This window comes from Lotus japonicus, chromosome 3 (genome assembly GCF_012489685.1).
Source record: "Lotus japonicus ecotype B-129 chromosome 3, LjGifu_v1.2".
Classification (NCBI taxonomy): Eukaryota; Viridiplantae; Streptophyta; class Magnoliopsida; order Fabales; family Fabaceae; genus Lotus; species Lotus japonicus.
Window position 1 is genome coordinate 83,416,281 of NC_080043.1, and position 137,360 is coordinate 83,553,640.

The 137,360-nt window shown below is 35.6% G+C and overlaps 14 protein-coding genes and 1 non-coding gene across 17 annotated transcripts; 10 read left to right on the top strand and 5 right to left on the bottom strand.

Moving 5' to 3' along the window:
• The first annotated feature begins 5,255 nt into the window (after nt 1–5,255).
• On the top strand, nt 5,256–8,700 carry LOC130746566 (mediator of RNA polymerase II transcription subunit 9). Its single transcript, XM_057599243.1, has 5 exons — nt 5,256–5,738; nt 5,833–5,913; nt 6,339–6,397; nt 6,480–6,559; nt 8,254–8,700. The coding sequence occupies exons 1-4, from the start codon at nt 5,361–5,363 to the stop codon at nt 6,535–6,537; spliced, it is 576 nt and encodes a 191-aa protein (XP_057455226.1). The 5' UTR covers nt 5,256–5,360; the 3' UTR covers nt 6,538–6,559; nt 8,254–8,700.
• A 1,391-nt stretch (nt 8,701–10,091) lies between these two features.
• On the top strand, nt 10,092–12,920 carry LOC130746568 (LOB domain-containing protein 22). 2 transcript variants are annotated; one of them, XM_057599246.1, is made up of 3 exons: nt 10,092–11,134; nt 11,960–12,048; nt 12,356–12,920. In XM_057599246.1, exons 1-3 carry the CDS (start codon nt 10,311–10,313, stop codon nt 12,358–12,360), a joined length of 918 nt encoding a protein of 305 aa, XP_057455229.1. In that variant the 5' UTR covers nt 10,092–10,310; the 3' UTR covers nt 12,361–12,920. The 2 variants fall into 2 exon arrangements, with proteins under 2 accessions (XP_057455229.1, XP_057455228.1); XM_057599245.1 differs by lacking the exon at nt 12,356–12,920 and having other exon boundaries at nt 10,102–11,134; nt 11,960–12,349.
• Nucleotides 12,921–13,126: 206 nt separating this feature from the next.
• Nucleotides 13,127–20,102, bottom strand: LOC130746567 (chaperonin CPN60-like 2, mitochondrial). Its single transcript, XM_057599244.1, has 17 exons — nt 19,945–20,102; nt 19,606–19,737; nt 19,057–19,216; nt 18,370–18,545; nt 17,987–18,082; nt 17,806–17,910; nt 17,219–17,305; nt 17,039–17,128; nt 15,818–15,898; nt 15,581–15,649; nt 15,435–15,512; nt 14,394–14,489; nt 14,206–14,305; nt 13,974–14,077; nt 13,769–13,874; nt 13,573–13,651; nt 13,127–13,492 (listed from the first exon to the last, which is right to left on the bottom strand). Exons 1-17 carry the CDS (start codon nt 19,996–19,998, stop codon nt 13,387–13,389), a joined length of 1,719 nt encoding a protein of 572 aa, XP_057455227.1. The 5' UTR covers nt 19,999–20,102; the 3' UTR covers nt 13,127–13,386.
• A 1,916-nt stretch (nt 20,103–22,018) lies between these two features.
• LOC130746570 (disease resistance protein RUN1-like) lies at nt 22,019–26,544 on the top strand. Its single transcript, XM_057599247.1, has 5 exons — nt 22,019–22,636; nt 23,257–24,352; nt 24,458–24,763; nt 24,857–26,250; nt 26,340–26,544. Exons 1-5 carry the CDS (start codon nt 22,140–22,142, stop codon nt 26,389–26,391), a joined length of 3,345 nt encoding a protein of 1,114 aa, XP_057455230.1. The 5' UTR covers nt 22,019–22,139; the 3' UTR covers nt 26,392–26,544.
• A 1,217-nt stretch (nt 26,545–27,761) lies between these two features.
• Nucleotides 27,762–28,905, top strand: LOC130746572 (3'-5' exonuclease-like). The gene has a single exon (XM_057599250.1). It carries the CDS (start codon nt 27,885–27,887, stop codon nt 28,578–28,580), a length of 696 nt encoding a protein of 231 aa, XP_057455233.1. The 5' UTR covers nt 27,762–27,884; the 3' UTR covers nt 28,581–28,905.
• A 1,496-nt stretch (nt 28,906–30,401) lies between these two features.
• LOC130744868 (disease resistance protein RPV1-like) lies at nt 30,402–36,172 on the top strand (the record flags this gene model as incomplete). The annotated part of the gene is made up of 6 exons (XM_057597029.1): nt 30,402–31,021; nt 31,764–32,859; nt 32,954–33,259; nt 33,413–35,091; nt 35,170–35,276; nt 35,807–36,172. Coding segments are annotated over 5 exons (3,756 nt in total), but the record flags the coding sequence as incomplete, so codon positions are not given.
• Nucleotides 36,173–36,570: 398 nt separating this feature from the next.
• LOC130746571 (NDR1/HIN1-like protein 13) lies at nt 36,571–37,649 on the bottom strand. The gene has a single exon (XM_057599248.1). It carries the CDS (start codon nt 37,572–37,574, stop codon nt 36,813–36,815), a length of 762 nt encoding a protein of 253 aa, XP_057455231.1. The 5' UTR covers nt 37,575–37,649; the 3' UTR covers nt 36,571–36,812.
• A 3,058-nt stretch (nt 37,650–40,707) lies between these two features.
• LOC130746573 (receptor-like serine/threonine-protein kinase ALE2) lies at nt 40,708–45,659 on the top strand. 2 transcript variants are annotated; one of them, XM_057599251.1, is made up of 9 exons: nt 40,708–41,243; nt 41,590–41,865; nt 41,975–42,079; nt 42,184–42,294; nt 42,409–42,780; nt 42,888–43,181; nt 43,360–43,752; nt 43,859–44,102; nt 44,834–45,659. In XM_057599251.1, the coding sequence occupies exons 1-9, from the start codon at nt 41,168–41,170 to the stop codon at nt 45,435–45,437; spliced, it is 2,475 nt and encodes an 824-aa protein (XP_057455234.1). In that variant the 5' UTR covers nt 40,708–41,167; the 3' UTR covers nt 45,438–45,659. The 2 variants fall into 2 exon arrangements, with proteins under 2 accessions (XP_057455234.1, XP_057455235.1); XM_057599252.1 differs by having other exon boundaries at nt 42,187–42,294.
• Nucleotides 45,660–45,782: 123 nt separating this feature from the next.
• On the bottom strand, nt 45,783–53,449 carry LOC130746575 (protein HOTHEAD). The gene is made up of 6 exons (XM_057599254.1): nt 53,202–53,449; nt 52,117–52,489; nt 48,094–48,404; nt 47,589–47,974; nt 46,390–46,958; nt 45,783–46,272 (listed from the first exon to the last, which is right to left on the bottom strand). The coding sequence occupies exons 1-6, from the start codon at nt 53,275–53,277 to the stop codon at nt 46,218–46,220; spliced, it is 1,770 nt and encodes a 589-aa protein (XP_057455237.1). The 5' UTR covers nt 53,278–53,449; the 3' UTR covers nt 45,783–46,217.
• Nucleotides 53,450–57,613: 4,164 nt separating this feature from the next.
• LOC130746574 (protein ROOT HAIR DEFECTIVE 3-like) lies at nt 57,614–67,012 on the bottom strand. The gene is made up of 23 exons (XM_057599253.1): nt 66,852–67,012; nt 66,010–66,159; nt 65,483–65,549; nt 65,302–65,404; nt 64,643–64,713; nt 64,422–64,485; nt 64,277–64,342; nt 64,111–64,158; nt 63,958–64,020; nt 63,789–63,845; nt 63,385–63,543; nt 63,234–63,302; nt 63,052–63,143; nt 62,513–62,591; nt 61,910–62,075; nt 61,488–61,612; nt 60,309–60,571; nt 60,128–60,224; nt 59,881–60,045; nt 59,530–59,626; nt 59,078–59,180; nt 58,747–58,843; nt 57,614–58,372 (listed from the first exon to the last, which is right to left on the bottom strand). The coding sequence occupies exons 1-23, from the start codon at nt 66,853–66,855 to the stop codon at nt 58,142–58,144; spliced, it is 2,436 nt and encodes an 811-aa protein (XP_057455236.1). The 5' UTR covers nt 66,856–67,012; the 3' UTR covers nt 57,614–58,141.
• Nucleotides 67,013–92,771: 25,759 nt separating this feature from the next.
• On the top strand, nt 92,772–96,847 carry LOC130746576 (transmembrane 9 superfamily member 7). The gene is made up of 7 exons (XM_057599255.1): nt 92,772–93,023; nt 93,818–93,982; nt 94,097–94,206; nt 94,364–94,472; nt 94,558–94,670; nt 95,137–95,287; nt 95,376–96,847. Exons 1-7 carry the CDS (start codon nt 92,901–92,903, stop codon nt 96,531–96,533), a joined length of 1,929 nt encoding a protein of 642 aa, XP_057455238.1. The 5' UTR covers nt 92,772–92,900; the 3' UTR covers nt 96,534–96,847.
• Nucleotides 96,848–98,089: 1,242 nt separating this feature from the next.
• Nucleotides 98,090–98,161, top strand: TRNAD-GUC (transfer RNA aspartic acid (anticodon GUC)). Its single transcript has one exon. It is a non-coding gene; the product is annotated as a tRNA-Asp (tRNA).
• Nucleotides 98,162–99,045: 884 nt separating this feature from the next.
• Nucleotides 99,046–105,436, bottom strand: LOC130746577 (beta-galactosidase 1). The gene is made up of 19 exons (XM_057599256.1): nt 104,984–105,436; nt 104,749–104,844; nt 104,515–104,627; nt 104,363–104,429; nt 104,139–104,231; nt 103,904–104,047; nt 103,381–103,469; nt 103,147–103,252; nt 102,979–103,066; nt 102,747–102,865; nt 102,502–102,666; nt 102,022–102,200; nt 101,385–101,494; nt 100,923–101,032; nt 100,704–100,814; nt 100,502–100,612; nt 100,181–100,386; nt 99,756–100,092; nt 99,046–99,638 (listed from the first exon to the last, which is right to left on the bottom strand). Exons 1-19 carry the CDS (start codon nt 105,152–105,154, stop codon nt 99,528–99,530), a joined length of 2,526 nt encoding a protein of 841 aa, XP_057455239.1. The 5' UTR covers nt 105,155–105,436; the 3' UTR covers nt 99,046–99,527.
• A 15,611-nt stretch (nt 105,437–121,047) lies between these two features.
• Nucleotides 121,048–126,007, top strand: LOC130746578 (uncharacterized). The gene is made up of 3 exons (XM_057599257.1): nt 121,048–121,207; nt 121,296–121,457; nt 125,451–126,007. Exons 1-3 carry the CDS (start codon nt 121,150–121,152, stop codon nt 125,750–125,752), a joined length of 522 nt encoding a protein of 173 aa, XP_057455240.1. The 5' UTR covers nt 121,048–121,149; the 3' UTR covers nt 125,753–126,007.
• Nucleotides 126,008–128,216: 2,209 nt separating this feature from the next.
• On the top strand, nt 128,217–132,785 carry LOC130746580 (3-epi-6-deoxocathasterone 23-monooxygenase CYP90D1). Its single transcript, XM_057599258.1, has 8 exons — nt 128,217–128,616; nt 128,819–129,143; nt 129,566–129,715; nt 129,808–130,053; nt 130,653–130,742; nt 130,828–131,013; nt 131,101–131,222; nt 132,333–132,785. The coding sequence occupies exons 1-8, from the start codon at nt 128,405–128,407 to the stop codon at nt 132,421–132,423; spliced, it is 1,422 nt and encodes a 473-aa protein (XP_057455241.1). The 5' UTR covers nt 128,217–128,404; the 3' UTR covers nt 132,424–132,785.
• Nucleotides 132,786–137,360: the final 4,575 nt, after the last annotated feature.

The window sequence follows — 137,360 nt, forward strand, 5'->3', positions numbered from 1 at the left end:
ATTGTTTTAAAAGACATAAAAGAAACATAAACTTGATTACACCCTCTAATTGGATGACCGTTTAAGTTTTCAGCCTGTAATTAATTGGTAGAAAAAATATTGATTTAATGCTTGACTTTCTTTTAACAAATTGATTGTTAAAATTTAGAAAATAAAATAAATTTTATTTAATTGGTGATACTCCCCTGTTACTAAAAATAAATACTTAATTTCAGGGAAATTATAAATTAATTAGGTTTTAATGCATTAAAAATATTAACAACCATCATTTATTATAAATATTTTAAATTTATTGCATTAATAACGAATTATTGTAGACTAAATTCAAAATAACAAAATAGGTAAACTGCATTAATTACGTTCAATTATTTTTAGAATAAATCTGTTAAAGTTTTTCATTAATTCGGTTGAGTTATCTTTAAAAATTCATGACAAAATTTATTTATTTTACTTAATTACAATGATTTAATTATGTAATTTAAGTCACAGTTACAAAAAATAGTATTAATCACGCTTTTAATGATTTTTTTCTGAATTAAATTTTACTTAATAAATAATCAAACGAATTTATGATTATTAGAATTTAAAAAATTTAAATTTAAATAAAGGTATTTTTCAACCTTTGTAGCGTAAAAAAAACCATATTTATTAAAAAAATACCAAATTTACTGCATTAATAACGCATTAATTACATTCAAAACATTTTTAGTCTAATTGCATTAATTACATTCAAAACATTTTTATAAATGATTGAATACCTGGAATGTTGAGTGCTTTCCTTCTGTCATATAAAATGTCATCACATAAAAGAGACCAGGACTTTCTCCAAACTTCTTGTGGCCGGGAAGACAGGACTTTCTCCAGACCCTCTCTGCAAAAGAGAGATGTTTCATCATCAATCTTTATTCTTGTTGTAATTGGATAACAAATATGCGAACCATGAACGTGCAACTTCCACATGCTAGCTTAACTAACATGAACAATCCTGGCTTGTGGATTTGTAAACTTGAAGGTAATCTCCTGAAACGGCTGGTCATTATTAAGATCGCAGAAGCTTCTCCAATCACTGCCTATCTTCACATACTTCTTACTTCGAGGAATGATGACATTACACTTTACCTTTGAACCAGAACTCCCAATGAAAATCCAACTTTGAACACCTGCTTGAATAAGGTATTGCTTAACCCTTTTAGGAGCATGCTACATGTAACGGAAAAAGAATGGAAGTTAATACATTAACAAAAAACAATTCGTGCAAACTGTCCAAGTAAGATAAATATATTTGAATGTAACTTTAAACACACCAGCATGTACCGCTTAGCTTGGCATGTGCTAAGGGTGTGAGTCCATAATTCATATTGACCATTGAATTTTGGACTGATGACGGACTCAGGATTTGGCCCTTCATTCTGATGAAGGGGTAACACCTCGTCTGCAATAGGCCCCTCTTGAGAAACGTCGACAACCCGAACATCATTCATGCCAGGATTGTCAACATGCAAAGGGCTTTTCGGTTGTTCAGTGTTGGGATAGAGAACTTCTTTATCCAGATAATCTTTAACCTGAAAATGGAAGACAGAGTCACCAACAAATCGGAGATCGAAAAGACATTCTTCTTCAATCTGGTAGAAGTCACGCAACGTCCATTGGTCGCTGAAGGATTCATGTTGTATACAACAACATGAGTATTCCCAACAGGGTCGATCAACGTCCATTGGTCGCTGAGCTCATCCTTGAAATCACGCACAAAAGATTTCGAAATAACTCTGTGACGCTGCATAAGTAAAATAAAAGAGATGGTTAAATATTTAGATACGATAAGGGAAGAGAAATTCATAGGAGTTGTGATTATAAACAAACCCGCCACTTGTAACTTAGGATAGGAACCCAATGCTTGTAGCGCAGCCATGGATAGTCTTCAATATTTTTCATGGTGGATGAATTTTTTAGCAGACCAGAGAAGGTTAGAAATATGTTAGGGGAAAAACAACCAAGACCGTATATAAGGGAAAAAGTTTGCACTTAAATTAGGTAATGATGGAAAGAAAACAATTTTTTATCTTCCATATTATTTTCTTAATTACATCATATTACCATAATTGATTATATTTTATTTGACAACTAGTTCTCTCATCTATAGATAAAAAAAACGTGGAACATAAAAAATAATTTTTTTTATAGATTTAAGTGTTAATTTTTAATCTGGTTGTCAAATTTATTTTTTTCAATTATTAAGTGTCAACTAATCTGGTTGTCAATTATTAACACATAGTAAAAAAACTAATTCTCTCTAATTTAAGTGTCAATTTTTAATCAGGTCAATTTATTTTATTTGACAACTAATTCATTATAATTTTTTTCCTGAAGTAATAATCACCCGTTAAGACTCTAGACAAAACTTAATTAAAACTTAAGATTTTATTCAGTTTTACTTGAAAAAAAATTTGATACTATTAATTATTTGACTTTGATTAAAATATGTTTTGTAAAATATTACCATCATTCCTTTTTTGAAAACTTGATGGAAATAACGATTTGCAATTTGGTTTAAATCATTCCTTATTTAAAATCTCCGTCAATTTAGCGGTTCATATTCGGATTTTGGGAAAATATGGAGGAATGAATTCAATTTGCTCTATTTCCTTCAATTCTTCCATTTTTTTTTTTGAAATAAATCAAACAGAGATTAGTTTTTTTAAAAAACAAACCTTAATCCAGTTTTTTTATAAAATATAACTAATTCGAAATTGGTGTTTAATTAAGGAAATACTGGTTAATTAGAGAAAATCTCACATTTATTTACCAAATTATTTTATTATGGGTTGGAATCAATCAAACATTAATGCCCAAAGTATTTCCCCTGAATTAAAGCTGATTTAGCCAAGGAATAGCAAAGTTCATTGTTGTGGACTTTTGGTTGATCCATAGCTCCTTTATATTGGGTTGTGCATTAATTCTACTTTGGAGATGCCATTTAATAGGGGACAAATAATCAAAAATTATGGGGGTAATCAGTTTGTGTAATAATTAATTTGTTCACGTCTCTCTGGCTGTGACACTTATCAGCCAGAGAGAGGGGTGGGAGGAAAATCATTTTGGGGGTGCCATGTGTTAATTTTTTCTGGATAAGGATTTTATTTTAATAAGTATATAGATTAACAAAAGAAAAGAACTAGCTAATGTCATCTAAATACATCGATGCATAAACATATGAGGGAGGTCTTCGCCAAACTTGAACAGGTGACCCAAGTTTGCAAGCTTCTCGAGCTAGAGCGTCCGCTGTGTTATTCCTGTTGCGCTCAATATACACCAGGTGAATATCCTCGAAGTTTGCCATGAGCACTCTCACACGATTGATTTCATCCCAGTTCCAGAAAGTAGCCACATCACTCGCAGCCTGCAGAGCGCTAAACACCCTAGAGCAACCTGTACAACATTTAATTGCAGTATAACCATTATCCAAAGCATGCATCAGGAAAAGCTCAACTGCCAAGAGTTCAGCCAGGAAAGCACTTCCCTGACTAGCACTCCTGGAAATCTCTGTGACCAAGCTGCCATTACGGTCCGATATCACCGTTGCACTCCCCATTCGACCAAGTTGTGGCTTTCAGCTCCCATCCACAGTGATAGTGACAGCCATGGCCCTGCTACTCTCGACCCCGTGCTCAATAGCATTAGGCTCATGCGTGTGTTTCTTCATAACTTTTCGCCAAACAGCTTCATCACGGAGGATGCACCTCAGAATGTGATTCAAGGTAGGTACTTGTGGCTCGAAAATCCTGCAATTACGCGAGCGCCATATCCACCACATTACTACAACACCAAGAACGTTGTTACGGTGTGACAACAGATCAAGGAACCATGTTTGAAAGTCCAATGAAGGTGATGGGGCCGGTAGGATCGATCGGAAGCTGTTCCAAACAAGACGCGCGTTCTGGCACCCGCGAAAGAGATGATCTAAGTCCTCATGCTCCGCATCACAATTAGGGAACGTTGCATTAATCGTTAGATGAGAAAGATAACGCTTAACATTGGTAAGGAGTGAACCATGGACAACCAGCCAGAGAAAGAAGCGTAATTTCTCAGGGACTTTGCTCTTCCAAACTTTCCTCCAAATTCCAAAGTCATCTACTACAGGATCTGTCAAGAATTTGTACGCGGAGCTAGGTGTGTAACCCTCATCCGGGTTGTGTTACCATCGAATGGAATCTAGACGAGGACAGTTTTGAAGAATTGGGACTTCGGAAATCTCTCATACATACAATAGTAGTTTTTTTCTTTTTCCTTTTATATATAGAGTGAAATATGTAGTGTTTTTTAAACCAACAATCAAATATATTGTCCTCGAATGATAGCTTAAGTGGTAAAGAGTTAGGGGACATGAGAGTTGGGTAGGGGAGGTCCAGGGATCAATCCCTGGAGAGTGCAATTTATCTTTCCAATATACCAAATATATATATATATATATATAAATATATATAAATAAATATATATATATATATATACACACACATTAAGCATAATGAGGCTTAGAAACCAATACATTACTATCAATTAAGTGGACAACTGCTCATAGAACCTCCTTTACCCACACGTGGTCGGAGTAGGTTGAAGCATTCCTAGTTAAAAAATCAACCACTGAATTACTCAAACGCATAACAAAACAAAAATCAAAAGATACAAAAGCAGGATAAAAATTAGAACAATCTCTCATAAATTGCATCTAAATAAGTAAACCCCTTCAATCCCCGCTTCCACCACAGTTACAGGGAAAATCAGTCGGTCTCAAAGCACACTCGCCTGAAACCAAACTCCACCGCTAGCCGTAACGACCACTTGAAGGTCGTAGCCTCACCCAACAAGCTCGAAAGGCACACCACCGGATAGGAGGTTGATGCCGCCATCACCTTGCCACGCTCGTTCCTTGCCACCATTCCCTGGCCACATGCATTTCACATTGCCCAAGAAGCATCAAAGTTCAGCTTTATAATATCACTCCCAAAACGTTTTATATATAGTTACACTTTGAATAATTGTTGTTTACATAAAATGCTAGCAACATTTTCCTTTCAATGCTTTTTTTAACACTCTCTTATTAGTTGGTTAGAGTTCATGTACGTCTCATATTTCAAGGAACTTCACTTAAGTTTTAATCTACCAATGAGAAAGTGTTGTAAAGAAAGTATTACAAATATTTTTCGTACTCAAAGAGTTAGATGTGTATTTAGATATATTTTCAATCTATATTTGGGCATTCATTCAATTCAATGTAAAAAAAATACAGTTTTGATAAGAAATAAAAGAGTGTGATTGAACCCTAAAATCATTTTGCAAACTCAGAGTAGCAATCGCAGAGAGCGATGGATCATTACACTTCTCCTGGAGGAAGCTGGACCATGATCCCAACCCACAATTCCAATACCCAATCCCAATCTCAACCCAATCAGGACCCAAATCTCTATCTCCATCAACAGCAACAACAGTTTCTCCATCAACAACAACAACAAACTTTTCAGCAACCACAAACACCTCAATCTCAATCCCAATTTCAACAACAACAGCAACAGCAGCAGCAGCAGCTTTATCAGCAACAGCAGCGCCTTCTCCAACAGCAACAACAGCAGCAGCAGCAGAGCATTCATCAATCGCTTGCCTCTCACTACCAACTCTTACATTTGGTGGAGAATTTGGCTGAGGTTGTCGATCATGGAACCCCAGATCAGCAATCAGAAGCATTGGTATAAATTTATCATCTTTTCACTATTTTGTTTAATCCCATTTTCTTTATATTCAATTGTGTTAATTTTTTGTTTGGTTTTGTTGGTTAAAAAGATCACTGAATTGACCAACCGCTTTGAGAAGTGCCAGCAGCTGTTGAACTCAATCTCTGGCTCCATTAGCACCAAGGCCATGGTATTTATTTGCAGTTCTCTAAAATTTCCCTTTCCTTTATATATGTGTTCTTTTCATTGTGCTTTGATTGTTATTTATGTTTTCTGTTCTAATTTGGTTTAACCTCTATATGCATATTATATACTGCTTAGTTTTAGCAGTATAGATAGATAGATAGATAGATAGATAGATAGATAGATAGATAGATAGATAGATAGATAGATAGATAGACAGATTTCAATTTCTAATTTTTGTTTATCATGTAACCCATGCTATTAAAAAAACTCTACAATTACCGATGCCGGCAGAAAGAATGATGATTAGATATCAGATATCTCAATAGGATTGTGCTTCAAACATTAAAAAATTGAAGTCATTTACTAGTACTTTGAAGATGGGGTTATTCTTGACCTAATACTTAAGTGGTTTGTGGATGCTGAATGCAGACGGTTGAGGGACAGAAGAAGAAGCTAGAGGAAAGCGAGCAATTGCTAAATCAGCGCAGGTCTGTATAAATTGTGTCTAATATCTCTGTTTGATTATGTTTCTATATGCTAAATACATGTGTTTGTTTGCCCTTGTGACAGAGACTTGATTGCCGATTACAAGAAATCTGTGGAGGAGCTTGTTAGGTCTGAGCCATAACAGCCTGTTATTTTTCAGATAGGTAAGGGACCTTAAACGAGGTTTTGTTTTACAATAGATCTCAGCTTTCTTGTTTTACTTGGAGTCGATCACCAGTTTTTACCTTGAAATTAAGATTAACTATTGATTATATAAAAAATGATTGATACTTGATAAATACTTAAAGGTTTGTCTTTAAATATGTTGTCTTCAAATATTAAAGGATGAATGATTGTACGTTTGGAAGAATTTTAGGGCTGATTGGTTTTCATTTAAATTTTCACAATTAAAACTAGAAACTGGAAATGAAAACAGAATATAAAAGACGAAACTAAAGAAGCTCTTAATATTCTTTATTGCTTTTGAATATGTTCTTAGGTATGTACCAAAAAAAAAGAATATTTTCTTAGGTTAGATGAATCACAGGAATTTAGGTCATGGTGTTTAACTATATCTGCACCTGTTCTTAGGTTTTGATGAGTCACAGGAAATTTTAGAAACTTAGAAGCTACAAATGACATTTAATCAATTGATAAACTTTTTGTTCTCCCTTTGAGAGATGCAGAGTCGTCGAGTCTCAATTGTATATATGCATTATGGTTTGAGAAGAGATCACGATTTCTATGTTTTCGTATCTTTCAATTGATTAAAGAATTTCTTTCCTGGATTTTAAATCCTCCCCCTCCAAACTGATATCATGTGTTCTTTAAAGATCTAATGGAAAGATGGGGAAAAAGTTTTTAGACCTGACATATGGTTCTTATTAAATTTAAGCCCAATAAGATGCAGAGCACACTGGCATTCTCATAAAAATTGCTTGGCCCCAACTCAAGATATCCTATTAATTGGTTTCTAATCCAGTTCACCGATTTGCATATTTTATCATTGCTGGGCTCCTGGCTCAATCTCATTTCCAGCTTTGTTTTAAGGAAATATGGTTCTATGTAAACTTAGTTTGCTAAGAACTAAGGGAATAGACGACATAAAAAAATTTGTTGTTTGATTTTTATAAATTATTGAAGTAGTAGGCAAAAAGTGGCTTAAGGAATAGCATATAGAACTCTAAATTTTTGTCGCCCTTTAGACCAGAGAACAAATTTTTGTCCATGGCATAAAGAGATAACTATGACCCCGTCTTTTTATTTTCTTAGCTCATTTTTGTGCAAAACAAATGATATACAACACAAAAGATTTGACTTCTCTATAGTGTAAAGTCAGTCATCACAACCATTAATTGTGATGAATTACTTTGAAAAGTCAACAAAACAACTCAATCAATGGTCGTGATGACTTACTTTGCAGTTAAAGTGGCTCACTCACTTTAGAGGAGGCATACCCCAACACAAAGGGTATTGCATTGAATTTTTCTGTGCAGCCATTGGCAAATTGGTCAGGTTTTTTAGTCCCGAGCATTGTTTATGAAGCAACTAACTAGACAAAAAACTGCTGTTCTATTTATGTTGTCCCTCAATATAGATCTAAGGCACTGTTAGGATCCCTGACAAATAGTTCCTAAAAATGTAGTTGTATCCCTTTTAAAACTTTAAATAATAGGAAAATGTAATTGTGATTGTGAGCTCAAAACATACTTTATGCAAGAATGAGGGTGAGGACTCCAAAGGTCATTTTTCCTTCCATATCTAGTATCAAGATGCTCATCGGTGATTTTGATTCAATATTAATTGCCAGTTAAATGTGAACCTGTTTTTGATCATATGTTTTGATCATATATTCCAGATCTTGGTGTAGATATGGAATCCAAACTATTCAGTTCCCAGAGAACCTCTTAGCACTGAACTACCTTGGAGATTAAAGCTTATGCTACGGATTTAAAATTCGACAGATATTCTGCAAGTTACTTATCTTGTTTTGGCTCCTGGGTGTTGTTGAGCTTGATATATCCATGAAACAAGGTCAAGGAGTACAAAGCAAAATTTCCTGACTGAGTGTCTTTCTATTCACTTCTGTTGGCTGTATTGGAGAGGCAGGGCATTATAGAATGATTAGTTTGGTAATTTGTAGGAATACAATGTAACTGGTATAATGGTTAGCTCATGCTCTGTACTTTTCTAATGTTGGATAAGGACTTGCCAGTAGTGGATTTCAGAATTTTCTTTTATAGAATATAAACTAAATAAGAAAATCATAATTTAATGGATGCGAGGCACATGTAAATTTGCTGTTTTTGGTAGAAGAGTATTATGAATCTATGATAAAATAGTTAGTGTTATATTCTTTTACTTCTATTAATTTGTGAGAGATTCTTGAAGGCGTGAGATCCAAAATAATATTGTATGAATGAGATGTAGTAGTGATGCACTTCAACATATTTTTTAATACATTTTCTCTTCATCATTTGAAAATTTCTGGATATCACTTACTTTTGAGTGAGATTTTGTCAAATTAAACTAGTTATATGATTTAGTTGAGTCCTTATTTTCTCTTTATGTAAAAAAGAAAGGAGGATTGAAGTTACAAAAAGGAGCGCTACTATTTGGTATGAAATTCCTTGTACCAAAGAAGTTTTATATCCGAGTTTCTGCAAAAGATTTCATGCTATGAATCATTTTGCAATAAAAATGTTATGCATGAGAAAAAATACGAAATGAGATTTTATACATTCACTGTTCATACTCTATTTTTTTCATCTCATTTTCACATATTTTATCTTTTTATCACTCTTCTTTTATCATCTCCTTTCTTGCCATCTCTATGTAGGTGTGAGTAAATTTGAAGTTTGTGCTTAGATGTATCTTTCACGGAGACAATCATGTTCGAGCCGTGAACATCTACATCATGGTGGAGCTCCGTGAGATTTTTTTCATTTACAAAATTTAAATTCAAAACATTGCTTAAGAAAAATCAAGTATGTACCATTTGAATCAAGAGTTTGAGTATGCTAGAAAACATCATTAAAGTAAAAAAATTTGAGTTAATTCAAGTGGTTTTAATTTTTAAACCTATTCAACGATTGAGAATTAGTTATTGAATCACCACTTTCCTCGTGTTGACCGGATTCGTTTTTCACCTCACCAACAAATTGGTTGAATCGGCTTTCACAATTAATAAATTCTAATTATGTCTTTTATACTAGAACAAATTGCTATATGCAGCTTGAAATTTATAGATATATAATAATTAATAATCGATAATCATCTTGAGGTATTACCTTGGTGCATTACTTGTTAGACTTTGTTTTTTTTTTTTGAACTTTAGACTTTGTTGATTGCACTAGCTAAGATATAAGACCATGAATTTGTAAATTACACTAGCTAAGATAAGACATCCCACTATCTATTATCATGTCATTTTATTTCTTCTTCTCCCTCAAAAAGCAAAAAGTAAAAAAGAGCAATGGTAAGTACTATTGTTAGGCTCCATGATTATCCAATAACACTTCAAATAAAGCAAACACATGAAACTCTTGCAACATTGTTTGAATAAAGGGTAAAAAAATAGAAACACATGCCAAACAAATATATAATTTCTTATAACAAGAAGTCAAGAAGCTCCATAACAACATTCCACAGTCCAAAAATATCAGTTCAATCTGTTACAACACCTGTCTAATTGAATCTATATATCTATCTGTCTCTCCTCCCATAATTTCTCTCCATCCCTTGTTTCCATTCCATTCCTTGAACAAAGCAGAGAAAATAAGGGGAGAGAAATTAAAGCCCCAGCAGAAAAAGTCCCTTCCTATCAAAAACTGCATTACCTTCCCCGCCGGAGACGCAGCTGATATCTCACCCTCACCTCCTTTTTTCACCTCCTTCTTATTTTCCCATTTCACTATGAACAACAACCACAACCACAGCCACAACAACAGCACCATCACCACCACCACCACCATCACCAACTCATCAAGAAATGGTAGCAGACTCAGCAGCGGCAGCACCACTCAGGCATGCGCCGCATGCAAGTACCAACGCCGGAAATGCGCGCCGGACTGCATCCTCGCGCCGTATTTCCCCCACGACCGCCAGCACCAATTCCTCAACGCTCACAAGCTATTTGGCGTCAGCAACATCACCAAAATCATCAAGTACCTTGACCCTCCGCTGAAGGATCAAGCCATGCGCACCATTATCTTCCAGGCTGACATGCGCGCCACCGATCCGGTCGGCGGCTGCTATAAGTACATCCAGGACCTGCAGGCTCAGATCGAGTACCACACCGCGGAACTCGACCTCATCCTTCAACAGCTAGCCATTTTCAGAGCTCAAGCCCAAGCCCAACAACAACACCAACATCAACAACATGTCTATGGTGTTGATCATGTGATGAATAATGTGACAGATCCGTTGAGTTTGTATACCAACCAACCTGCATCTTATAATCATTATCCTCATCAACAAGTGCAGCCACAACAGGATCAGTATGTGATGGTGCATGAAGCTACTGGGGTTAATAATGAAAATGGCTGCTCTACCCCTTTGCAAGAACATATTAACACGTGGGCTATGCACAATTCTATGTCCCTTTCATCGCTCTCGTTGCAGGGGCAGAGTAGTAATGCAAGCGATGAGTATGATCACAAGCCAATGCTTGACATGCCTTCTGATCATGAAAGAAGTAATGAGTTAGGAGGATTCGATTCTGAAGATTTAGTTCATAGGTAATGTGTTCATTTGTTTATTGCTAGCTTTATTAATTAAATGCATGTCTATATGTGATGCAATTAACTTAATTTCGTAATGATTGCACGCATCTAGTCTTCGTTTTAAATTGTAGCATCGCAAATGCAGATTGATACGGCTGTAATTATGGTCTCAATGTCGCTAGGGTAACTCCAAAATACGTGACATTGTGGGGGCAATTGTAGTTGTGGACCACAAGTCATCTAGTATTAATGTTTCATATTGACTGATTAGAGATATGTTGATCGATCTTTCCCCTAAAAGTTAGAGTATACCTAATCCAATTTTTTGGTTTCCGAGGGTATCTTTCACCTGATAGGTGAGAGATTAATCTCTCGGATGACCATTGGGTACCAAAGTGGGAACCCTTCTTAACCATATTTTTTCATATACATTAATCTAAATATCGATTTTAGGACCATATGCTCAAGAGATCTGAGTACCTTCCACTCGGAAACACATTGTTGTTGTTGGTGATATAATAGGAATATTCTAGGTTTAATTTGCTATAATTATGATGTAATTAGGTTTTGTGTTTATTACCTTTATTCCTATTCTATCATTTGGTAATGGAAACGAACCAAATTTTAAGATATGGGATCTAGGGTTCCATATTTAATTATTTAACTTGAGATTTATGGGATATGTTGTGATCTAGGAACAAAATTGGGTTCATTAGTTCCAAGAGAATAAATAAATATGATGAATTGAATTTATTATATGTGGTTTATCACTGATATGGTGCATATATATGATGTTCTAACAAGATTAAGTTTCTGGCTTGAATAATTTTCATTTTGCAGTGATGAAGCAGTTTTGTTTAAGATAGACGACACGGTGATAAAAGCGGAGGCTGATTGCATGCAGCAAGCCCAAGACCATGATCTGAAAGGTGCAGCAACTTTGTTCACTCTCACAAATTGTACTAGCTGATCAAGGTGTTACTTAGCATAGATTGTAGAAGATTCTTTCTTCACATTCATTTTGTTGTCCTTAGGATTATTGCCCAAACCATTTCGAGCGAGGTTTAAATTTTGCAACGGCTATAGCTTTACTGTTTCTTTCATAGGATGTTGAATTCTTTATTATTATTAATTTTTCTTCTGAGAAGAAAATAATACCATCCTCTCTATTAGAGGTCTGATTCAATGGAAGGAATGAACAGATTTGGTCTGATTCAATGCAATATCTTTTGACAGAGTAAACATTTTTGACGTAAGAAGCAGAAAGTTCCCCAAGCTTTGGCTTAAGAGAAATAAGCTGAAGAATACAAGGAATTTTTTCTTTTTGCAGTGCCATTACGGATTGGTATCAAGTTGGGGTCCTAAATAGAATTGTTTTTGGCACATCTAAAACAATAAGGAAAATTCAGAACACACAAAACAATGTATGATTTTGATATTGGCATGTAACAGATGAATTGCACTTAAAGTTTTTGCCAGATTGTTAACACACATGGAGGTTGAAAGAGATGTCAATCAAATCATTTTCATGCCAAAGTTGGAGACTGCAAGGCATGATGCTTGCATTCATGTTTGGCTGCGAACATGCATAACGATGACGCTCCTACTCCTAGCCTCTAATTTCTAAATGGAAAATGTTGGGGTAGATATCCAATAGGTTCCAACAGAAAAGAAAGAAAAAATGGATGTAATACGATAAAATGAGGAAGATAGAGAGGTGTAGAGCGTTAGTATTGTTTAGGTGACCAACCTATCTGTCTTCTTGTAAAACCTCATGGCTTCTAAGACTTTTGAAAGGGACTCTTGCTTTACTTTTGAAGTGCCAGTCTAAACTTATTTACTAGCCTTTTTTTTATAAGCATTTACTAGTCTTTTAAACCATAACAATAACAAGCAACATGGCTATTGAAGCAAGTATAACTAATTTGAAAAACAAAAGCAAGTAGTAACTAATTGAATGATAAAAACAAGAACGAAACTGGAAATGTAATTTGGACATTTGGTGACTAAATCGTAGCAGAAAAAAACCGGGGTTAGAAACATTTTTTTTTAATTTTGTACCTTGTTACATGAATTTTGATACAAGCTACATGGGATGATGAATGATACCTAAAGAATGGGGCAAGTTATCATCTTTATCCAATTGAAGATGATAACTAGAATGAGACATAGTAGGTTTCATAATTTCAACCATGGCCACTTAAAAGAAATGATAAAAGACTCTAATATTGATACACAAAATTGCTTTCATCATTTGGTAAAGCAGGTTAATAGTCCAAATCATCCATATCCGCTACCGGGCTTGGCGATTTATTTTTGTTATTCGGGTTCTCCACCACAGCTGCCTCCATGGTCGTAAGTAGCAATGACACACTGAACGAGGACAAAAAATAGTTCAACATATAATACAAAATCCATGCAGAGAAATTGGAATGCCATAATACGATTTTTACCTGGCAGCATCTACCAGAGCTGTTCTAACAACTTTCAGAGGATCTATAATTCCAGCCTTCACCATATCAACATAGGTTCCTGCTTTAACAAAACAAGCACCATCATTCTTTTTGCTTTAAGCATAAAAAAGATAACTTAAAAACATTTTATGATGATAGTCCAGTGTAATTTTAAGTATGTAAAATGGTTACAAACCTTTAGCAGCATCAAAACCCAAATTATGATCATCCTGTTCCAACAATTTGTTTTGAACTAAAGAACCATCAAAACCAGCATTTGCAGCTATTGTGACTGTAGGAGCCTATGAAAAATTGGCAAGCAAGTAAACAAGTCAAAATAGAGAAGGAAGAGAGGCCTTTATGTGACAAAAAGTAAAGTAGTTTGCAGCAAGTGGTACAACCTTAAGTGCGTTCTGAATAATCTGTACTCCTCTTTTCTCATCCTCGTTTTTAGTTTCAAGGTTCTCCAAGACTTTGGTAGCATATAAGAGAGCGACTCCACCACCTGAGTAATGAGTAAAACAATTATGTAGCGACTTTAATTGGTGATATTCTAATAATGTGGACAAGAATACAAAGGTATGCCCCCCACCGCATACCTTTTATCCCATCAGAAAGGACAAAATGAGTTACCTGGAACAATACCCTCCTCTACCGCTGCTCTTGTGGCATTTAACGCATCTGTCACTCTATCTTTCCTTTCCCCGACTTCTGACTCACTAGCCCCCCCAACCTGTAGATGTTTGGTTCCATCTTCCATGTGAGGTCATGAATACAAATTAAATATCACAAACTGGTGTCACTTAGGATGAAGGACTAACTTTGAAAACAGCAACACCACCAGAGAGTTTTGAAAGTCGTTCTTGTGCTTTTTCTTTATCAAACGTCGCAGAACTCTTGTCCATAGCTGTCCTAAGCTGCAAATTGATATATGCTTATTCAACATCAGAAAAGTGCCCAAAAAAAGTTTGTACTGATTGAACTACTTATGTCCATACAAGCCACATGGAGGCAATCTAAACTGAGTCAGGTTAAACTGTTTATGGTCTGTCAACTTTTAAAATGAAGTTACAATGTTATGTACAATAATGATCCTAAGGTGCTCAATCGACATCACTTGATGCACATGATTGCAAAACAGAAACTTGTACGACAAACACTTCAGGGAATGAACCCACCAATCATATAATATATTGTTTGTGAGATCCAAAAGAAAATAAATCACAACAAGACACTTTTGTCATGTAGTACTGCATGTAGATGGAATAGGATTACGAAGACAAAAAAAAAAGGCTCCAAATGCATATGTAGAAAGGCTCGTAGAACTGGATCAGAAATAGAATAAAAATGGGAGAATTGCGGAATATGGTGTATTGGTGTATCATTCCTTAGACTTCCCTCTGATTTCAATGATTCAGAGGTAGAAGATGATGCTTACGCAAACTGACTCTGCATTTGAGAGACCCTTAACCCTACTTCCTCGTGAACCCAGACCTTCCCTAATCTGGTTCCTTGCCCTCTTCTCTATAACAAAAATCTTAACTTACTCTAAATATTACAATCAGTTGAGTGGGGGATTATCCCTTCTTGACTATGTACCAGTTTGGATGCAAACCAAAGAGCACTTATTGCCAAATAAGTATGTATCCAAATAGGCTCTATCTATTTTTTCAACTACGAAGAGTAAGCCCTTTTTATTAATCACCAGCTATCAAAGGCCTAAGTAAGAACCCAGCAATTCTTTCCATTACAAAAATTATGCAAGTAACAGGAACCTATAAATATCATTCAGTTAAATGAATAAAACCTAAAAAAAAATTGCACGTAAATTACAATATTTTAAAAAAAGTAGAGAAAGATACCTCCTCGCATCTCTCTTCAATGAGCTTCTTATCCCCACCACCATGTAGAATGATAGTGTCATCGATGGAGACAGTAACCTGTTGATTATTAAGTTAGATGCATATGTAACAGTTTGAAGAACTATAGGCTACTTAAAGCCACATACCTTTTTTGCAGTGCCAAGCAATTCTGGTTGGACTTTGTCAAGAGTAAAACCGCGATCTTCCGTGATGACCTGTTTTCAAATTCATCAATCATCTTTTTGATCATAACAAGCTGTAGTACCAATCGCTAAACCAAGTGTGAATAAGTCTTTGCTTAAATTTTTTTAAATAATAAAAGCACAACCACAACAAGAACATAAATGCAATAGTTGATAAGTAAAATGTGGGTAGAGAATCACCTCTCCTCCAGTAAGAATTGCAAGGTCATCTAAATTTGCTTTTCTGCTATCCCCAAAGCCAGGAGCTTTTATGGCACAAACCTGGAAAATACAAGAAACTTAAAATACAGAAAGTAGAAAACAAGGATATACAAAATCAAGTTTCAAGTAGCACAACAAGATAAAGGACAAGCACATAATACTTCTTAGTTCTTACAGAACATAAATACAATTCACCTAAAACAAAACATAAACTAGAAAAGAACAAATCTGTACCACTAAAAAGGTACTACCACAAAGTCCACCTATACTATCCTAAATTCTTCTAAAGTTGCTAAATTATACATAAAATATTTCAGTATTATGAACAGCTTAAGTAATATTATCCACTTGCTTGTGTGTATAATATTATATAAAACATATTTAACTTGAAATTCCTAAAAGTTTTTCAACAATATATCTCAAACCTAACTAAATGAAATCTTGAATGTAATTGAGATTTTGATAGGAACCGACAAACCAGAATTGAAGAATGCAATGGAAAATAAAATGAACAAGAAAAAATCTATTGCTGAATGAAAAGTGAAAAAGGAGAGAAATCTCTCCTTCAAGGGTTTACTTTCCCTTTCTACATCGGAGCCACTGCTCTAAAAATCTGAATCCCGCTTTCTCTACCACCTTAACTCCTATTCAAGTTAAACCACCCCCATCCTCCAGACCTCTCTAATTAACTAACTAATTGTTCTAACTAGCTATTGATATACTTAACAGCCTTGTTTGTAACTAACTATCAATATTTGGGGCTCTCTAACAAACTTGGAATACTTGTCAAGTATGCTCAGATATAAAGTAAGATGATGACAGTAAACAGACACACAGTTCAAACTACTTCCCTTATATTACCTGTAGTTGGCATTGGCTTTAAATTGTTTAAATTGGAAATTACAGTTACTCTCTCATCAGTGTTTATTATTATGTGGTTCATCTTACTTCTGCCTACTTATGCTCATGTAAAACCCAGCACAAAATGAAAGCAAGGAAAACAGAAAGGCAGGAAAGCAACTCAAGAAAGCAAAATCCAAGTTGTAGGCAGTAGCATAAAAGATCACCAACTAGAAGTCAATGATTATTAGTTACTGCGATGAAACAAATCTTAAATCAGAAAGGCGTGAATCCAGCATTCAAGGTTACTGAACCATAAGGTAGCAGGAATTAAAACCAAGATAAATGTCACATAATCACCTTAAGCCCAGCATGATGCTTGTTGAGTATGAGCATAGCCAATGCATCACTTTCAACATCTTCCGCAACAACTAGGAGTGGTCTTTTTTTCTGGTCAACGTTAAAATAGAAAAGTAAATGATGAGAATATTTAAATTACAATTGAAAATGAGCACAATGAATCAAGATTGGCTTATCCACCGTGACTGCCAGCTCCAATATTTTCAACAGTGAATTTATGTCTGAAATTTTCTTGTCATGGATGAGGATAAAGGGGTTCTCCAATTCCTAGCAAAAAAGGGAATTTCAGTCATTAATATCACAAATACAAATGAACCAAGTAAATTAACTAAATTGAATGAATTTTATGTTTTTATGATGTGCATCGTACACAACTGAATGAACCGAAGCTAATAAATTTAACTAATCGATTCTATGGCTTAGAATGAAGCTATGAAGAACAAATATCAACAAAAAATCATTACTAAGATATTGAAAAAATATTATAGGCTTCAGGTTAATGAGCCAAAATTCTATGTCTCTAAAACATGACCACATGATGATAGTAAGATGGTTTAACCATCTAACAATACGGCTTTCTAGAAGCATTAACTTCACAGCAGAGGAAGGAGACTATGCAATGCATATTAAAAATAAACAAAAGAAAACTGCCCGTAAATCTACCATCTTAAATAGTTAATCTAAATTTATCACAAGACAACATGCTATTGCAATTTTTTAAGAAGGTTTGACATATGTTAGTGACAAAAGAATAAGTCTGTGCTTACACATTTCTGGGTCTTCTGATCAGTAATAAAATAAGGAGATATGTAGCCTCTAGCTAGCTTCATTCCTTCTACCACTTCCAACTCGTTCTCAAACGTATTTCCGTCCTGAAAGCTTTAAAATTTTAGACAACCTGGGCAGAGGTTTAGTCATAAGTTCACAAACAAAGACAAAGTTGCTTACAGCAACAGTGATTATTCCTTCCTTCCCGACTTTCTCCATTGCTCTTGCTATCAATTCTCCAATTTCACGCTCCCCATTAGCAGATATGGTTCCAACCTACCAGTCATATAAGGGAAATGAATAACAAACAATCAGAATACAACCCAGTATAATGTGTGGCACTAAACATATATCAGGAAGACAAGTAGCCATACAACCTGATTTTTATTTACACACACACACACACTGATTGCGCAAATCAATTGCAATTTGTAAATGCCAAAATTATTCAAGAGCTGCAGAACTAAAATTAATTATAGGAGGGGAGTAAAGAAGCATTCTAGTGTAATCAAATTCTTAAAAGTCATTCAGCTGAGGGAATGTTTTTTTGAGAATTCTTTCACCTGGGTTATCTCTTCAGGTGTGCTTATCATTACTGCTCTGCTTTTTAAATCAGTAATTACAGCAGCAACTGCCTTATTTATTCCATTACGCAAATCCATGACATTTACTCCAGCAGCAACAGATTTGCAACCTTCTGTGAGTATTGCCTGAGTCAAAACAGTTGCACAAGTTGTACCTAAAATCAGAGAAGAAACATAGACTTGTAAGATCTGAAGGGAATAAAAGAGCCAACAAGAAGGGGAATCGACAATGGCTAGATGAGGTCAGCATCGGATAGGTGGAAGTTTTTAAAAGAGATTATTTTCAAATGTTTCTAAATATCAGATAATTTGTGTAAAATCAAGTATGATAGCCACCATTGGACATAATCTACTTCTTTGTATATATGTGTGTGTGTGTGTGTGTTCCTTCTGCAACATTAGTTATTTCAGATTACTTAAGCAAATTAGATACCAAATGTGTTGTATGAAACATCATCCTGAAGGACTGCGTCAACGACTACTAACTACTTCAGAAACAACTATCTATCAATTGCCCCAACATTTGAAAATTTTCCTGGTTTTTGGTGTCCAAAAAGCTGCTTGTAGGACTTATGCTGAAGCATTATTATCTAAGAAAATTCCCAATAAACTCTCATCCAACACTTTTGAGGTAAAAAATAAAAAAATTCAAAGAAAAGTAATCACCGTCTCCAGCAGCAGTGTTGGTAGCCTTCGCCACCTGCTTGACGAGACCAGCACCAATATTTTTAGCTTTATCTTCAAAGCTGATACTTTTGGCTACAGTCACGCCATCCTTCGTGACCCTCGGATTCCTGTGGCTTTTCTCAATTATCACATTGCGACCCTGACTCAACCAATTCAAATACATGGGGGAAAAAGTTACTTTCCATGTCAATTTTTCCAGTAAACAACACCTCTCATCCAAAATGCATTACAACCCTTAGGAACAAAAATGAACAATTTAGAACAATAAATGATACTAAGTTCCATAGGTCCATCAACACACAATTTAATTCTACATTTTCAATGAAACTAAAATGTACACTTCATTAATAATATTATTTTTACATTATGTCTTGTTCTATTCTAGTTCTTTTTTTAATATGAAATTATGAACTTAAATATAGAACAAAACCCATATGTTGTGTTCTATCCAAGTCCTACCCTACCCTGACTATCAAACACTACCATAAGGTACCACTTGCTGCAACAAGCATGTATAAGAAATCACACCTTGGGTCCCATGGTAACTTTGACAGCCTCAGCAACTTCAGAGACACCCTGCAATATAGCAGCACGAGCCCCGACCCCGAAGCTGATATCTTTGGCCACATAATTTCTTCTTGACAACACCCCCCTATACACCTGCCCCACATTTCAAGAAATAAAAAATCAAATCAAAATAAAATGATGAAACCACAGACCAAACTAAGAAACCATATTACAAACAAAACAATGTCAATTGAATGTGTTTCAAAAAGTAGTAACAGTGAAACAGGAACATGGTGAGTTATCCAGGTGCAGGAACATAAGAAGAAAGTGAGATTGAAACATGAGTGGTGTTGGTCTTACGGGGTTGTTGTTCTTTAAGGTGGAAGAAGCTAGTTTAGCTGCCAATCGATACATTGAATTGAAGTGAATTGGCAACTCAGGGAGAGTGGTGAAGTCAGAGATCAGAAAGAAACACAAGGTTTTACAGAGAATTCGGGAGGGTTTAACGGTTTAAGATTTCGGGTTTTGTTTTCTGGGTCCGGTAGGGTTCTGGAAAATTCCATCTCGGCTTTGCCCGGCCCATAATCTGTAAACAGACATTATGGCCTAGCCCAAATTGAATACTTACAACTTTTTTTTTTGAACGTGCAAAATACTTACAACTTACAAGGAGGAGTAATTACTAATTAGCCTGTTTCTGGTCAGATCTACATATCCCTCTTTTCCTAAATGTCGGTGTTGTTGACTTGGCTACCCTTTGGGCCGTTGAAGTCATGTATGGCTTATTTGAATAAGGCTCTTTAGAAGGCAACTCCGGCAGAGTCGTGAGCTGCACAATTTGAGTGGTCAAGTATAAAAGGAAGACACACACCATTCTAAATGTAATTTTTACTCACTGATGTTACTGAGGATTGTAGTGTTTCTGTAGGTCTTTAGTTTGTTGATTATTGGTTCTAGCATGAGTGGTATGCCTGGGTTTAAAGTTTTATCTGGTTTGCTTTGTTGTATCACTCTTTGCTGTTGCAGGTGGAACTACTTTGAGTTCCCCCTTGTAGAGTCGTACAGGCATCATGCTGAGCTCTTTTGAGCGCCTCTTGTTTATGTTCATCTTGTAACATGGTTGGGCATTCTGCTCATTATCAATGAAACTTTTCTCATTTGACAAAAAAAAAAGATGAGTAATTAGCCAAATTGGTATTTAAAAGTGTCAGGCACGGTTAAGTTTGACAAAAAAAAAAGGCACATTTAAGTCGGTCCTAAACTTTAAAAATCCAGCCTGTGGTCCTAAAACATGCAAACGTCAGTCAAGTTAGTCCCCATTAGTAGGGCCGGCCTTGGGCCTGTGCAGGCAGACCCACACAGCCCAAGGCCTCCAAAAAGAAGGGGCAAAAAAAAATCTCATTAAACTTTCCAAAAAAAAATTTAGTAGTTGCATTAAAGACCATTTTTGTACTTTTGTATTGAAGGTGTTCACAATTAATAAGAGAGGCGTGCAGATACAAGTAACTTGATATTTATTGGTCATATTTAAGAGCTTAATTAGCATTGGAATGTGGAAGGTTTCCTTGAGTTCTTCTACCTAATTCACTAGATAAGTGGATATTAATTGGTGAATCAATTAACTCTGAAACGGCGGTGCAAGGAAAAAAGGGTCGATAGAAAAAAAAATATTGCCCAGAGCCTCCAAAATGTCGGGACTGGCCCTGCCCATTAGTTTTGGTCAACTAACGAATATGACATAACTGTTAAATGCTGATGTAAGGTGTGAAGATATGAACCTAGAACATGAGAGTGATAAAACATATCATTTGTCAACTGAGCTAAACAATCTAATAGTTATAGTGTCAACTAAGTTTTATTTATTTGAGATGATATTTAGATTGTTTGGTTGTAGAGAAAGTGAAAAGATAAGAGAAAAGTATATGTTTGTAGAATGACATAAGTATCTTAAGAAGAAATAAAATATAAAAATTATCTTTTTATTAAAAAAATAACTTTTATAAATAATTAAAAATATCTATTACTATTATTATATATTGTTTTTCATATTTTTAAATTTTTTCAATATTATAAAATAAAAATAATAAGGACATTTTGGTCAATTAACCTAAAATAACCCCCCCTCATGTTTTCTCACCAAAAACAGCCCAGAAAATATGTGCCGTAGGAGTAATGATATATACACACCTCCTTATTTATACACTTCATTTCCACCTATTTTTATTTCTATCTCTCTCCTCTTATTATCTATCACATCTTAGACTTTCTCTCTCTTACTTTTTCTTTTCTTTCTATCTCTCTGCTCCTCCACCTCTTTCCACCTCTAAATGAGGTGTGGACAAATAATTATTGAAAGGAAAGAGGACCCACAAACAAAAATGGGATTCCCCTTGTTCAAAAAATCTACCAGTATTTTTCCATCAACAAACGTCACAGCTCGAAGCGTGTGTACGTCGCGCGCTTTCAAACCATTTTCGTCGGAAAAGTCAACAAAGAAAAGCATCAATTCTTCAGACAAGTAACCACAGAACAGAGCATTTTTCCACAACACCTTGATGGCTATGGCTTCTTCTTCTTCTTCTTCTTCTTCTTCTTCCTCACCACCTCTCAAAAAACACGACGCTTTCATCAGCTTCAGAGGCGAAGACACTCGCCCCAACTTCACAAGCCACCTTCATTCTTCTCTATGCAGAAACTCCATTGAAACCTACATAGACTACAAGATCGACAAAGGAGATGAAGTCTGGCCACAACTCGAGAAAGCCATCAAAGATTCCACCCTCTTCTTGGTTATCTTCTCTGAAAACTATGCGTCTTCCACATGGTGCTTGAACGAGCTGGTTCAGATAATGGACTGCAACAGAAACGATGAAGATGTTGTTGTGATTCCTGTGTTCTACCAGGTTGACCCTTCGCACGTGCGGAAGCAGAGTGGGAGTTACCGCACGGCGTTGGCGAAACACAAGAAGCAGGGGAAGGACAAGATTCAGAAGTGGAAGGATGCTCTCTCTGAAGCTGCAGATTTACCTGGTTTCGATTCTAGTGGATACGGGTACATATACACTTGACCTCTAACCTTAATGCTTTAAGGTTCATTTGACCCATTTTGTTTCTGTTTGATTTCTTGTCAAAATTGGGTTTGAATGATGTCTATCTGCTATTTCTGTCAGTGGAATTTAGTGGTGTAATTAAGGGCTTATGGTCAAATTGAAATAAATTGAAAATAAGCTATATATAAGCATAAACTCTTTTCCATAAGCTATCCTGAGTAGCTTATGAAAATAAGCTCAACACAGCTTACCATAAGCTGTTTACATAAGCTCTCCCAAAAACTTGCACAAACAAACACTTGCACAAACGCTTATGCTATTAGATGAGCTCAAATAAGCTCTCCCAAACGCTTATGCTATTATGACATAAACGCTTATTCATAAGCTATTTTAAAAAATTGATTGAAATAAATTGAAAATAAGCTATATATAAGCATAAGCTCTTTTTCATAAGCTATCCTGAGTAGCTTATGAAAATAAGCTCAAAATAGCTTATGGTAGGCCATATTGCACAAGCACTTATGCAATCAAATAAGCTCTCCCAAACGGGGCCTAAATTGGTAAATGTTTCAAAATTGTAGATTCTATTTTCATTTACAAACTGTTTATCTGTATGTGCTAGGAATGAGCTTGATTTGATTGAAGACATCATCCAAATGGTTTTACAGAAACTAGATCTCAAGTACACAAGTGAACTTAGATGCCCTTTCATAGCTGATGAAAATTATTCCCAAGTTGAGTCTTTAGTAAAAGTTGATTCAGTTAAGGTTCAAATAATTGGAGTTTGGGGCATGGGAGGCATTGGCAAGACAAGCCTTGCTGCTGCTGTTTTTCATGATGTGTCTTCCCAATATCAGGGTAGTTGCTTCTTAGAGAATGTGACGGAAGAATCGAAAAGGCATGGGGTCAATTACATATGCAACAGACTTCTTTCCAAGTTACTAAAAGAAGATGCTGGTATTGACACTCTCAGGGTTATACCTTCTATTGTTCTGAGAAGGCTTAGACGTATGAAAGCTTTGATTGTACTAGATGATGTGAATACTTCAGAAATTCTGCAGAATTTGGTTGGAGTAGGGCGTGACTGGCTAGGAGCTGGTAGCAAAGTCATTGTGACAACTAGAAATAAGCATGTGCTTATAAGTGGAGAAGTTGATGAAATTTATGAAGTCAAGAAAATGAGCTATCAAAACTCTCTTCAGCTTTTCAGCTTGAATGCTTTTAACAGTACCTTCCCTAAACAGGGATATGAGGAGCTATCAAAAAAAGCAGTTGCTCATGCCAAAGGCATCCCTTTAGCTTTGAAAGTTTTGGGAGCATTCCTTCGTTCCAAAAGTAAAAAAGAATGGGATAGTGCACTATCTAAACTGAAGGAGATTCCCAATCCAGAAATTCAGAAGGTGTTGAGACTGAGTTATGAGCAGTTAGATGATACAGATAAAAATATATTTCTTGACATGGCATGCTTTTTTAAAGGATGTGGAAGAAACAAAGTAACAAAAGTATTAAATGCTTGTGGTTTCTTTGCAGATATCGGGATAAGAAACCTCTTAGACAAGGCTCTTATAACTATTGATTTAAATAATTGCACACAAATGCATGACTTGATACAAGCAATGGGTAGGGAAATTGTTCGTAAAGAATCTCCTAAAGATCCTGGACAACGCAGCAGATTGTGGGATCCTGAGGAAGTTTGTGATGTATTGACAAATAACAGAGTAAGAGAATGATACCTTGACTTGCCCTCCTCTGAGAAGTGTATCTATATAGAAAATGCAACTTATTACAAAGTACTAATATTAGTTCTAATTTTTATTTATCAGGGAACTGGTGCAGTCGAAGTCATATGGTTAGACATGGCTCAAATTAAACATATAAATTTAAGCCCCAAAGTATTTGAAAAGATGCAAAAGCTAAGGTTACTTGCTTTTGAAGGCCTCAAACGAGACTTTAAAAGAATCAATTGTGTGTACCTTCCAAAGGGTCTTCAATTCTTGCCTAGAAACTTAAGATATTTTGAGTGGGATGGATTTCCAACAAAATATTTGGCACCAAAATCTTGTTCAGAGAAGCTTGTTGAGCTTCCCCTGCCATACAACAATGCGGAAAAACTTTGCCACAGAGTACAGGTATGCATGATTCATGTTTCTTTGATTAAAGTTGAAGTTTATTTACAATGAATATTAGTTACTAACTTGTTCAGTCTTCATACATTGTTACAGAATCTTCCAAATTTAGAGGAAATTGACCTAGGTTGCTCCACATGCCTGAAAGAGTGTTCAAATTTGTCCCGAGCCCCAAATCTTAAATTAGTAGAACTCAGCCACAGTCAAGGCTTGCCTCTTCTTCCTGGAAAGTTTGCCAGTGAAATTAGGCTTTCTGACTCAAGCAAACAAGAATGTGACACTTTGATCAACTTAAGAAAAGTACTAACTAGCCCTGGCTTCTGCAGTGTAAGACGTCTATTTTTTTACTGTTGTCATAACTTGTCTCAACTCCCGGACAATATCTCTTCCTTATCATCATTAGAGTATTTAAGACTACATGATTGCAACATCATAAGCTTGCCCCAAACCCTTAAGGATCTTCCGCGACTTCAACATCTTGAAGTTGATAAATGTAAAAAGCTTCAATCTATACCTGTGCTTCCGCAGTCCATTCAATGCTTCCATGTATGGAACTGCGAATCTCTTGAGGAAATATTAAGTTCAAAGAGTGAACCATCCATAAAACATCAGTATACTTTTCTGATTCCTAACTGCATAAGATTGAATGGAGATTCATACCATGCTATTTTGAAAGATGCCACTGTTGGGGTTGAACTTGGAGCAAAACCACTGTCAGGTGTAGTACTAGATGATGGGGATAATGATGATGATGAAGATGGTGATGAGGAGGAGGAGGAAACATATGCATTTGAAACCGTAAGAAGTGGCAAGGTTTGCTACTTTTTACCAGCTAGAAGCGACCAACTTCAAGACTGGTCTGATTACCACTCTACACGAGCTCTCTTCACTATTGAACTCCCCTCTAATGTGTGGGGTTTTGTTTTCTACTTGGTTCTTTCACAAGTCCAATCATGCCACATTGGATACGGTGGGAGTTTCGGATGTAAATGCTGCTTAGAAACTAGTTGGGGTGAAGAAATCAATATTACAAGTTTCTTTGTAGCTGAAAGCATCTGGTTTAATTCTCATGCATCACTGGAAATGGTCTCAGATCATGTGTTTTTATGGTATGATGCACAATGTTGCCAGAAGATAATGGAAGCAATTCAACAAAGTAGAAAAGCCATTAATGGCAGGACAACCAGTTACAAATCAAAGATTACATTTGAATTCTTCGCTCAAAATATAGAGAATGAGGAAGCAGTAATAAAAGAGTGTGGGTTACAGTGGCTATACCCCTCAGAAGATCAAATTTTGGTGGAAGGGGGAGGGTGTAAATCCAAGAGAAGTCTGGAAATTGATGAATTAGAAGCCGGTGCAGTCCAAAATAGAGTCGAGGAGTCAGAATCTGATGAGCAAGAAGAAATGGTTCCTCCAAGTAAGAAACTAAAGCAACATGTCTCTGGAACTTCCTCCAATCTGGAATCAGAAGAAATGGAAGACTTGAGGTAACCTTCCTAGCACTCATAGCACTGATGAGTAATTTATACACTTGCATTTTCTCTTATAGATAAATAATAGTACTGTTTATGAACAGGCATTCACTTGAAGAACTCTTGCATATTGGATTTTGTGGAAAGCTCATATAATAAAGAGATGAAATATTGGTGCTCCTGTCTTGCCGCTGTTTTAAAGACGTGCAGAGAATAGGAGGCAGATGGATAAATCTTTTAGATGTATTATATTGATAGAACTTTGTACATATTCAAATTAATGAAAGATAGATTCAAGTTCTTTCTCTACATGGTATCACTATCGGCCTAATGTTTGTTTCACAGCTTTGATCCACCAATTACTTCCCTTGCCTCAGATAAGTCTTCACTTGTTGATGCTAACAATTATCCAACCTGGTGCTCCCAAATTTTACATCTTCTCAAAGACAGTCCATGCCCACCAGAAAAACTCAAGCAAGATGATGCTCATATCTCTAGTCCAGCCTATCTCCACTTGTGTCGCCAAGATCACCATGTTTAATTTGCACCTTTAGGACCATGTGGTCTTGTTGCTCAAATTGTTGTCTTGTGCTGATGCTTGGCAAAAATTGAGAAGAACTTATGCCAAGATCATGAGTCAAAGTAATGTCTCTGAAAGAATGCCCCACCTCCATCACAAAGGGCACCTCCGATGCACTTCATTATCGATGTTCAATCCGCTCAGTTGGTGATGAACTTGCACTAATTGTTAACCTTGTAGACGACCTTGAATTGGTGAATGTTGCGCTTTATTTTTTTATTTTTTTTATAAGAGAAAGCGCGCTTAATGGTCTTGGCCCAACTTTTTGAGAATTTAGTGCTTCAATACACATGGGTTCCTCCTCCTCTAGGGAGGTAAATCTTATGCTTGGTAGTTTTTTCCTCCGAATTAGGTGACTTCTTACCACATTAGGTGGTTTTGATACCTATATAAGTGATTTTTCTCCCTTTTTTCCACCTCCTTTGCCTCAGCATGCATCGATACGTCCTTTCTCCGCCTTAGCCGAGACTTTGGCACACCGTCGTGCTCCCTCAGCTAGCATTGTGATCCCTCACTCTGCCCTCCGGGCATCCCCTAGTAGCAAACACCAGCCACACTACCTACAACCCTGCCCCGATTACCACTCCTCACCTCCTCTACCGCCATTTTTCGGTGCCACTCTGTCTCGGCCGCCTCTTTTTCCCACTCAACTCTACTTAGGTATATTTGGAATCTTCACACTTTTCCCCGTTCCTCTCCATGCTTTTTGAGTTGTCCGTTTGTCCTCCGCCGGTGCCATTGAACTCATGATTTGTGCCTCTGGATAGCTGCACAATTTGCAACTGCAAAGCCAAATGAGTTTCTAATATGAGAGGACTATGTAAAAAAGATAAATTTCTATTCACTCTGAGATCAACTTGACTCTCTATTAACTTAGGTTTTAGGGGCTTTTTATATGGTGTTTAAAAAATCTTGACAAATCAAACCCCCCAAATTGTATTGTTATTGTACTACTACTTGTACCTACAAAAGAGGACAAAATTTGGGAAAGAAACAAATCCGCCAACCGTAGACTGGTGGTGTGACCTATCTCACTCCCTCTCCCACTCCAACCACCCTGCATTTCACCATGAATCCCTCCAACGCCACCGCCACCGCCACTGCCACCGCAACTCCCACCACCACCCCGATCCCACCCGCCGTAATCTCGGTGGTGGACCACGAACTCCCCGACGACACACACAACCTCTACGACATCACCTTCGACTCACACACCATCCGAACCCTCGTCACTTCCTTCCCATCCTTCGTCGACTCCTGGCTCACCGAAACCCTCAACCCCAATCCCTCCGCCTCCTTCCTCGTCGGCCTCGACATCGAGTGGCGCCCCAATCTCCAGCGCAACGCCGACCACCGCGTCGCCACACTCCAGCTCTGCATCGGCCTCCGCTGCCTCGTCTTCCAAATCTTCCACGCCCCCTCCATCCCTGCCTCACTCTTCAACTTCCTCGCCAACCCCAACCACACCTTCGTCGGCGTCGGCATTGCGGAAGACGCGGAGAAGCTCCTCCTCGACTACGATCTGGGCGTGGCCAACACCGTCGACCTCCGCACCGTCGCCGCCGATGTCATGAGCGACCCTGCTTTGAAGAACGCCGGGATCCGGACGCTGGCACAGCGCGTGATGGGGAGGGACGTTGCGAAGCCGCGGAGGATTACCATGAGCAAGTGGGATAACCTGTGGCTTGTTGCTGATCAGGTTCAGTATGCTGCTGTTGATGCCTTCGTCTCTTCTCAAATTGGACTCACCCTCTTTCAAAAATAGCTTCGAATTTGATTTCTCTCGTATATGAATATGATTTAGTTTCGATTTTGTGTCCTCTTTGTGATACATTGATGCTGGTTGTCATACCAATGATTCTGAATTTGGGGACCTGATTTATTTTTTGGTGTGTTTAATTGCTCGCATAATTCCGACTGACCCGGTGCGGTGAAGGCCAAAGGTCTCAGTGCGGCTCCTAGAAATTGAACTCTACTATGGTATGATTCAAAGAGGGCACTCGCCTCTAATATGTTGTTTATGTGTGGGTATGATGAAATGATGATGGAGTGATTTTAGGTTAACTTAATAAGATTGGTAGTTTGTTTAATGATAGGAATTGCATAATAGAAATTTGCAAAATGTGATTCTGGTGTGTGTTTCAAATCAATTTAGCTTTCAAATTTGTTAATCAATTTAGATTTCAAAATGAACAAGTTACAAAGTATAGCATCCTTTTGAGTGAAAGCAAGCATACCCACTCAACTAAGTGCAGCTTGTGTAACTCTTGGGGAGAAGTACATTGTGCTCACCCCTCAACCAAAGAAGCATTTGTATGATTGAGTATTTTGGATTTGTATAATACAGTGAGATGAGTGTGATTTTAATGAACCTCTTGTTTGATAAGGAAAGCAAAGAGTGATTAGAGGAAGGAAAGTAAAACTCCATTTGGTTTGTTTGAGGGGGAGGGGATATGATTCAGAATTTGACCCTAATCTTAATCACATGTTTGCTCTAGCTCTTTCATGCATTCAGTGATATTTTGACTAATGTTGACTTTCTTCTGGACATAGCTTGTAATGCCTAATTTGGCAATTTGTTCTGCTCTTCCTGTACTGTGTTTCTTCCTCTGCCTTATTTGCAGACCTTGTAATCCAATGTGATTCTGATAATCATTGTCATTGTATCCGTACTTATCATAGAAGTATGTATTTAAAAAAGCTGATATCTATGGTGATGCCTTATATCAGCAATGATTTTTTTTATTGATGAGGAATCTGTTTTTATGAGTGAAGTTATTTGTATTTATCGGTTATTTTGCTATTTTTTTCCCATACTTTCTAGAGCATTTTGGTATTTTTTAAATTCCGGATAATCATAGTTTTTAGGAATCGCCTTTATGTAATTGGTTTGTTTTCTATTTTTAGCAGTCATCTTAATGAAACTATTTTTTTTTCCGTCTTTGAAATACCTATTATTGATGAAAGCATCGGTCGCCAATGGTTTTATTAAAATTATTAGCAACATAATCTTTTAATTTTTAAACACACTCGTGAACACATTTTATGTAATTAGCTTATTTTCTAAAAACTCAACACAAGTTTTAATATTTGAGAGAAATATACCAACTTTTAAAAAATAAACCAAGCATGAAAAATGGAAAATATGTGTTGAAAAGAATGTGTTATTAGCCTTAGTGCTATTAATCATGGTGGAGGATAGCTGGAATATAGCATTTGTGGTGGGTCACTGAACAATAGATGGAGGATAAAGTTTAACGAAGAAAGGCATTGATGTATCGGAATAAAAAACAAGATAAAGGCATTGACGCGTGACCAAAAAAAAAGCATTTATGCCATTTCAATATTAATCACTACTACTTTTTTACATTTTCTTGCCATGATAGTGAGGAAAACTGAATATGTGCACAGTGTCTTCACTGTCCTGTACAGTCTTGTCACTTTCTACCTCAAGCAAACAAAGTGTTTTATCATAAATTAATTTTGATAATTTTTTCTTCTTCATGCAAGTCAAATGAAGAAGACCAAGTTGGTTTACGTAGTGATTCAGTACTTAATCCTTTAAATAATTTATAATTTATTACACACTTCTGAAGCTACCAACATACCCTCTAATCACTATTATAAGCAAAAGAATGAATCTAAAAACTTGTGTTTTGCTTATAATAATAGTAACAGGAGAATCTACTATTTTTCTAACTCACACTGCTTTTTGTCTGTTGCAGTGAATCTACACATAGATATGGCTTCTTCGTCCTCTCTCAAGAAACACGAGGTCTTCATCAGCTTCAGAGGCGAGGACACTCGCCCCAGCTTCATCAGCTTCCTCCATGCTGCTCTCTGCAGAACCTACATTGAGACCTACATAGACTACAGGATCGACAAAGAAGATGAGGTCTGTCCTCAACATGAGAAAGCCATCAGAGATTCCACTCTCTTCTTGCTCATCTTCTCTGAAAACTACGCGTCATCCACATGCTGCTTGAACGAGCTGGCTGAGATTATCAAGTGCAAGAGAGATGATGAAGACATTGTCGTCATCCCTGTGTTCTACAAGATAGAGCCGTCACAGGTGAGGAAGCAGAGCGGGAGTTACCACACGGCGTTCGCGAAGCACAAGAAGCAGGGGAAGGACAAGATTCAGAAGTGGAAGGATGCTCTCTTTGAAGCTTCCAATTTCTCTGGATTTGATTCTACTGGATACAGGTACATACACTGCTTTTCAGATTTGGATGATAAATTGAGGATTTTTTTTTAGTACAGTTAGTTTTGCATCGAAAGAGACACGACTAGAAAATTCCAAAATAATTATTTTAGATTTAATTTTGCTAAAAAAAGAAAATTATTGTCTCTATGATTTGTCCAGATGTGGTATTTTGAAATAAGACTATCAAAGGGGATATTGTGAAATTGAAGACAGGATATTACATGAGGGGCCCGTTACATAATATTTTTAAGAAAGTGTTCTTCTAGAAATGATTGGCTTCCGGTGGTGGTGCACGGTCTTGATTGGCCTTGCTTGCATAACGGAGCTGCATTGACACGACATTAAACCTACACTCTGATGCTCAAGTTAGTGAGAGATTCAAGAGAGAATCTCAGAGTCTAAGAAGATATTAGAGTTTAGCATAACGAGTAATGCATGCATAAATGAACGACTACACCTGATATTTGAGGTCCATCATAATTGTCTCTGCATGTCTTTAGAAAGCCCTATGGAAGGTCTGCCGAGATCGATGTTCCTTAACTATTTCATCTTATCTGCCATTATGGTCCTCGTTTAGTTCTGAGACCTTTGGGCCGGATGGGATGCTATTAGTCTTTTGGCTTTTTGGGCTGGTCGAAAGTGAAATGAATGAACATGAACTCTATCTTTTCCCTCTCGATACTAATTTATGTTTATATTTGCATTATATGTATTCATTCTTTTTAACTTTTCATGTGCTAGGACTGAATCTGACTTGATTGAAGACATCATCAAAACGGTTTTACGAAAGCTAAATCAAAAGTACACGAATGAATTGAGATGCCTGTTCATACCTGATGAAAACTATTCACGCATTGAGTCTTCATTAGAAACTGATTCAAGTGATGTTCGAATAATTGGACTTTGGGGAATGGGAGGCATAGGCAAGACAAGCCTTGCTGCTGCTATCTTTCAGAAAGTGTCCTCCCAGTATGAGGGTAGTTGCTTCTTAGAAAATGTGACAGAAGAATCTAACAGGCGTGGACTCAATTACACATGCAACAGACTCCTTTCTAAGTTGCTAAAGGAAGATCTTGGCATTGACACTCCCAAAGTGATACCTGCTATTGTTATGAGAAGACTTAGACGCACAAAATCTTTCATTGTACTAGATGATGTGAGTACTTCACAGCTTCTAGAAAGTTTGATTGGAGCCGGGCGTGACTGGTTAGGAGCTGGTAGCAGAGTCATTGTGACTACCAGAGACAAGCACGTGCTTTTAAGTGGAGGAGTTGATGAAATTCATGAAGTCAAGGAAATGAACCTTCAAAACTCCCTTCGGCTTTTCAGCTTGAATGCTTTTAATCAAATCCTCCCCAAACAGGAATATGAGGAGGTATCAAACAAAGCAGTTGCTTATGCCAAAGGCAACCCTTTGGCTTTGAAAGTTTTGGGATCATTTCTTCGTTCCAAAACTAGAAAAGAGTGGGACAGTGCATTAGCTAAACTGAAGGAGATTCCCAATGCAGATATTCAAAAGGTGTTGAGATTGAGCTATGATGATTTAGATGATACAGAGCAAAATATATTTCTAGACATTGCATGTTTTTTCAAAGGAAGTGGAAGAAAGAAAGTAACAAAAATATTAAATGCTTGTGGTTTCTTTGCAGATATTGGGATAAGAAACCTTTTAGACAAGGCTCTTATTACTATTTCTTCATATAATGTCATTCAAATGCATGACCTGCTACAAGAAATGGGTAGGGAAATTGTTCATGAGGAATCTGTCAAAAACCCTGGGCAGCGCAGTAGACTGTGGGACCCTCAGGAAGTCTGTGATGTATTGACAAATGATAGAGTAAGGGAATGATATCTTGACTTGCATTCATATTCACATAAGAAATGCTACTTAGTTTAGAATACCAACATTATTTGTAATTTTTATTTATCAGGGAACTGGTGCAGTTGAAGGCATAGTGTTAGATATGAGTCAAATTACACCCATAAATTTAAGCTCCGAGGCATTCAAAAGCATGTGGAACCTAAGGGTACTTGCCTTCGAAGCCTACAATCGGGATGTTAAGAGAATTAACTCTGTGAACCTTCCAACGGGTCTTGACTCATTGCCTAAAGAGTTAAGATGTTTTGCATGGAGGGGATATCCATTGAATTCTTTACCATCAGCTTTTCGTCCTGAGAAGCTTGTTGAGCTTCACCTGCCATACAGCAATGTGGAAAAACTTTGGAACGGAGCACAGGTATGCATGATACATGTATCTAGCATGTTTCAGACTTTCAGTTTCTCTTTTTATGAAAACCAAGTCTATTTCAATAAAAAAGGAAATGAAAATAAAATTCATAATTTTTAGTAATTTACACCGACTTATTCTGTTCATGGTATGTTTTTGCAGAATCTGCCAAGTTTAGAGAGAATTGACCTTAGTGAGTGCACAAGCTTGACAGAGTGTCCAAATTTGTCCCGTGCCCCAAATGTTAAACATGTTGTGCTAGGCAAATGTGAAAGTTTGACTCATGTTGATCCATCCATTTTCACACTCCAGAAACTTGTTGAATTAGATGTGAGTGGATGCAAGTCACTTAAGAGCCTAAGTTGCAGCTCTTCTTCACCATCCCTCAGAAGATTCTATGCCTGGGGTTGCTTCAATCTCCAAGAGTTCACAATCACATCAATGCCCTCCAGTACCAGTGGTCCTTCCACAACTGGTTTGTCTTCGCAGCTAGAAGGGTCATGTTTGAAGAATGAGGTGCCCTCATCATCTTCCCACATCAGAAACCTTGAACTCTTTTCTTTTCCCATCTGTGAGAGTCTCAAAGATCTCCCTGAAAACTTAGCCTATCAAATCACACTTTCAGACTCAGGAAAAAATGAATGTGACACTTTGATAACCTTACATAAAGTACTACCTAGCCCTTGCTTTCGACATGTAAGACGTGTATTTTTTTTCCTTTGTCACACTTTATCTGAACTCCCAGACAACATCTCCTTGTTATCATCATTAGAGTATTTAGGACTGTTTTTTTCTGCCATCAGAAGCTTGCCTGAAAGCATTAAGTATCTTCCACGACTCAAATTTCTTGAACTCGGTGAATGTAAAATGATTCAATCTATACCTGCGCTTCCGCAGTCCATTGAGTGCTTCTTTGTCTGGAACAGCGAATCTCTTCAGAATGCGTTGACTTCGGTGAGTGAACCATCCAAAAAACCTGACAAGTGCACTTTTCTGCTTCCTAACTGCATAAAATTGGATCAGCCTTCATTCAATGCCATTCTGAAAGATGCCATTTTTAGGATTGAACTTGGTGCAGAACCAATGTCAGCAGAAGTATTAGAGAAAAGAGAAGATGCATCCTCGGATGATGAGGATGATAATTATAATGATTTATTTAATGACTTGTACATTTCTGAAGCTGTAAGAAGTGGAAAGATTTGCTACTTGTTACCTGCTGGAAACTGCGAAGTTGGAGACTGGTTCCATTACCACTCTACCCAAGCTTTAGCCACTATTGAGCTACCTCCTAATCATTCGGGATTCATTTTCTTCTTGGTCCTTTCTCAAGTTCAAACATATCACATTGGATACCGTGGAAGTTTTGGATGTGAATTTTGCTTGGAAACTAGTTGGGGTGAAATGATCATTGTAAAAAGTTTCTTTGTAGATGAAAGCATTGTGCTTAATCCGCATACATTATTTGATATAATGTCAGATCATGTGTTTTTATGGTATGATGCAAAATGTTGCCAGCAGATAAGGGAAGCAATCAAAGAAATAAAAGCCAAAGACGGATGCGCCGCTGCCAATCCAAAGCTTGCATTTAAATTCTTCGCTCGAACTCAGGATAATATGGAAGCAGTGATAAAGGAGTGTGGGTTTCGCTGGATATATTCCTCAGAAGATCAAATAGTTGAGGAAGGTGAAGAATGTGAATCTGAGACATGTGGGGAAACCCACAGAGGTGAAGGCTCTGACTGTGATGAGCAAAAAGAAACTGTTACTCCAATAAAGACATTCAAGCAAAGTGTTCTTGTAACTTCATCCAACCTGGAAGCCGAAGGAACAGAACACTTGAGGTAATCTTCCTAGCACTTATCACACTTTATAATTACTTGCACTTGTTTCACAATAAAAATAATACCATTTTTGAACAGGCAAACACTTGAAGAACTTTTGCATATTGGATTTGGTGGAGACCTTATGCAGTAAGGAGATGAAATTGCGGTACTCCTGATGTAGCAGAGGCAAGGGCATTAATCAGGTAAGATTAATCTGTCATCTATCACCTGGCATATCCGTCTTACTGCCCTTGATCTTTTTTAGGTTCAACTTTTTAACAGTAAGCTACCAATTTCATCATTGAAAGATTGAATTTTTCCTCAATTGTTTGAGAATAAACTATCTTCTCTCGGCATGAGCCTTTCATTAAACATGGGCAAGTGAGTTTTGCATTAGAAAAAAATTGATATATGTATAGACATTGCATTGAACCGATGAATGATGAGTAAACTTGAATTGAAAATTACTTTTGTACTACCAATCATAGATGCCAGATTTTGATATTATAGATTTTGAGTTTACACTGTCATTTTGTTTGGTATAGTTTGGGATTAATGAGTAAACATAATTTGCATTTTGATAACATAAAGGAAGAGGGCCAGCATGAACTTGTATATGTTAGGTAGTACCAGAAGTGTATTGCAGATTTGTTTGCTAATGGTTTTGCTTAAGTAAAAGATATATTTTTACTTTGAATTTTGCTCTTTCTTGTTTTCTACGTTTCGCTTTCAGGCCAGATCTTGGACAAATTACTGTTACAAAATGAAGAACTGGAAATTGATCCAACTTAACTTAAGGATCTTCAAGAGTGAGCGAGTTCAGTGCAGGCTAAGCACAACTTTCAATCTGATTTTTGCAAAAAAGTTTGTCATAAACGTACGGAAAGAACCAGCAATTCTTCTAAGCACCAACATTAGCCCTTATTGATATCTATTTCCCCCTTCAATATTTGCAATTTTGAGAAAATATATGCTCCTTGTATTGAATATTACAATTATATACATAATGTAACTAGGTGTTCGTATGACTAAAATAGTACTAATTACATCTTTAGTAAAACTACTTCAGTACTAAGTAGGTAATATCTGTTAAATCTAATTCCTATGTCCTATTTTTTAGTTCCTGTATGTTTCAGTTTCTTGAATTCATTCTGTGTAAAACTTTTGAAAAAGAAATGAGAGGGGAATGGAGGAGGAAGAGGGTAAGTCTTTCCCTTGTTCGCAATTAAGTACTAAATTCATCTAAACTTCAGTTCAGGAAACTTCACAAAACAATTAAAGGAAGGTTTTTGAGGGTGTTTGGAGGATTTTTAAAAATTCTCCAAACTATTCCCATCTTTAAAATCTTTCAAATAAAAGGAGGATTTTTCATAAGCTTTCTCATTCCCTTCTCCCACCTCCAAAACTCAACTCATTTCAACTCACAAACACACGCTATGATGAAAACTAAATGAGCAATGATACTTAAACATACAAATAGTACAAAATTCCATCTACTTATTTTCCGAATAAAATGAACTTGATTGTATTAAAACTCTTACTATACTTTAATACTAATCATTGTGTGTTTACAAACATTAATTATCTATAAACAAAATTCAGAAAGTAAACCAACTGAAAAATCAAAATTACAAGACATAAAAAGTAATTGAAAATCAAAACCAAACTCCAAGATCAAAATTAAAGCAATACCAACGTTACATGGCAAATGTGTATGCAATTTTCCCGTCGTGCTCCGATCATCCAAGAGTCCATTTCCAGAACTTGAACCTCACGTCCACCGCACATGCAGAGTTCACAGCCGACGCCGTCGCCGGTTTCTCGCCGGCGGGAAGAGTAACCTGGATACCATCACACAACACTCTGATTCCAACGCGTGGTGTCCTGAACATCCCCATCTTGGCCTCCACCTTCGTCTCCATCTTCACCTTCAACGCCAGTGCACTCTTGCTCTTCAAGCTCCCCTTCACGGCGTCATCCGCCGCCACCTCTCCGCTCCTCGCCACCGGGATTTTCAGCACCGTGGTGTTCTCCTTCCCGTGCTCGAACGACGGAATGACACCATCTCCGACGTCCATGTCGCCGGTGAGGATGTTTACCGAGGTGGGCTGGTAGAAGAATGTGATCTTTTTGTTGGGGTTGGTGGCGGAGAGTGTGAGTTGGAACTTGGAGGTGAGGGTGGAGGAGGAGGAGGAGAGTTTGAAGGTGGAAAGTTTGAGTGACGTGACGGTGAAGGAAGGGCGTTGAGGGTGGTAGAGGAAGTAGAGGACGGCGCCGGCGGCGCCGAGGAGGATGATGAGGATGAAGAGGATGAGGATGAGCCAGCAGAAGAGTGTGCAGCAGCAACTGTTGCTGCTGCGGCGGCGAGGGGGTGCAGCACGGGGACGGTAGGTGGGGCGGTTGGGGCCGTGGAGTTGGGATTTTGTCGGCGGTAATGAGATGTTGGCGGCGGCGGTGCCATTGCCGGTGGGCTTGGCTGAAGGGTGGACCTTGTCTGTCATGGCTTATAATGAATGAAGGTTGTGGAGGGACTTTGATTTGGTTCTATAAAAGAGAGAAGAGGGAGATGATTATAAAGAAAGGAAACTAATATTTAAGGTGTGTGTTTGTGTTTGATTATTATCTGTGTATTAGAAGTAAAGCAGTTACCAACAATGGCGTAGAGTTTGTAGAAGAGGACGTGGGTGATGGTGAGGGGAAGAAGAGAGTCAGTCACATACAGATTGCAACATTCCAACCAGAGACTTTAGCTTTGTCTTGCTCTCTACTCTAGGCACTATTGTTTCATTTTCGATTAAGGTAATGGCGAACTAGGCGCTCAACCATTGATTAAGAAATGTGTTTCATTCTTATAGATAAAGATAGAACTTTCAACCTCATAATTAAGAAACAATGTGTTAAGTACGAGTTTTTTTTTTGTGTGTGTGTTTTAAATTGCTCTTAAAATTCTAATTTAGGTATGGTGAATGTCGAATGTCACACCGAGAACTCATACTTAAGAATTGAACTTTCAACCTGAGGGTTTAAATAACAATTTTTTACCATTGTAATAAGGAACTGTTAGGTTGTTTAGTAGGGTTGTTTAAGCTCAACTAATTACTTTTCATTAACTAACCTAATTAATCTTGGCAAAAGGGGCAACTTCACATATCATCATGATCATATGAATGACTTACGTGCTATTTAGGAAACTAAAATATCATTATATGAAGCAGTTGCTAGTGACATCTCAATTCTAATTAGAAATTAACTCCTCAGCTATAAGACAAGGTCAGTAGTCCTTTTGAAAACCAAGTTGCAAGTTGATGAATTGCAACTTTCAACCACCATTTCTTTATAATTTATATTAATTAAAGTAATCATTAACATGGTGAAAGCCAAGTAAAATGTAATAAGGCAGCTAATTGGAAATCGATGGATTACCCTCTTGTTATTTTGGTCACTACTGAAATTGATTTCGTACCTTCCATTTCTTATTTGAGTTTTCTACCTATTCAATAATGTTCATAATTTAACTAGCATGTAGTTTGCTCAAAATATTTATAATATATTGTCAACAAGCGTTTAAATTGACCTCTTACCTATGTGTGTATCCATCCATATATATATGGATGAGCCCATTTCATAATTTAGGCTTTTTCTCCCTTTAGATACATGCAAAATTGTTCTGCTACATCTTTTCCGTGAAGAACATGTGTTTTTGAGTTTCTTCTTTTCACAGCTCAAACTATAAACGGACATGCCTTGTAAGTTTTCAACTTAGCCGGTAAAAAACAACTTGCAAAATTATTATAGAATTTTAGAATTAATAATCCGGATTTTGGGTGAAACTAATTTTAGCATATCATGGATGACAAACACTACTGTGCCTCTCAAAATAAGAGGGCACCGATACATCGTGCGTTTAAGTCATTTTCCACCATAATATAATATTAAAATATTTGATTGTTTAGATTGAATCATTGAAATGGTTCTTGAATATTAGGTTAATTGGTAAGAGTTATGAGACATGTGAGTTGATAAGGGAGGTTCAAGGACTAATTTCTAGAGGATGCAATTTATCTTTCTAGATGTAAAAAAAAAATTCATTGAAATGAGTGAGAAAAATGAAACTTAACATATTGTAAAGAAGCCAAACAATCAAATGCTTATCATTTCTTTGTCTGATAATGTTTTGGTGGACAGTGAAAACCGCTCAAATTTGTTAAAACAATTCAAGCATGACATGGAAGGTGAATTTGAAAAGTAAAAAAAAAGTAAGCTTAGAGCACTGAGCTCTAAGAATCAAATTGTTGAAATGGTGACTAAAACTCGAAGAACAAACTTAAAGTCTTGAGTGTTCAAGAAAACTCGTAAGTATGAGTGATAGATTTTGGAATTTTCTTTCTCTTAGCTTTAATTACCTATTTAGTCATAATAGCTTTACTATAATGACTTAATAACTCTATATATATTGTAAAGTGCTAAGTTGTTGTTATTGTCTTTTGGTTTGCAAAACTCTTATTAGTCATTTGGCATGCTGTTATCTTCTCCTTTTCTGTTTTTAACAGACTGTCATCCAGAAGAGAATCACTTCACCTTAGCAGACTTGGTACATGAGCTGGCATGGAGCTAAGGTTCCTTAGCTTGGAGTCAAAATGTAGGGAGAGAAAGAGGCATGGAGAATCCTCCTCCATACTTGCAGTCGGCAAAGGAGCAAAAATTAAAACTCACCAACGAGGCATGGTAAATGGAGGATATATGGTAGTGTCATCTCATGCACTATCTAGAGCTCAATTTCAAAAACAGAATTAAAAAATAATGCAAGAATGAATACTAAATTGCAATTACAAAAAAGGGCTAATTTAATTTCTATAATCAAATCCTTAGAAGAAAATGGGTTATCTCAGGGTATTGAGGTTTATTTTCAGTGTGTACTAAGTACTAACACTACTGCATTATTTATTTAGTGTGTAGAAAAATCAAACAAATCTTGAGCAAAATCACCGACAGTTTTTGTGTCGCTTACCTAGTGGCCATTCTTTGAGTCTTAGTCAACAACGTTGTTTTCATGGTTGGTTATGGAGGAAGGATAATAAAGCAAAAGGGAGGCACAGTCCAACACCGCTTTCTAAAACAACTAACCCAAATCTTGCAGTCATGTCTCTGGTGGGGACACATCATCACCATGTATCTCAAAGGATTTTGCCTTGCCTAAATATTAATTTTCTTAATTAATTGCTTCTGTTAATATATATATTTTTATCCAAGTTATCCCACAATCTTGATACTAATTAGGAACCTCACTCTCAGCACAAAGTTGATCATTAAGTTCTTTTTCAATTTATAAGAGTTGTGAATTGAACCATCCACCAAATTTAATTATAGTCATGTAGCGGACAGTTATGATTAAAGTATTCCCCAAAATCTTAAAATAATTAATGAATATAAAGAAACATTTGCTAGGAGAAGCTTGACAAGTTAACGTAATCTCCGAGTCTCAATAAATTAGTTTTATAGGTGTGAATGCTTTAAAACTTTTTAAGATTGTAAGGGTGATGAAAATGAAAATGAAAATGGAGTCAATCATTAAGGTATTATTTAATCCAATCAGTCTATTATTTCATTGATAATAACACTATCTATGACACATACACACACACAGTCTCACTCAATCAAGCACACAGACACATGTCAAACCCCACCAACTCCCACGGAAGAAAATACTGTGATTTTGCTGTAGTGGGGGTTGTGCTTTTTGGTTTCATGATCAGCTTAGATTTTCCTCAAGAACAACGAAAATATTTGTTTCACAATTCTCATGTCTGCAAATCTAAGAGCTTTAGTTCTGAAAAAAAGGTGGAAACTTCAGTGTCTTCCACCAAAATCATTCTTGCGCCATTACTTTAGTTAACATCATTGTGGGTCTGCTTTAATTGCAGACTTTGTAATACACTGTCCTTGACTGTGACATGCATCCAAGTTTTGCTTCACCATGTGCTGCTGCTTGTTGCTTCCATCAAATTCTCTTCAATTTTATTGACTTTGTCCTTGGATTGTAAGTAAAAGCTGAGCTGAGATCTTCAGAATTGATCTGGTTTCCCTTCAGAAGAAAATGGTACTTCAGCTGATTCTCCTGCTAATTAAGCTACATTTAGTAGTCAGTAGTCAACAGCTTCAAGAATATGCAGGTATGACCATAATTCAAGTTCAGAGTCTTTAAATTTCTGATGAAAATGAAAAATGTTGTACATAATTCATAATTGGGATATTAATTTATCTAAACCCTACTACTAATGTGAGTGTTATATAACTATCTGGTTATCTGAAATTTCAAATTATGTAAAAAGCAGCAGCATATTTGAAATGAACATTTCATCAGGGACCAAGATCAACTGCTAATTGGTTTTATCTATATCATATACTGCATAACAAGGATTGTATGGAACTAACATAGTGATAAACTGATAATAGTCTTAAATTTCAGGAGCTCATGATCATAATTATACTAAATAAAAATTATCTTTCCATCTGTAGCCACCAATCTGCTACATTCCAGAACCAGAAGCCTTTTAAGTAATGCAGTCTTACCATCAGTGTTATCTTCTGAAGTTCCTTCAAGTATTGCAGACCCACCTGCAGAGTCATCTTCTGGTATTGCTGGAAGTATTGCACTTCCACCTTCCAAGTCTATGACCAAAACTCCTGCAAAGAAATGGATGCATCATAAGCATCACTATTCCAGAAGAGAGAACCAATATCCAACTCCAGGGCCAACCTACCCAATCCAGGCTCCTACTTACAGCCATCAAGGTTTGAATCTCTAATTGGAAGAGCGTAAACAAAGTTGTTACACATTTTCTCTACATTAAAATGTCAAACTTCATTTCATTTGTTCTATTAAATTCCCTTGAAAATGTAGGTCCTTCAGCCTTCGAATCACTACCTCCTTTCTCTTCAAAGAGCAAGGATATCCGCGCACCTTCACCTGCACCATCACCGGCATTACTGTCAGGCCACCTGGATGGTATTAAACCTTAACTCTCTTTTTCATTGATTTTAATTGTACTCATATTTTGTCTACCTTGATTTTTTATTTGCAGCTGACTTTTAATCATATATTTCGTTCAGCAGCGCCCTCTCATTCACCTAGAATTTCACCTCTAGGTTCATCACTAAAGAAGATAAAGTCTCCACCACCAGCATATACATTGGTTCTGCCTCCTCCACCTCCTAATAAGGGTAATATACTTAATCCTGCATCTCTATTAGCTTTAAGAACTATTTAAATAACAATTGTTCCTTCCTTTTCAATAATCTCAAGAAACATTTAAATGACGTTGATTCTACCTGTAGATTGCTTGTCCATGACTTGCTCAGAGCCCTTGACATATACACCTCCGGGATCACCTTGTGGCTGTGTTTGGCCGCTTCAAGTTAAGCTTCGTATCGGCGTCGCAATATACAAGTGTTTTCCTCTGGTTTCAAAGCTAGCTGAGGAAATTGCAGCAAGCGTTTTTCTGAACCATAGCCAAGTTCGCATCGTGGGAGCTGATGCGGCTAATCAACAACTAGAGAAAACCAATGTTCTCGTAAACTTGGTGCCCAAAGGAGTAAAATTTGATGATACCACAGCATTTTCAATGTACAAGAAATTCTGGCACAGGGAGATTCTACTAGATGCTTCGCTCTTTGGTGCTTATGAAGTACTCTATGTTCATTATCCAGGTTGTAGATTAATATTGTTTTTTGTAATGAAGGGAATTTTTATAGTATGTTTGGGTTCATTAATAGATATCTGCCTCTAGGCTCATACTTTTGGATAACACATACAGGTCTTCCACCATCTCCACCTTCAACTCCTTCAGGTGTTTCTAGTATAGATGATGGACCAAATCCAGGTCATGATAACAATGGAATGATGATGAAACCTTTAGGAGTAGATGTCTCAAAGAAGGAAAAAGAAGGAAGTAATGGACGAATGATTTTTATCATTGTTCTGTCATCAATTACTGCTTTTGTTCTATTCATAGGACTTGCTTGGCTTTGTATGTTGAAATGCGGTACCTATGTTCATAAAAAAGAACAAGTTCCAGATGGTTTAATTTTGTCCTCTTCAAAACAATCAAGTGAGTCCCACTTTAAATCATGAGTATCATGAAATGTTCGTTTGTTTGACAATTTTATAGTATACTATGTCACTAGACTAGAAATAATTTTCCCTCTTTGGAATGTTCAAAATAAAAGAATTGACTAACTCATTTATGAATGCATTATTTTTAATTAAACTTGGTTTGAATGTAACAGGGGATACTAGGTCATCAACTCATGGGGTCACGCGAGGTTCTGGATCAGGGTCCTTTAATTCTGGAACAATAACATACACCGGGTCTGCTAAGATGTTTACTTTGATTGACATAGAGAAAGCAACAAATAAATTCGACTCTTCAAGAATATTAGGAGAAGGTGGTTTTGGACTTGTTTACAAAGGTATTCTAAATGATGGGAGGGATGTAGCGGTGAAGATTCTTAAAAGAGATGATCAGCGTGGAGGCCGAGAATTCTTGGCAGAAGTTGAGATGCTTAGCCGCCTACACCATAGGAATTTAGTTAAATTGATAGGTATATGCATAGAGAAACAGACTCGTTGCCTAATCTATGAGCTTGTCCCTAATGGAAGTGTGGAATCACACTTACATGGTAAGCAAAAGCAAGTTCAAGAATTTCTAGAACTTATGCAAGTCAAAAGCCACATTTCTTGTCAGACACCAACTTCTGAATGCTCTCTTTCTCTTTATTTTGTTAGGTGCTGACAAGGAAACTGGTCCACTAGACTGGAATGCCCGGATGAAGATTGCACTTGGTGCAGCTCGAGGATTGGCTTATCTGCATGAAGATTCAAATCCATGTGTCATACATAGGGACTTCAAGTCCAGCAACATCTTGTTGGAATGTGACTTTACACCCAAAGTTTCAGATTTTGGACTGGCTAGAACAGCACTGGACGAGGGAAACAAGCATATCTCCACACATGTCATGGGCACATTTGGGTAATAATCCTTGCTAGCCTTTTACACATGCTTGCGATGTATGCATTTCATTCCAGTATTGATGGTGTTTAGCTGACTGCTGTGTATTTTCACTGCATTGGTTCTTTACCCTTGCCTTCCTATTATTTATTAACTATCTCAAAAACTTATGCTGTTAAGAAGAATATGAATGATTTTATTATAGTTCTTTAACACGCCCGTCAAGAGCCGATTACGCTTGAAATTTGAACAATCCGCAAGTCCACCCATCTTCTGCTGAAAGAAAGGACAGCAAAGAATCATTGCCAGCGATCAAAATAGGACTAAAGTCTATAAAGTCATGAAGACTCTAATACTTTGTCTTGCCCACCCTCACATCAAGTTGTCACATGAAGGCGTATAAGGCCCGTTTGGAAGAACTTATTTGAGCTTATCTTATAGGTTAAACACTTATGCAAGTATTCGTAAGAGCTTATGTAAATTGCTTATGACTTGTGTATAAGCTGTTTTGAGCTTAGCTGCTCATAATAACTTATGAATAAGCACTTATGCCTACCTATAACAAATTTTGAGCTTATATCAATAAGCTTCTCAAATTAGCTTTTGAATAATCTCTTATTCAATAAATACTTTTTGTCACAAGTACTTAATTAAACTCTTTACCCTAACGCACCCTAAATAGTTTTATCACAGCTCTTAACAATTCCTTAAGGTGTTAACTGAAATCATCTCATTGACATCTTGTTTTGTAGCTACTTAGCTCCGGAATATGCAATGACCGGCCATCTTCTCGTCAAAAGTGATGTTTACAGTTACGGAGTTGTACTCCTTGAGCTCCTAACCGGTAGAAAGCCTGTGGACCTGTCACAACCGCCAGGTCAAGAAAACCTCGTCACTTGGGCTCGTCCAATTCTCACAAGTAAGGAGGGTTTGCAGATGATCATAGACCCAGTTATAAAGCCCCACATATCTGTCGACACTGCAGTAAAAGTTGCAGCAATAGCTTCCATGTGTGTGCAACCAGAAGTGTCTCAACGTCCTTTCATGGGTGAAGTTGTTCAGGCCTTGAAGCTGGTATGCAATGAGTTTGAGGAAACAAACTATGCAAGATCAAGGAGATTTCAAGAAGAGGGTCTTCTGAGTCATGTGGAAGGGAAGTTTTGTGGCTATCAATCTGGTGAAGAAAAGGCAGCATTATCACCATCAGAGCTTCTCAGCACTTCAGGCCAGGAATTTGAGTCTTTCAGGAGGCATTCTACTTCAGGGCCTCTGATTACAGGGAAGAAAATACACTTTTGGCAAAAATTGAGAAGAGGTAGCACCAGCGAACATGGATTTCAACTAAACTATGGCTAGGAGGATCCCATTAAGTTTTCACCACTGTCTGAAACTATGGCTAGGAGGCTATCATGAGCTTGGACTTGTGTTTATTACTAGCATATATAGAATAGCAGATTGTAAGCTAATAGTTTGATTTGGTAGCTCTTGCTTACTGTTGCCAACAAAATACTGGCATTTTCTTAATGCTCAACTGGCCTCATAATTTTCATTTTTATAAGAATGGCCTTGCATTGTGAACTGCATTGATTATTTTTTACTAACAAAAACACTATTAATTTATAAGTAAGGGCTACACAAGAGGTATTAGTCAAAAAAATAACTAGAGGTAAATGTTCACACCATACAAGATTTCACTGGAAGTAGCTAACAGGACATATATATTTATATATATTATGTTTGGATTTACTTTTAATCCTCACATAATCACTTTTCTTGCCACAAAAGTTCCTTCTAATAGCTTATCCCAAACTCACTTCTTCAAACGTAGAAATCTGACGGTTTTCCAAACACTGGTATACCGTTATGACACATTCAATCCACACATTTCTTTTTACATTTTAAAAACCTCAAATGACTTTTCCTCTTTCTCCCTGGAGACCAAAAAATAAATAAATAAATTGTTAAACCAAGTTGTCTCAGTAACTTTTTCTTCCTCAAAACGCCAACATTTTTACTAACAATCACTCCTTACTAGAAATACAACCATATAAACTTACATCATTAAAAATCCTACAACTAACACCTTTTTTTCTCAACTTTTATAAGTTGAAATTATCTTCATACAGCAATTCCTCCTTATATACCAGCCAATTTCCCCAACCTGTGTCTCAAAATCTTCACTCCCATGTACCTGTCACAAACACAAATAGATTATTCACAAGCAAATGCTATTCTCACAACTCATGGAATTAGATTTTATCCTAACATGTGTTTACTCAGTGACACAATTCCTGTATAGTACACATACCTTCCCATCATCATCACAGTGGCTTGAGGATTTGTTCCTGGCGATTCAGAAAATGTCGATCCATCTACAACGCGGAGTCTTTCAACACCAAGAACCATATGTTCAGGGCTAACCACCTTGCCCACATGGCACCCACCATGGTAGTGCCAAATGGTGATCACAGTGTCTTTGCAGAACTGCTCTAGTGACTTTGTGTCATTGGCATGCTTGGGGATGAGGTTGACATTAGCCTTCAAAGAAAGGTCAAGAAGATCCTCTGTGGTTTTTCTCTTACACTTAGTGTAGTTAGTGAAGTGTTCTGACTGGACTACCTTAATCACCAAGCGGATCCCCTCCACGCATCGCTGAAGATCATAGGGGTGGCTGAAGTAGTTGAAGGTGACTGCAGGGTTGTCTTCCACATTGGTGTTGACCAACTTGAGATCTCCTACTGACCAAGCATTGGCAACTTTTGACAAGATGAAACCACCCCTGAATGCTTCAATTGGTACGTCTCGCTTGTTCTTGATAAAAGCTTTAACAGCTTCTATTGATCTTTGCTTGGGAGGAATTGTGGAGAGTTGTCCAATCTGGTTTATCATGTAAACAAAATTACTTTTGATGGAACTTCTTGCTAGTTGCACTAGGAAAATTAAGAAAATGCCACTATTTTGTTGATGCCACAAAATTCTTCTAGAACTGATTCTAACGCCAAAATTAACTATGGGGTAGCTTCTTGGTGTTAGAAACCAATTTTGAGAAAAAAAAATTGCTCCAAATTAAATGTTCTTAGTATTTTTTGTAATGACTAATATCTAAATGTTACTGTATATGGATATTTGGACGCTAATATATAACTCTAAGTCTCTAACATATAAGTAAGTTTCAAAAAACATATAAGTAACATCTAGTTAAGTTTTAAAATGTGTTTCATATTATTATGAAATAACTATTCTAAAAGCTTGAACTGTTGGATTCAGACACGTCTCTTTCCTCACGTGAGAGGCCATTAACCTTAATTTGATGGGTAGTCATGGTGCAAGACCACCTATCTTGAATTGGATTTCAACTTTTAAATAGAACAATGGAGGCAACACGGATTAAGTTTCACACCGCTTGATCACAATGATACTGATATTATATCACGAATCAATTATCCTAAAAGCTTAGGTTGTTAAGTGAGTACAAATGAATGGTAAATTAAGAGAAATATTGCGTACCTCAGCTGACAAGATACCATGGTGGCAGTGAATGCTACTGTTGGACTGACTAAACCCACTGCTAGCCTCTATGAACACACCCTTTTTGGTGATACCCACAGTTTGTATGAGTGACTGCTTAACAGGCCTATTAGAAGGAACATAAATTGTATTCATGGGATTATCCACCATTCCCTTCCCAACAAATGGATTGTCAAGAACCACTGAGATGTTCAACTTCTGGAGTTCAGCTTTTGGCCCAATTCCACTAAGCATCAGCATTTGAGGAGTCCCAAGTGCCCCAGTAGACACTATCACCTCACTATGCTTATCATTCCCCAGAACTGCCTCATGCTGCTTCCCATTTTCATCCTGGAAAATCACCCCCACAGCTCTTGGTTTTTCTCCTGCAACAATAGCATTAACCATTAATGACATGTTTGAAAATTCGATTCTAAAGTCAAAATGAATTCCGGAGAGAAGCTTCTGTGAGTGCGCTTTCGGGTGGAAGAATTGTATAAGTTACCTTTTGTGTCAAAAACAATCTTTTGGACAGTGGCATAGATTAGAACAGTGAGTTTGTCAGGGTTGGCAGTAGCAAGAAGTTCAGCAGCAGTGTGGCGGCGGCCGAATCTGTCGAAAATGGTTCCACCAACCTTGGTTCCATAGATATGATCATAGGTGAAGCCATTAAAAGGAGACACACCAGAGTCTAGAAGACTCTCCCTCACTGCTCTCTGATAACCTGAGAATTTTGGACGGTGTACAATTTGCTTCTCAACCCATGGATATGACTCATTTACTAGCTTTGCATCCCACCCCACCTTCTCTATAAACCTGCATTCCATGTAAATCATAAGAGAATATTAAGAATCCAAGTGAAATGAAGTCTTACATTGGAAGTAAAAAAGAATATTAAACATTTTATAGTTAAGAAAGATGACTTAACACGAATGTCTTTAAGGTTGTGAGTGAAAAAAGTAGTGTATTTACTCAATGCGGAGACCTCTTGAAGTTCTATGAATCTCGCGGCAGCAAGACATATTTGATTGTTAATGTTCTAAAGGGGGTTTGATTATTGCCTTTAAGTAACCAAGTCAACTTTTTACTGAGTCACTCCTTCAGGTACTGATGCTTAAATTGTTTTGTTTTAGTTCAATTCATTGTTTGGTTTCTTTTACATAAACAAAATAATCGCCTAATTCATTGATGTCTCCTTTTATGGTTTGAAGCCTCAACTGCATTTTGTAAAACTTCACTAGTATTAAAAAGGACTCCTTCATAAATGTCATAATAAGATAATTAAGGAAGTTAAGAAAAATGTTGATAGACCATTCTATTTTTGGAGAAAGTAAGGTGATCTGCATCGTGTTCATGTGAGTAGTTTCAATTGATGAAGAAGTGCCGAATTGCCAAAGTTAGATTGATAATTAATGAATCAATCATTTTAAATTAAAGTTGATTTTATTGTTGGGAAACTGATACAGCAAATTATAGCTAGCATAGTCATGTAATGTACAATGATATTGTATTCATCCAAGCCATTTATATCAGGTCAATGTTCAAACACGGTCAAAAATATAAAAATGGATAAAAAAATGTTTCCTATATTATCTCAAATCTCAATATTTTTCTTTTGGTCTAGCGTATTATTATCTCAATCCACCCAAAACTTTGACACTATGCCCAAAATGCCCTCTATCTAACGGCAAACGTCATGTGTCATTTATAGCCCCTACCAGAAAGTAACTACTTGTGAAAAATGGTACTACTTGATAATTATAAACGCACCACATACGTGTATAACTTACATTTATGTTGTATAACTTTATTTAAATGCTATAAAGTCAAGTTAGTTTTTTGACATTACACGCAATCTAAGAATTATGCAAATTCCATAGTCTGTTGTCACATTTTTATATTTATTTTTGGGTATTTAATTGCTTTCCCAATTTTTTTATATATAGTTTAATGTTGTTGTATATTTGTATAAAAAAAACCTAAATATAGAGAAATTAATATTTACATATTATTACACAATTCTTATAAAATGTTTTGAAGTGAAAAAGATTGCCCAACTATTTGCAAGATAAACCTAAATCTATATAAAGATATTAAATTGTGTGTACATTTGTATAAGATATAAGTCACATTAGTATATTTGAAAATTAAATGAATATATTTAGAACTAATTTGCGTGCTTTTTTACACTGACATTCAATTATTATTCATTACATTAGAAAATGATTTTTAATTTAATTTAAATAAAAAATATTGTAACTATTTTTTAATACATGACTTTAGTTGAATCCCTGTGTAAAAACGTTTTAAACACACCTAAATATGCAATATCTATATATATAGAAGTAGTGCAAAGGGAGTCGGTGATAGTTGTTCTTATTCCTAAAATTGAGCAGACATGTAAAAAAGCACCTTAATGACTTACATAAAAATAGAAGACTTCCTTTATAACATTAATGAATGAATGCAAATAGTAGTTTGCTTTCCTTCTGAACTGACATCACACTACCACCTAATCACTTACAAAGGACCACAACAAGCATTTAATTGATGTGAGGATAACTTCCTATAAAACAATTAAAGATTGTGGCCCTTAATGTCGCGAATCAATATATGAGGGGGTTACTATTATCTACTCTATGTTTCAATCCTAGTTTCCCTTAACCTATCAATTCATATATAATGGAATCAGCTTACCAAAATATATATATATATATATACATATAATGGAATGATTTAACAAAACCAAAAAATTCTTATGGAAATTTTCTATAAACATTTTCTTGTGTCTTTTTTTTCTTGCTTGTGGTCCTTCTGACGTTGCCACATACTAGACATTTTCTTTAGTGTGCTATAATTAAATTGGTATAATATCAACATCTAAATCTTTCATCAAAAGGAGACTAGAATTATTGTAGGCTCAAACATAGGCAGATAAGATTCAACAGCAAAAGGCCAAAACTAATAATAATGAGAAAGATGCAATTATCCGCTCCCTGAAAAAAATGTAACCAAAAAATATTAATTTTTGTATTTATTTCTTTAATGTCATGATGCCATATCGAAATTTTACTAAGCCATGTGTGCACTCTCATGTTACTGCATAATATGTCTAAAGTTTTCATAATTATTTGTCAATCAAACAATGTTTAATTTTAATTTTTTATTTTTTAATCAATACTTAAATTTATTTAATTAAAATATAAATATAAATATACTTATGAAAAAATATTTCCTATTAAATATACATTTATTTGTATTTATATTATTTTTAAATGACTAAATTACGTTTAGAAAATTAAATTAAATTTCCAATATATTTTCAATTTTATAATTTGCAAAAATACGCGTGTATTACATTTGGTATTTACTAGTTTTACTTTTTTTATAAATTTTTGTCTTATTAATTAATTAACTTAAAATAACTTTTGAACTCAGCTTAAAATAAATTTATAACTAATAAAATAGTAGTTAACAATATTGCTTAAAAAGATTAAAAAAAAGTGACCAAATGAATGTGGTACGCGTACATTTCAGAGTTTCAATTTGGAGTGCTAGAGAGAAAGAAACGTGTAGCAAGAGGGGAAAATGTTACAAGTGTTTGATACTTTGACTTTAAGATCTGCCATATGGATGCACTCTACACTGCCAAATAGTCAACCTCAGACTAAAGATTGCGACTTACTTTAATACAATGTTTAACTTCTACCCAACTATAATTAGATTCTTTCCTATAATGAGAACAAAGTATTCAACTATTAGATTTTAATAGAGAAATTGGAAAGTAAATCTATCATATTTCTTTAAGTCAAACTAGTTTAATGTTGGTTAATCAAGACAGTAAAAGAGCTTGATGTACCAAACCTGTCATTTAATTAATTAAAGTGTAAAATGTAGGCAGGACAAAGTTTTTTATTATTCCCTTGAAAATAACTTTTTTTTTAACCGACATCAAAAGAACAAGAAGTGGTTGAACCTTATTAACATCCTTCACGTGAAAATTCCTTTGTTACCCATAAAAGTCAAATAGTCATAACAATAGCAGTAAGCAAACAGTAAGAAATAATATTTTGAATTTTCAAATGCAGCTACATACTAAGGATTTCATTACACAGTCATCTATTTAAATCTCTCTAACTTCTTGTGTAAACCTTACTTATTTATACTAATAGTGTATAGTTATTGTACTAATCTTAAACTCTGCCCATAACTTCATTCAAAAACCATTTTAATTTGAATAAACAATAAAAATGCCACCTTTGTGAGTTGTATGTGTTGTTAAACTTTGGCAAAAAGACAATAATTAATACATCATCATTTATTACATACATCAACTATATGCATTATGCAATGTATTCTTCCAGAAAAAAGGAATACTGAAATTTGAAGTAAAATATTCTAGAAGAAAGGGAAATTTTAAATATTGCATCATTAAGAGTGAAAAAAAAAACTGAAAATGAAAATGAAGAAAAGGAATGAACAAAGTAATTATGAAGAATGGGAAAGCCAGGTTGTATATGATTGTTACCTTGTGCTTGCTCTGGTATAGAAGCCAGCATTGATAGAACTGCCACCACCCAGAACCCTTGCCCTTGCATTTAAAACTCCATCTGTTGAGATGAAGTATTGGGAAGCTGAACTTGGTGAAGTGTCTGCCAAGGTAATGTGGAAATTTGATAGAAATGTAACATTGGGGTTGCTGAAAGGGACCCCCCCTCTCTCAAGCAACAGGACACTGAAGTTTTGAGAGAGTGTTGCAGCCAAGGGACACCCTGCTGTGCCACCCCCCAGTATTATGTAGTCATAAGCATTATTGAGGGAGGTAGTTGAAATTGATGGTGATGAAAATGAGCTTGCCTTTTTAATAAAAGGGTACCCATATTCATGCCAGTTCAGCTTACCTGCAAGCTCCAATTTCAGTCTCATCTTTATTAGTTCAAGCAAAATGATTCGTAGACATTCATAAAGTGCTGACATCTAGACATCCAAAAGTAACGAAGTGTTTGTTGGGTGTCTGTACTATTTATATGTCTAAGTATCATTAATGTCAGTTTAATTAAGTAATGCTATAGCTCAAGTCCCAAATAATTGCACATTTTGTGTTTGTGTCATTGTGTGTGTGAATAACATGATCATGGTCAACAAAAGAGATTAAACTGCAATGTTCAATGATCTAGCCCTCTCTATATACTCTTAAAGTGAAACTCTATGAATTGAAAGGAGAAAACAGAACCACTGGCTATATGTGTATATTTCTTCAAGATTCTTTGAGAATTGAGACAGATTGTTGGCACAAACTACATGTACAAATTCCTAACAAAATTCTGTTTCCTAGTGGTTTGCTAGTTTGGAAAATGTCTCCCACTAACAGGTCCTCGGTTTGAAACCAGAAGAAGAAGTACTATTGAAAATAAAAATTCCTAACAAAATGGCAAACTTGCCTGAAAGACAGGTAGAACCCAGATGGGAGATGTCATTAGCTACAATAATTAAAAAAATAAGCTTCACACAGAATGTAAAATTGAAATGAAAAACTGAAGAGGAATTGAAAAATGGAAGAAAGCTCTGCAGATAGATGAAGGTGTTAGTGGTAAATTGGTGAGAAAAACCAACCTTGACAAGGAGGTAGAAAGTTCCAGAGGCACAGAACAACTAAGCAGAACTTGACTGCACCAAATGTTGTAGCCATGAAGCCTCACAGGGCCAGAAATACCACTCTCTCACACTGAAGAAGCTGCTTCTTCCTTAAGTGGCTTCCTCTGGTTGGTCTTGTTTTGCGTGTACATCATATAAATACATGAAATACTTCCTAACCGTATCAACATTAATCCATGAGTTTAACACAAGAAATGAAGAACAAAATCTACATTAGGAGACACCTAATGCTGCTGTTAGAAACAAGAGATGCCATAACTGAATAGAGCATTTATTGAAGAAATGAATGCCGCGGTTAGAGTCAAGTTCCTCCAGCCGTTGGATCTGCCATTGTGTTCTCTGATCAAATTCATCAGTTGTGTACCAAGACAGCTCAGCTCACCGAGTGAGTGGTTTGGCGTACTGATTCAACACTTTGTCTCTTAAGCAAGTGATTGCAAGTTTAATTATCAACACTTGTGAATGGAAAAAACTCTTTAGCCAACTTTCTACCACTTCGTGCCTTGACCATGGAGTGAGAGATTAGTATCACGACCATGAACCGTGGGAATAACTTGCTTGAGAAAAAGAAAAAAAAAAAAGGACAGTTCACTCACCAGCCTACACAATGAGTAGTAATGCTCCATATTTAATATGCCACCAAAATTGTGTAACCTCTTTTCAAATTTTATATCCTTTTTTTTCTGGTTGATTAGATTAGAGAGTATAAAGCACTGTGAGGATATTGTCCCTTGAACTAACCCTTGTACTTGATTTAGCAGTTAGCAGCCATTAATAACAACATTCATGCTCATCACCTAGACAATATCTTGAACATAACAAATTAGAAAAGCAAAAAGCATTTCAGCAATTCATGGTAGAACAGTTCAGATTATTTTCCTGATTTTGCATTACTTTTTCCTGTTTTTGTTGGGATAATATTGTGCATCCATCACAGTTGGCATTGTTCGGTGATTCAATTTATCATATGGATTGGTTAATCATAGCAATAGGTGTTAATGGGAGAGTTGAGTGACACACTATATTGGCTTATCTAATAGGACTGTGCTTATGAAATTGTTGAATTATAATTTTATTGTCAATGGACCAACCCCAACTTTAATACATTGATCTGCAACAACTGATTCTGCAATGTGGGGTAAGAACAATTTTTCAGAAAGGAAAGAGTTCCGTAGCATGTTGTGAAAGAGCAACATTTTCTAGGATGAAATGACACACACAAACAGAGAAGGGAAGACCAAGACCTAGCTAGATGCAACTCATATTAATAAATGTAAGGTTATAAATAAAAAATCCCTACATTATTTCATTGCTACATAACTGTACACTACATAGTCATAAGAGTCCAAAACCGCTAAAATATTAAAGACTTCTGATATTGTCTGATTTATATAGAAATATGAGCTGAATCCATATACTTCATCTGAGGACTTTGGGATCTGTTTGGATATGTCAGCTTCAGAAACCAGAACCAAATATTGTCCTAGACACTCTTGGCTGTTAGATGGATAAATTTTTGGGAGATCTCGACATTGAATTAACGAGAGCAAACCATAATAGATTGAATATTACATCTCTTACCCAAAATTTTAAGATATTAGGTGTATGAGTATTTTAACTTATAAACTGCCAAACACTTTCTTTTTCATCTAATGTTACTTCTTACCCTTACACTTGGATTTGCAATAACCACAGCCCACAGCAACAAATAAAATTAAAAAATGAAATGGAGAGAGAGATCATGACAGTAATGCAAGAGGAAAAAATAGTTGGCAAAACATGGCTTAATCAATTTATTGCATCACTAGGCATAGCCAATGGTGATTTAATATTGCAAATTGCTATGACTCGTTTGGATCTCATGGACAACGGAGGATCATTAATTTGCACATGCTTGTATGACATGAACTATGCATATCTTTTTTCTTTTATTCGTAACCAATGTTAAACCACAACATTGAGCTATTTCTAGCTATAGGCTCCATCCCTACCTACTTTTATGTCAATTTGAAGCCACACCTCCACCCTCCCATGAATGAGGCCTAAGTTGGTTGTTCCAAGCGTCCCTTGCTGAGCTGTATTGTCTATGCTATGCAATATTGAACCTCTAATTCAAGTGTTGTAAGGGGGCGTAAAGTTTGTAGCTAACCAAAAAAGTGTGAACCTTTATCCTCATGGATATTGGGTAGGCAGGGAAGTAAATGGATCACGAGCTAGTATACCAAACATTGAGCTACAAGTTTTCATTACTTTTCTGCTCATTAAGTCTTAGTACTTCATGTTTGATTCATTTTAAACAATCTCTAGGTGGTTTGAGACTTGCATATAGAAAAAATTTCTTAAGAAAAAAACATCACGCCATGCTATAGAGAAAAAAATGGACATAATCATAACACATGAATATAATGTGAAAAACTTCAAAACTCGAGAAAATTTGTTTCCTAAACTAACAAATCGGGAATAAATAGTAAATGAAAATTGTTACAACACATAGATTTCATTCTCAACTACCCGATGACTCCCGAACACTCACGCAACTCACGAAAGCAAATATTTGCACTACATGACAATAGTCTAAAACAAAGAGAGAAAAAAAAATACATTCTTAAAATGTTTCCTTGTGCAATTTGTAGCCAAAAACTCAGGCCAACATATAGTCTTGCCTCTTTATTCCTTCATCAAACTAGGCAACGTGAGACTTATCATAGAGTTTCTTTGACCTTCATCATCTGGCGATGTGAGACTTATTTCACCATTACAATCAATCTCAATAAGATAAGTTAGCCCACACATGTTGATGTTTCAAGTTCGAACATGATTCGTGTCCGCCGGAAGCTGCCCGTATTAGACCAACAAAGTTCTGTTATCTCTAAATCTGGTTCAACTTTCAGTATCATCATTCAATTGATTTATTACTTCAACCATAATGATACAAATCTATTGTTTCACTCACCTTCTCGTTTAACTTTTTATCATAAGTTATTGAATCACAATGGAACTTCACCAAAAATCTTTTGTGAACTGCTATGTTTGTGCAACTAACATGTTTCTTGATTAGAGCTAGTGAGCACCCATCCTGGGGCACATTACAAAGGACTTCCATCTTGTCACAGTTATTATGCATCAAAACTTATGACTTATAGCAGCTTTATGACAGTCACATTTGTCCTTGACCAAAATCACAATATGAACAACATAAATGCTGGTAAGGCTCATGAATAAATGTCAATAATATATCAATATCAGATGAAGAAGATAAGGAGAGGCCGTTCAAGGACAGTTTTGTTTGTTATACTCTGTATTTAGATTAACTTATTAATCTACCAAAAAAAAAGATTAGTTACTTGATGTTCGAAACACCTGATAATAATCATAAGCTTAGCACTACAGAGATTATGGGAAAAAAACATGTGATTTTACCTAAAATTTAAGTTAATTCAGTCCAAACAAGTTGAAACCAATGCAAATTTTCCCTAAACATGAGTGCATATTTAGATACATGTTGGAAAACCACAATAAGATCAAAATTATGGTGGACTATCATAAAAGTTAAAGAGATATTGTTTCTATCTATCGTGGTTTTGGTTTAATCATGCTTTTTCACCATATTTTGACAAGAGCTTTTCCAAAATGATACAAGCTTACATATCAAATTGGATGCGCCCAAAATGAGAATTGGGTTTTTCATTGTGTGGGAATAATCAAAATGAAAGGAAATAGAATATTAATGAAGTATTACAAAATTCACAAGTTTTTTAATTAAATTTAGTAGCATTTTTGTTTGACTGGAATCCAGACAAAGATAGCTATGGGGTCCGAGAGAATCATTACTCTTCACTTACAACTAATGAATTCTTTGTTCAACTTTTCATTTACTTGCATCCAAATGAGGAAACATTAGATACCTACATTACCCATCAAGCAATCTTTCTTTGTGATAACCAAACAAACCATTTAAATACCAATCGCTTTTTTATAATTCCGCTGTGGTGTTTGCACGACCCAATTAATATATTATGGACCCAAATTCTGCTATTGTTCCATGACATGTTGCTTTTACGCAATAAAAATGAGAGAGATATAGAAGACTGTGGAACAAAGGTCGATGTCAAAACTAAGTGTCACGTACAAATTCTGGACCACGGCTTTAAATTCCAATTGCCTGAACCATACCTACAAAATCTAAATTTCTGAAAAAACATAAATGTTGTATACTGACTCAAACCCTTATAGTTATACTTAGTATAAGTGTAACTAAAAGTTCCAGCCGTTTCGATGCAAACCAAAGAACATGTATTGAAACTTGTTTAGTGCATTTTCTAGTACATAAGTTCTAATAAGCACGTTCCAAACGGGCTCTAAGTGCAAGCTGAAAATAACACTGAACTTTTAATTGATTCAATTCAATGCATGTTTAAGCATGCCAAAAACCAAAACAATCTCCTATTTTCAACACTTACACGTGAATGGACAGTCGGTTGCCCATTATACATGAGGCTTACATGTATAATCTTATAAACCTAATATAAATACAGGAGTCCAATCAATAAATTCTCTAAATAGAAAGGACACATTCAGAAAACTGATAAAAATACAAACAAAATTGATTGCAAAACCAGCACAACCATCAATGACAACACGTGAAATGAGCTAACATCTCCAACTATGTGGAGCACCCAAATTGAAAAGATAAAAAAGGACCTATTTCAAGGGGACCTACCTTGGATCAAAACATTGCCCCCTGTGTATGGCACTTGCACAAAAAACTGATGCCTTTGAATGTCTGGAAAGCTCACAAGTCATAAATTCATGGACAAGCAAAAACCCATCATGCAGCCAGCAGACACAACCTTTTTCAAACAGCAGAAGTTGTTATTCAGAAAAATGACTTTCTTCGCCTACTCGTCTTTTGATGAGCTGGCGTATCCAGTTCCGTTGTCCAATGATGTTACGTTAGATGAAGCGCTAGATGACAAAGAACTACCAGCAGGACCATCACTTTGATTGCTTCTTGATGGGTTTCTCTGAGGATTGTTAGTTGCAGGGTTCTGTCCCTCCTCGGCTAGTTTTCTCATAAGGTTCATGATAGTTGGAATAAATTTGGTAGACAAAGATATGATTCCCGGAAGCTGAAAGCAAGGAACTTAGAAATAAGACTGCTTTACAGATAATGAACAGTTAGCAAGAGACAGATTAACTAAAGAGCTACTTCACACGTGAACCACACTAAATGCATGTTTGAAAATCCTTCTAAAATTGAATCTTAAGTCTATTAATTATGGGGAGAAGCTTTGGTGACTAGCTTCTAGATTTCAGAATTGGTTCTGATGAAAGAGAAGTTAATCCGAACATGCTATGAATGAATAGTAGCTAATTAGATGATCTTGCTACTGCTGATTACAGATTGCAAGTCGCAACCAAACTCCAACAGGCATGAGACACACAATAATCATGAATATTGACATTCAACAATGAATTATAAATTGCAATAAATTATACTCACAGCTCCATTGCGAAATTCACCCGAAACGTCAAGCTGCACCCATAGGGCTTTAATAAGAAGAAAACCAACAAAGATGATACCCAGATACATGGGATTTCTGCCACATAGAATACCAAACTTGGTGTGAGATCAATTGAATAATACAACAAACCTGAAGGGTTTTTTTTAGGTTTGAGCTTTAAGCAAAAAAAAAAAAGTTATTAAAATGCCCATCCAATACTTTATGTCCAATACATATTTAGTACTTTTACATTGCGCAGCTGATACAGGAGGGATGCAGAGCTAAGAGCAAGTGAAAAGTAGACATTAGATGAGTACAGTTGATATGCACCTTAGAAGTGTCATAAACTCATTGAAACCCAGAATAGCCAAAGCAAATATTGCCCATGGGGGAGGTAACCAGTTGTTATTGCGCTTGTTGGCCTCCTGAAAATGTAAAAGGTATTGCATCAATAAGTAAAATTTAGTAACACATTTCTCAACGATAACATGATTCATATGCATCCATAATGTGCATCAAATTGATTTTTTATAGCCCTTGGGACCGTGCCAACTGCCAACAACTTCACAAATACAGGAAACATACATGAAAATATAAAAACACAGCCTTGCCTCATTTTTTAACACAATTGAACCAGATGGCTTCAGCTACATGTTTAAAATAGATATTCAAAAGAAAGGTGTAGCATTTAAATTTTCTCATCACATATTTTCTGTTTTTCCCATGCATAAAGGAACCTTTAAAATCTAAAATAAAAAATGGGAAACACCATGCCTGAGCAGAAATGGCTTGAGAGACACTGTACTCTGTTTCTGTCTTGAACTGCCTCCACAAAGATTTGCACTGGACAGGTGTAATTAATGTTTTAGAGGATGGAACCTGCATAGGAAATTCGATCACAACAAGTGATCAGCTCTCAAGCTAGAAAATGTTCCTAAACATCATACAAGGAACCAAAATATAGCATTTTGTGGCCCAAAATTTATGTTCACGTAAATATTGCTAGAGTGATATACATTCTTAAGAAATCAAATTTTTAATTGATGCCAATCAGATCACTCATTTACCCAAGATGAGTACACAATTTACCACTTAATCAAATAGAACTAGAAGTATCAATGATGAAAATGCACCTCATCCCAACTGCTAGAAGCTAGCGGATCAACCATTGTGATACTCCTATCTTTAGCAGCATTGCTCGATGAATCCAACAATGCAACTGCTAATGTTTTCTCGATATTATCGGTATCAGCATCATCCAAACGAATTGCAGCCATAACAGATAGCAATTTCATAGACTGCAAAGGATTAAATTTGGTTTAAAAGATAAACTACAATGCAAACTAAATTAATAAAATAATATTCATGATCATGTCATACAGCAGAGCGGGCAGTTTTGGTGATGGCTCGAATATCTTCTTTCCCCGTCCAAACACGAGGCATTGAATCAGAATCATGGCTAAATAACATCGTAAACCTGTTTCAAATTTAAGATAAGTATCTCTAAAGTAAGACTTGAAGGAAGAGGTAAAAGGTCAACTACGATGCAGACGGTTAATACCTGTCCTTCATACGGATGAGAACCCTTCCAGCTTCTTCCCTAGCCTTTCCTTCTACCACACCCCTTGCATAGTCCTCTAAACTCAAAATCAATTTTTGTCTCGTTTCTTCATCCATATCAAACCCAGTGAGTGCAGCAGAAAACCCTGAAACTGCTGATTCAATCTCCCGCCTAAGAATGCTCCTTATTGATGGCCAAGTTTCACTATTAGCACCGTCCAAAAGAGCTTCAACAGATCCAGACAGAGCTTCTTTAAGTTTAGCCTGCAACATTACCACTATCAGATAACTTCCCAAGAACAGTCTTTGAACTTTTGAAAATAGAAACAAATAGATCAACACAACTCACTAAAAATTCATAAACTAATTACCTAAATCACAGTCACTAAGTATGAACAATATGTTACACTTTTGGCTTGCCATTATTAATAGACAATGTATTGCCAATGCACACTTATCAAATTTCTATCTATCCCTTTCTCATGGATATATTTCCAGAAGAGATCCTTTCTTAGTTTTAGTCTCATAGTCAGTCCCGGATAGCGGGATAGCGCATAGCGGGCTGGCCGCTATTCAGATTTTTTATATATAATTTTATATAATTAATAGTTTAATACTATATACATATAAATAGCAAACAATGTCAAATATTGCCTAAAATTCATAACACTCGTAATAGAAATAAATATCATAAGTTTTGAACAATAACACAACTAAAAACCACTCAAAAGCAAGGTAAAGAAGTCGAATGTGCAAATCTGAATGAAGAATGAAGCTTAATTCTTTCAAGTTTAACCTATAATGGCCCTGAGAAGTCCTAACATGCCCCTAAAAAGGTTCCCCAACGATTTAAAACCAAGGGGCTTGAGTCATTTTTTCCTTCGTTCATATAGCGCCGCTATTTCCCGCTATTGGCTGCGACTGCCGCTATTTTGGCCGCTACAGCCGCTATTGTGAAGTGCGCCGCTATTTCATCTCAATAGAGGCAGGGAACCGCTCCGCTACGCCGCTATAGCGGCGCTATAGCGCTATTGACTACTATCTCATTACCACGCTAGATATTTCAACATTGAAATTTTGGCACAAACATGTATAATCTGAGATCTTAGCATCATTATTGAGCTTGAAGATAATCACTTAAAGATTCATAAGACATGAATAATCAATGCTAGATATGTACCTCATATGAAGAAGTAAGTTCTGATATTCTAGCTGCGCGCACAGATTCAACATGTGCATCAATATCACGCTTCAATTTCTCCCGTACTTTAAATGTATCCCAGTTTGCTTGTTCAATAACAACATCTGCAATGATAGTAAATCAGTTTCATGTTGTAATTTAGTTAAGCAAGTATGATGCATACTTGCAACAAATATTATCAAGTTTAACTTCTCAGAAAGTAGATCACTGGAATGAACCAAATCCCAGCAACTCTGCTCCCAGCACCAAATCAATCATTTTACACAAACGCAGTCTACTTTACTACCTGTTTATCCAAATACTCTTTTTTCCCCTTTCCATGGTATTCATTATAGGCTTCAACATAATTTATTGTTCACTACCCACTAGTTAACAGACAGAATACACATTTTATTTATTACCTGAACATGCTTCGTCAAATTGAGCCATAAAAGACCCGATGCATTTATTAGCAGCAGTAGAAAACCCTTCCCCTCCATTTAAAGCCTTTTCAAATGCCTCCTTGAATTTGTCAAAAGTTCCTGATCTTAGATGTCCCAGCACAGATTGGAATGCTGGTTGGACAAGCTAACCAATTGAAAAGGTATTCCATCATAAACCTTATTAATCATCATAAAAATCTACAAAAGCTTCTTTAAGTAAAATTTAAAAAAGATAAATCCTATAATCCCGAATCTAAAATGGCCATTCATTATTGATTCAATAATCAAAAAAATAGAGTTTCTCTTTCAACAATGTAAATTTACTTATGTTCATGAAAAAGAAAAAGGTTTAACAACCATGATTACACCAGGGTTGTTAATGGCGGATAGCGTAGTGTAGCGGCAAGCCCAAAAAACGCTATTTCGAGCGCTATTACGGCGCTATAGCGGCAAATAGCGCAAATAGCGGTAAATAGTGGAGTAGCGGTGAACCCCCAGGGCGCTACGCTATAGGCTATTGCGCAGCTATAGCGCGCTATTAACAAGCCTGGATTACACAAGAGCCAAGTTAAGAAGAATTACTTGCAACAGTTTTTCTTGAAGTTGCTTTTGTTTTGCAGATCTCACACCTTCATCGAAATAAGTGGCCTCAGCATCATACCTAGATTAAAAGAAAATGCAATAGCTCAATTTACCTTCTGTCCACAATCAACTCATTCTTGCATGATGCACCTAAGATCAAGACAGCACACTTCTAAAATTTTCTACAATGCCACAGTTTACTTGAAGATTACAAATAACATCACAGCAATAAAATTGGTCTTTGACATACAAAATAACTGATAAGCATCTCATCCATTGACGGTCTTTTAAAATTTTAAAAATAAATTAAGAGAAAATATTTTAGAGATAAAATATTCAAAAGTATAAAACAGATATACACAAATATATTATATAGGAGTAGATGAGGTAAAGACCCTTGACACCATTTTTGTGTATGTGTAAGGATTGGAAGAGAAACCTAAAATCATTAGATGGTATTACTATGTAATGCCATACATGAAACTAACAAATTGGGCCATTAACATTTATAGACGTCACACAAATTAAACTCTACTTACTCTGACAAATAAGCATCAAGGAGTGAACTGATCTTTTTCCCAAATCCAGGAAGTGGGCCAGATTGCACAGCCTCTTCCAATTGACACCATTCCTAAGTGATGATTGAAAGCAATTTCCACAGAATTAGTAGTTTAGAGTGTCAAAAAATGTATGAAAAAGAGAAGAAAATATAATTTAATACCTCATTTTCAGAAAAAGAAACATATTTCTCATTTGCAATTTCTTCACATCGTACAGTAGCAACCATAACCTACAAGGGAGTCGTACCCTCAATGGTTAATGAAATCAATATACATGTGAACAAAAAAGCATGACTCTAGCCCGTATATTACCTTATGTGCAGGAAGGTCGAGATCTTTGTTCTCCTTAATGACTTTCCATATTTCCTGAGCACTAAAAGAAAAGCCAGAGGCAGGAACTACTCCACGACGGTCCCCTGCAAGCCCACCAGGAGCGATAGAATGATAGAAACGTTGCCTCAAGCTAGCAACCTACATGTAAAATAAATCAGAACAGAAACAATATTCATATTAGAGAATAAGAGATATTCAATAAACCAAAAATATCTATTCTTAATATGAAAGCCAAATAAATACAATAATTTATATACAAAGATTGAGTTACAAGTTACAACCAACAGTTACAGGTGCAGATATTGAAATGTATACAACCACAAATCCTGATAATGCTCATTTTCAACAAGTAAACCAGAACGAAACTGGTGCACTAATCATACCTGCTCCTTAAATTGTTCTTCCTTCTCTTCAAAACTAGAAAGTGCAACAACTTCAACCTGAGCAGTAATTGCCAAGTGCAAACAATTAATATAAATTACCAATAAAGTGCTGCAATGCACGACGAAGAACATCAATAAGATAAGCAATGTCAAAGAAGGAAAAAATTACATTGAAAAATTCACTTAGAGGGGTTTCCTTGTGGGCGTGTGGTTTAGGAACAGAGTCCCAGATCTGCAGGAAAAATAAGTAAAGTAAGAGAGGTTGGCAAAAATTACTTCACAACTCAAAAAACATCAAATGAAGATGAAAATACTGCATTACCTTTTGAATATCTTCTCGCAAAACAGGTTCTAAATTTTCGAGTGGTGTCTATAAAGGGAAAAGTATAACCACATCAACAACCAATAAAAAAAAGTACAGAATTTAAAAATAATGACTGAAAAATAAAAAATAAATAAAAACAAGAAAAAGCTATTTGCTTACTCACCCTTGTTTTATCACGTATGACAAACAACAATGTTGTTTTGCGCGGACTAAACAATCTCATCATGACCTGAAAGCATGCAACTAGATATATGACAACTCTGAGATTCAAGAAAACTGCTCGTAGTCAAAAGGCTGACAAAAGATACCTGAAAGACAGTTTTCAAAAGCGGCTTATTTGCAGCTTGCTCACGGCCAATGTCATGGCACCACCTTTACAAGCATTTCATACAGAAAAAAATTAGATGCATAAAGAAAGAAAATCAACTGGAAAACATCAAACAAGAAGTACAAGCAGCTAAACAGACATCAAATTTTCTGAAACTAGCTTGTATTAAAGATGTCTCATTGAAAAGAAGGAAAAACTCACATGTTTATTAGCACTATATCTGAGACAGCAAGAGCAAACAGAGCACTCTGCTTTTCAAATGCAGTATCATCCTGAGAGATAGACAGTTTCAGTATACACGGAAACAACCACAAAACTATCCACTTCTCATCCTTTGTTCAGATTTTTGCCAATGACAGAGATTTCTGGTTTAAAGAATCTTAAGTCCTAATTATTAAATATTAACTATTCCTAACCCATCATAAAGCAAACACAGGATTATAATGATTATGAAACTCTTTTTTCTTGTAAGCATATGAAGTACAGGGGCAGGGAGATAACTGAACCTTGCACTTCACGTTTTCCATTGAAGAGAGAGAGAGAGGGAAAAAAAGGGCATTACTTTGCAAGTAAAAAGAGGAAAAACAAATAGATGGTACAGTTAAATCTTGAAATAAATATTTTATGTTTCATAGGGACTAGAGACACATTGGCATATATCCATTTCCAACTATAAATTGTAAATGCAATGTTATTTGGATATTGGAAATATACTCTGAATCAACATCACTGTTATTATCAAAGTAAAGGTATAACAATTAACAATAACAACCAAAACCTTTTCCCACTAGGTGAGGTCAGCTAATAGATCAAACAAGACCATAATATCCAAGGTATAACATGTGAGGAAAAATTAACACCTCTCCACGTTCTCTTCCATCTGTACCCTCCAAATCCATCACAATTGTACAAGGCTCGATGCCAGTACATCTAGCCATCCATATTCCTTTGGTTGTTTGAGACCTGAAAATAAGCACATCACATCAGGGCCTTTTTAATTGAGTAAGGTTTATATGACATGTCAGACTTGTAAGAACATACCTTCCTTTAAAAGCATCCATCTCTCTGAAGTTGGTTCCAAACAAATGATTTAATAGTGTGCTCTTGCCTGCCCAGAGAAAAGAAAACAACAAATTAGATAATTCAAAGATCCATTTATTGGGAATAGCTCACATCTCACTATCCTGATAGATTGAAACAAATATAAAATGAGTTGAATTTAAATGGAAGAAGAAATAGGGAAAAAAGGATGAAGTTCTTAGAAGATTTGAGAAAACGGATAAAGAGACTAAACCACCAGAAATCACCGTTTTAAATAGATAATGAATTCATAAATCTATGTCCAATTCAACTAGACGTTATTGCTCGTTACTTCATAAAGTACAAATTCGATTTAACCTTTTCATGAATTTGAAATAACAATCATCTCAGTATATAGTATCAAGCAAGTTATCTTAATTACATCAAAATCCTCTATAGCAAAGACCGGAAAAAACAATCATTAAATCCAATTAGTTTATGAAGATAAGAAGAAACAATACGATTATGAATAAAGCAAGAAAGCATACCACTACTTTGCGGACCCATTATAGAAACTACAGCATACGAAAGCCCACATTCACCCAATTTCACCTCCTTCATAAAGGTTTCAATTCCAGAAGCATTGAATGTACCATCTCCATCAATAAGCTGAGTTGAACAAGAAGTCTCACTATTCGCTGCATAAGCAAACACTCACATTGTTAGTTGAAGGCGAAAAGATTCAAAATACTCAGCAAAAATTTCAAGTAAACCACTAATTAGATCCATATGAAAAACACGAGAACTCGGGAAAAATCGGAAAAACTAAATTCTCAGGTTTGAAAAAAAAAAAAATTTATACATGTTTTCTGGTTCCACACATCAGTTCAAGCCCAATACTTCCAGCTGAGAAGCATACAACAGAATAATTAGATTAATACATAATTGCCATTCTCTTCTTCACTCATTTTCCTCCCTTAATCAAAAAGCATTTTAGTCTAAACCTTGTAAAGGATCCAACAATTTAGCCATACAAAACACAAATTATGGATCAATCAAATTGTCACACTTAATCAAATCACCAATTGCAATAAATCCCAAACAGATAATCACTCAAAACTGTATAAAATTAATTATGATATCATAATTAACAACAATAAAAGAAAAGAAAAAACGAGAGTTAGAAAAATGAAGCCAAAAAGCAAAACGCATGGAAGTGTAACTGCAAGTTTCGGTTAACACCCAATATTCATCTTCTATAAAAGATTGAAACTTCGATGAGAGTTGAAACTATAGAAAGCAATAACTGAAGAACACAATTTTGATCAGAAAATGATGGAAAATGCAGATCGATGAAAAGGGAAAGGGGATTGCGATTGAAAATTCGTACCCATTATCGTGGAATTGGCGACGGTGTTGAGAAATGCGGCAAGGAAGATCGAATGAGAGAAGAGAAAACGAAGGGGCGATCTCAGAGTCACAAGGCCATTGCCATTAGCATAGCATAATAACGTCACACATATACTCGTTTTCCTCTTTTTCTTTTTCTTTTTTCTTTCTTGTGTGGGTGTGCAAATTGAAAATTTGGAAATGATTTTTAGGTATTATAAATTAATAGTTTTATCGAAAGATGAAAATGGCTTTTTTTCTGATATTCAAATAAGAAAATGTATTATTGTTGTTGTGTAATGATGTTGGTTTTTAATTAAAATAAAAACATTTCTATTTGAAATATTCAAAATAAATGGGAGTGAATGAAAATTGAAGCAAAGAGTAAATGAATTCCCTTGTAAATATTTTTGTGGGAAATGGAAAATTGGAAATAGCATCTTGGCCAATCGGTATGTTTTCCTGTTGGCACAATCCACCGTCCTTTTTGTTCATATTTCTGTTTATAATCCTCTCAACAAATAATTTTTCGAAATTTAAATTTATGTCATCATCTTACTTATATGTATAAATAGTTTTATATAAATATATAATTGAACTTCTTTATTTTAAGTTTTAATATAATTTAATTATGATTAAGCATAATGATAAACTTTGATTGGATATAGTTAGACTTATATATAAAACTTATATTTATTAAATTCTATTAAAAAAAATATGGGTGTGGAGTGTGGTACTAATATCTCTTCTTGGAAACTTTCAAACTTTGACTATATGAAAATAAAAATTGTACTTTTTTATGGGTTGACATATTATTGGTTTTTTAGCTTTCTAAAAAAAATAATTAAATTCAATAATTTTCAATTTTATTTGTTGTTTAAAATTTAACACATAATAAAAAAAAATCCTTAGCACAAGTATCCCTATTAACCACCACAGTCCACAGCATGTAGTCATCTAAGGATTTACGCATTAATCGGTAGGGATTAATTAAGTATTCATTTATCAAAGTTGAAAATCGAACGCTCATCCACTAACAGATAAAGTGTTGAAATATTACGTCAACTCACTTAGTTAAACCGTCTTATTTAGAATTTAGTCTAAAACATAATCATCTATAGACAAAAAATTCAAGAAAATTATTACTTTTTTTTACAATAATGGTAGAATGGAGAGAAAGCACCTCCGGACTACCGGGCAGGGCGTCAGTGGCATGCTGAGGAAGCTAGCAGATGCCCTCTCCTATAAGGAGTGTTGGGGGATCTCCCCGAGGAGGGTGACCCACCAACTGCGATTTTACTGACCCCAAGGGGATTCGAACCCTTGACCTTTGGAAGGTGAGGGTTAAACTCGGAACCTAAAGTCAGTTGTGTCAACCCATGTTGCTACTGAAAATGAAATTAGAAGCATTTTTTCTACGGGAAATTAGAAGCATGTCAAAGACGTGTGTGAAGAAGATAAAAATTATCATAAAGTTGAAAATTATTACAGTAGTTTAAATAAAAACCTCCAAAACCTCCTGTAATGTAATAAAAAACCTCCAAATTAAAGAAATGAATGGGTCCCCCTAATCACCGCCCATGACTGTGTGATTCTGCCTTTCGGCAAATGACAGAAGAGAAGCAACTTTTGAGCGCATGCAGCTTCGTTTCAAAATGTGACTTTTGTTGTTTGTTAGCACTAGCTGCTGCTTTTGGTTCCATACTCTTTTTCTGGTGCGATCCCATAATCACTTATTCACTTATTTACAGTACATTTCAAAACACATGGTGAGGCTATATTTGACGTGTTTGTATATATTAATATTTAATTAACCGTTCTAATATTCAATTTTATATATTTTCATCATTTCATGTAAAATTTGTATTAAAAGCATAGAAATTAATTTGGATGTGTGCCGGTATTTGTAATAATATGTGTTTAGTGACGATTTTTAACCGTCGTTGTAAATGTGAGAACGAAAAAAAATAAAAGATTATAAAAATGTGTTTAAAATAGTGTATTGCTAATATTACTCTTCTATATTTATAATGATTATTTAGAAATAATTTGTAAAATTATATGAAAAGATTATAATTATGTTAGCTAAGTAAAATGCTTTTTTAACTAAAAAATATTTTTTTTCATTAAAAAAAAAGAGAGCACTGTAATGGAATTTGGCCTCCAATATTGGTCCTCTATCTAACAACTACTAACAGCATCACTAGTGGAAGTTGTTGGTCGTTAATGATCATTCATTATCATTTGCCGTTTCCCAGACAGTTGTTAGAACAAGTGAAGTGACCACCTTATCCTTTAAGTTTTTTTTTTTTATAGGCAATGACATATATATATATATATATATATTAAAATGAAGCACAAGGGTACTTCAACCCCATACAAGTAGAAGAAAAGAAAAAATGGAAGATACAAGCAACACAATATACATTCGCATAGATCCATCTACTAACATTCGCTCCAATAAAATAAAAGAATGTATACCTTCATCATCATCACCATGAAAATGATGGCCATTGTGGAATTAGAAAAAGAAAAAGCATTTTTTATTAATTAAATAATTAGAATTTTGAAAGGCTAAAACGGATGTGGAAGTTATATGTGGACCCTTATTTTTCACTAAGATTGTCTTGTAGACCGGTAATTGGAGAAAAAATATTTCAAATATGTTATATAACATCCTAAAAATCATTTTAAATCGAAAAAAAATTGTCAAAGACAAAAAAATATAATTTATTTTCATATACAACTTAAATTCAGTATCTTTGCAAAAGTTAAGTCATAACCATGATGAATTTGTGAAATTTCTCCAACTTGATCGGATTCTTCATGGGTCAGGTCTATTGAATAATGTTTGGAGGCCTCCAACCCTAGATAGTGAAACTCCACATGAATGGAAGCTTCCGAATAGAGGGGAACTGCATGGGAGGGGGAGGCCTACTACGACAACACTAGACAATGGCTGGCTAAGTTCACGTCCTTGGAAACAAGGGGATGCTTTCAAGGTCGAGACAATGGCATTGCGAGATGGGCTCGTGTTGGATGGGTGTAAGACCCAAGTTTTTAGCTTAGAATAAATTAGTAAAATTTCTTATTCACGAATAATTTCGATGTAACGTGAAGTAAGGAAACTGGATAAACGTTTATTAAATGGAATAAATGTATGGAGAAGATATTTCACGAGAAGGTTAAGGACAAGATTCGAATCGACGGAAATTATGACGCAAGTATTATTCGTTTACCCCTAGGACAAAAACCTTAGGAAAAGATTAATTTCACCCTTGGAACACTGTAGGAATAAATTCCGAAAATCTTCAAGAGGAATATAAGAACTTCTCTTAATCCTTTCATGATAAGCGTTTCGATACGAAACCCTGGAATGTACGAACGTCCGATTCTAATTCTCGGATGTTTGCCGAAACTAAATCATTGATAGTTCAAGAAACCTAAAATCAACGGACGATGAAGACTTTTTCTATTCGGAGCTTCAAATGAAGATTCCACACGCGTACACTCATTTCTTTCGATGTTTCCAACCTTTCTTTAGAAGGAAGTTTTCTCATCCGACATCAACTGCAAAAAGTAGTTTTTCGGGTAAAATCGATTTACACCGACTTTGGATCGTTTGATTTAATTCCAAGAAACCTGTTTTGAGTTCTGGAATTCTGTCGCCATAACCTATCTTGGAATTCACGGAGGAATGTGCAGGAAAAATCAGAATCGCGAAATATTCATTTTCCCGCGTTTTCCATTTTCTATATATAGCTTGAAAAATGAAAAAAAAAAAAAAAAAAAAAAAATCACAACACACACACACGGCTGTGGCTTTGGAGAGGAAGAGGAGGAGAAGTGATTTTTGCCAATTCTTGCCCGATCGTCGCTCTGTTCGTTGCTACGCGTAGACCTCGAGGTACTGATGCTTTTCCTTACCTCTGATCGTAAATTCTGTCGCTTTTCTCTATGTCTTTCTGTGCTCAAAGTTTTGAGATTTTTGTAAAACTATCCAAATAACTTGATTTTAGTGTCTAAACTTATTCACTACGTGCCCCTACGTGTAACACCCCGATTTCGGTGGCGTCACTTTAGTAACAAAAATAAACTTAATGCGGAAAACGTGAATATTTTTTTTCGATAATAACTAAGACAAGACTGAATTAAATAAAACCCAAATGCGAAAAGCAATAAAACTAATATACAATATATAGAACAGCCCCCGCCGTAAGTAGCAACCTCGTCACGAGTGAACCTCCAGTGACGGGTAAGAAAGTGTAACGCCCGTAGGCAATATGTACAAACCAAATGAAAAGGGTGAAGTGTCCGCAACACCATCCCTCAAAACTGAGAATGAGCTGGTCCATCGGCCTGAAACAAGACCTCCTAAGTCCAACCAACTCTCTGTGATTCCCGTAAGGAAACCACACAAAAAGCTATAGGCGGAACTACCCTGTCCCCTAAAGAAGCAAATGAAGCAATACTGTCAGAGCTAAAACTCTACTCCTACACTAATCCTAACTCGAGGAGCTCATACCAACACTCAAAACTATGTGCTAGCATGATCGTCGTCTGAATCAGAATCCAGAACAACTAAGTCTACCAACCCTATCCGTCCTCCCCTCGCAACCGCAGTGCGCTCCGGTGCTGGACTCACGGGCTTAGAGCCCGAACCCTGATCATCAATGACCGCAACGCTGGGTGCACTAGACTCTGCCGAAGGCACTCCCATTGGCTCCTCCTCTGAGGGATCCTCCTCGTCTGAAGACAACGATGGTGGTGGTGGTCCTCCAAGTCCTGGTCCACAGTGAACGCCCGGTGGCAAGTTGAAGCTGACAAAGCACCTCCTCAATACTCCTTCTACCAAGAGTCCTCCCCTATCAACCCGATCCTCCATGATCCTCCCGGAATAAGTCGCGCGGTGGCTAGCGGGGTCTACCACCCACGAACCGGGGTCATCCTGGTCGATCATCTCATATCTGATCCCCCCCGAAGGGTGGACCATTGTGAACCAATCCGCAATGGACATCTGACAAAAGGCGTTGTCCGCCAAAACACACACAGAAGACGCGAGGGTCAACTCTAAAGAACTATGTAGATAATAAACCCAATAGGTACAGATAATAGATAGCCTCTTAGGCTTATAACTAGAGATAACATCCTAGGGTTGCATATTCCACAAAAACATAACGACAATAATAACACTTAACATGTTCCAAGTAAGATTATCAAATAACAATCACACTCAGCAACTAAGTCGGTATGCATGTTGCATGAAATGATATGCAGGTTAACCCAGTCAACCAGTATGCAATCCGGAACGGATGGACATCAACGGATCAGCCCTAGCACCAGCCACGGTGGGACCATTTCGGCCCGCGTGCCTCTTACTCCAACAACAGCGGTAGTCAGATCAGCCGTAACCCGTAGGTCTGCCATTTCGGTCTGCTACAAGAGACGTCTACAAACGCTCTTACACGGCATTCCGGGTCTTATGACCATTTTGGAAACCGACGAGGTCCAGAGTACGTCCTGTGTTAATACCTCATTAATGTTGCATGAATGCAGGATGATTAGTCAAACAACGTCTCCGAATCTCACTCGACACGTCGCCACGTGTTCTAGGTAAATTAAAGTCTCTAAAAGCTTACCCTAAGGTAAAGTCGATTCTGCGACAAAAGACACTTCTTCACAACAACACATAACCCACGATGATCTCCAAATCATCCAACTCATCTCAATCCGATGGTCACAACTGCTCAACGAGCACAGAGTATCACACTCTCGGAAACTAACGGTTTCCCGGACTTATCCCCAGGATAGCCCAACAACACATAGCTGCTCCAACAACACAAAAGTATCAACATACTCAACAAGCCCAACAACACAGCTGCTCCAACAGCACAAGAGCATCAACATACTCAACACTTCTCAACTTTCTCAACACTTGGATCCGACGACACTTCTCGTTTTCCAAAACTAAGATTTGCATCCTAAGCTTCCTTTCGAGTTTATTATCATTAATTGAAGATTTAGAGGTTGTTTAATGTCTTATGAGTTTTCTTTTCAAAATAATATCCTTTTAGTCTTATCGCAAAATCTTATAAGTTCTCGGGATCACCTAATCCCCAAATGATACCAGAGAATGTCTCGATCCATGAAACACCATAACAAGGTCCGAATCTCATTCGTCCTATCAAACTTTCTCAAAACTCTCAAAACAAAATCGGCATGACCTGCCCGTTATTCTCACTTTTCAGAAACTCAGATTTCGTTGCAAAAGCATAATTACATCATCACAGTCAATCAACATGTCATATATCAACATATTAAGCAATAACCACATAGCACTTAGCATATAAGGCATGCACCACACATCCTAGATTACCCACATAGCACATAGCATGTAAGTCAATCTCAAAAACAGTCAGTAGATGAACCATCTACATTGTCAACCGAAGCCTCAGAAAACATTTTTCCAATCAAACACAAACAAGTGCATAAACAGTAAACAATGTCGAAAGCATCGACCCTGAGCATTAACTAGAGATTCAGTGAGAAGCCCTCACCTGTAGGTTCTCCAGAGTGATCTTCGAACTCTTCCTCACAAGCAAAGTGTTGCTCCTCAGGAAATTCCTCAAAAGCTCCTTTAAAGCAAAATCACAGAAATACTATCAGAATCTATCGAAAACTAAACTATCGATACTTACTAAGGTTACACGAAGTAGTACATACTCCGAGGTACGATAATCTAGCGCGAAAGGACAAGTTTTCGGAAAAGGAAATTTTCCTCCTCCTTCCCCTATAGGCTCGGCCACTTTAGGTAATTAGGGGACTCGATTTTTCTTCGATCAAACTTGGTTCCTATGCTATCATTAGCCGTAACTAAGGGTATTCTGAACTCGGAAAAATTATCGGATCAAAAACTGTCGCAGGGGTATTTTGGTCATGATTTTTAACTTAGAATTTTCAAAACTGAAATCCCAAAAACCAAATTTGACAGGGACGTCACCAACGACGTTTATGACAACTAATCCTACTAGCACTAAGCTAAGGCGATAGTTTTCAGCCTAAAGGTTGAAGCTTTACTCCAAAAACTCCAAAAATGGGTATTTAAGGCTAAAATTGATTCCGGCGGAAATCCAGCGACATAACGGAAAATCTAATCCGGCAGAAGTGATCTTGGGCACATAGGGAAGATGTTTAGAATCAAAAATGAAATATTCAGGATAGTTTTGCAAAAACCTCAAAACTATCAGCTCAGAAAAGTCTACAGAAAAGCTATGGAAAAAGCGATCAGAGGTAAGGATTAGCGACTATACCTCGAAACCTTGAAGTAGCAACTGATTAATCGACGATCAAGCAAGTAATGAAGAAAAACTCTTCCTCCTTCTTCTTCTCTTGGCCGCGGGTTTGGGTGGGGAAAATGGGTAGTTTTTTGTGATTTTTCTTCCTTTCTTGGCTATATATAGAGGTTGGCAAAACGCGGTAAAATGAAAGTTTCGCGAATCTGATTTTTTCGGCTTCACTCTCCATGAATTAATAGATATGTTTTGGCAAAAGAATTCCAAAACTATAAAGAGGTCTCCTTGTATTTTTGGCGACTAATGCATAATCGTAATAAAACTATTTTACCCGATAAGTTGCTTTTTGCATCGGATGTCGGAATAGAAAACTTCCTTCTGAAGAAAGATTGAAATCATCAAGAGAAATGGGTGTAAGCGTGTAGAATCTTCATTTGAAGCTCTGAATAGAAAAAGTCCCCATAGTCGGGTGATTCTAGGGTTTTGAAATACCAGGGATTCGGTTTCGGCAAACTTCCGATGATTGGAATCGGACGTTCGTAGATCCTAGAGTTTCGCCTTGAAACGATTGTGATATAAGGAAAAAGAGAAGTTCTAACTTTTCTCTGAAGATTTTTGGAATTAACTTCCATCGTGCCTAAAAGTGAAAACTAGCTATATACTAGGGTTTCTGACCTAAGTTTCAGCGTATAACGATCGTGCTATAACTTTTATCGACTTCGGTACGATCCTCAGACTTTTTCCTGAACTTTCTCCTTCATATATTTATTTCATTTGGTAAACTCTAGTTCAGGTTTCCCTTCACGATACATCAACCCTAATCGTGAATAGGATTCTATTTAGTTGGCATAAGTTTAAAAACTTGGGCCTTACACTACGCATGTTTAGCGGATTACATTTCGCCGAATCTTGTCGAATCGCCGCCGAACTTCAATTCTGCTCAAAATACCCATTTCTGACAAAGGTTCCGCTTTTTGAATAAAAAACTCTCGACTGAGCTTAGCGTTAGTAGGATTAGTCGTCATAATCGTCGTTGGTGTCGACCCCATCTAATTTGTTTTTCGAAATTCTGATTTTGAGTTTCCGAGCTAAAAATATTGACCAAAATACCCCTGCGACAGTTTTCGACCCGATAATTTTTCTGAGAGTTTCTCTGGCCTAGATATCGCCTAAGAATACCTAGGAATTGATTTAGATCGAAGAAAAAGTTCGGAAACCCTATTTTTGAGAGTGGCCGAAACCTATTTGCTAGGGTACCGTGTCCAAAAATAATTTGTGGGTCTCTATGACCTGAGCCATTGCGTAGCTCTTTCAATTGTCGAAATTTTGGCTCCGGTTTCGTGTCATTCCGAGTTCTGTAGCTCAAGTTATGCGCGTTTTAGTAAACGAAGTTCTGTTGTCAATTCGTGCTTATATAGGAACTCCGAAGTTTTAAAGCGTTCTTTACGATTTCGATTAGTATTATTAGATCGTGTTGCTCCTAGTGAGGCTTGTGTTGATGATTGTGTTTCCTTGTTCTAGGTTCGCCATTTCCATGCACAACTTCTACTCACGAAGGTAAGGGTAACTCAGTTTTAGCGCGTCTTTGAGTCCTGCCTGCTTTTATCGCACTGCATGCGTTTGAGATGAAGATGTTTATATTGATTGACATTGGATTATGATTATTATGCTTGCAATGTTGTATGCTTGCTTATGTTGACTGTTTCTGAGGCTTGTGCCAAATGTTTTCTGAAGGCTTCGGCCGAGTAAACTTATTGAGACGTGTGTCTCCGTTTTCTGAGAGGCTTCGGCCGTTTACTGGTTTCTGTCATTGAACTAAGTTGGTATGTAATTGAATTAATTTATGTTGGTTGATAATATGAATAACATGTGGTTATCCTGATTTGATTATTGAATTTGAGATTGTTGTTTGAGTGACTACTGAGTTGGATGAGATGTTTTGGTTTGCTTGAAGTGGCAGTGGAGTAGATATTTTCACATGACTGTCCCGTCTTTCGAGGCGTTATGGAGTGGATATTTTCACATGACTATCCCGTCCTTCGAGGCGTTACTTAGTGACAGTGGAGTGGATATTTTCACAGGACTGTCCCGTCTTGCGAGACGTTATCAAGTGGTAGTGGAGTGAATATTTTCACATGACTATCCCGTCCATTGTGGCGTTAAGTGGCGGTGTGGTGGTGATTGTCCCACGTGATCGTCCCGTCTTGCGAGACGTTATCAAGTGGTAGTGGAGTGGATATTTTCACATGACTATCCCGTCCATTGTGGCGTTAAGTGACAGTGGAGTGGATATTTTCACAGGACTGTCCCGTCTTGCGAGACGTTATTGTTTGATTGATATTGTTGAGGATTATTGATATCTGATTTGATGTTATATTGTTGAGGATTATTGATATCTGGTTTGTTGTTATATTTTTTAGGATTATTGATATCTGATTTGTTGTTATATTGTTGAGGCTTATTGATATCTGATTTGATGTTATATTGTTGAGGATTATTGATATCTGATTTGTTGTTATATTTTTTAGGATTATTGATATCTGAATTGTTGTTATATTGTTGAGGATTATTGATATCTGATTTGACGTTATATTGTCAAGGTTGTTGACATCTGATTAGATGTTATAGATTGAGGTTGCTGTTATTTGATTTGATGTCATATTGTTGAGATTATTGTCATATGATTTGATTCTATACTGTGGAGGTTGTGGATATCTGAGTTGTTATATGTTGTTAAGTTGATGTCTGAATAAATGTTACATGTTGTTAAGTTGCTGATATCTGAGTAGAAATATTGTTGAGGTTGTTGATAGTTGATTTAAATCTATATTGTTGAATATATGTCGTCATCTATCTTGAATCAGGTTGCTAGCGTATGTGCTATGTTATGCAATTATATTTGAATAGCATGTTTTTCTCTTTATTATGTGGTAATTGCATAGAGTTAACCCTTTCTATTTGCTACTTGTTGTTTGGGCGCTTAACGCTATTAGGCGAAGGAGAGCCTTCCACTGAAGCTTAGCTGTTCGAGTTGGAGACCGTGACTGTGGGCGGTCGAGTAAAGGTGGATAAAACAGTTGCATCTTCCTTTTTGGGGGACTATGTCTGAGTTTCTTCCTCCATCTGAAAACTCTGTTGTTTAAACCTTATTTTCGCCACTTGTCTAAGTGAGCGTACTTATTTTGGAACCCCGTTTATGGTGTCGTGAACTACTCTATGTTATGTATACTATTATGTCGGGAAACAGGTTATTTAAATAAAGTTATGTAACGCTTCCAACCCTATGGTATTTAGTCTTTTCATTTTCAAAAAAAATACCCTTGGATTTTAGGGATTGCATAATAGTCCTTAGACTTTGTTAGGTTACTAATGTGACTCCTCAGTTGAGAAATTGGGGGGTTACAATTGTGGTCGTGGCCACAGGAAGGTTTCTTGCGAAGTGGATTGTGCATAACTTGTCTCCATCCTAATGGACTCAAATCTGGATCAAATCAGGTATCATTCGCAAGCTAGTATCCTTAGGGAGATCTGAGAGCTCATGGTTGGGAGCTGGAAGATTAATGTGTCTTGGATTCATCCCGATGGTAACCCTTTGTTTTCTTCTGGTGTGCGGGTTGTTGGTCATCTTGAGTCTGAGCTAGAGCTCCTCTTGCTGAGGGATTCTCTAGTAGTTCCTTAATTATCAGATTTTTCGGTGTGTTCCTTCCTGATATATAGAAAAGAGAAAAAAAAAACGTATTTAACCTTTTTTAAATGAGTTTGAATGAATCGGTGTACTAAGAAAATGTAAAAGAGTACTAGTTAAGACAACATTAGATAAACTTGATTAGTTCACATTATGATGCACCATTATCTTACAATCTGAAACATGAGGGACATGACTCATTTCACAACATTATATCCCACTTCATTCACCATTTTTCACATTCAACACGGATAATAAGGAACTCTCTTCAATCGTCAATATAAGAATTAAATAACAATTTCACGTCCTTTAATAAATCTAATTAATTTAGTTAATTGGATGAAAGTTATTCTCAAATTTTATCCACTTTCTAAAATTACACACATGTCACTTTCTTAATTTCTATGCATTATTAATGTTTGTGAGAGTGAAAATAGAAAAAAAAAAAGTTCAATTAAATAATGATATTCATGTCAAAAAATAATTAATGCAACACAAATTTCAAGTTGAATCTTATAAAAACGGTCAAGCTCAAGCTATACCACGACTTTGGTTCTTATATTAGGGATCGAGAGTATCTAAGCGTTTGTCAATACAACAAACATGCCTAAACCCACATTTACTAGTTTGTAAATCAATATGAATTGGTCGAGTTCTAATATGCATTATCCTATTTAGCTCATCTATCAGAAATAAATTTTATTTAATGTGTTTAAAACAATAAAATTTACACTCAGCATCAATAAATGGACACCTTTACACTTTGTTTGGTAGGATAGAGAGAGATAGTGAAAATAGAGTAAAGAAGAGAGGAGTTGAGTAGAGAGAAATATGTGATAAAAAGAGTATATTGATACGTTGTTTGGTATGGTTGATATAAAGGAGAGTGAGATAAGAAATAATGAGGTGGAAGAGAGAGAAAAAAGTTAAATTTTAATTAAAAAATATTTTTTTTTTAAAAGTCAGAATGCAGATTAGTGGCGGTTTAGACCGCCACTAACTACTACAAAAATGAAAAAATAAAATAAAAAAGCAACCTAGCCTGATTCTCTTCGCAAAACGCGAAGAGATCAAAAAGTTGAAAAAAGCCACCCTCAAACTCTCTATCACCTCCATTATTACACAACCAAACAAAGAGAGAAACGCAATCTCTCTCCTATCTCTCTCTCTTCCCTCAATCTCTTCTCCATCTCTCTCCCACCAAACAAGGCATTAGTGAAACAAATGTCTGCTTTCACTTTTTTATATCTTACACTTTGTTTGGTTGTGAAGAGAGAGATAGAGAAGAGAGAGTAGAGAAGAGAGAAGTTGAGTAGGGAGAGATATGTGAGAAATAGAATGAATTTAAGTGGTTGTTTGGTATGATAGAGATAAAGAAGAGAGAGATGAGAAATAATGAGGTGGATAATAAATAATACAAAAAGAAAAATCATTTTTTTATTTAAATACACTTTTGCCCCATCAAAGCAAGATTGGTGGCTTTGCTTTTTCTATCATTATGGCCCATTTCATGGATAGAATTGTGAAAACAGAAAAAGAGCACAACCTTAACCTCTTTCTTCGCGATTTGAGAAGAGGTTTAAAAGCACATTGGACCCACATGTATACTCTCTCTCCTACAGGAAATCAAACCAAACATAAAATGAGATTTCTCTCTTCTCTAACTCTCTCCAACCTATCTCTCTCTTCACAAACTCACTTCTACCAAAGAAAGTGAGCAAACAATGTGCTAGTTGAACACAGTCTCTGTGTGTTAGTTGACATTATGGCTACAAAAACACAGTAAATTTAGTTACCTATGTCAGTGTACTTGAGCAAACAAAGTATTTCATAGGCTTAAAAATAATTAATGATTAATGCATCACAAACTTCAAATTTCTTCTTATAAAAAATACCAAATTATATCACGACGTTTAGTTCTTGTATTAAGAACTGGAGGAAGTACCTAGCAGTGTCAATAAGCAATCATAGACCATATGCATGGCCTTAACCCACATTCACTAGTTTGCAAATCAATATGAATTGATCAAGTTCTAATATGTATTGGAGAACGGAATATAAGTAGAAGCAAAAGGAGTATTATATGGCTGTGATATGGAGGCCATATCTGGGAGTACATGTTATAAGATGCAGCATCGGAAATTGGACACGCTCCTCCACAAAGTGACAAACGGGAGAGTTACGGGATCATAAGCATAGGCACGAATAGCATTGCAACTATTTATCCTTCCAAAACATTCCTTCATAATGGAAAGAGTGGAAGAACTTTTCCTTTTTTAATTCTTGTTTTTTCTGCTTTGTTCTCCTCATATCACCAATCTGCTTGGTGACATCTCTCTCTGGATCATGTTTGATTTGTTTCCTTGTTGCTACATATTGGTCCAATTGGACCCGGGATCTGAAGCCAATTTTGTGGTGATATTTAAATTCAATTCAAATTGAGGGGTTTAAAATTGATAGTAAATAATGGAATGGATTTCAATTCATCACTTTTTTTTATGCCTTATCAGGCCATACCTCTTTTCCTAACAACAAAATACAACCAACCAACATGATACCATGTTCAAGTTTAGAGTAAAAGCATTAAAGCCCACATACACCTGAATCAGTGTACTACAACAGCAGCACCAGCACAACACTGACTTAACCAAAGCTCCCACCAAATAAATAATAAAACCCCTCAATTGGGAATAACCAATAAAACCCATCAATCAAAAAAGCCTTTCAATCATCAACCAGTAAAGGATTAACCAACAAAAAAGCCTTTCAAACAACCAGTAAGGGATTAACCAACACTGCCCACCACCTTTTGTAGTCCGAAAAGATGGAACAAGTGGGAATTTTTTGGCAGCAGTTGACAATAATGGGGAATCCATTTTCTTCATCATAGATTGCACCCCAATGATCCCCCACCTACAAGCACGTTAGGCCTTGCTACCTGAATGAACTAAATGTAAGTGAAACAAATCCTTAAAAGGACTACACAGCTTCGGCATCACAGAATAACAGATTTACAGGCACCACAGACAAAAACACACCATTTCATAGATGCTACTCCCTAGACTTCCTTCACAGCTTCAACAAACTCTCCAAATTTCTTAGCAACTTCAACTTCTTCAATAATGTTAGATATAGATTCCCTCAAGATATGTTTTACTCCTAGGCAGTTATAAGTTATAACCAAGGGCGTATCTAGGGAGAGGCAGGCAGGGGCCATCGCTCCCCCCAAGATTTTTGAAATGGCCACCGACTATAGGTATTTTTCCAAGCCTGAAAGAAGGAATTTGAAGTTCCAATTGAGACATTATCATTCACATGTTTCTCAAGATCCTAATTTAGGAAAAATTTCTAGTTTATCCGAGTTTTACCAGAAGTTAGTTGAAACAGGAAAAACAACAATGTTTCAACTTGTTAATAGATTGATAGGTCTTGTTTTGACACTCCATTTTTCAACAACATCTACAGAGCGATCTTTTTCTGTAATCAAAGTTGTTAGGACTCAGCTTCGCAACAAAATTGAAAATGATATTCTCATAAATTTATTAGTTGTTTATATCGGGATACCATAATAAATAAATTTAGTATTATGAAAGAACGAAGAGTTGTATTTAAATATTTTTTTACTATTTAAAGTTTATATAACTTTCAATGGAGATTTTTTTAGTCTTATATTTCACCTCCCCAACAAGAAAATCCTGGATACGCCCCTGGTTATAACCCCCTCCTAGGCAGTTATAACCCTCTTTCAAGAAATCGATCATGTTGAGCTCACTTGAAAGTTTCGATGGACGGTTTTGTTTCTTGTTCACCCATCCAACTATAAGGGCAGAGTCACTCTCAATAACCAGATTCTTAAATTGGAATTGCTGGCAAAATAGAAGAGCATTTATTCTTGTCTTCCATTTTTCTACCACTTCAAATAGGTTAATTGGGGTTTAATATTTTACCTTCAATTACATACTCACACGAATACAATCGTTTAATGTCTTGTGGTATTTGAATACTATCTCTGTTTCAATATAAGTGTCCACGTAAAGAAGATGCACACATATTAAGAAATGCAATTAATTTTGTTAAAACATATCATTTGTTTCTTTATTTTACCCTTTACAGTGTACTTTTATCTCTCCTCATTTATTCTTTTCATTGTAACATTATATGTAAAAACATCAATTAATGCTCAATTGAAATTCTAAATGGACAGTTATTGTGAAACAAACTTTTTCTCTCTGAGTGGACAGTTATTATGAAACGGAGGGAGTAGTAGTTTTATTCCTCTTAATTGAATGATATGTTGGAAAGCATCAGTTTCATTTTGTGCTTTAAGTTTCAATCATCCTCTTAATATCTTTTAAATACTATCTTTGATGGGCTTGGAGAAGTGAAGTAAAAGAGGTTTCACAATCTTATAAGAAGAAAAAGGATGAGCACAAGAGAGAATAGTATTGATAGACATAGAAAATACAAAATGTGCTTTCCCCTTCTTTTGTGTATTATGAGCATTGTTGTAGAGACTCCACATTGTTTAGGTTTTGAGTGCACATTACCTTGTTGTCCTTGCATGCAGCTGTGTTAACCTTGTGGAGCAAACCCGACAATAGATTGCACCGAAGGTCTGCCAGAATTTTTGCTTTCAAGGCAGTGGTTTGTCCACGGCGCAATCTTTCCTTCCTAATATTTCCAACATGCTTCACATACCCAAATTTGGCCCGCAGACATGGAGAAATAACCCAAAACCTCTCTTTCATGGTTTTGTAAGTCGCAACCTATCTCGCTTAATCCCGGATTGCCTTTCGAAGCCCCTCTTTCATGGTTCCGTAAGACGCAACCTATCACGCTTGGCTCCGGATTGCCTTTCGAAGCCCCATCCACATTGAATTTCAGAAGTTCTATAAGAAGGGGTATCCATGTTGATTGTCTCCGATCCGGGCCAAGCGAGATTACGCCCTTCCCATAACTGTCAATTCTGTAGCAATGCAACATAAGCTGATCTGTTGTTTCCACTTGCATAACACATAGGGAGCAACAACCTTGATCCTACAACTCTATTCCCTTCAAAAGATTCATTTGGCTTGCTATTATATCTCTCTGAACCTGCCAAAGAAACAACCCACTTTTGGTATCTTCTTATGAATGGTACGTCCTCCAATGCAAAAATTATGGATTCCACCCACCAGCAAACAACAATCCCACGTGCAAAATTAAAACATGTTATCTGAAGCACAGATTCTTACACTAATTTTTTTTTTTTAAATAGTTTTGAACACTAAGCAAAATTGTTAATTTTTTTCTCTCCATTGGATCACACATATGTGAAGTTGCTTACTGATTAAAATTAAGTAACGGTTGTTTTGTCATTTCTTATTTGCTTTTGATTAAAAAAAAACTTTTTTCTCTCCTCCATTAAGTAAAAAAAATATAAACGCATGGGTTGTTTATGGAATAATTGAAAACTATCACTAGAATAAAATCTATATGAATTGTTTATGCATTGTGTAAACTATATGTGACAATTTAGGCACAAATAAATACTGTTAAGCAATTTAATAAGTAGCAACCACACCATTGTAATGCTATAAGAATTGCATTCTGTTCTTGCTATCCATGTTGGACTAATGAATTGAACTCTACAAGCACAAGCCAGTTGAGCCTAACAGGGACAGACTACAGGGTCCTGGAAGATTTGGTGGCACATTTAAAATGCAACGCAATGAGCATTTGTTACTTAACTCATAAATTAGGTATATTTCATTTGATTTAATCTTCCATCATCATTAAATGAGAATGCGACAAAGAGCAATGTCAATTATCACGAGCAATACAAATTACTAGAAATTATACCCGTGCGTTGCACGGGTTTATTTATAATTTTTAAAAAATTATATATGATTATTATAGTTTTAATAAATATATAAATATTAAAATATTTTTAATTATAAAATATAATAAATTAAATAATAATTGAGGTGAGACATTTCATTGAATAGAATTAGAGTTCTCTAGATTTAAATAATTAATATCACTCAAATTTAATAATTGATTTTTTTAAAAAAAGAAAACTTTATTGAAACACAATAAAAATGGGAACAACCTTCTCATTTAGATAATTGCATTGGGTCACAACATACTCATATCTGTTGTTCCCTACCACACCCTTGATTTGCCAAAAAGTTTGTCACAGTGTTTCCCTCACGCAATACATATATGCACCACACCAACACACTGAATTATAGACATCTGATGATCTATATGATTAAATACATGTTCCAATTTTCATGACCTCTTATCTCCTCTAGACATTCACCCAACCACTAAAGAGGAATCACTCTCAACCACCACATTTGAAAATTTAAATTGCTAGAAAAATAACAAAGCATGTAACACTACTTGAACCTTCGTCAAAAGCCCACAACTATTCAGTTCCTTTTGCAAAGTAACCTGAAACCTCCCCTTCTTGATCCCTCAAAACCCTGGCAATACTACTCACCACTGGGTTCCCTTTCGACGCCCCATCCACATTACACTTCAAAACAGTGGCTGGCGGTGACTCCCAATACATTGTACGTGGCATCTTTTGTTTTCGTGGCCATTCATTACGCTCAAAGCCTCTAGCAAACTGTTCCAAATCATATGGACAATCATTCTACTTTCCCTTAATCCACCAAAACACACAAACCAAGCAATAGTCTTATATATGTTCAAGAGAAATAACTTTGTTATTAAACACGCATGCATTTCTCTCTAGTAATTGATATTAAATAATTAGCCCTGAAGTAGTCTTAATATTTTATTCATTTAAAAATATAGAAATTCATTATGTGAATTTGAAATATATTCAAGTAATAAGTTTTTAATATCATAAATAAGTTATAGTGACATATTTTCTTACACTTTATATCCACAATGAAGTAATTTTAACTTTAAAAATTATAATAAGAAATGATTTTTTAGTGTAAATAATTATTTATTAAATTTAAATTTATTGAACTTTGGTTATAGTTATTTTACTTTTTTATTCTTTCTCAATCATTTTTACTAATATATAATAGATCAAAAATTATATTTGAAGAACTTTTTTCAACGAATACACACACATTATAGTTAATGGTAAATACCTATAGAGTGCCACTTTTTATTTAAAGACTACTTTTTCTTAATTATTTTTAATAAATATTATTTTATTATAATTAATTTTAACTCTCAATATTTTTTGTATATCAAAATATTACTTAGTTTTATATTAATTTTCTCCCCTTCAATTTATGATTGATAATTAATATTCTAACATTTTTTAATTACTATTGAATAAAATATTTTCTTATAAGTAACTAAAATTTATAATTAATAGTTAATACAATTAACACAAACATGAGTTTTTTATTATTTAAGGAATTTTCTATTTTTACTATTTAATATATAGTACTGCCATTTGATTTAATGTATTTTTTTTTATACTTGATGATTTTTTTTCTGAAATAAAGAAATAATTTTATTATTTAATATAGGTAGCAAAATAGTCTCTAGTTAATTTCTTTCAGTTTTCAATCTTTATATTTAACTAGTATTTTTTACCCGTGCGATGCACGGGGATATTCATTTTTGTTGTTTGTGTGATATTTATATTATTTTTTTAAAGACAATTTTTGGATTAAAAAAACAAAATGTATTTTTGATATAAGAAACTATGTGACCCGTGCGATACATGGAGAATATTCATTTTTGTTTATTGTATGTATTTTTTTCCAAATCTGTGTTATTTATTTATGTTTATTGAAAGAAAATTTATGAATTTATAAAGACTTTTAAGATTGTTTGCAATAATACCCTAATGCAAAGCTTCTATTACTTCATCAATGTATTCTTTATTGACTTCAAGTAATCTCATCGCATAGCACACGTCCTTGAAGATGTCACATGTAACTTCATATACTTTTCTTATGTTTGGAAATGAATAAGGCCCCTTTGTGAAATTTAGCAAAAACCTCAGATAATATTCACCTTTTCTATGCCCTGTAATTTCTCACAATCCGTGTTATTGTTGTACATATACTTTGTAATTTATCAAAATCTGTAATTTCATATACTTTGCACACGTCCTTTTTTTTGCATCAAAAGTTTATAACATCCTACAGAATATCATAACTGCTTTTTTATTTTGGTGAGTATTTTTTACATCCATAAAAAGTTTAATGTCAAAAAATCCACCTTCATTATTAAATATATAAATAAATATTATTGTTATATTCTCAAATTATAAACTAATTGATAATGTCTTATGGAATTTCATAACTCCAAATTCTCTTTTATTTCAAACATGAAAGGCAAATAGCTATGGGAGAAAAGGTTTATGGAAAGTTTTTTTTATATGAAATTTAATGTGAAAACATCCGATAATAAAATTTACTATATGATGGATCCTTTCCAAAGAGATTCTGCATCCTGGAGAACAGCTTAATTAAGCGTTTATGGTCATAAGCGCTTATGACATAAGTGCTTATTCATAAATTATTTTAAAATATTTATTGAAATAAATTGAAAATAAGCTATATATAAGCATAAGTTCTTTTTCATAAGCTATTCTGAGTAGCTTATGAAAATAAGCTCAAAACAGCTTATGATAGGCCATAAGTCATAAGCTGTTTGCATAAGCTCTCCCAAACACTGGGGTAAGAGCTTATGCTATCAGATAAGCTCAAATAAGATATTTTAATAGATACAACATTGTGGAGTGCGAAAGCTCACTTGGAATTTACTATATTCATTTATTATTATCATGAGGCAATACTAATTTACACCTCAAATATATGGAAGGGAAATCGGAATGTCTATATAAAATAAAATTTGAGAACTTGCGTGTATTACTATTTATTCAATATGGTTCAACACTTTTTTTGTCTTCTTGAGGTGTTCTTTTTTCTTTATCTTGTGAACGGATGATAAATAAACTCTTTTCTTTCCAAAAAAAAAAATTAATCATGTAGCCACTTAAATTGTGACGGTTGTGAGATTTTGTTTCTATCAGAAATTTGTTAATTATTAGAAGGAAGAAGAAAAGACATGAAAGAAGCAAGAGAATATAGATAACATTTTTCCTCTCTACTAAATTCCTATTATTAAATTTTCTCAAATTCAATATGATAACATTCATATTGTATAACTGAACACTAATGAGTATACCTAATAACTATCCAGTATTTAAATTTTGGTGTAACATTCATATTGTATAACTAACATTATGATAACATGGGCTGGATTTGTCAAAGAGCTCAGAGCCTTTGAGGACGTTCTAATTTCATGGGCTGGTACAGATTTATCATCTTCGTAGAGATCATGCCACACAAATCCATTCTTGTAGCTTCTGAATCAGAAGAACAAATATCAATATTATTGTGGAAATCTATTGCTTTAGAAGGTTGTGCAGGTAGGACCTGTAAAAAAATATTTCAAGTCACCATTAAATTATACCCTAGAATGAGAAGGATTGAAATCAAGAGTAACCACACATTTAATGAACAATTTTCATCCTTCCCTAAGTCAGTTTTCATGATAGTACTGCCTTCAAATGAACATCCAACAAATGCACCTGCAAGTAGTATAATTGTCAAATACAACCCGGGAGAAGTTAATTCAACCTCACCCAGAATATAAAAAACCAAATTGACACAAATCAAATCATCAAGCCAAAAACTCCAAATAAGAGAAACAACCATGAAGTTCAATCAATATAAATGAGGCTCAGTTCAAAGATTTTAGAGGTTACACTATTAACTTCCAAACATTAATTGAGAACTTGACCCAGTCTGACTTATATGAATTTCATTTGCAGCATGCTTGTTCATTATTAGTAGTTTCAGAGTGTCTTTTTTCTTAGTCCAATCCAATTCAGCCTCCTGAAACCCAATTTAACCATCATATGACAGTGAAATCTGAAGAGTGTATGCAGAGGAAAGATTAAAAATAGAAAGGAGAAAGCTGTTGATTTGCTCTGATATTTTCTGCAACAGGAAATTAATTAAGAAGTTCAGCTAAATGAGATTATCTATCATCGTAAGCTCCTCAAGTGAGGCTGCTCCTAGTCATAAACAGTACAACATCAATGATATAAGCAAAGCAACTTCAGTTTGGATAATAAAATTGGTCAAGGTGGATTTGGAGTTGTTTAACATGAGATCAACATTACTTGTAACTTGTCTTCAAATTGGTCGTGGATGCTCTGCTGTCAACTCTCTGAGTTCCTTCATGGCTTCATATTTTCTTAGGTACACAGTGTCTCTATGAAAAAACAAACCTAAATTAGTGAGATAAAAAAAAACAAATCAAAGAACAAAAGTAGAAGTGCAAAAGTGTCAGTGACATAGAGTTAACAAAGCATGCATATGCACCGAATTTTCAGGGAGACTCATGATGAAGATACAAATGATTCCTGACAATTCTAAGTTGTTCTCATGGGAGACTTATGATGAAGATCTGTCTTAAGACCTAATTTATCAACAGAGGCTGCACAATGCACCAAAAGAACAAAAAGATCTATGAAAGAGGCATGTCTTTAGTGCAGTAGTATGTGCTGTTAACAGATTGGAGCAATAACATCAAGATAAAAGATTCAAAGATTCAAATAAACTAAAGACAACAAAATACAAAGGGCATAGTTTGAAATTCTAATTATTACCCCTATTTTTCCTTTCACAGGTGGACTTGTGTTTGAAAAAATTGGTCCGCAAAAGTTAATATAGTAAAACATACAGATTCTATGTCAGTTGGGAGTATTAGGAGAGAATGGATGCATGGGTTCTTAATTCTATGCAGTTTTTTCCATGGCTTGTTCAGAATGCAGCCAGACAATCAAGATGGCAGTAAAAAGGAAAACGAAAGCAGCTAGTGGGCAGACACCTGAAATTATGGATGAAAGTGGCTCATTTTGATCATTTTACCATCAGCATATTGCTTAAAGGTGTGCTGCGAATACAAATAATCATAAAACAATTTTAGATGAACCACTTTCTCCATAAGCTCCACAAACATGGTGGTAAACCACAAAAATGATTGCAAGATTATTAGAGCTATTCGTGCATCGGTAAGGTAGAATCAGAAAGTTGAAGGGCTGAATCAGAAAAATAACCTGAAAGACTCTATGAGGCAACAACCATAAAGCAGATGCTGGAAGTAAAGGTAGGGTAGAAACACCTTCGTTAATTAATGAATTGATTTTTCAAAGTATAGAGAAAAAAAATATGATTTGAGGGCAACTTTGAAGCAATAATACACTCACCGATTATGGATCAAGAAGTGGATGAACGAAATATAACAGAGGCAGTGAATTGAAAAAACAAAGAAGAAAATTAATTTAAAAACATTGAAAGGATAAAGCGAAAGAGGAAAAACCTGAGACATGGCAGCGGAGAGCATTCAAGGTGGTACATCTGCTACTGCTGAAGCAAGGCTTATTGCTATTGCTGGAACTTCAGCCTCTCTTGCATTCTCTGCTCTCCTTCCTAATCCTAAGCCCTATAACAACATTACCCAAGATTTACATCAAACGGAAACAGAAAACTTAAAAATCCCAATCTCAATTAGGGAAAACAAAAAGAGGGAGGTAAAAATAAAAAGAAAGAAACAGAGCAGAGAAAATGAGGTAGAAGACTGTTAACCTCGGTAGAACATTGTAGAAGAAGAAATAGATGTTCCATCGGCAATCCGTGACTCATTTTCTCATTTTCAATCTTCACTCTGACGCTCTTCTCTCCTCTTCTTCCGAATCCAAACCCTACCGCCAGCGGCATTCTCCTCCCTTGGTTCTGTAGAGCGCCGTATCCAGAATGCTAAACAAAGTCTGAGAATAAATAGAAAAGAGGTTGAAAGAGAAACCGACGAAATTAAATAAGGAAAACAGAAGAGACAAAGGTTCTCAACGGATACGTCAGGAATGAAAGCAGCCAAGACAATGCAATTGGAAGCCCAAAGAGCACATCTATGAGCAACGACTGAGATTGATTCTGAAGGAACAAAATATACATATTTACTGATATAACCATATTTACATTTTGTGTGCTATGCAATAAATTATTGAATTCCATATTTGCCCTCCTGACTGCAAAAACTCTCCCTTTATATAGTTTATAGATAGATAGATAGATAGATAGATGTATTTAATAAAAAAATTATTACATAATTTAATTCAAAGGTTACATCATATTGGCATGTGTAAAGTCAAAAAACAAAAAGATTGACATGTTTTAAAAGTTACATTATATTGAAAGTTGAATAGAAATTTAATTTGTTTAACTTTATTGTTTAATGCATTTAATACTTATAGCTCAAGTGAGCTTTACATATATATATAGATATAGATAGTTGGCAAATATAAGACCTACATAATTAAAGTTTGGAAGAAGTTTAAAGGGTAGGATAGAGCCCTTTCTAGGGTAGGAAAGGGAGGTTTTGATCAAAACGTGGTTCAGATATGTCGTGTTTGGCCTTGCAGAATGGCCTCTATGTTCAAATCGAGGGATTAGTTAGTAAATTTTAGTGGAACAATGATGCTAATAGGAGGAAAATTCGTTGGCATAAGTGGAATAAGTTGTGTCAACCAAAAAATGCGATGATCTTAGTTTATGTGATTTGAAATATTTTAACACTGCCTTTAAGTAGGGTTTTCAAAGCTATTCACTTCTCTCATGGTGATTTGTTTAATGCGAAATAAAGTTATCGCTCGAGTTATGTTTGGTCTAGTATTCTCCAATCTAGTTAGATTTTAAAACAATGCGGTCTTTGAAGGATTTGTTACTCAATAGGTGGCACGACTAATTTAGTAACTCCATCTGATTTTCAGAACATTGAAAAGATTATTTTGACAAAAATATCATTCTTTTATTTTTTTTAACCAATAATTTTTTTCAATTAATAAAACTTTGATAATATAAATTTTTCAAATATAAAAAATACAAATAAAGCCTATATTAAAAAACAAAACATTTAAGTGCGGGAAACAAGATTTACTTCAATTACAAACAAAAAAGAACTCTAATTATGAATTAGTAATTACTAATTAGGCCTCGTTTGAGAATACAATTTAATTAAGTGCTTATTCATAAGCTATTTTTAAAAATTTATTGAAATAAATTGAAAATATGCTATATATAAGCATAAGCTTTTTTTCATAAGCTATTCTGAAAGCTTATGAAAATAAGCTCAAAACAGCTTATGGTAGATCATAAGTTGTTTTCATAAGCTCTCACAAACACTGACATAAGCGCTTATGCTATCAGATAAGCTCAAATAAGCTCTTCCCAAATAATTAGGTGTCTTGTTTTGGGAAAAATTTATTATGGACCACTTTTGTGTGGTGCAAAGTTGCACCACTCCCTTTTGACCCACAATAGCAAGTTTTTTAAAAAAAATTAAAAAACATATTTTTTTAATCTTTAATTAATTATTAGGTTAATTGAATTATCTAAAATTAATTACAACAATTTGTGATATTTATTAATTATAATCTAGTTATCTCTCTAAATCAAATCCATTTCTTCTTCATCTAAGTCCAGATCCAAGATGTTGGACATTTTCTCCTCCTCCTCCGCCGTTTCTTATCAATTACAATTGCTTATATCATTTGCACTGGAATCCATTGGCATCATGGAGTTGCAAGTGGTTGCTCAACTTCTGCAGCAAATTTATAATTAAACACTGGGAGAAAACAACCTCCAATGGCATTAAACAATAACTCAAATTTTTGTTCCATCAAATTTTAGGTAGTACATTTCAAAAATAAATCTAACTTTAAATACATCAAGCACCAGCAATTCACAAGCGGAGCTTAAAAACAGGTGTTTCTGAATCTGATTTTCAACACCCAGTGGTTAGAAGCTTGGGTTTTTCTTCAACACTCTTTGCAGATCCCATTTTCTCATCTCCTCATGAAATTAGAAAACTGAATCAGAGAAATAGGAACGAAAACTATTAGAAATCCATTTCACAACCCAAAAGAAGGAGCTGCAGACCTAATAGAAGAAGAAGAAGTTGCAGACCTCTCCCTCCATATCTTCATCTCATCTTTCTCACTCTGCACGTCTCCCTCCACCGAACCCACACCAGCAAACCACAACCCAGAACCACCTCTTCGCACCAGACCCTCAGCCACCGCGCCGCGACCAGAACCCCCACCGCGCCGAAAAAACAAAGCTTTTTCTTCTGGGCATTCTCGAAGAAACGAGTTGGGTTTGATTTGTGGTTGAGTGGAAGCTTGGAGAAGATGAGTGAGATAGTGGTGGTGGAAAAAACCCAACCCCACCCAGAAACTGAGCCCACAAACCCCTTCTTCCCTCTCACAATAGATCTACTATAACTGAGAAAGGAAAACCAGAGAAGAAAATCCAAGACTTTTTTTTTTCAGATCTCAAACCATTGTTACAGATACAACTTCAACCTATCATATGGTGTCTGGAGAGGGGGAGCTTGAAGCTTGTAACCCAGAAACCCGACCAAAAACCCAGAAACTTTGAAGCTTTGAACGAGAACCATGATCTACAGAAGAGGAGGAGGAAGAGGAAACAGATTTCAGTGTTTGGTGAGCTGGGTTTCAGATCTGGGGGGTGAGGGTCGAACCAATGGGTGGTGGCGGTGGGGGCAGCGGTGGTTGGGTGGATGATGAGAGGATGAGAGGTTTTGATTTCTGAAATTAGGAGGTAGAAGATGAAGAGGAGAGAGGAGAGAGGAGAGATTCTAGGGAATTTGGTTTTAATTAATTTAATTAAAATTATCACAAATTAATTATTGTGATTAATAAATATGTATTTTTATTATTTTTTTAAAAACCGGGAAACCTTCCATAGCAGGTCAAAAGGAGGGCCTCCCTTGTTTTGGTAGAAATCTCTTGGTTTTTTGAATCCAAAAAAAAGTCTATGTGGGTTCGCGAGGTTAGTAACTAGTAGGCAGTAGCAATCAACACACTCACCTCACCTCACCTCTGACACCTCATTTCTTTCTTTATACTACTCACATCATCTTCCTATCTCTCTCTCTCTCTTTTCCCTCATTCACCGCTCACTCACTCCCAATCTCACAAACGACGAACAACATGATGGGTGGCACCGCCGTCTCCGCCCGTTCAACCGCCGCCATCTCCGTCGCTATCCTCCTTCTCATCTCCTCCGCCCACTCCTTCTACCTCCCCGGCGTTGCTCCTCGCGATTTCCAAACCGTAAGTCTCCCATTCCCCCTCTCTCGTTACTCTCCTTCGAATTTCTACGCGATGCGCTTCTTTGCTTTCTCGATCACTGCTGATTCCTCGTGAAATTGCCTGGATCTAGGGTTTTAGCTCTGATCTGTGTTGATTCCTTTGCCCTCTTCTTCATTCGCTTGCAATTATTACTATTATTATTGTTGATTATCATTATTAGAACTCAATTTTTGTTCTGGTTACTACTATCATGATTTCGCTGGTGGTTTGTTGTTAGAATTTATTGTCTGATGGAACCCTTAGTTATGCTTAAGGATACTCATTTTGTCAATTAATCTCTGGTGATATTCATTTTCAGTTTCGAGCTCATTCATCACCGTTTTAGTGTTAATTGTTATTCTTCTCTGTTGTAAGGCTCCTCATCATGTGTGTTGAGCATAGTAGTCAATCGCGGATCGCGGATGACCCCCAAAAATGAAATCCCATACAAGGGAAGGCCGCTATTGGCCGTGAATGGTATTCGCGGCCCCAATCCCGTCGCAGACCCCTGCCGCGCACTATCGATAACTATGGTGTTGAGTGATAAATCTTGATTTTGATTTTGATAATTGGTAGGTGCATGTGAAACTGTTTGTTAGATAGGGATGTGTGGTATGTGGTCGCGTGTGATTTGTGAATTCGTAATTTTTTAGTTTTGATTTGGAAAGTGTGGTTGAGATTGAGAACGTTTTGTCTCAATTTGTTGATTTTTTTGGGTTCTAGTTTTATTGCTTGTGCTTGAAGATTTTGATTTCTTGTTTCTTCTGTGGGAACAGGGTGATGCCCTTTATGTCAAAGTGAACAAATTATCATCTACCAAGACTCAACTTCCGTATGACTACTACTACTTGAAGTATTGCAAACCCTCCAAGATTCTGAACAGCGCAGAAAATTTGGGAGAGGTTCTTCGAGGCGATCGTATTGAAAATTCTATATATACGGTGGGTATCTATCACCTCTTCCTGTAACAATTGGATAACATGGCCATGGAATTCAGTGACTATTGTTTGTTTTGTTATGCCAACCTAAGGAATTTTGTTCTCTTTTCCCCTCAGTTTCACATGAGGAAAGAACAGTCTTGTACTGTTTCTTGTCATCAAATTTTGGATGCTGAAGCTGCGAAGAATTTTAAAGAAAAAATTGATGATGAATATCGAGTGAACATGTAAGTGTTCAGTATACTGAGGCCGGTACCTAGTTATATAGTAGTATTATGAATTTATCAAATTACTCTTCTGAGATTTGTAGGCCAGTTTATACTTTATAGGTTTCTTTCGGCTTTGTATTTCTTTGATCCTTAAAGCTTTGAATTGAACATGCAGGATTTTGGATAACCTTCCAGTTGCTGTTCTTAGACAAAGGAGGGATGGAAGTCAATCAACAACATATGAGCATGGTTTTCGTGTTGGGTTCAAGGGAAACTATCAAGGGGTATAACTCAGCTTGAATTTCTATTGTGGAATTTCAATTATCATTTTTGTCTTCTGATTCTTACAATTTTCCAATTTTCCTGCAGAGCAAGGAAGAGAAATATTTTATCAATAACCACTTGAGTTTTAGAGTCATGTATCACAAGGATCCTGAAACTGGTTCTGCTCGCATTGTTGGATTTGAGGTCACACCAAACAGGTCTTGTTCTTTTCTTCACCTTCCTAACTCTCTCTCTCTCTCTCTCTACATATGTGTGTGTGTTTATGTATCTGCTTACGGGGTAGTTCATTCTTATGTTGGCATAACATGGCCGTTGGATTTTATTTTTTATATCTGGAATTGGATGTTGTTTGGAAGAAAGCAAGCTGGAACTGATTAGTTGGATGATTTTCTAATAGATCTTACCTATGTGGTGATATAGCTTTTGTTCTAATAATATTTTGTCATAGACATCTTATGGATGGTCTCTTAGATACTCCTGTCCTCTTTCCTGATAGGTATCATACTTTTTGCTTTTTACAATTTTGCTTGTTCACCTGTGTTGAGTATATTTTTTATAATAGAGTACCTAACTACCTATATATATGATTGCTTTCTTGTTACATTTCAAATGACTGCTTAAGGTATGTTCTGTCTCTCTTATGAGTTCTACAAATGTAAACAGTATTAATCATGAATACAAGGAGTGGAATGACAAAAATCCGCAAGTAACAACATGTAATAAAGATACCAAGAATTTGATGCAAGGTAGTACTGTCCCACAAGAAGTTGATACAGGCAAGGACATCGTATTCACATATGATGTTTCCTTTAAGGTATTGCTGATTGAAAGCTTGACATTCATCAACTCTCACCTCATCCATTATATGACTCTATAAGCTAAGTTTTCTGCCCCTTTTCCAGGAAAGTGATATCAAATGGGCATCACGATGGGACACATATCTTCTAATGAATGATGATCAGATCCACTGGTTTTCTATCATAAACTCTCTGATGATTGTGCTTTTCCTTTCTGGAATGGTGGCAATGATCATGATGAGGACTCTTTACAGAGACATTGCCAATTATAACCAGCTAGAAACCCAAGATGAGGCCCAAGAAGAAACAGGGTGGAAACTTGTTCATGGAGATGTTTTCAGGGCACCAGTCAATTCAAATTTGCTTTGTGTTTATGTTGGTACTGGTGTTCAGATCTTTGCAATGACACTTGTGACAATGATATTTGCTTTGCTAGGGTTCCTATCTCCGTCCAATCGGGGTGGTCTCATGACTGCAATGGTTCTATTGTGGGTTTTTATGGGTTTATTTGCTGGCTACTCCTCAGCACGTTTGTACAAGATGTTCAAGGGCACAGAGTGGAAGAGGAATACCTTAAAAACTGCATTTATGTTTCCAGGCATACTTTTCGCTATCTTCTTTGTGCTGAATGCTTTAATCTGGGGGGAAAAGTCCTCTGGAGCAGTCCCTTTTGGAACAATGTTCGCTCTAGTCTGCCTATGGTTTGGTATTTCAGTGCCCTTGGTCTTTGTGGGCAGTTACTTGGGTTTTAAAAAACCAGCAATTGAAGACCCTGTGAAGACTAATAAAATTCCTAGGCAGGTACCTGAGCAGGCATGGTACATGACACCCGTCTTCTCTATTCTTATTGGTGGCATTCTTCCATTTGGTGCAGTGTTCATCGAGCTCTTCTTTATCCTGACATCAATATGGCTAAACCAGTTCTACTACATCTTTGGCTTCCTTTTCATAGTGTTTGTTATCCTATTGATCACCTGTGCAGAGATTACGGTTGTGCTTTGCTACTTCCAATTGTGCAGTGAAGACTACAACTGGTGGTGGAGAGCTTACCTTACTGCTGGATCCTCAGCTCTGTACCTCTTCCTTTACTCAATTTTCTATTTCTTCACTAAGTTGGAGATTACAAAGCTGGTCTCGGGCATCCTTTACTTTGGATATATGGTAATTGGTTCATATGCCTTCTTTGTGTTGACTGGAACTATTGGCTTCTATGCTTGCTTCTGGTTTGTCCGCAAGATCTACTCTTCTGTGAAGATTGACTGATTACAAGCGCCATATACTGGATGTTACATGACGCTGAACCTGAGGCTGAATGAGAGGACTGGAGGGAAATATTGTTGAGAAAGTGTCCTGCCCCTCCCTTGAAAGCCCTTTTTGTTTGTTAGAGTAGAACTTGCACTGATAATTTGTTGCACTATTTTCGAATTATCGTTGTCGTAGCTTTTGAAGTAATGATGTGATATCTGCATATATTTCCAAATGTCACCATGTATGGTGAGAATGATTGTCGTTAGGACCTGTTTTTGCTGACTCAAAATTCTTGTCGAACTAATATAACTAGGGTCCAATTGTATCCATGCAAGTTTACCTAGTTCATCACTTACCGGATTTAAAATGGATTTTTATGAACTGTTGAATCTGATTACAGATTTGAGGTGCCCCATAGTACATTTTAAAATTAAGTTTGCTGTCCTGCAAGTAGGATTTACTCAAATGGAAATTTTAAAACATAGCTTTGTTTACACTTTCAAAATTATTTTATTTCATTAAACAAAAATGACTTTTAAATTTACTTCTACACTCATTCTTACAAAAACTAATTTTCTAAAATATTCAATAAAATGTTATTCAACGTAAGTTTAAAACAAATGGATAGGGAAGTTACATATAGGTAGAATTTCTTCAGTAGTTTCTTATATATACAAAGAAATACAAATTATCACATTTGAGTACATGTAATGGGTAGGGAAGGGCCCATCTATGCTAATAATGGGACAATCACTCCCTAGGAGAATTTTTTTTCTTCATACAATATTATATAAATGTTATGTTTTCCTCGCAAAGATGTTTTACATTGCCTCCTCTAACCAACCAATGTTTATTTTGCTTAATTTGTTTTAAGTTTTAACTCTTATAACTCATTTTCTTATGGTTGTGTTGCCCCTAGTAACTTAGCAAATATTAGAAATTGTGTCATTGCTAACTTCCACGCTTAATTTGATTATTTATCCCAATTTGTGGAAACAACTATTCCCTCCGTTCCTTATAAACTGTCCACTTTAAATAAATTTTTTTGTTCCTATATATCTGTCCACTTAGAGTTTCAAGACAACATTAATTGATGTTTTTCCAAGAAATGTCATTATAAAAACAATAAATGAAGAAAGATAAAATACATTCTAAATGGTGATATAGAAAAACAAATAATACTTTTATGAAAATCAACACAATTAATTGTTTTCCTTAATTTGTGTGAACCTTCTCTTCCTGGACAGTTAAATAGGAACAGACGGAGTATACAAGAAGATTGGAACCCATATTTCTTGCATGCATTTTAAGAAAGAAAAACAAGATAAAGCAAGTGATTGGAATGAGAGTTTCTCATGGGCAGGGGCAGGGTATCAACCAATTATCATTATCATCCCAATAAAAAAAGCTTAATCAGCAGATAACACATATGATAATGGTACTGAAACACGGGAAATAAATTACATCGAGGAGTCTTAAATATCATTCGATAAGATTTAAATTCTAAACACAGGTAAGGGGTCAAGAAATTAAGTATAAAATCTGCTTTTACGGTGACATACCATCAATTGGTCATTGTAGTATAGTGGTAAGTATTCCCGCCTGTCACGCGGGTGACCCGGGTTCGATCCCCGGCAACGGCGTTTTTGTTATTTTTGTGCTTGCTTTTTCCTATACAATGCTCAACCGAACAGCATATTTTATTGGGCCCAACAAAACAAGCAACCCAATTTTTTTCTTAAATGCTAATCAGAATGATGGGGATGGCCCTCCCATTTTAATTTTCAGTACATATACCCTTGAATTTTACAAGCTTATTTATTTCTATGATCAAAATTTTTATGTTCTTTTTGGTGTAAGAAAATTTTACTGTTTAGTAAGACAGTTTACATGTGGATCTTAGATGTGCTTGTTCACCTTTGTGTCTAAAATATTATAATTTAGTATATTTGAATGAGAAACCAAGTGATTGGATTTCTATATAATATGTATTTTTTATTATTATTTATTTATACCAAATTACCCCTTCACAAAAAAAGTAGTGTTGGGATTCACTAGCTAAGCTAACTCTGGTTAAATTTGGTTAATCTAACAAATATCAGTAGCTTTAGCATACAAGAGATTTTCCATTTTTTTTACCTATGTGTTGTTATTGATGAGCCAGTGAGCCAATTCTCTCCCTCACTTCAAGGGGGAAAACAAACGAGAGCCTCCTATGAAATCAGAGTTAACAAACAAAAGAAACAAAATGCAACTAACAAAAAATGAATCATTTTTTTGTGCTAATAATTCTTCAAAAGAAATGTCAGAGAACATCATCTTTTCTTGTTCTCAATTAATAGGATTTCACCTTCCTTGATTGTTACAATATCATCAATCAAATTATCTTGTTCTACCATCCGAAATATTGAGTAAGGAACTAAGGATGATATCTCATTACACAAACACTGGTATAATATAGGAAATCAAAACAGTAGTAGGATCATGTAGATACTAAAGCATGAGATGATTCTACAAGAATGAGAGCTTGAAAGAAAAACATGACTGAATTAAGCATGCTTGATAGTTGATCTTATTACATTGTAAGGTTTCTTAAAAGGAGAGTAACTGAATTGCTCTCTCCACCCATCTCCAAGGGAAAATTATAATATTACAAGAAGCAAGAGGCTTCCACACAAATAAAAAACCAATTTGCACATGGACTCAATCTATGTCGTCTCAATGTGGAACAAGCAACTTTTCACCTTCCTTCACCTCACCTTTGTATAACAGGCTCAACACCAATACATATGTACACATAAAACACAATCATCCCAGCAATCCCTATAGGCTTTTCAACCAGAAGGTGTGTTGTGTTCATTTGCAACTTCACCTTGGTAAAAGCCAAATCAATGCTTGTGGTGATCTAGAAGTAGAAACTTAGTTGACACCAAAACCTTGGGTTGAATTGCAGGAAAAGAAAAACAACTTGGAAACTTTATTCCATTTATTTTCTGAGGTTGAAAATGATCAAGTGCATACGGCCTCCACTGAGAGTTTCTTCATGACATTTGGACATGGATCTCCTCCAAAAATTTCAGGGGCCACTGTCACTGCACACTGGTTTTGTCCAACACAACTCTGCAATAATAATAAAGTGATTACTTAATAATCTACTAAGTAAAACTGAAAAAATAAGATCAATGTTTCTATGATGTCAAAATTGTATTTGGCTAGCTTTTAAACAAGAAGTAATACCCTTTCAAAGGCATCATATGACTTGTGAGCATGACAGCTTCCTTCATGATAGTTGCCGCAAGACCCTACCGGAGTGCCGAAGCTAGCGAATTTGATTGATGAGATTTTTTGTCCTGGACCACATGACAAATGTGCTTTTGGTCTCACAGGTGCGCTGACTTTTCCAGAAGCTTGCATCTGATAACTTACAAGATTAGGCTGCCACTCATAAATATCAGCACAGGCACTATCTATATCCCTTCTAACCAAAGAGATCCCATTGGGATCCCCACCCAATTCCTCAAACACAACCAATAAGTTTCCAGTTGGCTTCAGCCATGAATGTGGAACATGGTACCTGAAATGATCAAGGCGGTAATTGAGTTTGTCGAGTGTCTATCACCAGCATTGACAAAAACTACAGAACAAGATAGATTATTTCTTACCAACGCTGAGAAGCCTCGCCGCAGTTACTTCCACATTTCTTCTCATGATAAGTTCCTGCATAGTTGCAGTAATCACAAGAACCGGATGCTTTATACGCTGGCCAGTAGCGACCGAGACTCTGTCCATTTATCCACACTTGACCTTTGCCCATGCTTTCCATGTCTAAAGCCAACGGTGCAACTCCGGCCGGGGCATCAAAAGTAGTCTGCAATAATGTATAGTGAAGGTGTTACTTTAAGTCCAAACTTTCAACAAGTGCAGACTGAAAACATAAATGCTTTGTAACTTTTATAGGGCTTTAGAGGCACTATGATACTCACTTTGTACCAAGTCAATGGCTGCCTTCGGGAAACTAAATACCCTTGAATCCACTCAACAGAGGAACTCCCACTGAGAGAATGAAGACTCAAGGATTCACCTTTAAGACCAATCTAAAAGAAGCAAACATTCACCTTCAATAAATCTCAATCAAATTGAAGCAAGCATAAAAAAGAGAGAAAGCATGGTGAATGTTCAAAGAACCTTGTATGACCACTTCTGCCATGTTAAGTCCCTTCTCCCCTCATTGAGACCATTTAATGTAATTGGGCCAAGAACACCAGCATTCCATGTTTCAAAATGTGGACCAACATTCTGTATGTCAATGGCATGCAGCAAGTGAGTAATATAGTCATGTTCATCAGGCATACTTCATACTTATGAACATTCAGAGAGAGAGAGAGAGAGAGAGAGAGAACAAACCGGAAGACCAACTGCAACACTTAGAAGGGAGATTTTGTTAACACCAGCTCTAAGCTTCACACCCTCACTAAAGGTTAGTTTGGGGAATTCTAAGCTTCCATATGCAGTGCCTGACGTAAAGAAGAAAAATAATAAGCTCAATGTATCAAAGATGAAGCTGAAGCTATTTGACAATTATTGGCTTCCAAAGTAAAAGTGTGTTTCAGACTGTTTAGAAAACAGAAAGGGGTAAAGGAAGAATGACAAAATGATCCATGGGGTTTCACACCACGTATTGGATTGAGTACGAGATCATGTCTTGTGATATATTGATTACATGCTATTATCTAATTCACTGAATTATGGAAATTTTACATCAACTACTTATAAGGTCCCCACACTAACTCTTGGATCTAACTGTGAAAACACAATTAGAGAAACGGAATAGTTGCAATATTCCTTAGGCAAGTAGTTGTTACTCACCAGATAGCTGACCATTGACAAAAACATGCAAAGCATGCCCAGCAGATAATACTGTGAGAAAAGGATTCTTTCCATTCCTAAAAAATCCTTCATTGGGATTGATCACAACACTGCAACAAGATGAACAAGATAAGTATTTGATAAGAACCTTGGGAGAACCACACCACAAAAGCTAGCTGTTGTAGTTGGAGAGCCCAAGGCCTTATAAACCCCACATTAGAATCCCATACTTCCAATGTGGGACTCAAGTCCCATACCTTGCAATGGGGTCCTAACATCCCACCACGCTCCGCAGCCCCGGCGCCCACGCGGGCTGGCTGTGCACTAGCCCCACGACTAGTCCCGGGCGAACACTGCAATGCCGGCGTCACCACCCGCGCCGCTCGTTTGCAGCTCAGAGACATGGTGGAAGGCTCTGATACCATTGATAAGAACCTTGGGAGAACCACACCACAAAAGCTAGCTGTTGTAGTTGGAGAGCCCAAGGCCTTATAAACCCCACATTAGAATCCCATACTTCCAATGTGGGACTCAAGTCCCATACCTTGCAATGGGGTCCTAACAGTATTCAACAAGGAAAAAATCCAATTAATAAAATAAAAGGAGTAAGCAAACCAAAGAGTTATATATCACTCACTCTGTGGAGTACCACAAGTAGTCAGATAAATCTCTGGTTGCATTTATCTGCTCCAACAGGCCAGTCACAGTGAAGGAACTATCATCAGTAGTGGTTGTCTCTTCATTAAATGATCTCCAAGAGAGTCCTCCATGAATAGGAACACGGGTCATCTTCATCTGTGTGCTTTGGGAACCAACCTGTAATGAAAATTTGGAATCATCAATGATTGAAAAGTATATTGTTCTCTTATTGTAAATGAAACTTTTAGCCAAACAAGAGCATGTAAAGTTAAAGTTAAATATGACACCGAAAAACAATCATTCTTTCCCTTTTGTATATATTTTCATAAAACTGAAAAATTACAACTGCATAAGATTAAGCATCAACACAATTGTGTATACTTGGTCAAGCTTTTAGAGTAATAAAATCATCATCATAAGATATAACAAAGCCAGCTCTAGTCATCGGAAATAAAAATGTGTTCAGTATTTTCCTCACCCTTGCTGTGTTATAAACAGTGTGCTTGCAGTTAGGAAGAATGCTTATAGACCAAGGAGGTAAGTTGTAATGCTGATTCCCAAACACCACTGTTGCATAGGATTTTGGGTTGTAATTTGCAAGGAATGCAGCACAAGCTCCAGACTTTGATTTAAAAACATGGGCCTGTACATTAGTGATGAAAGTTAAAAGTTTATTCTAAAGACAAAGAATTATAAATTCCCAGATAACTGAATAAGTTATACCTCTCCATAGTTTCCAAGTCGAGTTACAGTGGGATCTCCAGAAACTAAAGCAGGTTCGCAAAGCTTTATTGCTCTGTGTAAATCCTTCAAATGACCCCACTTAGGTTGCTGGAGAAGTCCTGCACAGAGGAAGAAATAATATAACTCAAGATCATACATGGGATACAATTAGAACTTTCCTTTTAATCAGGGGTCTGGCATATAAGTATGTATTACAATCCTTTGTGCATACCGTATTCATCAAGAGGTGCATCATAATCATAGCTCGTGGCAATAAAGGGTCCACCAGCAGTTCTACCAAAATTTGTTCCCCCATGATACTGAAATGAACAAAACATAAGGGCTTAGTTGAATGAAAAAGGCCAAAATCCCTCACTGAAATCAACAATATTTAAGTTACCATGTAATAATTGACAAATGATCCTCCTTTCTGTATGAATCTTGCAACTGAAAATGCCAAGTCCTCAGCTGGTCTATGAGGAACAGGACCTCCAAACTCAGTATACCTATAAGTTTGAAAAAAGGAATGTAGGCAATGAACATTCAGGCGACCCCTCTTAGATTGTACTTTTTCTTTGCTTAGGAAACCTAAGATGTAACAAGGCACTGAATCTAAGCTATAAATTTGTTATACCAGCCAGTCCAAGCTTCTGTCCACATCTTTGGTTTGTAAGCCTTATTTGGAGAGAAATAATCACAATAGAAGCCGTTGCAAGTGTTAATCTGCAAAGTTTAATGTTGGAATTAGAAGATGAAATATCATTATCACCATTACTGAAAGTCAACGCAAAGGAACTGGTTTTACATGCAAATGCAATATTTCTTTAGTATATATAACATGCACAAGATTGACAAATGTCAGATTTTGAATTTTCACAAATGCAGTCAAGGCAATTTCACCGAAGTTATGATGCCCAATAGCAAGCCATTATAATATCAATAGTATTAAAATGACTGAACAGAGACAGATCGCAACCATGCACAACTAGGATTAATTATTCATTTCCTGATTTTCTTCCATTAGCAATATGGACACAACATAGTGATTAGTACTAATTAGTATCCTCACCAAGGACAAAAAGCTAGACAGATTAGAGAACATGCCTGTAAAAGGTAAAAATGTTTCTATTGAAAAGGTAAATATCAACTGAACTTACAATAGGATCAGGAGCATCATCTTGCTTGCACATAACCCATGGAACCCCAGTACCAAGTCCTATAGCCATACTTGCTGCCCACTGAGAGTAGGCTTTACCAGGAGAGCCGATTTCGTACTCCATAGGTCCATATTCATTTTCAATCTGAGCAAAAGAAAATTTACCTTCAATACATATCTCTGTATTAAGCAAGTAATTTGGGTTAAGCAAAAGGGTAGCTGCAAATTTCATCTACCTGGGATAGAATAATTGGACCACCCTGAGTCTCGTATAACCTTTCCGCCTTCATCATATTGACAATCTTGTTGGTAAACCTTTGCATTTGATACTTCATTACAGCAACATTAACAAAGTTAAAAAAATTGAGTTATTACTTATCAGAAGGTAAAGTGATAAAATTGTGAAGTAGATGAGATTTTTCACTGATTCATAAAGATATTAGAATGGGTGTTATCTAACCTTAAATGGCCCATTGTCTGTTCTGAAGCTGATACCTGGAACATACTTGAGCCACACAGGGAAACCACTGAAAAATGTATCAGCCAAAGCTGTTAAGAAATTCCAAAGTTCCCTTCTCACATTTATAATAGAAAATTCAAGTCTTTAATTACCCAAAATTCCACTCAGCACAGACATAAGGACCAATTCTCAGGTGAACATAGAGGCCAGCTTGCTGCACCAGCTTTATGAACTTGACCAAATCATAGTTACCCTCAAAATAGTACTGCAGTAATCAAGAAACAGAAGAACATTGATTGATTATTTCTGGTTAGTGAACTGACAAAAAATGCATAGTTCAAGTTCAAACACTACAAGCAAAACAAGCAAGAAGCACTGTTCATTACCTTGCCCTGTGAAGGTTCATGACCATTCCAGAAAACATAAGTCTGAATCACATCCAAACCTCCTTCCTTAGCCTTTTGGATAAGATCTGGCCACATCTGAAAAAGCAACAAATGAACCCCAACTTTTAAGAATCATCCAAACATTTCTTTCAGAAAAAAAGGAAGAAACTTTAAGGTGCCCATTTGACAAAAAGGCAAAATGGAAACAACCCTTAAACACATTTCAGGGAAATACCTCAGGTGTACTTCTGGGGTAGTGAATGGACCCAGAAAGCAGTATCCTTCTTTGTCCATTGATGGTGATTGCTTTATGGTCATAGGACACAGAAGCTGCAGCATGACCAAGCAGAGAACATGCAAGCACAAACAACACTAGCACATTCCATGTTTTGAGCTTGAAGCCCATGACAGCAATGAATGATATTGATGGTAATAAACCTTCTGTTCTGTTCCCTCAGCTTGGTAAAGCAGAAGTGGCCCAAACACACTTTATTGTATGTTTCAGCTCATAGAGAGAGAAATGCAAGCAGAGAGGGCTATGGTTGTCTCCAACCTTGTCTTGATTGAAGGATAAAGAAATGGTGTGAAAGGAAGAACAAAAAGGTTGAAACTAGTATGAGAGAGTGAGGAACAGGGTTCTTCTTTTTGGGATTAAACTAAGCTTTTTTATGTGATGTTGTTGCAAAATGGAAGTGCTTTGCAGCTGCTTTTATAAACATTCAAGAGTGAGGAATGGATGGTCTTCTAGGATGGGTGTGGGACCTACTTTTCAGAGAACTTTGGGACCTACACATTGTCCTTATTCCATCCAATCAAGTTCTTTTATTTAGGGGCTTTTTATTTATTTATTTCTTTTATTGCACACTGTAATTAATTAATTAATCAAGATAAATATGATTATTTCTTTTAAAACGGCATCTCCATAAAAGTTAATATCGAGCTAAAAATATCCACATCATAATATGAGTGATTCTCGTAGTATAGTTTTTTCCTTCCACAACAATGGAGTTCGTGAGTAAATCTTGTTTAAAGAAAATTAAACATATACTACTTGATTGATTAACGTGATTGATTCAGTAAGAAAAAAATAGTACTACTAACTCTCTTTTTTCTTTAAAGAAAAAGATTAACATTTTCTACCTACGACACCAAAGATATTCATGATTATTTATGACATCCATATTTTTTTTTGAAACAGGCATCCATATACTTTCTCCTCCGTTTTTAATGTTTTGTTGTTTTAACTTTTGGCCTAAATTTTAAATTTTTTTGTTGTTTTACAAAATTAATACATTTTTTTCAATTTATTTCATGTATACCTTTATTTAATAATATATCTCTCACCTAGCACCTCTTATTTTCACTAATCAAAATCGTAACAAGTTTTTACCAATAACTATTATTGTTTTTCTTTACTAATTACTATTAAACAATATACATAACCCTAAACAACAAAAGATTAGAGATAGACAAAGTATATATTAGTAGTAGTATGAGTATTATTGTATAACCATGCAAAAGGGTCCAAAGGTGTGTTTTTCGAGTTTCGACCAATTAAACAAAATTCAAACAGTAGCGGGATACTCGAGTTAAGGTGTGTTTGGCTGATTAATTAAAACACATTTTTTGTGATATTTTGAACTGAACGAGTAACGACAACAAGATTCCCCACCGGATTTTACAAATGGAATGGAACAAATTTCCGCGCGGTCGGTTTTTAGTTTTTACATTGACATGTACCATAACTTCAATTTCATTTCCACGCGCCTAGTGGAAACTGAACTGAACACTACGAAAATGAAAATTTATTCATTTTTATTTTACCTACAGATTCAATTCATGTATGAATAATGAAGCTAATTTGAAACCAAAAATTGTACTATGTACGAAGCTAATTAATTAGCTACTCGCTTTGGCCATGTTTTTTTTTAAATTGTTCTGGCTATTTTGAGTCCAATATCACTATTCTGAGCTATTTTGAGTCCAATATGACTATTATGAGCAATTTTGAGTTGAGTATATTATTATGGATAATAAAGTTCTTCCTACAAAGTATTTAACGTAACTACATTTATAAGGAGTTAAATTCAAAACTACTATGTGCATGCTTGTTGGAACAGCAATACGAATACAAATCAAGAGTAGAGAGAAACACATGAAAGGTTTGTTCACGCAGTTCGGCTAAATTGCCTACATCTGTGACTATAAAGCAGTTATAGTTTCGTTTATTGATTCTCTTCTGAATACAATAATTAGGATTACAGTGTTACAAGCTTATATAGGGATACTAACGATCAAGTTTACAATAATACCCCACATGGGTATGCTACGCAGACCCCGGCCCATTGCCCCAATGACACTCTTTATGAGCCATACTCAACAATGCTTAAGCTAGAACAACTTTGTTTTGTTTTTTACACACTTAGTGGTAGCTAGCGATGAAAAATATATATATATATATATATATATATATATATATATATATATATATATAAAAGTATTGTTTAACCAATTTTAACTGAAGAATTTTCAAACATGTGAAATCCTAAGGAAAGTTAAACTACCCAAAATCATATGCACATGTACTGAACTTTTTCTTCAAATTAGCTTATTTCATGTGAAGGATTTTTAAAAACAAGATTTCGTTAAATTAATCGACCAAACATGAAACACTAACCATTTTTTATTTGTTTGGTGTGTACTAGTACAAGATTTGGCACAGCAACCTACAATAAATCAACCCCAGTGGGTAGTGGAGGTTGTTCATTCATTGCGCATCTTGCGGCAATTTGTTCAAGTCATTAATGACGACACAATAAAACTGAATATTTATTTATGTGATTTCATATTTGCACGACGTATTTTTGGTTGGGAGTTAGTAGCAGAGTTATTGATAACTAGTACTCTTGTTCAATGTTTTTAGTACTTAATTAATTGAATGCTGAAAAAGTTCCATTGAGTTCTAGTTATAGTCCATTGAGTTATATAAATTTCCATTAGTGGTATGGAATGAACAGAAAATAATACACTTAACTCTCTTTTCTAAATATTGAGTGTATGACTTCATTTTCTTAATCCTTCTTGCTTAAAATTTCTCGAAAAAATTGAATTATTTATTTATCATTCAGAATATTCTATAAAAATTAAATAACGATCTTGTAAGAAAGAGCAAGAAGCAACCTTTCACTATGAGAAATAAAAAAGGGATTGATTTTGATGGTTTACTTGCCGGGAGGAGAAAGGCCAAGAGAGAAGAAACAACAAACTTAGGTACTTTATGAACAAACTAGCTATATGCATTATGGATTTCCGTTACAACTTCCAAGTCCTCACACAAAGCAAAGAAAGAAGGCCATGCATGCATGATGCACTCCTCTTCCACTCACTCCATGCATGATTGCCAAGCACCAACCTGGCAAGTGGCAACCTCACCTTCATCATCAACAACTATAAATTAAAGTGTATCAAATAATTAAAATCTTAATGTTTGATAAGACATGAAATATATCCATATGTTCAGATTTATATATCAATGGGGTGTGTTTGACTTCTCTCACCTTGCTTGAGTGGCTTCTCTTTACTTATATAAAACAATTAGTTGTTTTACACCGTGTATACCTGAATTAGCGTTTGTCACAACAAATTTTGGTAACATTAATTAAAAGTGAGTTTAAAATCAAGTGGTTAATATTTGAATACTTGATTAGTTAAGGCAACTCGTGTTTCTAGTTATCTCAATTGAGCCATGGCAAATGAAAGTATACACACGGAAAAATTTGAGGGATCAATTAAGGCTTCATAGCAATCACGCGTAGGACATGACCAGTGGTCTTGGCGAGCTTGCGCCTTTTACAGTTTATGTATGTTTGACGGTCTTGGTGACCTCATGCACTTTTTGGCGATTTATGTATGTATGAACCGTTTTTAATTTAAGCACAAATCTTTGGATATTTAGAATGGGGGTTGCACACCTCTATAATAGGAAAAATAACATAAAGTAATAAGGATATGTTCACTTGAATACAAAAAGAGGCGGCTAGGTTTAGAACCGTAATTACAGAGGGCTTTCTAGCTTGGTCCCTACCACAGTTTTACGAGCGTAAATATATACATTTGTGAAAAAGTGAGCTTTATTGGTAATGTTATGAAAATCAGTTATAAAATATTAGAATTAATTATATTTAACGCAGAAGTTACTTTCTCTAACTTCTACTAGATTTAATTGAGTATGGAATTAATTTTATAAAACAACTCTCAAATATTAATATATTTTGGTTTTCTCAACCAAAAACCAAACATAGTATAAGATGAAAACTCAAGTGTGGCTTTAGTGATCTATAAGTAACTATAAGTTGCTTATAATAAAAAAGTAACTATAAGTTAAGGAATGCCTATGCTAATGCCCATTATAAAACTACTTAAACAATATATACTCATAATTTTTAAAAAAATACTATTGATTTTATACCTTAATTACCATAAAAAGTTTATTCAGAATGTCAATTTTATATATAAGAAAAATTGGGAGACCAGAATGCTCAGAATATCTATGATGTTAGTTGTTGCCAATGAATACGGATAAAATTTGCTTTTGAAGGAATGCAAAGCTAGCTAGCTAGCCAGATTAACTCCAAAAAACTTGATTCTTTGCAATGATTGAAATATTTTAAATGTGTGGGAAACTTCCCTAGCAGATCAACATGAAACATCCGGATGATGTGGGAGTATTTGATCAATACAGAGCATAGAAGGAAATCAATAATGAGATTGTCGAACATTATTATATATAGGATTAAAGATGGAATTGTATTATTAAAGAATACCTAGCTACAAAAGGCGCGTATAAACAACTCATTAAAGTGATGAGATCTAAGGACACATATCTTACAAGGAACTTGTTGTGCCCAATTACTCATGATGGCTTTTATATGTACCTAACTAATTTGATAGCTTTGCCCTTTAATTGGAGGTGCTTTTAATTTAAAACTCAGCCTAAGCTGATATTTTTTTTGTTACAAGAGGAAAAAAGCATAAGCTGATATGTTAACAAGCTTAAAATATACTGCTTAAAAAACCTATACAAACTACATAAAAAGAAGACCTTTAATAGTAAGAAAAGCACCCAGATCAGCATCATTATATGGAGAACATCGTTCTAAATTCTTTCTCTAAACTCGCGAATGGTTAGTAAACTTATTCTTTAAGGAAGCTCTATGCATTTAATTAATATTTTATACTGCCTAATGGGCAAGAGATGAATTTTCGACATTGATAAAGCAAACTAAAGAGCAGTAATCATTGTCATGTCCTTAATTAATTGAAAATGATGAAATCTCAGAGATTCAATAAAGGAGTTGTCCCATATAAGTGCTCGTGAATAAGGTCGCTTTCTTGCAACCTAGTGAAGGCAACTTCTCACGTAGTAAAAGTCTAATAATAAACGGCATTTATCTCTTTCACGTGTGTCTTTAAAGTTAAAAGTAGCTTTTCTCACTTCACAGCTGCCATGGCGTCTCATCCTTTGGTCATTAATTGAACACAAATTTGTTAAAAACATTGGAGTTGTCTAACACTCTAACTCTAACTTATCATATATTGAGGATCGAATTCTCATATATTAGCAAGAGTTAGTTTAATCATATCTCTAGTAAATGTAAGATTCTCAATACATAAAGTGAAGTTGTTAATTTTTTTATCAAAATTTAAAACCTAAACCATTTTAATTACATGTATCAAAATTTAAATAAATTTTTTTTCCCCGTACAGATCTTGAGTCCACCTCTTATACGCAAGCATGCAACTCGACTAGTCTGTCAGTCTGCATCAATTTAGTCAATTTACACGAAATTTAATTGATCAACGTCAACTTTTGCATGTTCCTCATGTTTTGCTCACTAGTCACTAGCTAATTTCAAATTACGACAGAGAAGCATTGATAAATAAATAACTAGTTTTTCTTGTCAATTAAAAGAAAATCAATTTACGTATATAAGCACTCTCCCAAATTACCGAGGATCTCGATCTGGGACCGTACGCATATATATGGATCAAAAGTCAAAGCAACTTGGAAATAAAATAAAGGTTTTTTGATTAATTAGATGCTCTGTCTTCCACTAAAATCTTAATTTATTCTTTTGTTTGTCCATCCCTTTCGTTGTAACAGTGTTATTCTTAAGTTTTTATATTCAAGTTTCAGATATACTAACTTAATTAAGTTCCCCAACCTTAATTAATTACTGCCAAAGCAATAATAACACTCAAGTGTAGAGGTAATCAAGTCAATCAGATTAGATGTGATTAATTCATCAGTTCACTTCTAAACAAATGTGGACCCTTACTTAATTAGCCTAGCTCCCACATCATATTTTATCATGACCAGAGCCAGCTAACTGAGCTCTCATGCATCTCAAATATATCACAGATACACAGAAACTCCATTTGAAAGTTTAATTGATTAAATTAACAAATCTGGTACCATGTCCATTGCCGGCGGTAAGACAGTAATGGGCATATGATACGCACGTTATACTTTAAATTGATGACAATCCAATTTTGTTAGCAACAGTACTTATCTATAAAAACAGGAATTTGATACATGGGGTCTTTCTCATCTAGGTAATTTTCTAAGAAATTATATATCTCCTGCCAAATTATCACTAGCCTCTTGTAGCAAAATTTTAAGGATTAAAGGGTCATATAGTTGTATTATAAAATTTGTTTACACAAACATCTAATTAATTTCCACCAAATTAAAAAATATTTTATTTGTTATTTCTATTAAAATTAAAATTGAATATAATTATCAAAGATGCAGCTTATGGCCTCCCATTGGGCCCATTATCTTTTATCCTGATTGTATGTACTTACGGCCGTGCCCTTATCTACCACACTCATCTGTCGAGTAGCTATCTGCTAAGTGCTAACTAACTTCTACGGTCTTTTTTGGTAAACAATGCTAAAAGGAAAAGACTTCTACGGTCTTTAAATTAAAATACTTACTTTTCCAAAAAAAAAAACTAAGAATATTTGTCCTGTCTCAAAATTTGTAAATTCTTGTACAAATATAAGAGAAAGTTTGAAAGATGATCGAATGGGGGAAATAAAGTACCAAAATAAAAAATTATGTAGGATTGGACTATGATATCACCCCTCTACCTTTCATTTGTTTTCCGAATCTTTCTCTTATATAATATGATATGCTATTAGAACAAGTAATTCATTTAATAGAGGCTGCATATAGTCCATTATTTATCTTATATTAATATGATGAATCATCCATTCAAAAAAAAATGATGAATCATATAAAAAAATGAGTCATTCATTAATTAACTTTGAAAAATTAATCTCTTAATACTACACCAAAAGGAATAGGGTAGCTGCCCAATGACACTTTAAATAAGTGCGTGAATTACCCTAATTCGTTTATTTCTTCACGCTTTGTTCTCCGCGTATCACTTTTTTTGCTCTTAGCCCTACTCTCCTCCATCGTTGTTGCATCGTCATTGCTCTGCTTCACTATTGTTGCGCCGTCATTGGTGTGCCATCATTGATGTGTCGTCATGGCAAGTTGATGCACACAAGTTTGTGGTGGGTTTTTTTTTTAAACGTTTGCAAGTTGTAGAGCATCATCAATCAAACAATTTAGTAGAGTTGCTACTTCTAATTTTATATTCTTCTTTACTATTATCTATAATATCATGTCATCTGCACCACTTTAATCAACTATACTAACTTTTTACTTCAACCCAACAACTCTAAAAAGTTTCTTGAATGGACTCAACAATCAACCCCACACCCTTATCATGCATTGAAATAATATTATTTTCCAAAAGAAACCATTTTATGAGAATTGGCGACAAATTTAATTGTTTGTCAAAGTGAGGAGCTGAGCAACTCATTTATACAATGGTGAGAGAAATTTGAGAAAAGAGAAAATGTCACTAAACAACTCAATCTTAAAGACCGATGCAAATGCCCTTATAAATCACCACAAAAATGAAAATGTTGAAAATTAAGTTGTTGAATTCCGATAGTCGATAGATATATCTACGGATCACCGATCGCCGTGGTTGTAACTTTTATGATCTAAGGAGCGTACAGAACGGAATGAAGCTTATGAGAGACCAAACCAAACTTTTGAGATGAAAGGTGAAAATGGATGGCTTATAGCTGAAAATTTAGAAACTGAAACTAGCTTAAAAGGATGAGTTTGCCACACATACATATACTAATTGAGTAATTGTGGCCCTGTACCTTATCCTCAGCTCCCCGGCTCTCCTTCAGTCACCATCACCGGTCATCGGATTTGGTAGGGCATTTATAAATATTATATTTAACGATTTTATCCAACACAACATGCATGGTCTGTAGTGTTCCCTTTAATGTCTGGGCATAAAAGAGCATGCGTGGGACAAATGATAAAGAAGAACCAATAGCAACTCTCCTATCCATGTTCAAATTAATTGAGTTTAGATTGAATTGGACTATATTTAACCCCCGCTGGATCTAATTAACACAATGCCTAAACTCATGGGTTTAATTGGGTTGTTTTACCAATTAAGGGAACAGTTAATTGCATCAATCATTCCTCCATTTTAAAACGTTTATTATTTTCTGCTATACTTTTTCATAGGACAGTACTGTTGCGAAAGAAAAATGAAAAATCCATCGGGCGTTACGTCTTGTTTTGCAATAATAGTAGGGTTTGATAGAGACTATTAAATTAAGGCATGAACTAAATTAAATTATGTTAATTAGAGGGTTTTAAAAATCTCAAATGAGCTAAGTATTTTTTGGAACATCAGAAAGATAAGTATTAATCATAGAGATTTATTGCCCAAATATATACTCTCTCCGTTCCTAATTATAAGACCTAGTTTCAAAATTTTCATGTTCTTAAATATAAGACCTCTTACAATAATCTAGCAAAAGGTTTTGTACTCTTCCATATTTACCCTTCACATTAATTATATGTTTTCAATTCCAAAGTTATCACCTACCATTTATTACTACTAATCTAACTAACTATGACTTTTGGTATAAATGCAATGATTATTGGTGAGAGAAAATGACAAAAGGTAAATAGGGAAGAATGTATGCATTTTTAGAAAACCAATACTCTAATTAGTCACCTTAAGTGCTTTCTTAATAAACGCAATTTTTTGAAATAGGTCTTATATTTAGGAACGGAGGGAGTATATAGGAGATTGAGTTCTACACGGCAATCAAATATAGCTAGTGAACGAATTGTAATTGATGACCTTATTATATAGAACCATGGAAGACTCATGGTGTCGTACATCCTAATACTAAATTGATGCCAATTCATATTAGATGAATAGATGACAATTGTTTAAGGAGAGGGTCAACAGGGCTCTCCTCTTTGTTAATGTCTTTTTCTTCCACTCTCGTTTCTTTAATTAAAATATATATGTGCATGCATACACTTTTGTTTCTTTCATATATGGCAATAATGTATAGGAAAAAGATAATTTATCATGAACTCCCATACATTACCTTCATATATACTAGCCGCAACACCCAATTTTTTTTGTGGGGGTGGGGTAAAATGTGATTGTGATGGTTTGAATCAGCAGCAATTTTTTTTACGAGAGTATATATATGAAATTTGTGATGGTTTTAAACATCCATAAATATGTTATTTAAAAAAATCCAACACTGGCGTTAGCCACCACTAAAGTTGGTATTCTTTGAATTTTGAGTCATTCAGGTTTATGTTGTATGACCGTAATGTATACATAAGGTAGTGTTAATGATTTTTACATTGTCAGTCAACCATGCATGTTTGAGAAATTTATCATATTATTATCTAAATCTGTAAAATAATTTTATCAACCTATATAAAAGTTACAATATATTTCTTATATCCCGAGACAAATCTACTTAAGAAGATGTGCGGGAGTTGCCCTTCCTATATATTTTTCTTTTGACAACAAAAAGACTTTATTAATAGAAAAAGAGTTACATGAGAACAACTCTTCTTACTATATTATTATATAGTATATCATGTGTATTAATTGCTCTTATTTCCCCTCTAAAAATATAGTATATGATTCAAAATTATACTCGTTTCAGAAAGTTTATAGTACTTTAAGGTTGTGGCACAAAGAGTAATAAATCAATTATTGATAGTATAATTTGACTAGATTGTCCTTATTTAATTTTACTAGTATGATGTGTAACTATTAAATTATACTTAGATAGAGAAGAATGTAATTAATAGAGAAGAGTTGTGGCTGGTTAATATCAAATGTGATAAGTGAGAGAAGATATATTAAATAATGGTATAAGTGGAAAATGAGGAAAAATGCATTGACATACTTAAACAACAAACTATTTGGGATATTGAAATCATACCTAAAACTACAAACTTTCTGGAACGGAGAGACTATATTTATGTATATATGTTGCCCCCACAACCTTAAAAGGTTGGTTGAGTGAAGCATGATAGAGACATGAATTTTTAGGTTTGAACTCTCACCGGTCTCATTGTGGTGAAGTAAATATAAGTTTAGTGTAAATGAGTTATGAGCCCCGAAGCTTCCTCTACTTTTGAGTGAGGTATCATAATCTCACCTAAATTTCTGAAAAATAAATTATCCTCTCTCACGTTAGAATTTCTGGATCTGTGGTTTATATCCTTAAAATATTATAATATTCATTTGAGTGTGTATATATATAAAAGAACTTTCCATATATTTTGAAATAGGATAGAGCTTTGAAATTGTCATCAATCATTTGATTCACTTCCAAAAAAAACAAACAGAACACCCCTTCTTTTCTTTCTTTGGTTTTCTTTAAAAAATTGGGAGCGGTTGTGATAATTAAGTTTAGTTAATGACTTAATGCCAAAACTATTTAGGTTTTGGAAATGTAGTAGATTAAACTGGTAAAGTTGTTTATAATGGTTGTAAAGAGTTGAAATTTAGATTGAACTTCGTTCCAAACAGAACATAGAGTTTTACACTTTTACTCTTGGTGTAGCACACCGTCGTAGACTTTTGGTTATGAGCATCAAGGGAAGGGTCCATATCACATAATGTGATGTCTCACCAGTCACCGATTTGATTCCCCCCCTTTTTTCAAGCAAATACACAATTGCATCCATATTCTTGTAATCATATATTTATCGATGATTTATGTCATTAAAATGCACTTGTCATTAGTCATTACCCTATACTTATACTTTTATGTCCTTTAGCATTTTTTTAATCATGGTGCTAATATGAGTTCTGAGGTCATTAAACTGTACCTAACTCATTTATCATTAACTTGTGAAAGAAAAGACATGCAGTAATTAACAATGTTCTTTTCCTAACTTACATAATTGGAAGTTAATTCTCCATAATACCTATACCTCTTTCTTCATATATAGTTAGTGAACATGAGCAATGGTATGTCTGCAATCCCTGTTAATTGAGATACTTTGGACATACACTTTAATGGTATTTATCACGGCGGTAAATATTGGCAGAGGTTAAAACCTGGCGCTAAATATATATATGTTGATAAAAAATGAATGACTTGGCATCATTTCTTAGCTAATTACCAAAAGATCTGGAAGACTAGAGTCCACATGTCCCCTTTTGGTTATGTTTGTTTGAGACCCAAAATATCTATGAGTGGTTAGATCCACACACTTTTGGTTCAACCACCATTGCCCCTGAAATAAGTTTTTTCTCTAAGCTTTGAACCTGCTAACCCAAATTATTATTTGCTTATAGATGACTCTGTTTCTAGGTGGCTTGTTTATTCTTGTGTTAGCAAATTATGATGGGACCAATCCCATGTTCTAAAGTCTAAACGCGCGTTGTGCATACTTTTGTTGTTAAATGTCATTTCACATTCAACTCATCACAAGACATTGCCACCAAGGACCATGTGTCCATTTAATTAACCCAAAAATTTGGACAACATTGCGTTAAACTGAGTTTGAGTAATGAGCTTCTCTGTCTACCACAACAGATTTTATGCTTCTTATGGTGGGAAGAAATTAAAGAGGGCCTCACCATGTTACTTTTTAGGTTCTTGGTCCACCTTCCAATTCCAAGTTGCTGCAAGCACTTACCATTTTTTATGAAAAGGGAAGGAGAGTGTGCATTTTGTAGGAGGTACTATGTATAGTTTTGGCTTCTTTCAATTTCTTTGCACAAAATGGATAGGTGCTTTTATTAAGCTGATTACAGATTTTAAAGAAATGTCCCCACCAAATGATCTATTAGATTGGGGTAGTAGTCTAGTAGATGAGATCAAACACGCTCAATCTTATCTGTATTTGGAGAAGTGCTTACTCTTATCACTACTTCTACACAAGGCAACACTTCAGCATTTATCCATAACACTAGCAGCTATAGTTAATCAATATGTTCCAGAATGGCTGCTTATTCTACTTGGTGATGCAGGACAAAAATATGCAGGTAGACAAAATATTTGAGCAGTAAACTGCTGCTAATTTGTTGAAATTGAGGTAAATTAGCAGACCTGATTCTAAATTAATGTAAATATTTGATTTGAGCAGTAGAGTGTTGCTACTTCGTGTAGGTTTTAGAAATCTTACTACAATTGACTATGTTTAATTTGCAGGTAAGCCCAAAAGGCTACTAGGCTCAATATCGTCTGAAGCAGCCCGAAGGTTCCATAAGTGAACACCATGTGGCCAGCCAAGACGACCAAGGGCAAGTCTCGTCTTGTCCAATAGACAGTCGAGCAAACTTAAACCGGCAAATTATAATACAACTGTGAGGTTGCCTACATACAACTATTATCTCAAAAGTCATATTACATAAAGACTTCACTAAAGCTCAACGCCTCAAGTATGACTTTTGTCATGTGCCCATGTCTATATATGAATATGGACTTGATCGTTCATTCACAAAAGTATTATTCCTCATTGTTATGACCTTGAGAGCTTCTTTCTAGTGCTCTCATTCTGGCTTCAACGTTGAAATATATTTTTAAGTTAGTATGAAAGTAAAATTACTTTCATTTCAACGGAATCCATAACCTCTTTTGACGTTTGTTATTGGAAGGCGTGAAAACCACATTCATTTTCTTTCATAACGTGTGCCAACGGAGTTCAAACTGATGATCAAACATGCACTTTACCATCAAATATCCTTCCAAGACCCCTCACCACCACAAAAGATGGAAAATATTATTTAGCTCTAATTTTGGAACAACATATATATTCTAAAATCAAAATCAAATTTCCAAAAGAAAATTCAAAATTGTAATCAACTTAAGAGGGTCAGAACTCAGAATTGATTTTGTCAGAAGAAAAACATGCTATCAATTTGAGATAGGAAGTGGATTAATGGGTTTGTTGTTTAGGCATATCATTAATCAGGAATAGATTCTTAGGTGCCTAAATGCGTGATACACACTCAAAGCTGTGGCAGAGTGTTATCCAAAAATTCTATCAATAACAGGAAAAAGACAGATTAACTACCTACTATACAATTGGAATGGAACTTTTTTTTCTTTCTTTTTATTATTATTTTGTCTAAAGGGACTTCTCACATATATATTCAGCAAGAATGCTCTGTGTTGTAACATATCCAGAAAGTTTTGGCAAGTTGGGTTTCCTCCTCCCATACCTGATCCAAATTATGAGCAGTAGCCAGCCATCTTTGAGGAGATAGATAGCATTCAAGGCCTTTTTTTGAGTCATTGTCCAATTGGCTTTGCCTTATCCATGAGGTTGCTATCTCCATAATCACACATCCTCCTTAAACAACTTTGTGGATAAAATTTAACAAATCCAATCCGTTACGCATGTCACGTCGAATGAGACAATTTATTACTTACTAGCTGTGTTGTGTCCCGGCCAAGTGACTAAGTACATCTTACTTTACAGTACTTTGGTAGGGAGGGCGAGTGATATGTTAATTAATTGGGGTTCTGTGAATGATTTATGTGAATGTTTGAGTTAAATAACTAATGGTCTTAGATGAATTAATCACAAGATAAGTTTTTTTTTTTGTAAGCAATCGTTCATATTTTATTTATTAATTTATTCATAAATAATTATATTGGTCTATTGAAGTGAGGTTCAGTAACCCTCATGTGTCATTTAGTCAACTCTTCTTAATTGTTAGATACATTATAGCAAAGTGAGTTGACGTAGTGGTTTAACACGTCGTCACTTAAGTAAGTGGTAGAGAGTTCTAATCCCAACACTTGTGAAAGGAAAAAAAACTCATTAATCAACTCACTACCACTTAGCATCTGACTATGAGACGAGAGCTTAATCTCGTAATACTTTGGTGAAGAAAAAAATGCTTATTACTTCTTTTTGTTTTTCAAAAAATGCTTAATATTCACATTAATGGACTACATTGCTCACCTTCGTCCCAATGTCCCCTTACATGACTGATTTTCTTTATTCCAAATGAATATTATAAATATCTTAGGATTTTTTATTTTGGGTGGAGGGAATCCATGTACCTGGGCCGAAGAAGAGGAACCTTTACATATAAATGTTTACAAAACATTACAAAGAGCCAAAGTATCGTTGCATTATCTTCTTTTGATAGTGTCCCTCTTAGAATAAGATTTGTTGCTAATTCCCTATTTTTTACATTTTTAAAATAATTATAATATTATATGATAATGTGTCATTTTTTGGGTCCAAACGTGAATAGAGAATACTTTCTTTTGTTTTTTTCTAAATGGATTCATAAATCAACAGGCCGAAGTAAGTTTAGCTCAATCCACTGTATATGGCAAGGTTGGTATCAGCTCAAATGACCCAACAAAAAAGTGAATTGGGACAGCAAAGAAAAGCCCAATTATCTATTCAAGAAAAAAATAGTAACCTACTATAGCACGTAATATTTGGTGGTTTAAACTTTAAAGTTGCAAATTTTTTACAGGTCCATTTCCATATTTGATAAACCTCATTTTCTGTTCTAATGAAATTCGTTTCCTCAGCTTCAAAAAAAAAAAAATCGTTTCCTCTACTCTTAACCGTTTTGCAAACTGCCTAGTTTTGTATAATTTTCAGGCCCATTTATTCAAAAACCCATATTCCTATATTAGTTGGAATTGTTTAAAATTAAGTAGATTGTTGCAGTGATTTGGTACTTTATCTCTTAAGTAAGTGATTGATGGTTCAAATTTTAACTATTATAAATGGAAAAAACTACTTGACCAGCCCCCGAGAAGTTGAAATAGATTAATTCAACAATCTCAGTCATAAATTCTCCCTTTTATATTCTCCAAAACCATATATTTATCCACAATCTTAGTTGCTTGTTGAGCGATAGACTTGGCTAAATGATCAACGCAAAGATTAGAATATTTATGGACATGATGAAGTAAGGAAGATGTCAAATTCCTTTGCAAAGTCTTTTGAATTCTCATAAAAACTTATTTTAAGAAATGGGCAAATACGACAATTTATCAAGAACAATAACTAAGGGGTAACACTAGTACTTGAATCTCGAACCTACATGTTAATACTCATGATTCTAATAGTCATATGAGCAATTCAAAGGAGAGGAGATGAGATTTCATATAAGTTGAAATTCAGACAACTTGCGCCTCAACAATTATCCAAATAATAATATATGTAGAGTTAAATTTCAACTAGAATATGACGCACGTGTTGCACGAGAACATAAATTACCTTATAACATTCCTAAGAGATTATGTAAAATTAAGTTCCCCACACATAGAAATAATTATAAATTTTACTGATTGTCTTAATAAGTGAATTGACTTTTCAAAATAGGTAATCATCGTTGATGATTGTGATGACTTATTTTACTCGACTCTCACTTTAGAGAATTCAAATTTATGAATGATGTGACTGAAGTAAAAAACACATAACAATGCCATATAGCATAATAAATGTATTTTTATAGATAAGAATTGAAAACAAACAACTTAAAAACAGAAAACTGCCTACTGGAATAGATAGATACCACTCTTTTTGCTCTATATGCAAACTAGTGATTTTGCAGATGTTCGACACTTGTTGGACCAATATTGAGAGATTCAACTTAGATATATTTTTCGGGAAGCTAATGGTCTGCAGATTGCCTTACTGAAATGTGTGCTTCCGCTCAGTGCGCGTTTACCGTCCTTGAGGATCCTCCTAATTAGGTTATCTGGTTAATCTTTCAGGATGCTCTGGGGTGTAGTTTTTGCTTGTTTTTTAATTTTCCTATGTACTAAAAAAATGATTGTTTATTACTATTAAAATTAGAATTTAAAAAATTAATCTAAAAAAATATTCTATCAACCATTTTAGGTTGTTAGATTAGATACTTTAATTAAAAAAGAAGAAAGAAACAAGTTACTTGTATTGCATGGAAGCTGAGAAAGAGTACAAAAAACTGTGATTTCTGTGAAGGTTGGGACAAGGTAAAGCCAAGAATGAGTGAAGGTGGTGATCAAGGTGCTCCAAAACTGTACAATCACAAGCCCAGAAAAGGTTTCACCATCTCTCTCTGCATCTTCTTGTTCCTTTCTTAACAATTTTTGTTGGAAAATCACTTCAAAGTTTGCATCTTTGTTGACAGCCCAACTGAAGCAATCTAAAGGGCAACATAAATTCTCTTCGCCGCCGGGGATGGGGACTCAGACGACTGCTCCGCCGCCTCCTCCGCCGCCCAAGGAATCGTTTGCTCGGCGCTATAAGTATCTTTGGCCTATGCTCTTGGCGGTGAATCTTGGTGTCGGAGGTGATGATCTCTCTTCACCCTAGCAGTAAAGATTTATTCTTTTTGGTGTTTTGTTTCGGGTTGATGATGTGGGTATTTGTGAAATGGGTTTGGATTGGTGATAATCCCTTGATGAGGGAGGGAAGCACTGTGTTGATACTTTTTGTTTGCATTACTATTTGTTGCCATACTAGATTGTTGATGTTGGGTAGGAATCAAAGTTTCCTTTTTACTATTTTAGTTGTTTACTTGTTATTGGTCATAGGATAAGAGGAAAATGTTTTTTTTTTTTTTTGGATTTGAAAGTTAGTGGGATGGCTTTCTTGGAATGTTTGATTCATTTGTTGATAAATGGGGGAGGCTGAATTGACACTAGCATTAGAAGTTTGGTGGTGTTTGGTTTGGCCTTCCAGTGTTTTATTGTGATTCTCTTGTAGTTTGTACATAAAATGCTCCCTGAAAATTGATGGGCTGATATCAGTTGAGGTGGGCAGGATGACATGATGCTGCATTTGCATATTGTTTCATGAGGGAGGTGTGTGAGTGAGATTGTAAGTTTTGCAGTATTGTTTATTGGGGAGGATGGGTTTAATGATCTTCAGTTTCTGCTGCACAACATCCACTTATGAGGATGAAGTAGGGACTAGGAAGTGACTGAGTGAGAGAGATCATAATTTCAAAATCAAAAGCATTGTCAAAGGCCGATGGCGGTTTGTTAGAGAAGGGGGGGGGGGGGCAGAGAGAGAGAGAGAGAATAACCTTTATAAATCTAAGAAAACTGAATATGATTCACTGATTCACTTTTTGTTCACATACATAGCTTGTTATATACTCAAGCTCTGTCACTTGTGTTATAACTAACTATAACAGAATAAGTTACAGCCTGCTATAGGTTTTAATGCTGTACATGACAGGTTTATATTATAACATGTATATCCCAATACTCCCCCTCAAACTTAGGGAGGCTGGATTAGAAACTTGTCAACAATACTGAGTTTGGCCCTTAGAGTCTGAAAATGGAGATAGTGGCGTTGTGAGAATGTCGGTAATCTGTTCAGCCGAAGGAATATGAATTACATGGAGCTTCTTTTCTAGGATCTTCTCTCGAACAAAGAAAATATATAGCTCCATATGTTTTGTGGGAGCATGCAAAACTGAATTATGAGTAATGGGAACGGTGTTAAGATTATCACAATACACTTGATGATTAGTGTAAGAAAATTGGAGCTGCTGCATATATACTTCTTCCTCAAGAATATATACTTCAAAACCATGTAGCTACTGCATATATACTTCCTCCTCAAGAATTCCATTCAAGAAGGCATGATTTACATCAATTTGAAGTAAAGGCCACTGTTTAGAAACAACAATAGTTAACACTGTTCTGACATGACAGCTGTAGGCTTGATAACAGGTGAACAAGTTTCAGAAAAATTAAATCCTTTCTGTTGATAAAACCCCTTAGCCTCTAATCTGGCTTTAATCTTGTTAATTGTCCCATCTAAATTCTCCTTTATTCTGAACACCCATTTTGCAACCAATAGCTTTTTTACACCTGAAGAGAAAGCAAAGAAGTACTAGTAGCAGTAAATTTGTGCAACTAGAAATTGAATTTCCAGATGGAATTATAGTATTTCTGGCACGATAAGAAACATCAGGATGCAGTAAATTGCCAACTTGTAGAGACCATCCAAGCCAAGAGTGCCTCGAAGAAGAACTTTAGAAGTTTACCGACATTTAACAAGACAAGAAATACGATGAATTTCAAAGGAAACATTATTATCTTATGCAAATTGACTGACACTAATTTTTTAGCAATAAAAGATACTAACAGTAAATTCTTTAGGGCCTACCAGAGTGGATAGACAGACCTTGTCCATTTCCCATGAAAATTTGAGATTGATCAGAAGTAGGAGCTTGCATTGCATCTGTGCGATTATTAACATCATTAGTGACATGATATGTTGCTCCTGAATCAGGGAACCAAGCCTGCATTGTATTCATATCAGGAGTAGTAAAAGATGATAAACTTGAGCTGACTGCTGTGGAGATTGATGAGAGACATTAGATCTTGGAGGTGGTTGCTGTGTAGGATGCATTTGAGGAGGTCGTTAATGTGGTCTAGTATTTCCATAGCAGAGGGAAATAATATGAGTAAGTGGCAGGAATCGTGGAATAACAGTGGTCAATGTGAACCAAACTTAGCGAACTCAGAGGGAAGTGGAATGTTTAAAAAAAAGGGGCAGTGTCTGTTAAGTAACATAAAAGGATATTTTTTTTTGTGTGGGGGGGGGGGGTGGGAAATGATAAGAAAAAACGCGAATGCAGAATGAGTCAATGAGAGGGGGGAAATAGAGAACAAGTGGCTGAGAGTGAGAAGGGAAAATAATAGTCCACTAGGCAACCAGGGTTGGGTCGCCGAAACCTGATGCTGGAGCTGGATGTCGCACCGCCGAGAGTGAGCAAGACCAATGGCAAAGTCGAATAAGAACGAGATGGGATTTTAGGTTTTCAATCTTTCAAATAGGTTTTACCCATCAAAATGGGCCAGGTTAGCCATGACCCATATTTGTTTATTTCCGCTATTTCTGCCTTGGAGACCTAGACCGCAATGGCTATAATCCAAAACTCGCCGTGTCATGAGACTTGTATGGTATAGTATGAGCTATAACTGCCATGGTTGCCATTTGACAACGCTAGACCTTACTATGAAGGACAACTGAAAAAAAATTCACATGGTTAGAAAGTTTGAACTTATATCTAAGGATGTTTTTTTTATGAAATGCTAAACTTGAAACACGAGCTGCCAAGATAGAGGCTATCTTACGCCTGTGTTGCAAAGCCAAAAATGCATATTTGATTGTTATTTTCTTAATTTACATAGTTGAGGTTGTTAGTAGCACCATTTCTAAGATCAGATTTCTAGTTTCCTATCAATGTTACCATGTAACTTTTAGGTTGCGTTTGGAACTGAAGGTTTTATGGTATTGACAATTACTGAATACTTATGTAATATATCATTTCATTGAATCAAGGTTTGACAAATAATCAAAGTTCATACCTTAATCATATTTAGGAGTTGGGACTGTATATTGGACTGCACCTTGCTATAATCATTATAATTTCATAATTTATCTGGACATCATGATCCTACAGACAGATTTGCAAAAGATCAATAGTTAAACCTTTTAAATTTCGCCGAAAGTTATTAATATGAAAAACTAAGTTGCATACTTTTCATCAAATGGATGTATTTAAGTAACCTTACAGTAATTGCCACAGATTCGCTTGTGTTAGTTTATCTGTTTCTAATCTTAGCTCAGAGAGAAATCATGTGCAAATAATTTCTCTTATATTGAATAAATAAGATAGAGGAGAAAAGGCCTGAAGATCAAAAGCATAAAAAAACACATTGGTGGTATTATTTTAATACATACAAGCTAGCCATGTCCTAGTATTTGCTTCATAATTATGTGCAGCTGAACTTCTGTTGTGATCATATGGAATTTGCAGTTAGTTTTATATATTTAGCTATCATGTTTAGCAGCATTCTTTTCTTAGTAATCACGTTTGGCGTATTCTTCTACACTTTATATTCTGAATTCTTGATTGCTTCCTTGTAAAGTTGCAATGCAATGTAAGCAATAAATATGAGTCACCAATTTTAGATCATTCCTTGCATTATTGTTAAATTGAGTAGGCAAAGTATGTTGATGGATCCTGCAACCAGTTTATTCTCTAAATACAATTTAGCTAAAGTTGGCCTTTCAATTAAGCATTCACATAAATGTAATATATTGAAAAATTATTGTCAAGCATATTCAATACTTGTAAGTAATAAATATATTTTGAATGAACTACTCTGCTCTGCTAGCATGTCAGGTTTTTAACTATTGGATCTTACTCATCATTTTTCTGATCCCAGCGCATGTACAATTTAGTGAATTTCTGTTGTTAAAGCCTATCTTGAAATTGTTGCTAGATATTGGACTGATGATTGTCTGAACTCTGTAGCTTATTTGTTTGTGAGGACTAAGAAGAAAGATATAGGGGAGGAGGAACAAGATGCTAGTCCAGTTCCAGTTAAAGAGACTGTGGCTCATGTTGCCGAGACACGTGTGTCTCCAGCACCTATTGCAAGTCCTGTGATCGAAAGAGAACCAATTCCAGTGGACCAACAACGTGAACTCTTCAAGTGGATATTGGAAGAGAAGAGGAAGGTCAAACCAAAAGATGCAGAGGAGAAACGGAAAATTGATGAAGAGAAAGCTCTGCTTAAAAATTTAATTCGGTCCAAATCTATCCCAAGTATCTGATGATTATGTTGCTCTTATCTTTGTTCAAAGAGAGAAAAACAAAAAAAAAGTTTTTAAATTCAAATGCACTTTTATTGATTCCTTCAATGCTTCTCTTTTTTCCGTTTACTATATTAGTTGATGGATTTTAGATTGTACATTTGTTGAAATTTGGGAGTTGAGTCCCCTAATGTCCTAGTTTATCCTTTGCAAAATTTGGGCTATGGTTGATTACACTTGATGCTTATACCAATGTTTATGTCTAGTTTTTTTCCATTTTCAATAGATTTATTTGTTTTGGGAATAAAGCCATAGTTGAGTTAGAGCCATCAGCACATGGCAAGTGCAGAGGTTGGTGAGTAGATTTGGTAATTTCAAGCCTCAAGATTGGGGTTGGAATCAAATTCTCATACCTCTGAACTTTGTTTGCATCTGAGTATTTACTAGAAGTTCCTTTGGTAACAAATGTCCTGCAAGAATCTTCGCATATGAGACAGTTATTAACCAGGTTGAAAGACAACATTGTTTTAGAATCTCCTCTGATCTACACTTCACAAACAGACAGGTATGAAGTTTTTGTCTTGCATTACAGCAGCTTTTACTTGGAGGGTCAATTTTCTGAATAGTATTCTTATGGTTGAGCCAGTCTACATAATTTCATGGATACACATTGGAGCTTTTTCATCAGTCACTTGTCTCTCTATAATCTCATTTATTATTTCCAACTTCCAAGCCAAGCATGTTCTCCATGTTGTTTTTTTCTTGGGGGATTAATAGCTTATTGACCATGTTGATGCTTGGGAGAGATTATGCACAATTCCCCAAAAGGATGTGGACATGGCACTGTGCAGAGTGTCAGGGTTCCCACAACATGCATGCAAAGCCTCCATCACCAAGCCAACCGCTAAGATATATTATAGGTTATTATCTCAACTACATGTCACTATTTTTCCAAGTTCCTCAAACTTCAAGAGAATATACAATTAAAGACGTGTTCTTGCCGATATTGTTTAGTAATTAGATAGAAAACTTCAGAACATAGAGAAAGAAAGAGATGAACAGTGCCAAGTAGTCTTTGTTGCTATAATGATATTTAAGTATGGATGTTATGTTATATTGGATTCCTAAATCTATGCGAGATGCTTCAACTATTCACAAAAACTGAGCTGGTGAATTGAGTCTACAGCATATAATCTTGAAATCTGTCACTGTGATATTGATATTAAACTAAGTAATAAAAAATAAAAACAGAATTGTTGACTGCAGTCAAAGAGAGTTTTATACAAGCTTAATTAAAGCTGGTAAGCACATGAATTCTTATACTTAAAAGAAGAGGTGTTGTGAATTTAAGTGTGAATCTGAAATTTCACATTGTTTAAGATTTCGTGAGATGAAGACAATATAAGAGATGATGCTCACGTACGAGTCTTGAAGTTTTGGTCATGTTTTATTGGTTTTGATCATTAACTTTATAATTATAATTTAAATAGAAAGAAAGGTAGATGTGGCCTCTATGATAAGGATATAATATGAGAAATGATGGAAATGATGATAACGTGAGACATTGGAGCAGATTGTATTGAAGAGAGAGGGGAGTTTTTGTGGCGGGGGGATGATGATGATGGGTCAATGTGGTTAGAGTTATTGAGTTTCACATGAAGGCACGATGGCACCCAACTGCTACTGCCAAAGGAAAAGGAAAAAGGAAGGAGGGGACACGCCAAAATCCAATTTGCTAACTGCAACAATCATTCCCTCACAACCACATTAATCATGCTCTTCTGTGGGGACTTCTCTATTTATTCTTTCATTACATACCATGAAATTAACAAAATCATAAACTAAGCAAAACCAGATCACAGGCATCCATTAACACTTCACGATCTCAAGATCTTATTCTCACAATTTACTTCACTGACAACTTTTTTTAAGATTACGAATCATATATTATCGGAGCATCTTTGCATCAACTTATCTTTTCTTGGAAAAAACTTGAAATAAACTTGTTCCTAAAATAGATTTTGTCTTTATAATCAATTGTAGAACGATTTTTTATTAGTGTAGATTTTCTTGGAATTTGGAATATACTACCGACATTCACACACGATAGCAATATAGCACTAAAATTCTCTATGGCTTCATGATAAAATAATTGAATATAATTCTTCCTAATGCAAAAATTGGAAAATGGTTGTTGGACTAAGATGTATCTTGTTCAGTCAAGTTGTGTGCCACCTCTCTCATGCAAGATATAGGCGTCATGTTTGTTTCCAATGGCTAAGATTCCTAAATGAAAAAGTGATTGGTTAAAATGGCTCAATAATTAGTAATAATGAGAGAGAAGCCATGAGATGTAAACACCTAAAAAGAGAAAAGAGAAACAAGAAATATGATATATGATATGATGTAACAGTAGCGCATAAAAATATAAAAAATAAAAGGGTGCATGAAAGATGAAGTTATCAAGGTGCTTAAAAACTAGAATTATTGCAAAAAGTTGTAGCTTATCATAGTCTTCACAAAACCTCTTTCCTTTCTCCCTCTTGCACGCGTACACACACATGCACATTGAAATCTTTTATAAAGAAAAATGTTGTTATGATGACGCCTATTTAAGCCAAAGCTGGGCAGTAGTATTATAGAGTATCTGCATGTGAGGGAAAAGAATTAAGAATGGACAATATTTGGATTGTGCTTGTTACAGCAATTTGTGTGTGCACTTTGATCCTCTACAGGAACAGGCTTAGACTTAAGCTCAGAACAAAACACAGAAATCAGCTTCCCTTAGGCACTCTTGGATGGCCTTTCATCGGCGAAACCATCGAGTTTGTTTCTTGTGCTTATACTGATCGCCCTGAGAGCTTCATGGACAAGAGACGCAACATGTAAGTACCCGTTTGGATGTAAACCAAAGAACACTTATTGAAACTTATTTAGTGCATTTTCCGGTAGATAAGATTCAATAATCCGAATGGGCTCTAAGTTCATACTAGCTAGGACTTTTCTCTATGTTTTGTGGATAGAGTTGATGAATTTATAAATTGAAATGGCTTTTGACATGGATTTGTGTGCTTTGCAACTTTGCAGGTATGGCAAGGTGTTCAAGTCACACATATTTGGGAGCCGTACAATTGTTTCCACTGATGCAGATGTGAATAAGTTCATACTGCAGAGTGATTCAAAGGCTTTTGTCCCTGCATATCCCAGGTCTCTCATGAAGCTGATGGGGGAGTCCTCTATTTTGGTCATCAATGGTAGCCTGCATAGGAGAATACATGGACTCATAGGAGCTTTCTTCAAGTCTCAGCAGCTTAAGGCTCAGATTACCAGAGATATGGAGAAATATCTCCAAGAATCAATGGCGAATTGGAGAGAGGACAATCCTGTTTACGTACAAGATGAAGCAAAAAAGGTTACCTCTGTTTACTTATCTTCTTTCTGTTTCTTCATGGGTGTGTGAGTGTGTTTATGTGTGAGTTTATGCCTATCTTTGAACTCAGTTTGGAGTACGGGCTTATTGGAGATTATCTACTAGAAAATACACTAAACAAGCTCCAACAAATACTCTTTGGTTTACATCCAAACGGGCACCTCGTGCTTTTTCTAGTATATTAGCTTCAATAAGTCTGTATCCAAATGAGTTCTTAGTCTGCTTCATATTTTCCTACTTATGTTTTGAGATGATATAAACTATAAAGTAAAAGTCCTAGTTATCTTTGTGGGGTTTATATTCATTTTACAAGGATCATGTTGCCTTGAAAAAGAGATTGCCAATTGTATAATTTACTCTTTTCCAAGATACCAATACCAACAATTACTTTTTTTTGTCCCCAGATTGCCTTTGATGTACTGCTGAAGGCATTGATTAGTTTGGAACCAGGTGAAGAAATGGAGCTTCTAAGGAAACATTTTCAGGAATTTATCTCTGGTTTCATGTCTTTACCCATAAACCTACCAGGAACTAAATTATATCAATCTTTACAGGCAAGTTTATTTAATAGAGGTTGCTTTCTTTTAACTTACATATTATGCATTTATGCTTGTCCTGACAGTAATGATTTTATTTTTGGTAGCAGGCAAAAAAGAAAATGGTGAAATTAGTGCAGAGAACTATCCAAGCTAGAAGAAAGAGTGGCATCTCCAAAGCTCCAAAAGATGTAGTGGATGTGCTTCTTAATGATGCAAATGAGAAATTGACAGATGATTTAATAGCAGATAATATTATTGATATGATGATTCCAGGGGAGGACTCAGTGCCTGTTCTCATAACTCTAGCTATAAAGTACTTATCTGAATGTCCTGCTGCTTTGCAAAGATTGACGGTATGTTAGTATTAGCATGTTTGGATCAGCTTATATTTCATCAAAATACATTCTAAAACTTAGAAGCTATTCACAGAAGCTTCTCCCAAGAACTTCAGAATCAATGATTATATGTATCTTCTCAAGCAAATAAAATTAAATTCACTTCACCACAAATCAGTAGCCTTAAAGCTGTCTCATATTGTATTGGTTAACTAGTGGTTATACACAGGTCCTAATGGCCTAGTAGCTAGAATTACATTTTTTTATTTTATTGTATAAAATCATATTTTGTAACTTACCACTATACTTCTTTTCCTCTATTTTACCAAGTTTGGTATTTTTCCTGAGACAAAATTGGCTAAGCAGGTTATGTCCTTTCTATGCTAGCTTTATGACTAGGAACCCTCAAAAAGGGAAGATTATACTCAAGGAAAGGTAAATAATTGAATGCTTTAGTGGTAGAAAAGTATGCTAGTCCTTCCATTTACCAAAGCTTTTGAATAATCTCAGTGGTTGTGGGGTGTAACATATGAGATTGCAACAAGTGGGATTGAGAAAGTCTTGGAACTAATTTCCTGATTAGCTTTAGGCAAATGACTTTTTTTAATGATTATCAGGAGGAAAATATGAAGCTTAAGAAACTTAAAGATCAGCTTGGGGAGCCCTTATGTTGGAGTGATTACATATCATTGCCATTTACTCAAACAGTAAGACAAACATGGCTCCTCATCAAAGACAAATAGAAGTAGTGCATAATTTTTAAGTAACTTATTTTATTTTCAACTCATACAGGTTATCACAGAAACTTTGAGAATGGGAAATATAATAATTGGTGTTATGAGAAAGGCCATAAAAGATGTTGAAATAAAAGGGTATTTTATACCACAAGGATGGTGTGTCTTTGCAAATTTGAGATCGGTTCATCTAGATGAGAAAAACTATGAGCTTCCATATCAATTCAATCCATGGAGGTGGCAAGTAAGAGAAATTCTGTACTCTCAGTTGTGATTTAATATCTTAAGGTTTTATATTATATTCTAACAGATGCATTGGGGAAATTTTCAGAATAAAGACATTAGCAGTTGCTATTTCACTCCTTTTGGAGGGGGACAAAGGCTGTGTCCTGGCCTTGACTTGGCCAGGCTTGAATCTTCCATCTTCCTACACCACTTTGTAACTCAATTCAGGTAATCATTCTATCCTTGGTTCTAATTACTGAAAACAGTGAGTGCCTGTTTGGATACACAGTGGAAACCATGGTGAAGTAAAAATCACGGTGGATAGCCACAAAAGCTAAGGGAAGTTGCTTCTGTTGACGTGATTTTGGTTCACCGTGGTTTTCCACCGTGTATCCAAACATGACTTCTAAATTTTATTGTGTCCAAATTTAGGGCATCCCCTTTGTTATTAATTTAATATGCCCTTACCTTAAGACATAGGAGCAAAGGCAAAATCATAGCAGCAGACATGAAAATTTATAACCAGTCTAACTGAGGAAAGCTATGATGTTTCTTGAATGTCTTTTAAGTGTTAATACACATGACATGAGTCATGACATGTCAAGCTAGATGACTTTAATCAATATCATCCTGCAATTTCAAACTTGCTTTAGTGGAATATTAAAAAAGAGAGAGTTGAGTGATGATTAGTGAAGTTCCCCAAATCTAAGTGTTTGTCTTCTAGTTAGTGATGAAGGTGGCTCAATCTCCAAGAAGCCACTAGTAAAAGGGGAGGAAAGGGAGAGATACAAGACTGGACCAACATAGACACAAAGAATGTTAATTCATTAGAAAAGTACATTTGACTAAAGTTTCTTGGCATTGTTTACTTATTTCCATGTTTGAAGAGAAAAATTTCAATGCACTATCATTATATTATTCATTAGGATTATTGATTTTGAATTCCTAGTGCACATGCCTCTATGATGATATAGTCTTAAAAATAGAAGATCCAAGAATAAGGAGTGATGTTGGTCAAATCAAGTTCGGTGGACAAAGCCTTAGATTATATCAGTAAGTCAAGCACCATAAGAATTGAGGTTCTGCTAGGTCTGCATAATATGCAATTCAATAGTGCACTTTTATGCTTTTCTTTTCCAACACCTTTGAACTATTCAAAATCAATTCTAGGGAGAAGTTTTTGTGAGTAGCTTTTAAATGTCAGAATTGATTATAAGAAAACAGCAAGTGATTCAAACATGCTATACTCTGCTTAGCTTGTTTCAAACTTGGAAAAAAACATTGTTAATGCTATGCAATGACACTAAGGCATCTTAAAATTTTGTGTTTCACATGCAGATGGTGTGCTGAAAAAGATACAATAGTGAACTTTCCCACAGTAAGAATGAAAAGGAGGATGCCTATCATGGTAAGGAGAGTGGAAACTTGAGTTGCCTTGGCCAGAAAGTATGATGCCAGTTCTACATACTGATACATTACAACCAACCAGTATATATTAAATCACAAATGCAAAACAAGAGGAAAAATGGGGGGGGGGCCAGAAAGATTGGCTAATGTGGTGGACACACGTGTGGAGGAGCTTCATAAATCATGAGCTTTTCTGTTCCCTTGCATATTAGTCTTTGCACATAAAGATAATAGAAAGATTCTTCTTTTGAGGGACCCATGAATTATGCATTTACTTTTCACCAATTCTTCTTTCTCATTTACCTAGTATGCAAGGAACAAAAGATGATTGTAATGCATAGCACTTTCATCCTGTTTTGAATCAGAGTTTCTCCTTCTTTTTTCTTTTCTGTTCTCCACTTTTTTCTTGTTTTTCCTCTTTCTCCTTTTTTGGGAGAGGAGGTAGGGAAGTGTTGTTAAAGATGAATAATTGGGCATGGACAATAATGGTTTGAGTTTAAGGGTCCCTTAAATTAATGATATTCATATAACAAGTTGCTGAAAGCCCATCTCAAAATTGCATATTATTTATACTTTAGACAGGGATGATTGAAGAGAGAAAGAAAGTAAAGTGAATTCCTCTGCTTTTCAGCAGCTACACCAAAAAAGGCACTGTGATCATTTTGGTCTAAGATTCTTGATCGTCCACGAAATCCAATTAGTTCTTGTACAAATTGTACTTTAAACCTATCTCCTCTTCTTCTAGAAAATTGCACCTACTTACAGATTATAAATTTATTAGTTGACCTAATTAGTTGATGATAAGTAATATAAATTTCGTTATAAATGCTCAAATTAATCTTACCTTTGAGGATGGAACTCGATTAACTATGGTCTTATCCTACTTTTTATAACTTAATCCTAACTTTCACTAAAGGACTTTGTTTGGCAGAATAATCATGTTCTGTCCCCCCACCCCCACCCCACTCCCTCTAAATTGAATATAGGGTTAAATATGTTCTCCGTCCCTGAACTTTGAGTGAGATCTAGTTTTCGTCCCTCGCCGGAAAATCTTCCTAGCGCCATCCTCAAACTCAATTGTTTGTACGGTAATCGTCCTTGCCGCCGATCTAGCTCTGACAGCCGTGCATGTGGTCATGTCACGTCATTTAATGAAATGACATGACGTTTAAATAAATAAAAATTAATTTTTTTTAAATTGTAATTAAGCCCTCTGATTTAACCCTAACTAAACTAAATAATCATAAAACTAATTAACCTTAAAACCTAATACAGTAATTGAAATTCACCCCTAATTATTCATCCCTCTCTCAACCCACCCTTCAATCTCTCCCACTCGAAACCTAGCTTTCTAACCCAGGCGACGAACTGAAGGCGGCGGCGACGACGGCGAGGAAGGCGACTGAAATCGACGGCGACGAAGGCGAGGTTAGTGTGTATCTCTGCTCTGCCTATCTCTTTTGTAGCTGAACATGGTTTCTATTTCTGCCTTGGTTTCTATTTCTTAGTGTCACCCTTGTTCTTACGATTTTGGTAGGGTGTAGGGCTTTGGTTGTGTCGGGTCATGCATTCTTGCATTGGGTTGTTGTTCATCAATTTGTAGACTCCAATTTTAGCATTATGTTGCTTAATCCTTTGTCCTTTCTATTTCTATCATGATGTTGCATGTAATTAATTTGCATTTCTATCAGGATGTCTTTCAAGGCCATTATTCATCACTCTGGACAATTTGTTGAGGAGCCAAGGTTGCACTACGTAGATGTCAAATCTAACACTGTGGATGCTGAAACTGATAGGTGGAGTTTTTTTGAGTCTCTTGATGTAGTTGCTGAGCTGGGGTATACAAAAGGTAAGTTCAAGGTGTTTTGGATGAAAGACGACGATTTTGCAATTCACAATTTCAGGCCTTTGTCCACTGATAAAGAGGCAATGGAGTTGGGTAAATATGCTGAAAAGAGGGGGGAAGTACACCTGTTTGTTAAGCATGATCCTGAAGAACTGCCAGCTACTCCAATTGATCTCCTCATGGTACTTGATGGTTCAAAGAAGAAAGCCATGAAAGTTCAATCAAATGAACCAAAGAACAAGGACAAGCAGTTGGATGGTTCAAAGAAGAGAGGAAAGCAAGGGGCTGTGGAGGCTACAAAGAAGAAAGGATAAGCAAAAGAACCAAAGAACAAGGGGAAGCAAGTGGCTGTGGAGGCTCCAAAGAACAAGGGAAAGCAATTGGTTGTGGATGCTACAAAGAAGAAAAAGAAGCAATTGGATGTAGATGCTACAAAGAAGAAAGGGGAAACAAATGAACCAAAGAATAAGGGGAAGCAAGTGGCTGTGGAGGCTGCAAAGAAGAAAAACCAGCCATTTAAACCTCCTTCCAAGAAGCAAGTGGATGCACTAGTGAAGTTACCTGGTCTTGATAATTTTTCTGTTGAAAATTTTTCTCCAACAAAGAGGCCTGCAAACTTCAAACTGCCAGTGAGGAAGTCTGATAGGTTGAGAAGCAATGTTGTCTAGTCAAAGTCCAACAGTAGAAAACATGTATTGTTGCTTCTAGATAGTGATGATGAAAGAGAGGCTGTTGTTGATAATGCAAATGTAGATGCTACTGCAAATGGAGATGCAAGTGGTGACAATGATGCCATTGCTGCCAATGATCCCATTGTTGATGGAGTTGTTGCCAATGATCCAATTGTTAATGAAGATACTGGCAATGTGCATGTGGTTGTTACTGGAAAGAAGAATAGCAAACAACCTAGATTTGATGATGTATATGAAGATGATGATTCTTTCATTCCATCAAGTGACACTGAGGATTCCACAGCTTCTGTACATTTCAATGATAGTGAAGAGGAAAAAGCTGCAAATGTTAATGATGATGGATTTGAAGGCATACCAGTTGGTGTTGCTGAAGCTTTGTTAAATGAGCAGATAAGGCAAATGGAAGAAGATACCTATGAAGTAGATGGTGGTGGTGCAGAAACTGTGCTTCCTCAATATGATGATGCTTTTGATGGTGACCATGAAATGGATGCTACTTGGGAAGATGAAGAGTTACATAGTATGTCTGAAGGTGATGATGATGATGTTTGTGAGGAACATGAGTATGAGGTTTCATGCTGAGGATATGATGGCAGAATTTAACTTTAGAGTAGGTATGAAATTTATTTCATTGGAAGAGTTTAAGGTTGCTGCTAAGGACCATTCTGTTCTGACTGGAAGGGAGATTTATTTCCCAAAAAATGACACAACTAGGGTTAAGGTTGCTTGCAAGAAGGATTGTAAATGGGTTATGTTGTGCAGCAAAGTGGGTGGGAAACAAACTTTTGCAATTTAGACATTGAGTGGCCCTTATACTTGTGTCAGAGTATTCAACAATAAGAATGCTACTTCCAAGTTTGTTGCTAAGAAATTGGTGGAGAAAATGAGGGGTTCAAGGACAATGAGGCTCAATGATGTTGTTGATGAGATGAGGTTGGGTTTTTCCACTGGCATCACAATGTATAGAGCTTGGAAGAGAAGACAACTTTCTTTGCAGGTAGTTGAGGGAGATGCAAGCAAACAATACACATTGCTCTATAAATTCAGTGCTGAGCTGAGGAGGGTTTGTGCAGGAAATACATGCAAAATGCAGTTGGAGAATCCTGCTGGAAGCATACAACCTAGGTTTGGCAGATTCTATATGTGTCTAGAAGGTTGTAAGAGGGGATTTCTTCAGGGTTGTAGATCCTTTATTGGATTAGATAGCTGTCATCTAAAGACAATGTATGGAGGTATTCTCTTATGTGCTGTAGCAAGGGATCCTAATGACCAAAACTTTCCCTTGGCTTTTGCTGTAGTGGAGTCAGAGTGCAAGGAAAGCTGGTAGTGGTTCCTTGATCTGTTACTGCTTGATATTGGTCCAGATAGAAGGTGGATCTTCATATCTGACCAACAAAAGGTAAAGTAATTTATTTTTCTTTGTTATCATGTTCAGTCTTATTTCATTATACTACATGATTATGAATTTCTGCTTGTCTACATGCTAATAGGGGCTACTGAGCTGTTTGGAGGGATTTGAACACAGGTTCTGTTTGAGGCATCTTTATGAAAACTTCAAGAATAGGTTTGGAGGTGGGGTCGTAATTAGAAACCTTATGATGGCAGCTGCAAAGGCTACTTATCGCCAGCAGTGGGAAGAAAAAATGTTGGAGCTGAGGGAACAAAATAATGCAGCATGGGAGTGGATGATGGGAATACCTACCAGTTTTGGTGCAAGCATGACTTCACCTTCTACCCCAAGTGTGATGTGCTCATGAACAACTTGTCAGAGTCATTCAACTCCACAATTATATTGGCAAGGGACAAGTCAATTCTGACCATGATGGACTGGATCAGAACATACTTGATGGGAAGGTTTGCAACCTTGAGGGAGAAGTTTCACAAGTTTAGAGGGGAGATAATCCCTAAGCCTTTGAGGAGGTTTGCATGGGAGAATGATAAGGCTTCTCACTGGTTTCCAACCATGTCCTCAGAATGGAGGTTTGAAGTGAAGCACATTGTAACAGGTATGGTTTCCAACAATAATTTATGCACATTGTTTACTTTCATGGATAATTGTTGTACTAATCCTGCAATATGTTAATTGTATGGTTTCAAACATGTGAGGGATTTGTGGTGGACTTGAGCAAAAGTTCATGCACATGCAATCTGTTTGATTTGGTTGGCATACCATGCAGGCATGCAGTGGCTTCCATAACATGTAAAAGGATGAAACCAGAGGACATTGTGCATCCATACTATAAGAGAGCTGCATATGAAGCCACATATGGGCATGGGATCACTCCTATCAATGGCCAAAAGTTATGGCAACCTACAAATGACCCTGAGATACTTCCTCCCATAAAGAAGAGAGGGCCTGGAAGGCCTAAGAAGCTGAGAAGAAGGGACACCTTTGAAAATTTAGGTAGCACAAGACTCAGC

Bases quoted from the DNA above. Each gene is read 5' to 3' on its own strand.
- LOC130746576 (XM_057599255.1), top strand. From the start codon at position 92,901: ATGATGGGTGGCACCGCCGTCTCCGCCCGTTCAACCGCCGCCATCTCC. The intron at 94,207-94,363 runs GTAAGTGTTCAG...TTGAACATGCAG, and splicing joins GATGAATATCGAGTGAACAT to GATTTTGGATAACCTTCCAG. The intron at 94,671-95,136 runs GTCTTGTTCTTT...AAATGTAAACAG, and splicing joins TTTGAGGTCACACCAAACAG to TATTAATCATGAATACAAGG.
- LOC130746570 (XM_057599247.1), top strand. From the start codon at position 22,140: ATGGCTATGGCTTCTTCTTCTTCTTCTTCTTCTTCTTCTTCCTCACCA. The intron at 22,637-23,256 runs GTACATATACAC...TGTATGTGCTAG, and splicing joins TTCGATTCTAGTGGATACGG to GAATGAGCTTGATTTGATTG. The intron at 24,764-24,856 runs GTATGCATGATT...ACATTGTTACAG, and splicing joins AACTTTGCCACAGAGTACAG to AATCTTCCAAATTTAGAGGA.
- LOC130746574 (XM_057599253.1), bottom strand. The intron at 64,021-64,110 runs GTAATGCAGTAT...TTTTTCCTGCAG, and splicing joins TGCGAGAAGATATTCAAAAG to ATCTGGGACTCTGTTCCTAA. The intron at 58,373-58,746 runs GTGAGTATAATT...CCTTGCTTTCAG, and splicing joins GTGAATTTCGCAATGGAGCT to CTTCCGGGAATCATATCTTT.
- LOC130746573 (XM_057599251.1), top strand. From the start codon at position 41,168: ATGGTACTTCAGCTGATTCTCCTGCTAATTAAGCTACATTTAGTAGTC. The intron at 42,080-42,183 runs GTATTAAACCTT...TATTTCGTTCAG, and splicing joins ACTGTCAGGCCACCTGGATG to CAGCGCCCTCTCATTCACCT. The intron at 42,781-42,887 runs GTTGTAGATTAA...TAACACATACAG, and splicing joins ACTCTATGTTCATTATCCAG to GTCTTCCACCATCTCCACCT.
- LOC130746572 (XM_057599250.1), top strand. From the start codon at position 27,885: ATGAATCCCTCCAACGCCACCGCCACCGCCACTGCCACCGCAACTCCC.
- LOC130746571 (XM_057599248.1), bottom strand. From the start codon at position 37,574: ATGACAGACAAGGTCCACCCTTCAGCCAAGCCCACCGGCAATGGCACC.
- LOC130746580 (XM_057599258.1), top strand. From the start codon at position 128,405: ATGGACAATATTTGGATTGTGCTTGTTACAGCAATTTGTGTGTGCACT. The intron at 128,617-128,818 runs GTAAGTACCCGT...GCAACTTTGCAG, and splicing joins ATGGACAAGAGACGCAACAT to GTATGGCAAGGTGTTCAAGT. The intron at 130,054-130,652 runs GTATGTTAGTAT...AATGATTATCAG, and splicing joins CTGCTTTGCAAAGATTGACG to GAGGAAAATATGAAGCTTAA.
- LOC130746575 (XM_057599254.1), bottom strand. From the start codon at position 53,277: ATGGCTACAACATTTGGTGCAGTCAAGTTCTGCTTAGTTGTTCTGTGC. The intron at 52,490-53,201 runs GTTGGTTTTTCT...TGGAGCTTGCAG, and splicing joins CTTTCTACCTCCTTGTCAAG to GTAAGCTGAACTGGCATGAA. The intron at 48,405-52,116 runs GTAACAATCATA...CATGGAATGCAG, and splicing joins TATACCAGAGCAAGCACAAG to GTTTATAGAGAAGGTGGGGT.
- LOC130746566 (XM_057599243.1), top strand. From the start codon at position 5,361: ATGGATCATTACACTTCTCCTGGAGGAAGCTGGACCATGATCCCAACC. The intron at 5,739-5,832 runs GTATAAATTTAT...TTGGTTAAAAAG, and splicing joins ATCAGCAATCAGAAGCATTG to ATCACTGAATTGACCAACCG. The intron at 5,914-6,338 runs GTATTTATTTGC...TGCTGAATGCAG, and splicing joins CCATTAGCACCAAGGCCATG to ACGGTTGAGGGACAGAAGAA.
- LOC130746578 (XM_057599257.1), top strand. From the start codon at position 121,150: ATGAGTGAAGGTGGTGATCAAGGTGCTCCAAAACTGTACAATCACAAG. The intron at 121,208-121,295 runs GTTTCACCATCT...CTTTGTTGACAG, and splicing joins CAATCACAAGCCCAGAAAAG to CCCAACTGAAGCAATCTAAA. The intron at 121,458-125,450 runs GTGATGATCTCT...TGAACTCTGTAG, and splicing joins GGTGAATCTTGGTGTCGGAG to CTTATTTGTTTGTGAGGACT.
- LOC130746568 (XM_057599245.1), top strand. From the start codon at position 10,311: ATGAACAACAACCACAACCACAGCCACAACAACAGCACCATCACCACC. The intron at 11,135-11,959 runs GTAATGTGTTCA...TTCATTTTGCAG, and splicing joins TCTGAAGATTTAGTTCATAG to TGATGAAGCAGTTTTGTTTA.
- LOC130746577 (XM_057599256.1), bottom strand. From the start codon at position 105,154: ATGGGCTTCAAGCTCAAAACATGGAATGTGCTAGTGTTGTTTGTGCTT. The intron at 104,048-104,138 runs GTAGATGAAATT...TCTTTTGCTCAG, and splicing joins GTCCAATTATTCTATCCCAG to ATTGAAAATGAATATGGACC. The intron at 103,253-103,380 runs GTATAACAAATT...TCAAACTTATAG, and splicing joins ACAGAAGCTTGGACTGGCTG to GTATACTGAGTTTGGAGGTC.
- LOC130746567 (XM_057599244.1), bottom strand. From the start codon at position 19,998: ATGTATCGATTGGCAGCTAAACTAGCTTCTTCCACCTTAAAGAACAAC. The intron at 19,738-19,944 runs GTAAGACCAACA...AATGTGGGGCAG, and splicing joins CCTTAAAGAACAACAACCCC to GTGTATAGGGGGGTGTTGTC. The intron at 18,083-18,369 runs GTGAAAGAATTC...TATGACTGGTAG, and splicing joins CACCTGAAGAGATAACCCAG to GTTGGAACCATATCTGCTAA.